We start from the raw sequence: 144,179 nt of genomic DNA, 5'->3' as shown, positions 1-144,179 counted from the left end.
TTTAGAAAGTTTATGACAAAATGGGGAATGATTCGGGGCGCCTGGGGGGCCCAGTTGGTTTGGCGACTGCCTTCGCTCAGGTCATGATCCTGGAGTCCTAGGATCTAGTCCTGCATCGGGCTCCCGGCTCAGCGGGGAGCCTGCTTCTCCCTCTGACCCTCTCCCCTCTCATGCTGTTTCTCTCTCGCTCACTCTCTAATAAAAAATAAATAAAATCTTTAAAAAAATGGGGAATGATCCGATAGCCTTATTATTACTTATTTAATGCAAAAATATCTCCTTTTAGCTCCAAAATCATAATATCAAAAGCTTCATTTTATAGTGATTACCTAGGAGGAGTGGGTAAAACATTCTTTTAATTTTGCATATGTCTATTTTGAGTTTTTTTAAAATATATTACCTTTTTAAAATAATGAAGGTATATAAAGATATATAAAACTAATAAAAACTATGGAGACAGTAAAAAGATTCAGGGAGGAAAAGAATGACTAGGTGGAACACAGGAAATTTTAGGGCACTGAAACTATTCTGTTTGTTACTATAATGGATATATCATAATATATTTGTCCAAACCTATAAAATGTACAACACCATGAGTGAGCCCTAATGTACACTATGGACTTTAGTTATAATGTATTGATATTGACTCACCAGTTGTAACAAATGTGCCACACTAATGTGAGACCATTGATGGAGGGAGTGTTGAGAGGAGGTATGAGAACTCTGTACTTTCTGCAGATTTTTCTGTAAACCTAAAATGCTCTAAAAACATAGCCTATTGGGCGCATGGTGGCTCAGTTGGTTAAGCGTCTGCCTTCGGCTCAGGTCATGATCCCAGGGTCCTGGGATCGAGCCCCACATCGGGCTTCCTGCTCAGTAGGAAGCCTGCTTCTCCCTCTCCCACTCCCCCTGCTTGTGTTCCCTCTCTGGCTGTGTCTCTCTCTGTCAAATAGACAAATTGAATCTTTAAAAAATAAACAGTCTATTAATTTAAGTTAATCTTTCAAAACAGTTCTTGTTAAATGTTAATAATAGTACCTACTCATAGAATTACTGTAATTATTAAATGAGCCGTGAGTCTGTCATATGAGAAACACTGGAATGTCAACTATTATTAGTATTTATAATAACATCAGTTTTTAAGAAGATTTTATTCATTTGAGAGAGAGAATGAGAGAGAGAGAGCGCGGGAGCGCACAAGAAGGGGAAGGGTCAGAGGGAGAAGCAGACTCCCCGCAGAACAGGGAACTCCCTGGACGCCAGGATCATGACCTGAGCCGAAGGCAGTCACTAAACCAACTGAGCCACCCAGGCGCCCCTAATGACATCATTTTTACTAGAAGTCACCCGTACTTGGCAGTGTATGTTGTGTAAGAAATGTTGATTTCACACCTAAAAAAAAATCTTCATAATCTTGTATATTTAATTAATCCCATGTCCTGACCTTGACAATGCTTTGAGTTTTACCATAGGTTGTAAAATATATGAATTCCTAAACATTACGGTTACTTAAACACTTACATAATATCCACCAGCACTGACTGTGACACCTACAACCAGATAATAGATCATATTTGATCCAGATGATCCAGGCAATTTGTTAGACGACATCCAGCGAAGAGATGCTAGGAAAACAAGTTGAAACACAGTTTCATGATATTAAGCAAAACTATTTAAAATAATTATATCTTAAAAAAATTTTCCCCTTCGGTGAACTTAGAATCTATTAACATCAAGTGATTTTAGCTTAAGGGAATACAGTATCACAAGGTAGGATAATAATTCCATTTGACATTTTCCCAATCTCATTTGATAAGTACTTATGAAACCTGTCACCTTCGTGCTTAGTTAGCATCATGCTTTTCTTGGAAAGAGTGCGGGCGTGGGTAAGGAGAAATGACAAAAGCACTGAACAATTCTGACAGTCAAACGAGATACAAAAGAAATCCATTTGCTGTATGTACTCCACCACAGGATTCAGGGGAAAAGATTATTTTTCCAAAAATTGAATTAAATATATTTGTACTTAAAACTTACATGTTAAATAAAACATGCTGAAATCCAACACATTTTGATAAATCTATAATACAAATGTCTATGTAGGCAGAAATCTTAATTTTTCTAACAAAAGCCTTTAAAGATGGGCAGATACAAGCTTGTTTAAGACAAAATATTACAACATGGTCATGTTTGAAATGGAAGTACAATTCTGTACAAACTAATAGAAATAGGTAAGTGTACTGTATTATTACATCTAAATATATAAAACCATATGCCCTGGAATTGAAATTTTTATAATAGACTCACAGCTAGAAAGAGCTTAAAGTTCACATAGCTCAAATTCTTTATTTTAAAGATAAAAAAGTAGAGACATTTGTTGAATGAATAAATGTTGAGCACCTACTCTGTGTTTGGCCTTGTTAGAATCATTAAGGATAGAACTGTGAACAAGACATACAAGGTCCCTAGCCTCAAGTAGCTCACCATGTAGAAGGAGGGAACAAAGGTACAAATAATTGTAGACAAATAACTGCAATGCAGTGTGACAAATGCTGGTACAGAAGCAAGTAGAAGTTGCAATAACAGCAAGAAAATTCAGTGAAAAACCTCAGCTAGTTGGCTCAAGGGACCTGTCACAACTGGAGAGACATGACCTGGGTTTTGAAGGAAAGTAGAGGAGATTGTCAGATAAATAAGGGAAGAGAAAACTGAACCGGAGGCAGAAGGCACAGCATGTGCAAGAGCAGAAGAGCTGGAAAAGTGCCAAGTAATTGGATGTGGCCTGACACAGAGGATGGATGCAAGGACTAAGAAGTTTTGATTTGCAGAGGGCAAATCTTAAGACATTTGCACTGATTACAAATCTTTGTAGTAGCAATACTGGGAAGATTTCCTGTATCTGTTTTTAGTTTGGATATAAATGACCATCTCTTGGAAAAAAATATTTTTTCCCCACAAATGTACCCAAAGAGGCTATGGTAAGAGGGTATGGCTTTGACCTGTAGTGGGGCTTTTGTTGGTTTGAAAATACATCTGTTATGAAACAGGGAATATGTAGCTTCTGTAGTTGTCAACCAGACATAAATATCAAAAAGATTATTTTAAATAGGAAGGAATAAAGAAAATCATCAGAGATGTAAGACTTAAACACAAATACAATTATGCAGTTATTTAAAAGAGCAATGAAATGGGAAATATTTAATAAAGATTATTGAATTTGAGCATATCCATACAACGTGAAATAGAAGTTTTGCAGGAGAATATTATTTATGTGAGAAAATATTTACAATATACTAAATGCAAAGTTATAGAATAATCTATACAGAACTATCTCAGTTTGTGGAAGCAATGTGCATAAGAATAAAATGCAAGAGGAAAAAAAGGTCTGGAACATTATATATACTAAAACGTAAATCGGGGTATTCCCTGAGTGGTAGGATTACAGGTGACTTCTATTTTGTCTTTGTGCGTTCCTTCCAATGATCTATTACAAACCCAATTACTCATTAAAAAGTTACATTTTTAAAAGCAAAAGCCAGAGAAGACAATTTGATGAGGCGCAGCTAAAATTTTACCCTTCAATAAAACTGAAAGTTTTATTTTTCATCAAAACAGAAAGTACCAATAAAAAAGGTCAATTAATGTCCATGACTGAAACCAGATTCCCAGTCAGTAATAGTTCTTAAAATACATAAACGAATCAGTGCTACGAAAAAAGTAATTAGATGAAAATTGTTGCTACAGCCAGTACTGCTAACTGCCGATTTAGAATTTTTAACCTACTCTTCCCTTAGCCCAAGTTGGGGAAGAAATTATCTGAAACGCGTCGCTACAAAAGGGGTGGGTGTTTGTGCCTGAAGACCGTGGGGCCTGCGGGCGATAACGTCGAAGGCCACGGTCAGGGGGCTCATCTTTCTCCCCTCCCCACCCCCAATCACAACGGCCTCGTTATCTTCAGATGTTTAAAATTAATGGCTTCTATTTAGTCAGTGAAAAAAACTGCTCTCACTCAGTATAAAGATCAAGGAAAACGAAAAAATGCCTTATTCTGTTACTTGTGAGTCAACTACTTCCTACCAGCATTTTAAGAGAAAAACAAAGCTAGCGGGACAGACCTTCCTTCCCTCCCACCACCACCATCACCACCACAGGGCTAATCAAAGTGAAAAAAAAAAAAATGGCCCATGGACTTTTCCGCAGGAGAGTGTCTCTCTCGGCTTGAATGCACGCTCTGGGCTAAAGTACCTCACAAGCCTTAGAAAGTGAGGCGAAGTGCAGGGAGAACTAAGAACTTCGCAAGAGGTTGTCTAAGAGCCGCTGGGCTAAGCGGGACGGAAAAGACGGGAGACGGAGGAGGTCTAGGAAGGTGCGGGCTGCGGCCGAACTGCGCGGGAGCGCAAAGCCGGCCCGGGGACCGCTGGCCGCAGGGAGGAAAAACACGCATGCTCACACTTATTAAGCCCCGACAAAGTTCCAGGCGCTAGAGTGGGCGCTTTCCCGTTTCTCCAGTTTTAGTTAAGAAGCTTCCAGCTTGCACTGCAACTTCCCCTTTAGGAAATTTCTGAATACTATACCTCTTCCCCTGCATCCCCAAATCTAAAGGTGACAGATACTGGGACGGCTGAGCCGAACAGCTTGGGATAGCTCCAGGTTTCTGCGCAGACCCAGGGAAAGCGCTTCGAAGGCTCACGGAGCTCTGGCTGCCGAGCCCCGGACAAGCCTTGAGTTTATTTACTCAGGGGTATTTACCCAACATTTAATGGGCCCGCAATCCCTCCCGCGCCCTGCCTAGCTCCATCGTGCCACTCGTTCCTCTGCTTCCTCGCGAAGTTGGAGAGCGCACATGTACCAATACTAATAGAAGGACTTTAAGCTACGCGGACGTTAGCCAGGCACTTTTCTAAGCGCTTTTAACTGCATATTAACTCATTTAAAACTCACAACCATTACTGTCCCCATTTTAGAGATAAGGAAGCAGGTGAAATCACTTGCCCAAGATCAAGATTCGAACCCAGGAAGCCTAGGCCGGATTCCGAAGCCGCGCTGGAAAAGTTCCCTACTTCCTAAGTCTTCAAGAACTTCGGGGCGTCTTCCCCGCGACTTTCCTTCATTTCTCCCCCTATCCTCAATCCCAGGCTTCTGCAGCTCGGGCCGGGTTTGGCCCCCAGGGTGCCGGCGGCTACCCGGGCGCCAGCAAATCCGCGCGCTGGCGCCTGTCCTCTTCAGGCTTGGACGCCCGGGCCGGCGCGGCACTCACCGTCCTTCCGGAGCGGCGCGGGGCCGAAGGGCGCCCTCAGAGGCAGCGCCAGCGTCTTGGAGACCGCCCTGCGGAGATACATCGCGCCCACTGCCCGCCGCCCGCCGCGCAAGCCCGCTCGGCAGCCCAGGGCGCGCTGCGGGACGCAGGGAGCCGCCGCGAGCCCCGCCCCGGGGAGGAGCGCCGACCCCCGACCAGCCCCGCCCGTGTGTTCCGGGGAGGTGGGGAGGGGTTTGGTCGCCCGCTTCTTCCTCCCCCAACCCAACCTCCAGACTTTCTTGCTTTCTCCGGGATCCGAGAAGCTAGCTGATGGCGCCTTCTCCGAAAAGGGATCGGGAACCGAGAAATCACCATCACCTGCCTGCCTCGTACTGTTCCACTGTGTTGAACTCCACCGAATAGGCTGGAAATGTTTAGGGATTCGCATCGTGAATAAGATAGACATGGTTTATCATGCCGATGCAATCTGAACCCATTTTAAGTCACACTCCCCGTTAGTTTTCCTAAGAGTGGAAAGGATAGCTGGAAGTTTCCTGGAGGTTGAATGAGGAGAGGAGCAGAGCACTGGGTGATGTTCAGAATCATAAGAAAATCCCCAGGAATAGTTGAATCTCTAGGCAATTCACTGTTAGAAAAACTTTAAATATAAACTCCTAAAATGCTGCATATTCCTGTATGGGTTGTGGAATTAGTATTTCCACATGAACTAAAAATGCTGAATTATTAGTTTCTTCCCCCAATTTCAATTCCTTGCTTCATTGTGGCTACAAGAATTTGTCATAATTTGAACATGGAAACCAGTAACATAGCATTTTCTAAATGATTAATTTTGGAAGGCACGTTTCCTCCTATTATAATCCCTCATATGTGTTTGGCACTTGATAGTTTATAAAGCACTTGCACATAGATTATCTCCTTTGATTCTCATTTCAACCCTCTGAGGAAGACAGTAATTATTACCGTTAGCAAATGGCTTGGTGGTAGGGAGGAATGTCCAGGGACTGATGGTCATGAATTAAAAAATAAAGAACATGATCATAGTTCTTCTAGTTTCAAGTTCTCTTGGCATGTTACAGGCACATTCACACATTTGTTATGTGAATAAACACTGCTCAGAGAGTCTACTTCTGCGCCCAATTCTAGTAATATTTAACATACTCTCACTTGAAGAATACAAAGTCAATGGTCAGAAGTCGTTTTTTGAGGGGCACCTGGGTGGCTCAGTCCATTAAGTGTCTGCCTTTGGCTCAGGTCATGGTCTCAGGGTCCTGGAATCAAGCCCCACATGGAGCCCTCTGCTTAGCGGGGAGTCTGCTTTTCCTTCCCAAAGACAACTGGTTTGGTTTTTTGTTTTTTTTTTTAAGATTTTATCTATTTATTTGACACAGAGAGAGAGCACAAGTAGGGGGAGAGGCAGAGGGAGAGGGAGTAGCAGGGCTCCTTGCCGAGCAGGGAGCCTGATGTGGGGCTCGATCCCAGGACCCTGGAATCATGACCTGGGCCAAAGGCAGACGCTTAACTGACCGAGCCACCCAGGCACCCCACAACTGGTTTTTTGATATTCAGAATAGCTAGCTATCTCTAGTGATTAAACACTTGAATAAGAGCAAGTAGGTAATCTGTAGTTAATGAGCAATCAAATTTAGGTTTCCAAGCACTGCAAGAAGGGGCTAGGTCTCCACCAAGAGGTTGGTACTCCTGAAAGTAGCAAAATGCAGGTTAGTGCAGTTACTACCTTGACCAGCATCAAGTATACATCCTCTGGCAACTAGAGATTAGCTATCTCCCTGGGGTGTAGAATGTTTAATGAACTGCTAGCAGCTAGGACCAACGGACAAATCAAACCAAATCTGCCTTCCACTATGTCTCATTTGTTCACTGGTGTACTTGGGGATGAATTTTTACTTGCCAGGGAGAAGAAGTAGTCAAAGGCGGTAAATGCATTTAAATGAATTAATGCATGCATTATACTGTTATTCAATGTGTTAGAAGCTCCCCTAAGTAGGATTCTTTTCAAGTAAATATTTGTAAATGATGGTGGCTCTTAGGACACTGTTCTAGGCTCCTTTTCAGAATCCAGTTCTATTCTCGTTCTGGATATAGTCTGAGTTCTTCCAGATCACTTCCAGGTTTCATAGTAGCCACCCAATCTCGGTCAGTTAAACTGTTACGTATCTGTCAAAAGGCTTACAAGATGCTAGGGACCATGCTGGATGCTGGAGATTAGTTCTAATTTACTTCACAAATATTTATCGAGTATCTATTATGTTAGGCACTGTTCCAAGGCAATCTCCAATGAATAAGATGAAATTTCTGCTATCACACAGATGTTAATAGTTGCAGGTAGATGAGACATGGAATCAACATCATTTCTCAGAGGTAGCTACCAAGCCCACCATCAATGGGGCCAATGATCAAAAGAAATCTCTGATCAGGTATTAATAATAAATGTGATCTAAGGCCTTTGGTTAAAACCAAACTAGTTTTAACAATGCAAACTGATTGGTTTATATGATGCAAGAATAACACACATGTATAGGCCTTTAAAAGCTTTTCCCAAAGTATTCTCATCTATTTTTGTACTTCATCCTCTTAACATCCCAAGGGATATTGGATAATGCTAATTATCCCTATATCACATATGAGAAGAACTGAGGTAGTACAGTACTATAGTTAAGAGTATCAGTTTGGTTGGGAGATGCCTGGGTGGCTCAGTCGTTAAGCGTCTGCCTCCAGCTCAGCTCATGATCCCAGGGTCCTGGGATCCAGCCCTGCATAGGGCTCCCTGCTCAGCAAGGAGCCTGTTTCTCTCTCTGCCTGCCGCTCCCCCTACTTGTGCTCTCTCTGACAAAATCTTTAAAAAAGAAAAAAAGAATATGAGTTTGGTTGGGACGCCTGGGTGACTCAGTTGGTTAAGCGTCTGCCTTCAGCTGGGGTCAAGATCCCAGAGTTTTGGGATCAAGCCCCACATCGGGCTCCCTGAAGCCTGCTTCTCCCTCTGCCTGCTGCTTCTCACTCTGCCTGCCGCTTCCCCTGCTTGTGCTCTCTCTGTTAAATAAATAAATAAAATCTTAAAAAAAAAAAAAAGAGTATGAGTTTGGGGGGTGCCTGGGGGGCTCAGTCGGTTAGGATTCTGCCTTTGCCTCAGGTCATGATCCCGGGGTCCTGGGATCCAGCCCTGAATTGGCTCCTTGCTCAGCGGGGAGCCTGCTTCTCCCTCTCCCTCTGCTGCTCTCCCTGTTTGTGCTCTGTCTCTCAAATAAATAAATAAATAATCTAAAAAAAAAAAAGTAGGAGTTTGGGAGCCAGATACCTGGTCTATTTTACTGGTCTGAGTAAAATGTGGACAATTCCTTTATTTATAGAATTGGATGTGAGCTCTAAAGCACATTAGGTATGAAATGTGCTTCTCTAGTTGGAGGAGGCAATGCTAGATTCTGACTTCCAGCCCAAGCTGGAGCTCAAGGCTCCTTTTACCATATTCTGCAGCCTTTCAACACACATGTGCCGGGATCCATTGTGTTCCACTCTCTTGTCAGATGGTATGATCTAGTGGGGAGCCTATCATGTCCTCTAGGCTGGATGTAGCCATACCAACTGGGAGAGGTAAGAACCGTGAGTTAAATAGTGCCACTCTCCAGATCCTATTCATCTTAGTTAAAAGCTTGATGCCTCTCATTTCTTCTTCTTTTTTTTTTTTTTTTCACATAAGCTCTGTGCCCAGCGTGGGGCTCGAACTCACAACCCTGAAATCAAGAGCCTCATGCTCCACCGACTGAGCCAGCCAGGCGCCCCAAGCTCAAGGCCTCTTGGATCAGAGGGCATTTTCTACCCACTCTACTGCTTCTGTAGAATATGTGGTTTTCCATTTTGATGGCCAACTCTTCACATCTTGATGAAACACCTCCCATGAGAACATGAGAAGACATGTCCATGAGTTGTCAAATTTACTCTGTCACAAGCTGTTTCTCCCAAACGCAAGAGAATTTTAGCAGAGGTCTTTGCTATAGAAGACTGAGAAGCTCAGACAATAATTTCCCAGCTGTTGGTCACGTTGTTTATAATACTGCCTTTGAGCACGTCCTTGACATTTTTCTTGGTCTGGTTGGGAAAACAAGAATCAAGGGTCAGGGACAATTTGGCTTACCTAAGATGGACTCCCACCTAATTGTGATTGCTGACAAAGAAGATATTAGTCTTGAAAACATATTGTAAGGGTCCTCTATTGGCAATATTAATCATACTTACTCAAGGCTTCAGTGCTATAAATTAAAAGCAATTTTCAAAGACTGAGTGATTTCCTGGGCTCCACCAAAAGTTAGAAAAAGCTTTTCTTTTTTCTTTCTTTTTTAAGATTTTATTTATTTATTTGAGAGAGAGAGAGAGAGGACACAAGTGGGGAAAGGAGCAGAGGGAGAGGGAGCAGCAGAACCCCCACTGAGCAGGGAGCCCGTAGCAAGGCTGGATCCCAGGACCCTGAGATCATGACCTGAGCTGAAATTAAGAGTGGGACGCTTAACCGACCGAACCATCCAGGCGCCTCACAGCTTTGTTTTTCTTAACACTAAATTCTTAGGGTATAATCTGTACAAATTTGGATGGCTTAGGACAACAGAAATAGATTCTCAGTTTGGGGCACTCAAAGTCTGAAATCAAGGTGTCAGCTGGGCCACACCCGCTCTGAAACCTGTAGGGGAGAATCCTTCCTTGCCTTTCCTAGCTTCTGAGTTTGTTGGTAATCCTTGGCTTGTGGATGCATCACTCCGATCAATCTCTGCCTCTATCATTACATGGCGGTCATCTCTCTGTGTGTCTGTGTCTCTTCTCATAAATATACCAGTCATATTAGATTAAGGATCCACTCTAGGCCTGTATGAGCTCATCTTAACTAATTATATCTGCAACCACCGTATTTCCAAATAAGGTCACATTCTGAGATACTGAGGGTTAGGACTACAACATATCTTTTGGGGGGACACAATTCAACCTATTACTTCCTATACTTGCGACTGAGTTTATATAGCCTGTTTTTTCCATGGCAACTTAAACTAATTTAGGGGCACCTAGCTGGCTCTGTTGGAAGAGCATGCAACTCTTGATCTCAGGGTTGTGAGTTCAAGCCCCACACTGGAGGTAGAGCTTACTTAAAAATGAATAATGACTAAATGACTACCTTTCTTAAAGATTTATTTAACTGACAGAGAGAGAGACAGCGAGAGAAAGAACACAAGCAGGGGGAGTGGGAGAGGGAGAAGCAGGCTTCCCGCTGAGCAGGGAGCCTGATGCGCCACTCAATCCCAGGACCCTGGGATCATGACCTGAGCTGAAGGCAAATGCTTAAACACTGAGCCACCCAAGCGCCCCTGATTTTGATCTGATAAAAATCTTGACTGTATTTGACAAAGGATTTTGTCTGCATCTTCCTTTTTATGGAAACTCTCTTACATTATTACTAAAGAAACCATAATTTGACCACAATTCCTCTTGAGAATTTAGAATCAGAATGATTCTTGTTTGGCCCAACTACACTCTCCAACTAAGATGTAAATCTAGTAACTACTGACGGTGGCCTATTACAATATGAATTAGGTTAGAAAAGAAAATTGGGTAAAGAAAACAGCAGGGCTAAGAGCAAGAGTCTTGGTAACATTTGAGTTCCAGACCCCTTATTACTGGGCCCAGGCGCATTCCTGTTTTTGGTGTCTGTGGGTCACTCTGCATCCTCATAACCTTTTTTTTTTTTTTAGCTTCACACAGTTTGAGTTAGATTTCAGTATTTAACTTAGAAAGCATTTCCACCAGTGCCGCTATATGCACAACTCTAGGTTACTCGAAGAATAATTTACATCTGTGCTATCCAATAAAGCAGCCACCAGCCTCATGTGGCTATTCAAATTAATGAAAATGAAATATTCAAAATGCAGTCACATTAATCACATTCCAAATGCTCAATATCCACATGGGGCTAGTGGATAGCAGACAAAACATTTCCATCAATACAGAAAAGTTCTTTTGGACAGCCGGGTCTTCAGGAATGGCTCCCCCTGGAGTCATACAGGCATAGTCAAGATGCAAGTCCACACAGGGTAGCTATGTTTGCAGGGCCTGACATACAATTGACACTGTTTATAATTTATTTCCAACTGAGGTTGCCAGTTTCTGGAATTTCAAGTGTCTTAGAGTTTTCTATTCCCTTTTGGCAGGTGTATTTTTAAATGTTTCTTTTAGTGGAATGTGCCTTGATTTGGGAGTTGATACCTGACTTCTTGTTTTACCATGTGAGTACATTAGTTCCCCACGGCTGCTACAACAAAGTGTTTTAAAACAACACAAATTTATTATCTTACAAAGTTTTTTTTGTTTTTGTTTTAGGTGAGAAAGCCATCACAGTTCTCACTGGGCTAAAATTAAGGTGTCAGCAGGACTGTGTTCCTTTCGGGAGGCTCCAAGGGAGAATTTATTTGACTTTTACGTTCCTTGGCTCTTGGCCCCTTTCCACCTTCAAAGCTAGCAATGGCCAGCTGAGTCTTTTTCACATCACATCACTGACACACTCTTCTGCTTCCTCCTTCCACTTATAAGGACCCTTGTGATTTCACTGGGCCCAACCAAATAATCCAGGATAATCTCCCCCTTTAAGTGTCAAATTTAGTGATTAGCAAACTTAATTCCATCTGTAATCTTAATCCCCCTTGGCCATTTAATCTAACATATCACAGATTCCAAAGAGTAGGCAGTAGTCATCTTCCGAATCTATCACATCTACCACAGTGCTGTTGGGCAAATCACTCTTCACCTCCCGTTTTTTTTGTGTGTTTGTGTGACAATATAACAAGTTTACTGCATGTGATATAATACAAATCTTATATGCAACATAATGACTTTGGTATTACAGAATTTAACCTGTTTTGTAACTATCTTGTGGTGTTACTCTTTGCTAACTGTTCTGTGTTGCACCAACAGACCCCTTTTCCCATAGCTTTTTACTATTAGAGTTTCTTTCCCTTAGAAAAGGTGAAAATGCTCACGTTCCCACCCATGAAAAAAATGTTAACCCAAATTTAAGTTTCAGCATATTTTAACATTAGAAATAGGGTCTGTGCAACACCTACTTTTACCTGAATAGTACTATACAAAAGGTTACAGTGTTGACCAAAAGAAGACACAGGTTTCTCATTAAACTTTTGTTTTAATGGGTCTCAAAATTCTGTGACAGATTTTTGGTCAAGTTGTTTCTATTAAAAAGTACTGATTTTAAAAACTAATAACTTAGGGACGCCTGGGTGGCTCAGTCGGTTAAGCGTCTGCCTTCGGCTCAGGTCATGATCCCAGGGTCCTGGGATCAAGTCCCACATCGGGCTCCTTGCTGAGCAAGGAGCCTGCTTCTCCCTCTGCCTGCCTCTGTCTCTCTCTCTCTGATAAATAAATAAAATCTTAAAAAAAAAAACAAAAAACTAATAACTTAAAACTGCCACACACACACAAAAAAAAACATGGTCCGCAAAACATTCTCCTTTCCTTCTGAAGGTTTTACGATGCATTGTTATCATTAACCAGTCTTTTACTATTAAACTTAAATGGCCAATTGACACAAACAGTTCTGAGACCGTTCTTCCACCCCTGATTAAGACTGGGGTGGCCGGTATTGGGGATAATATTCATTTAGCCTTCTGAGCTTTCTGGGCAGACTTGGTGACCTTGCCAGCTCCAGCTGCCTTCTTGTCCACTGCTTTGATGACACCCACAGCAACCGTCTGTCTCATGTCATGAACAGCAAAATGGCCCAGAGGAGGATAGTCAGAGAAGCTCTCAACACACATAGGCTTGCCAGGAACCATATCAACAATGACAGCATCACCAGATTTCAAGAACTTGGGACCATCTTCCAGCTTTTTTCCAGATCGACGATCTATTTTCTCCTTCAGCTCAGCAAACTTGCAAGCAATGTGAGCCGTGTGACAATCCAGCACTGATTTGGCCTGGATGGTTCAGGATAATCACCTGAGCCGTGAAGCCAGCTGCTTCCATTGGTGGGTCATTTTTGCTGTCTCCAGCCACATTGCCACGATGAACGTTTTTGACAGATACGTTCTTGACATTGAAGCCCACATTGTCCCCAGGAAGAGCCTCACTCAAAGCTTCATGGTGCATTTCAACAGACTTTACTTCAGTTGTAACATTGACTGGAGCAAAGGTGACCACCATCCCAGGTTTAAGAACACCAGTCTCGACTCAGCCCACAGGGACTGTACCAATACCACCAGTTTTGTAGACGTCCTGGAGAGGCAGACGCAAGGGCTTGTCAGTTGGACGAGTTGGTGGCAGGATGCAATCCAGAGCTTCAGGCAGTGTGGTGCCACTGGCATTCCCATCTTTACGGGTGACTTTCCATCCCTTGAACCAAGGCACGTTAGCACTTGGCTCCAGCATGTTGTCACCGTTCCAACCAGAAATTGGCACAAATGCTACTGTCGGGGTTGTAGCCAATTTTCTTAATGTACGTGCTGACTTCCTTAACGATTTCCTCATATCTCTTCTGGCTGTAGGGTGGCTCAGTGGAATCCATCTTGTTAACACCAACAATTAGCTGTTTTACACCCAGTGTGTAAGCCAGAAGGGCATGCTCACGGGTCTGCCCATTCTTGGAGATACCGGCTTCAAATTCACCAACACCAGCAGCAACAATCAGGACAGCACAGTCAGCCTGAGATGTGCCTGTAATCATGTTTTTGATAAAGTCTCTGTGTCCTGGGGCATCAATGATGGTCACGTAATACTTGCTGGTCTCGAATTTCCACAGGGAGATATCAATGGTGATACCACGTTCACGTTCAGCTTTCAGTTTATCCAAGACCCAGGCATACTCGAAGGAGCCCTTTCCCATCTCAGCAGCCTCCTTCTCAAATTTTTCAATAGGTCTTTTGTCGATCCCACTACATTTGTAGATCAGATGACCAGTAGTAGTAGACTTGCCCAAATCTACGTGTCCAATGACGACAATGTTGATGTGAGTCTTTTCCTTTCCCATTTTGGTTTAGGTTGAGCAGTGGTTTTCACGACACCTGTGTTCTGGCGGCAAACCCATTGCGAAAAAGTTCACCTCCGGTTTTTGCATTTGTATAATTAATGAGATTGGTCTGTATAACCCCTAAGGTCCTTTCCAGCTCTACCAGCTAGAGCTCCAAATTAACAAAAGTTTATAGTATTATATCTGGCTTTTAACTGAATTTGCATTAAATAATTAATCTGAAATAATGTTAATTCTGAATTTATGTTCAGAAGTGACTTCCAAAGATATTAGGCCATGAATCTCCCAGAATAAGTGTTGGCCACAGCCCCAGACACACACAAAACCAATTACAACGCAGTAAATCTTTCCACTTAATGTCAGAATGCAGACTTAAATAATGAATTTTCAAATGTGTGGTACACTGTTTAAATCACAAGTGAATGAAGTGGCACATAAATAAATTTTAACTGATACACAAGAAAGCCTCCCCCCCCCACCACCCACAAGAAAGGATTTTGATGAGGGATAAATGAAGTGTATTTTATTTTGTGTCTATGAACCCTCTCTCCTCTTCCCCCTTTTCTTAGGAGTTTGCTAAGTCATATTACAAAAAGGAACAACAAACTGGTGCCGTAACTGGTGAGTAGAAAAGTCATCCAAATGGCAATCATTCAAATTCAAGGAAATGGAGTCAGAACAAGCTCTAGTAATAAAAGGATTCACCTTTCCTTTCTGACTTACCAGAATGGCTTCTCTAGAAGAAAACAGTATTTGGGTTCTTTAGTATTTTTTTTTTAAGATTTTATTTATTTATTTGACAGAGAGAAACACAGTGAGAGAGGGAACACAAGCAGGGAGAGTGGGAGAGGGAGAAGCAGGCTTCCTGCTGAGCAGGGAGCCCAATGCGGGGCTCGATCCCAGGACCCTGGGATCATGACCTGAGCCGAAGGCAGACGCTTAACAACTGAGCCACCCAGGCGCCCCGGGTTCTTTAGTATTTTGAGTAATAAAGTAGTTCTATCACCCTGACACACTCAAGAATATTTGGAATAGAAATTAAAAGTTGATACAAGGGAAAAAAAAGTTGACATAAGGAGTAAACCCTTCAGCGGTGATTTTTAATTCATCTCCTTAACAAGTTTTCTTACCAATGTGTCCTTAATTACCATTGACCCTGTTATCAGATGGTACTTTCTACATCAAAATACTTCTAATAATATACTTTAGAACTGACATTCACTACATAACCACAACATATATAATTTGAAGAATACAGAAATATTTTTATTTTTTCATTTAATGATGCAAAACACAAACGCTGATTTGACATACATGCACATATAACTTTTTCTCTCACGTTTACAACTCAACAGATTGGTGAATCCAAAGGAACTAGTATAATCACTATATGGAGCATACCTACAATGAAGAAGAAAAAAAAAACTGTAGTATTAACTAGCAGAAATAATATTAAAATTAGACCATTCTGAATAATTTCTGGGCATCTGGGAAAGTTTAGAAAACAAATCCATAAAGAGTATCAACCCTTCACTTATTTAAGTTTTAGCAAAAAATATTTTATGTGACCTATAAGAGAGTAGCAAAAGCATATCTTATTCAATGTTTATCTCTTGATTAGCTGACTAAAGTAGTGACAGCAAGGTGATATTAATATGAAAAAAGAAATGAAAAATTTAGATAATCAAACCCTAAAGAGCTGAGTTTGAGAGTTGTTAAATATTAAAAACAATCATATGCTAGTGATTACTATTATCAAGCAGATATGCTACCTATTTTAATCAACCTAATTCATGAAAGCTGAGATTTATAAGAGTGATTTTTCATTTTACAAAAGGACTAATATAGAATTTCTTTAAAAGGATTTTCAGAAATATACGTATTTACATATATATATTGACATATAAAATAAACTCATTCTTTTAAATCACAGAGCATGCAGAGTATAGTATTTTGTTCACAGCTGGATTTTACTAGGAATTGTCCAACTGGGTGTTAGTTGAAGTGACAATCATAGTGAAATGGTCATACAGTAAAAGATTTACCAATCTACTGCCCTTATACCTTTATCCATTCTACAAATATTAAATTACCGGTAGGCCCAGGCACTGGGCAGTTTGCTGAGTACAGTATGATTAATAAAATAGGGTTTCTGTTCTCATGGAATTTACACTCAGGTGTCGTATATAACAGATACTAAGAAATACATACACAAACCTGTCTTCAGTGTCTGAAGTCACTGTGTAGAGTACTATTAGATTTACAAAAATGATATGATTTTGGTTTCATTCTTTGTTTTTTTAAAGATTTTATTTATTTGTCAGAGAGAAAAAGAGACGGTGAGAGTGCACGCGCATGCACGCACACGAGCAGGGGGAATGACAGGCAGAGTGAGAAGCAGGCTCCCCACTGCGCAAGGAACCCGATGTGGGACTCGATCCCAGGACCCTAGGATCATGACCTGAGCCGAAGGTAGACGCTTAACTGACTGAGCCACCCAGGCATCCCAATTTTGGTTTCATTCTTAAACACAACTTTCTTTGAACACAAAGTATAATGATTACAAATGATGCTAAAAAATGATTATGCTGAGAGATGCTTCAGCTAAGGTATTAAAATTCATAAATTTATCACAGGCAGGAATATCAGTGCTAAAAAGTACAAACTCAATAGAGGCGCCTGGCTGGCTCAGCTGGAGGAGCATGCAACTTGATCTCAGGGTTGTGAGTTCGAGCCTGACGCTGGGTGTAGAGACTACTAAAAAAAATAAATAAACTTAAAAAAAATATAAACCCAATTAAAAAAACCAACCAAAATACATTATTTAGAAAGAGGTCAAATTAACTTGCATAATTAATTAATCCTATAAAACTGCATACTTACCATATTAGTATTTCAAGTTTATTCCAACCCATTTCTTCTTTTATACTCTAAAACATCTTCATTATGTTGTTTGATGAGCTAGAAGTAGGTAACAATTAAAATTAGAAATGTAATCTTCCTGGCAACTTAAAGAGGCTAACCAATGATACTTATATTTCGTATATAAGAGGTATACAAGAGGAATAAGAATGGTAAATTTTAAAAGAATTACGACGATTCTAGGGGTGTGGGAGGGCATGGGGGCACTGGGACCTGGCTTGCTTTTCTTTTTCTTTTTTTTTTTTAAGATTTTATTTATTTGTCAGAGAGAGAGAGAGAGAGAGCACAAGCAGGGGGAGTGGCAGGCAGAGGGAGAAGCAGGATCCCTGCTGAGCAAGGAGCCCAAAGTGGGACTCAATCCCAGGACCCTGGGATCATGACTTGAGCTGAAGGCAGATGCTTAACTGACTGCGCTACCCAGGTTTCCTTCTTTTCCTTTTTTTTAAAGAAAGTTGGGTTTTGTTTTTTTTTTTAAGATTTTATTTATTCATTTGTCAGAGAGAGAGAGCACCACAAGCAGGGGGAGTGGCAGGCAGAGGGAGAAGCAGACTCCCCACTGAGCAGGGGGCCCGATGTGGCGCTCGATCCCAGAACCCTGAAATCATGACCTGCGCCCAAGGCAGACGCTTAAGGACTGAGCCACCCAGGCGCCCCCTTACGATTTTAAATTCAACTTCTGCCAAATAAATTATTTCATTCAGTGGATAATTAATGTAATAGAATAACTTACCATAGAGGAGCTAAACCAACACAACCAACCAGAACTGAGTATTAAATGAGGTCCAGGCTGGTTGCTGGGTGTGGCATACTTCTAACCTTAGAAGTTTGATACTGTGAGTGACCAATCCCATCCCCCAACTATATGTGTATTAATTAGATGTCATGGGAGATAGACACTTTCTTAGAACCACTGTCTGACAGAATATGCAACCAAAACAATGGTTGATATGGGGTGACATTTGCTGCAATCAAAGATCCAATTTCAGTAAGAGTTCTCAGCAGCAATCAAGCTTTTTTTTGGGCAAACTTTAAATTAAAACTTCATTATGACAAATATTATTTTAAAAAGGATTAGTTACTGTTGTTATGTTGTAAATGACTTTCAACATCTCTTACTCCTTATCAACAAGACTTTTTTTTTTTTTTAAGATTTTATTTCTTTGACAGAGAGAGAGCACAAGCAGGGGGAGTGGCAGGCAGAGGAAGGGGGAGAAGCAGGCTCCCTGCGGGGCTAGATCCCAGGACTCCGGGATCATGACCGGAGCCAAAGGCAGATGTTTAATGACTAAGCCACCCAGGTGCCCCATCAACAGCCATTTTAATGAGAAAATCCAAAATAAGAGATCTAAGAATTGGAGGTGGGAGGCAGTGGAGAAAGCTCCTAACCTATTAGAGACAAAAGAAAAAATTTTAAATACTAATATAGCACACAGACTTTTAGTCAACTTCACGAAAATTTATCTACAGAGAGGCAGTATTTCACAATGGTCTATAGTGTAATGCTGAAGTCAGGGAGAAGTGGGTTTAGCAAACTAATTTCCCCAAGCGTTTTCTTTATAAGAAGTCAACAATAATAGTACCTACTACACAGTGTTGTTGAAAAGATTAAATGAGTTTTTACACGTAAAGCATTTGGCATACTGCAAAGACAAAACAAAAAGGCTGCTACGCACTAAGTATAATTTCCAACAATGTATTTATGCAAACATTGATTAAAATCTTATGTTTTGGAAGTCTAGTGGGACTTAATTTGTATAGCTTGTCCACTGATGATTTGTCCCTATGGTATCTGGAAAAAAAAAAGTGTCCTCATAAAACCCAACCAGCCTCCATTCTCATTAGCAAGTAAAGGACAATTAATAGTAAAATTGCCATTCATCACAAAACCATGCTCATTAACAATGAATGAGGTAAGTTTCAGCCTCATCATACTTTCTCGATGCTGCTGAAATCTTTAATACTTCTTTTTAGTCTTTGGGATTTCCGTTATACTTTTCAATTACATAAATATCCAACTGGATGGGAGATAAGCTCAGCAACAATCTCACACTGACATTTCTCCTCCCCACTGTGTTGGGGTCGCACGACATCAAGGTAGTAAAAAACTCACATAGATCCACAAGAAGGCGGAGGTGCCCAAGGTCAGTCCAACTTTCAGCCAGTCAGGTCTGTCATGTGGCGGCTCCCGAATGTAGAACTTTGATCGCGCTGAAGCTGAAAGGGGACACTGTAAATCGATAACGTATCGCCTTGTACTGAAAAACCTAACATTTATGTGTGTACTATTGCATTTAATTCTCTCTTCAACCCCTCTCTCCCCCGCTTAAACAGCCTCGGAAACAGAGGTTCAGAAAGGTCAAGTTAACTCGCCCTGAGCCACCGGCACAGCCAAACCGAGTGGCCCCTGTCCTCCAAGACGCCCTCAAAGCCTCGTAAACCGGCTTTTGCCGAGCCTCAGATAACCCTCGAGTTGGCGGGAAGCGGCACCGAGAGGGTCTGCAGGACCCAACCTGCGGCGGGTTGGTGGGGGGGAACCCAGAGTCCATTCGTAGAGACCAAGAGTTGTCGGCACTAAGAGGAGGGTCGGCGGGAGCCTAGAGTCAGGGCTGGGATCTGGGACGCAGGCCGGCGAAGGTCACTGCAGGACGAGCCCGGGCCCAGACGCCCCCTGCCCCCGCGGGCTGGGTTCACCCTGGGAGTGGCAGACAGTAAGGTCGGGTGGGCCTGAGCGGAGAGGGACACTCACAGCCGCTTGGGAGCCTGGCAGGGGCCAGCAGCTTGGAGAACGGGCGTAACAACGCGGGCAGCGCCATCTTGCCAGGCAGGGCTCCGCCTTTCCGCAACCCCATCTCCCCTGGAGTCGGCGCTCACCCGAGCGCCCCCTGGCGGAACGAAGTGCGGGATACGCTAGCTACGCAGCCGCGCTACTAAGTAGAGTTGTTAACTCGAGAATCGTGGTTATTGCCTGGTGCTCTAGCTCTCCTGGTCTCAGCATCCCTTTGTAAAAAGGGGTTTGGGAGGAAATGATTAAAAGGGGGTAAGGGGTAGTTTATCCATTTCGCTGTCCCATGAGAATCTCAGGCCCCTGCCCCAGGGATACTCAAGAGGGGTAGTGGGAGAAGGAAAGCAGGCTTTCCCGCAGAGCAGGGAGCCCAGTGCGGGGCTGGATCCCAGCACCCTGGGATCATGACCTGAGCCGCAGGCAGACGCTTAATGACTGAGCCACGCAAGAGCCCCTGAGATTTACTAAAATCTTGCTACATGAGCCAGAAAACTGAAAAAGGAGTGCTGTGTTGAGTAACAACTAGCACTTTGAATTCTGTGTTCCAGACACTGTACATTATGCATCCATCATATGGTTTACATGCATCATCTCATTTCATCTTCACAACCACTGCCTGGTATACCTTATTATCCACAGTTTACAGATGAAGCTCAAGGGCAACTTACTCATCCGAGGTGACATACCATATATCAGCTCGGGCTCAGGATCCCACAGCTGGGGAAGGTGAGATTCAGACTAAGGTCTTCTGACCCCAGATCTAGTGATCCTCATTAGCCCACCTAACAGACTTGGACAGTCCCCTGAGGCCATGAGCTGTAGAACAGGGTTCAAAGAGTCAAGTTTAAAACGCCATTCCTGTAGACCATTTTTTAGCTTTTGATTTTTAGGCAAATTACTTAATCTCTCTACACCTCAGTTTTATAGCTATAACATAAAACCTATTCTATATGGTCCTTGGGAAGCTTAGAAAGTGTCTGGTAGTTGCAAACAACTTGTTTTTGCCGGTCTACCAAAGACATTGTACTGACAGGTTTTATCTTTCATAATTGAGCCAGATTTTGTGCATTCACTTCTCAATTCAATCTGATGTCTAAAGATCATGTAAACATATGTATATAAGTAAAAGAAATAATGAATTTTAATAATTTAATTCTTTAAACTTAATGCCATTTAGGATCATTTTAAAAGCACAATGTTAGCAAATCTTTTCTCCCTCTATATTTTCTTTTTCTTGAAGATTTTATTTATTTGTCAGAGAGAAAGAGAGAGCAGGGGCAGGGGGAGCAGTAGGGAGAGGGAGAAGCAGACTCCCCGCTGAACAGGGAGCCTGATGTGGGACTCGATCCCAGGACCCCGGGAGCATGACATGAGCCGGAGGTAGACGTTTAACCGACTGAGCCACCCAGGCATCCCTATATTTTCTTTTTAAAAAAAAAATTTTTTTAAGCTCTATGCACAATGTGGGTCTTGAACTCACCACTCCATGATCAAGAGTAGCATGCCCTACTAACTAAGTGTCCACTTTTATATTTTTTTAGCAATATTACTGGAAAAAAAAATTGACCAAAAATTGACCAAAGAGTAAAATAATGTACTATACTTTCTGGTTCATTTTTACATGCAACTGACGGCTACCTGGATTGCTAAACTGTGAGTCACATTATAATTTGTAACCTAGTTTGAGCCTCCTAGACTCATGCTCAAGTAAGCAAACCACCCAACTAATATGCTGAGTCAGTTGTTGGTTCTCAACTTCTTGTCCATTCAGCAACCTGACAGTTGAATATTCTTTCTACATCATCCCTTGGAAGCTTGTCCTGACACAGCTTTTGCTAGTATCCAACAAGTTGAAACAGAAGCCATATTTAGTCAGAGCATACAGAGCCAGTTAGTAAATTACTAATTTCAGTACTGCTGTTGGAAAAAGGTTGGTTTGTACTTTTGGTCCCTGTATCCTTTTACTAGTGTATATTTTAGGAAAGTGATGAAATATAAGCACATTCCTCTCAGCATGTTAGTTGATGGAACCCTACACTTAGAGTAGGCAGCTGTAGGTGAAACTCCATCTTGTTGAAGCAATTCCAGCGAGGAGCTGGTAGCTATGATATTTTGGTAGAAGTTGCTACATGACATTCATTTAACCACTTCCAGAATTTGAATGCTAAAACTTTCTTTATGACCCAGGCAAAAGGAGAGAGGATTTGAGTTAGCACCTAGAAAACCACAGTTCTAGTCCCAGACTTTTCCACTAGGCAACATCTTACTCAGCTCACACTTCTCATTCCTAGGGAGGGTTAAAGAAGAGCAAAAGTTGAAAACAGTATAAAATATAAGATCACTACATACATGTTTATTGATTTATGATGCATGAAAATATCACACGTCAAATTCAGGATCTGAAGAGGGATGCAGTTCCTGATATATTGGCAAATTTTAAAAAAAATTTTATTTATTTTTTAAAAGGTTTTATTTATTTCAGAGAGAGAGACAGAGGATGAGCAGGGGGAGAGGCAGAGGGAGAAGCAGGCTTCCCGCTGAGTGGGGAGCCCAATGCAGGGCTCAATCCCAGGACTTCCAGATTATGACCTGAGCTGAAGGCAGATGCTTCACCGATTGAGCCATCCAGGCGCCCCATATCTGCAAATTTTTAAAAACGATCTTATTTATTTATTTGAGGGAGAGAGACAGAGAGAATGAGCAGTGGGGAGGGGTAGAGGGAGAGGGAGAAGCAGACTCCCTGCTGAGCAGGGAGCCGATGCAGGGCTCATGTTGGGCTTGATCCCAGGACCCTGAGATCATGACCCAAGCTGAAGGGAGAGGCTTGACTGACTGAGCCACCCAGGCGCCTCAAGTATATGCAAATTTTTATTTAAAAAACAATCAGAAGCAATCACAAAATGTTAACATTTGTTAAATCTGGGTGACAAATATATAGACTTGTTTTATGTTGTATTTTTTTTTAAGATTTTATTTGTTTGACACAGAGAGACACAGCGAGAAAAGGAACACAAGCAGGGCGAATGGGAGAGGGAGAAGCAGGCTTCCCGCCGAGCAGGGAGCCTGATGTGGGGCTCGATCCCAGGACCCTGGGATCACGACCTGAGCCGAAGGCAGACGCTTAACAACTGAGCCACCCAGGCGCCCCTTATGTTGTATTTCTATAAAATTTAAATACTTAATGATTAAGGCATAAAAGTGTCAATAGAGAACATCTTACATATATGGAGATGGAGAATTTTCACTCTACATATCCCTTTTGTAGAATTAAAGTTTGGAGGTTATTTATTTATATATTTATTTATGGTTAATTTTTTTGTGAAGAGGCACTTTGGCAATAGTGATATGCAAATACTTAGGGTACGATGAATGAAATAACCATCATCATCATCATCATCACCACCACCATCCTCATCGTCTGTCATCATCCAGCCTTGGATATGTTAATTTCCTGCATAGCTGTCATTCACAGCATACAGGTTAAATAGGATCTGTCAAACAGTGTTGATCTATGAGAGCAGGTATTTTATTATTGAGTTCAGGCTATCAAGTCATGGACTGTATGGTCCAATTGTTATCTATTGGTGCATTTTAACTAGGAAATGACTCAGATAAATGTCAATGCAAACTAGTATTCACTGAGTCTTAAAAATTTATTTGTTACCAGCCAAAAAGAAGGTAACATTTGCCAAACTATATTGTTGTCTCATCTATTCAGGGACTCAGCCTTTGGTGGGGACTACTGTTTGTTTCAAACATCAGAAATTTTCTTCCCTCAAGAGGAAAATATTATATTATTTAAAGGAGAAATTTAGAAAACCTTAGCAAATAATACTGCTGTAGGAACTTCTGGATATGAAGCCAGAGATTTGGAAACCAGAGTTGGTAGTGAAGCTAAAATTATCACTGTAAGTTAGATTAACTTTTTTACTTCTTAATAGCTGAGATGGTTGAAAGAAAGACCTCTTGGGGGCAGTGAAGTTCAAACGTTATCATTGAATGACAACTGTTTTTATGAATTCTATGTTTGTTCTTAGTTTTTTTTTTTTTAAGGTTAAAAAACTGGCCTTATTCCAAAACTCAAACATCTGTAGATACAGGTTTCCTGTAGATGCAACTTTTTTCCATGAAACTTTTGAACAAAGATAACAGAATTTGAAGGAATTGCAGGATCTGATTCACAAAACTTTACTGATGATCCAGGCAAAAGAAGAGGACATTTGAGATAGCAGCTGGAAAACCCAAGCATTAGTCCCAGATTTTTGCAATGGGAAACATCTCACTCACCTTACACCTTCTAGGGAGGATTAAAGAAGTGCAAGCTGAACAGTAAAAGATCTGGGTAAATACATTTAAAAGAGCAAAGTTAATGCACATATAATACAATGATTCACGATGCAAAGAACGCTATGGATGGAATTTAGCATCTGGAGAGAGATCATCAAAAATAATCAGGTGTAAAAATGGCTCACACGAGGGAAAAATTGGAGATCATCAATGGAACGCCAGCTTTAAAATAGTTTTACTGTTAACTAAAAAAAAATTTTTTTTTTAAGTAGGCTCCTGCCTAAATTGGGGCTCAAACTCACCACTCTGATATCAAGAGTCACATGCTCTACTGACTGAGCCAGGCAGGAGCCCCTTTACTGTCAACTGCTCATGAAATTACTTATACATATACACATATGTGGAAAAGGTCCTCTTCGGGATCTAGTTTGATATTGCCTACTGCAGCAGTTCTCTAGTATCCTTGCCCGATACTCCGGTGTTTAAGATTTGAGGATTTCTGGTGATGGGGAGTTCAACACTCACAATATTAAGCACTAGCTTTTACCCAGCTCCAGGGGAGTCAAAGTCCCTGAACTCTACTCCAAGATGACTCAAACAGTCGTGAACCCTTCATTGTATGGACTCAACAATGAAATAAAACACATTTTAACTTTCAGATGCTCCTTTGGCAGTGCAAATACGGCACTTAGGATCTGGCTCTTTCCAGGCTCACCTTAAGTAATAAACTAAATCACCGATACTCCAGCCAGCCCATTTAACTGGTCAAACTCTTTCACGGTTTTCAGACTCCGTTAAGCCTCTCCTTTCCGTATTGGTTTACAAGTCCCGCCTGGGGTGAAGCCTTCATTTCCCTTACGCCTCTGCTGCTTAATTAGGCACTTCACGATCAAACGCAGAACTTCTTGAACACCTGCACTTTAGGACTTCAGGCTCTAAGTATGATCATACAGGCTGGGAGAATCTACCCAATGAATCAAAGGCCACTTTGGCAGCAAAGAGCTGAAAGGCTATTTCTGAGTTGGCGACAGCCGGAACCGCACTTAGCGACTCCCCCCTAGCTCTCCCCTTGGGCCTCCAAGACGCTCCGCTACCGAGGGATGGGCGGGGCCTGCCGCGACCCTCGCGGCCTCCGCCCACCCGCGGGCCTCCTGGTTTCCCAGCAAGCTCTAGGACAGAGGAGGTGGGGAAAGGAGGTCATCGCGCCTGCGTGCTTGGAGGTGTGACCCGGGTGGGAAAGCTCTCCGCGTCCGCCATTTTGGCTGCCTCTGTCGGTCTGTTCAGTTACCACGTGAACCGCCGACGGAGACCCGTGAGGGGGGAGGCGGCGGCAGCGTTAAGTGAGAAAGGAAAAAAGACAACGAGGGGAAGGGGGTGTCGGGGTTGGGCGACGCGGTGACACTCGAGGCGTGGTGGCGGCGGTGGATCGGGGCAATCAAGGCTGAAGCAGCCAGGGGACGGCGGCGGCGGCGGCGGTCGGACAAACAGACTGACCGAGCCGGGCGGTGGCGGGAGCAGCGGGAGGAGCCGGAACGATGCCGGCCGTGAGCCTCCCGCCCAAGGAGAACGCTCTTTTCAAGCGGATCTTGGTAAGTGTGAGACTCTGGACAAGCAGTGGGGAGGATTTAGCCGGTACACGGGCCTGTCACCCCTAACCTCGGCCCGGCGGGCACCGGGCCACCTCCGCCAGGAACCCCGCCTTCGTACTCCTAGTCAAGCAGAATGCACCCCCTCGTCCCCTCCCTATGGTTCCCACATCACCCCGCGCGCCCCGGGCCACGGGCTTCCTCCTCCTGTCTCCACGCTTCGGAGGCCGTGGTTCCGGAGTAGGCCCCGTTTTCCTAGCTTCTGGACTGCGGGTTTTCATCCGCCCCGAGTGGAGAGGACAGGCCCGGCTTTTTAGCAGGGAAGCTGGCAACACGGGCAGGAGTCGCGGCCGGGGTGGTGCGGGAACACTGCCGGCAGGTCGGGGTGGCACCCTTGGAAGGAACAGGTGGTGCGGATGCGGTACAGCTCATTCATTGCCCAAGCGCGGCTCTCTCTCCATCGTCCGTCCCTCCCTCTTCCTCTCTTGATATTCACCTGTCCCCGCCCGGCCCGGGGTCACGGAATGACCTGGAAGGAGGGAAGGAATGGGTTCGGAAGAGGAAAGGAAGCTTACTAAACGACTATCTCCTTGTAGTTAGTTTCATACTCGAGTCTGCAGATTCTCGGCCTCTCTTATTCCCTCGTTTCTGGATGGAGTAGGGAAAGGACATTTATTTCTTAGTTTCCGAGCGGGAAACAGCCCCACCCCATACCCTACTCGGGAGGTGGGGCCCACTGCGAGGGGGCGGTCCGGTTGGAAGTGAAAAGTTTATAGAGTTTCTGGTTGAGACGTTCTAGACACGGATTTTCTCAGAGACTGAAGCGTATGAACTCTGATGCAAAAATTTAGCAAAGACAACTTAAGAACTTTTGAGATGGATCTTATTGACGCTAGCTCAAACTCACTTATTTCCTACATTTCAAACGTGTGCAGTTTGCTTTTTTTTTTTAAATACTATAAAATATAGTGATGTTTGGAGGGACGGTTTACGTGGTAAAATACATCTTGTGGCCTTGGCGCTGTAATTAATACATCATGGCACATTTTTGTTTTGGCATTTAGTGTGTGGGTTGCCTCTTTATCCAGACATTTCTTTATGAAAGAATTAACTGCTTGCCAAACTTAAAACTTAAAATTCGGAGTGTATGCATGAAAGTGTTAGCTGTTTTCCCTTACAATTTTAATTTGCTTCACTTATTTGAAAAGTAGAACAATTTTGGGGATCCAGTCTTCTAGAAATAGGAACGAGTAATCCACGTTGAACTAACTTTGATTTTACAAAGATATCCATATGCCTTACAGATTTAGTCAAGTTATGTTGAAAAACTTACCGGAAAGTCACATCCAATACCACGTAACTCTTTTCCTTTGAAATCCTTATTGCTGTTTTGTTTTAAGAATAACGAGTATAGATGGGACTATCACGTGGGTTTTTTTTTAAATAGAAGATTTATTTGCTTTTAAATCTTCTATTTATTTATTTTAAAAGATTTTATTTATCTGACAGAGCACGCGCACAATCAGGGAGTGGGAGGCAGAGGGAGAGGGAGAAGCAGGTTCCCGCTGAGCAGGGACCCCGGGGCGAGGCTGGATCCCAGGACCCCGGGATCATGACCTGAGCTGAAGGCAGGTGCCCAACCGACTGAGCCACCCAGGCACTCCTACTTTTAAATCTTTTAAAAGACTAACTGGTGTGTAAAGTTCAACTGAAACATAGTTTTAGAACAAAAATGTGTCTTAAATCTTACTCCTTAACTTTTTTTGAAAAAAATTCAAGTAGAAAAGTTGATAGAAGAATACAAGGAGTACTCATAACCCTTTACCTTAATTTAGTATGTAACATTTTGCCAGATTTGCTTTCTCTCTTTTCCCATACACATAAGAGTAAGTTGCAGACATAATATTTCATCCATAAATGCACCAGCAAGCATTTCCTGAGAAGAAGGATATTGTCCTGTATAGCTATAATACTGTTAACAGTCATTCCCTAATACTGTGGAATATCCAGTTCATATTCAAATTATCCCAGTTGTTAGGGTCGCAGTTTTTAAAAAATCAAACTTTTTATTTTGAGATAACTGTAGATTCCCATGTAGTTTTAAGGAATAATACAGAGATCCCTTGTACCCTTTACCCAGTTTCCCAGGGCTAACAACTTGCAAAACTGTAGTTCAATATCATAACATTGATACACTTTATCAATCTTATTCATATTTCTCCAGTTTATTTGCACTAATTTGTGTGTGTATTTAGTTCTGTGCAGTGTTATCGCAATTGTAATTACGTAACCCCCACTACAGTCAGTGTGCAGAATGGTTCCATCAGCACAAGGATCCTTCTGTTGCCCTTTTAGAACCACACCCGCCCACCTGCTTTCCATCTCTACCCCCAAACTCTGGCAGCCACTACTGTTCTGTTTTCTATTTCTATAATTTTGTCATTTCATGAATGTTTACTGGAAAGAATCATACAGCATATAACTTTTTAGGATTGTCTTGTTTTAATGCAGTATAATTTCCTTGAGATTCATCCAAGTTGTTGGGTATCAATACTAGTTTCTTTTTTATTGTTGAGTGGAATTCTGTGATAGGGATGTACCACAGTTTAACCATTCATAGACTAACATTTTTTGATTAATCATTTTACACATTTTTTTTCCTGGTTGTGATAGTGGGGCAGAACCTTTACGTTCATTGCTAAAATTGAAGTGCTAAAGGGTTTATTGTGATATGGTATATGCAGAAGAAATGTGAAAATTACTAAAGAGAAGGGGATAGAATGTTCTTGTTGTCCTATTACATTAGCAACGAAGAAAACTGTGCTAACCAAAAGTATAGTTAGTGTTTGCTTTTTAAAAATTCCTTCTGCTTCCTCAGTTTTTATGGTATGTTAGCTCTTTTGATTTAAGCCCCCCAACGAAAAGTTGGGCATACTTTAATGCCTGTAACCAAGTGTTGCTGGGTTGGTAACTGTTAAATCATTCCAGGAGTATCCACTTTTTGAGCTGCTACTTTGTTAGTTGTACCATACTTGTTTGTAGTAAATTCCTTTAGGAAATGAAGTTAGTTTGTATTTTTAAAATATTTGAAACCTCAATTTCAAAGTAATGGAATATGTTTTTGCCTTTATTTTTCAGAGGAAACCCAGAAAGTTTCTGTAGTGGATTTGCCTGGCTTGTTCTAGTTTAGTTGATATCTAAAATTCAGTTTTGGGGGTGCCTGGGTGGCTCAGCCGGTTAAGCGTCTTGCCCTTCAGCTCAGGTCATGATCCCAGGGTCCTGGGATCGAGCCCCGCATCTGGCTCCTTGCTTGGCAGGGAGCCGCCTTCTCCCTCTCCCACTCCCACCTGCTTGTGATCCCTCTCTCGCTGTGTCTCTGTGAAATTAAATAAAATCTTTAAAAAAAATAGTAAAATTCAGTTTTGTTGCATATTGGGCCCTTTTTTCATATATTACTTAACTGTTTTCTGATCAAAGAACTGTTTTAAGTTGGTCAAAATGTCTCCAGAATGTTTCTTGTCTATAATTTGTCTAGAGAAAGGGCAGGGGATGAATTTAATGTAACATATATTATGTAGGAGTTTAGTTTAAAGAAGAGTTATGTGTGTTTACCAGAAGTGGGTTTTTTGTGGGATTTTTGTTGTAATTATACACTATTTTAACAATTTGGAAAACTAGGTCATTAGAAAATTGTGCCTTTGCCTACTTTTGATGCTATTTGTTTATTGAAATAGTTTGAGGACATTACCAGATCTTTACACCACTTTTTTAGGATCTAGGTTAAGGTAGGAAAAATGAGTTGCTGGAGTGGAACGAAGTTCACACCTTTTTAGATTTTAGCCCACTTGAACAAGTTGGAGAGCCCCTCATGCACTGCAGTTAAGTAGTGCCAGGGCGGTGACCGCGGCCACTCCGCCCTGCTTCTCAGGTGGTAATGTGAGCTGTTGGGAGTGCTTAAAATATTTTACACCATTACTCTAGTTTTGGACTTTTGCCTGAATGATTTATGTTGTTAGTTAAAAGTCTAGAGGACAGAATTTCTCTTTCCTAGAAAAGTGGTAAGGGAAGTTAGTATAGCATGGTGATACTGTTTGTGACTTACTGAAAACTTACCATTTGTCCTGCACAATAGAATTTTCTGCAATGAGGGAAATGCCCTGTATCTGCTCTGTCGAATATGATGGTTGTTAGTCACATGTGACTTTTGTACACCTGAAGTATGGCTAGTGCAACTGAGGAACTCAATTTTTAAATTAAGTTTAAATTCAAATAGCCACTTGTGGTGGTATGCGGTTGCCGTTTTGGACAGTGCCCCTTGTGGATCCTTCTTTATTCTTAAAACTTCCCAAGGTGGGGACATTTTTATTAAGGAAACACTGAGATTAAGGTTAACAGCTTAGTTTTAGATTCAAGAATCAGTTTGTTTGTTAGTTCAGGGCATTTATACCATACCTGCCTAGTGTTTAATCTCTTTAGTGAGGTGGGGGGGAGGTTGTAGGGAGAAGGAGTTAGGTAAAGATGTAATAATTGTAGGTGAAGAAGATGTATTGTGGGTACCTACACATTGTAGGTAATTTATTTCATTTGATTTATTGCATTTGGAAAAAAGTGATCTTTTTATAGTTAATGATACTTAGGTTGGATTTAGTTGCAGATGAAATTAAGATTAGGAATTGTTAAGTAAATTTCCATATGTACATGGAAGGTCTTTTGACTTAAATTTCTATGTGACAATTCTAATTTGCAACTGAATGTGGACAGTAACCTTGAAATTGGTTTTAATATGCTTTTGTCTGCCCTGCATGTGTTCAGAATGTAACAAAGAAAAAATAAATGGAAACAAAGTTTTACCTGTTGTGAAGTCCTTTTTCTTTTTTCTTTTCTTTTTTTAATTTTTATTTATTAGAGAGGGTGGAGCAAGTGAAAACATGAGTAGAGGGAGAGGGGCAGAAGGAGAGGGAGAAGCAGGCTGAACAGGGAGCCAGATGTGGGGCTCAGTGCCAAGACCCTGGGATCAGGACCTGAGCTGAAGGCAAAAGAACTGACTGAGCCACCCAGGTGCCCCTAAAGTCCTTTTCTTTTGTACACTGTAGGTAATCAAATCTTGAAGCTAGAATAAATTTCTTCCTGAAAGTGTACTAGAAAAGGAAATGCAAATTTGCTATGTTGTAAATATACTATATTATAAAATACACAAAATACTTTTTTTTAAAAGTCGGTAAAAATCTTAGGAGAAAAAACCTTTTGATAATGTGGTGAATTCACTGTTTTGTTTGTTTTCCTTTATACTTCTGCTGTAATTCCTTTCTGGAACGGGGTGTAGTATGAATGAACAAAGATACGTTTTTACTTAAATTGACAAAGCATATGTGTGTGTACATATGTGTGTGTGTATACATATATATATGTATTTTTTTTTTTTGAGAGAATCTTACTTAAGCAGGCTCCACGCCCAGCATGGAGCCAGACACGGCTCGATCTCAAGACACTGAGATCGTGACTTGAGCTGAAATTGGTGGTCTAACTGCACCACCCAGGTGCCCCCATAGCATATATTTTTTAAATTGTTTATTGTGTTAGAAACCTGAAATGTTTCAAAAGTGATTCTTTTGGGTTGAGAGTAGGTTAAAGTACTTGTTTGTGCAGATTATTTGGAGAATAGAGTACTTTGGTTTAAAAAAAAAAGAAGATTGACCACAATTTAGTTTTTAATAGTAGGTTACAACATATATGTTCAGAAAAGCATACAAAACTCTTAACAGGAATTGAATTAAAGTTCGGTTCTGTGGGTATTTTAAAGGCTTACAGTCCTGGGTCATTATTGGGGATAATACAAACTAAGTTATTTGATGATAATAGAATTGCTATCCCAATTATTACTTTGAAGCACTGGTTAAAAGACAGTTACCACAGAGGCAGGAATGGTGCCCTGTATGGCTGGAGGACTGGAGAACTACTGGCCAACCTGCTTTACCTTAAGGGATCTCTTTGTTTAGTGTGCATTATTTCCTTTAATATTTATGCTTCTGACAATGCAGTTCTCACAGAGCATTGATTCAAATATATCTTCTTTGTTCATAAAAGTGGTTTTGAACATAAAAAGCCAGGTTATATAAGGGATCATATGCAAAGGACTGTTCAGAATTTTCTCCCCCATCAGATACCTGCCTGGCACATTTCTTCTCTTAGAATTCTCTTCAGATGTTCTCTAAATGTTGTATAGAGGCCTTCCTTAACCAGAAGTCCTCCTCAGCTCAATCTTATTTTCTTCCTTAATTTATTTCTTTCTATATCACTTTATTACCATATGATATATATGTGCAAGTAATTTATCATGTCTTCTATAATTAAAATGTAGGTTTTATGATGATAGGGCCTTCTTTCTGTTAATTACTATACTCCCATTGGTTAGAATAATGTACCATAATAGACACTGAATGAGTACTTGTTGCATAAAATGAGTGTATAAAGAGTGACAAGAGAGAAAGCTCTTTGGATTATGTTCTTGTATAAAGATTTTTGAAAAAGGGAGTTACTGGGCCTTGGCATTATAGAGTACATTGTTACATGAGGTAATGGTAGGATATCAGGCAGAACCTGTATTACCCGGTAAGACCTTAGAAGTTTCATTTACAAATGAATCATAGTATTAGTTTGTTTACATGGCCTTTCTCCAGTCACAGAAGCATAATAAGAGGAAATTTTATTGTTTCTGTTTTGGTTGTTTTAGCACTGGAGGAAAAAATGGCATCTGGATTAAATGGGGATGTTTGTCGTGAGGAGCCTGCTGAATCAGATAGTAAGGCTCAGTCATCTGTAGTTCATAAAGCTCTACCACTGACTCCAATACAGATTTGGGGGTGAGGACCAGTGCATATATTATAAAACAGGAAGGGAAAATTTTGTAGATTAGAGTTGCTTTGTGAGTGTTTTACAGAAAATGTAAAGATCAAGTTGAATTTTTGGAATTGGAAAGGTATGCTGGGAAGCTGGTGTGGCAGAGCAAGCCACATAACTAATCATTGAGCCTAGCCAGCCATCAGTATTCACATATAAATACAGCTTTGCTGTCTAATTATAGGTAGTAGCCCTACTGAAGAGAGGAAAACTTAAGATTCTTAGTGAAAAATAGTTTTGAAAAGAATGTCATTTGTCAGTGCTGATAGTGAGAAGAGCAAGTGAAGAGGTATAAAAAGAGTGATGGTTCTTAATATAAATATTAGGGTTTGGAGAGGAAGGAATTTTATGCTGTGATAGTATTCTTGACTTTTGGGAATTTCCCTGGAATATCAGCCATATACCTAACATCTAAGCTGTTTTATAATGCATGTTGTACAAACTTGTGTTGAAGTTTTAACTTTTAAAAAACTAGTTTAACTTGTTGCATATGGTTTTTCCCCCTTAGGTAAAATAGGAATTATATTGTTCACTACTAATTTGGAATTAAAATAATTCTTTAAAATGTTAATTTAATAAAGCAATCTTTTTGACTATTTAAAAGTAAAATAAAAATTGCAGTATGGAAATAAATAATGGAGAGGTTAATGTTTTTGTTGCCTGATATGTTCTATTCCATTGAAATTTTCTTTGGTTAGTATAATAGGAACACATTTTCAGTTGAGATAATTTGAAATTTCTGTCAAAGCCTACTGGGGAAATTAAAATCTTACTTCAAGCCAATGTTTTTTTTCTTTTTTCTTTAAGTAAGTCCTAGGCCCAACATGGGGCTTGAACCCACGACCCCAAGATTAAGGGTTGCATGCTCTACCCACTGAGCCAGCCAGGCACCTCTAGCCAGTGATATTTTAAATCTTAAAGATTCCATTTGATTTTATTATGTAGGAGATTACTTAAATATTCCCGTGTGTTATCTGTAAGAGTTCTGTCTCCATATCTTGTATATAAAAGGAGAAATGAAAGTTTGCTTTTGAAAGTATAGACCTAGGAAAAAAACCCCTTAAGGTTGGTTAGTTCCACACATGGTTGTTCCAGTTAAAAAAATTATTTTTCTCCTTATAATAATGGCTTCCAGTTAATATGGTACTCTTTATTTTTCAGAGAGATCTCATTGGAGATTACAAGATCATCTTTGATTATCAGTGCTTTGGAACTGAATCAGAATCTTTAAGAAGAGGGGAAATGAAGTAAACTGGCACTTACTGAGTATATATTTTGAGCCACATTTTATGCTAGGCTTTCCTTACACATTAGTTGATGTAAAACTTGCATCTGTCCTTTAAGGAAATTGTAATAAGTATAGCCCATACTTATTGTTAAGAGTAGATTTCTGATTGCTTTATATACAGTTAGTTGTGTTGTTTCAGGACAAATGGGTTCCTAAAAGTCACTGCACTATGCAAAATCATGCAATAAAAACCACAGGGCTTATGGAAAAAATGGGGTTAGGCACAACACTCAAAAATTTCATTAGAGAGGGGCACCTGGCTCAGTCAGTTAAGCGTCTGCCTTTGGCTCAGGTCATGATCCTGGAGACCAGGATCGAGCCCCGCATTGGGCTTCCTGTTCAGCGGGGAGTTCTCTTCTTCTCCCTCTCAAATAAATAAAAGCTTTAAAAATTTTTTTTCATTAGTGAAAAAAGCAAAGGTAAGAACCAAATTAAAATGATAGCATAATTTTTACATATGTTAAATGGTTAACAAATACATAAATACTATAGAATTAATACTGCACTTTATCATGGAAAAGACCAGAAGTTTGTTTGTGGAAGTGAGTGTCAGAGGATTGCAGCTTGTGAATTGTTTTGAAGTAATGGAAGGAAAGTTATCTAAAATCTGAGGGAAAGTCGTAATACCAGATTGGGATGGGCGTGGCTCATAACACAGCCAGAACTGATGTAGCTGGTAGATGTTTGAGGTGTATGTCTGTCCTCTACATGCCTGTGTGGTTTGTTTCAGCTCAGTGCAGTTTTCTTTGTTCACCTAGTACTTCTGGTGGGCAAAATCCCACAGAAACAATCATGAAATTTGAAATTTGGTGTGTTCAAAATACTCCTTAATATGTCAGTGATGTTGGAACAAACATGTGTTTTCCAAACAAGCATTATAGCAGAACTGATTGTATATTACCTAACTTTGTGTTGTAGTGATCACACGGCCTAGGTTTGGGTAACTCTTCTTCACTCTGGCATGTGATTATTTGGATTACTAAGCTAGATCTTCTTGCATTAGGACCTGAGATAGTGTCACATTTTTTGTTTGCCATCTTAGTTGCCACTGCCACTATGAAGACTTAAATTTATTTCAGTGTTTTCCTTGTTAAAGAGAAGCTTTGTTCCAGACTATCAAAAGTTTCAGGCCAATTCACCTTTTTTTTTTTAAGATTTTATTTATTTATTTGACAGAGAGAATATAAGCAGGGGTAGCAGCAGTGTGGGGGGGGAAGCAGGCTCCCTGCGGAGCAAGGAGCCCCATGTGGGACCCAGTCCCAGGACCCCGGGATCATGACCTGAGCCCAAGGCAGACGCTTAACTGACTGAGTCACCCAGGTGCTGCTAGGCCAATTCATCTTAAAGATTTTTTGTGGGAAGACAGTATTTTAAAAACAGGATACAAAATAGTACATATTTTTTCAATTTGTGTTTTGAAGCAATTTCAATGTTGAGTGGAGGGAGCCTGGTGTGGAAAGAACAATAGAAAGATTCTGGGATTGAATCTTAGCTCTGCTGTGTTTTACTCCTTACTCTTTTTAAGACTCAGTTTGCAAATCTGAGTAAAAACAGATAAAACGTACTTTTTTGACACGCCTCACTGGTCATGTAAGATATGTATGAAAGTGCCTGGCAAATGGTAAAGCATGTGAATTAGTACTTGTTTTGTTGTAGGTGTAGTCTATTAAGAACTTTAGTTTTTTCATTGATCTCATTTTGTTTTGTTATCCTTATCATGTGTCTTATATTCTGTTTGATATTTTTATTTTGTTTTGTATATTTTTTTTGGTATTTAGGAAGGTTTATATCTAGTCAGTTAAATTTATATTTTTACCTTTGAAAAGTTCCCTTAGTCCTCTTTTTTTTTCTTATTTAGAGTTTTGCTATTTGTTAGCTGTAAATTAAATCCACTGAATCTCATTTATCTATGTGTGAGGCAATGAATGAGCTTATTCTGCTTTACATTTTTTCCTATGTCTCTTTTCCTTTTACATTTTAAAGTTATTTTTACTTGGTTGAGAGTATGTGATTTTATGTACTATTCTTTCACCCTCATCAATACCTTTGTTTTGGATATAGTTCTAAAATTAAATATAGTTTATATTTACAAGCAGACCTCTAGCTGAAGTTTTCCCAATCATCCCTTGGTTGGATGAAGCTCATTGTCCCCTAGAGATTCCTCAGCAGTGCTTATGGAAATCTCTTAAGTTCATACATGGTTAAACTGTTTTTCTATAGCCTTGATATTTGAAGGACAGTTTGGCTGAATGTAAAATCTTTGATGTATATCTTAAGTTTTTTGAAAATATTGCCCTCCTGTTCTCTTGCTTGTACTTTGCTGATACCACCATGATTTTCTTCGTGGATGATTTGGTCTTTCATTTTGGAGCTCTGGGGGCTTTTCCTTTATCTGTAGAATTGAATCATTTTACTAGGATTATGTCTCTGTGTCGACTGTTCTGGATAAATTTTCCCTGGTACATGGTTTCAGGTTGTAGGGTGAAGTTTGTTTTAAATTCAAGAATTACAGTTTATTGGGGTGCCTGGGTGGCTCAGTCGTTAAGCATCTGCCTTCGGCTCTAGTCATGATTTCAGTGTCCTGGGATCGAGCCCTGCATTGGGCTCCCTGCTTGGCGGGAAGCCTGCTTCTCCCTCTCCCTCTCCCCCTGCTTGTGTTCCCTCTCTTGCTGTGTCTCTCTCTGTCAAATAAATAAAATATTTTAAAAAAATTTAAAAATTTAAAAAATATATAAAAAAGAATTATAGTTTATTCTCTTCTATTTTATTCTTCGATGATCTTTGCCTGTTGGATTTCCTTTGCCTCTTTTTATCTTTCACTTATCTTTTGATTCTTTTCACCTTTGTTTCTTTTTCACTTACTTGAGAAGTATTCCTATTTTCCTTTGATCATATCTCTTGAAGTTTAGTCTTCATTTCTGAGATGCAGTTGTATTTCTCTTGTTTCTTTAGTTCAGTCTCTAGCTGTTTTATATTTTCCTATTGTTTGTCCATTATTTAAAATTTTGAACATCTGATTTGAGGTATTCTTTTATATCTTCATCTGGTATATAATTTTTTTCCAGTTAAATATTAAGAAATAACTGACATACCTCACTGTAAGTCATACAGCATTATTTAATTATTTTTAATTTGTGATGGAATTGTGTTAAATGTTTCTTTTTTATCGCTAGGCTTTTTGGGTGTGTTTTCATCTGCCACAAGGTTTTTTACTTGTTTTTATTCCATATAAGTAGCTTGGTATAGATGCTGGGTTCTTTTTTCTGTTCAGGTTGTGATGGATTTTACTAGACTAACACTGTGGACAGTTTTATTTTTTATTTATTTTAAAGATTGTTTTTATTAGAGAGAGAAGGACCAGGGGGAGAGGGAGAGGTAGAACCAGACTCCCCACCGAGCAGGGAGCCTGACGGGGGCTCGATCCCAGGACCCTGGCATCATGACCTGAGCTGAAGGCAGACTCTTAACCAATTGAGCCACTCACACGCCCCTAGACAGTTTTATTTTTAGATTGAAGTGTGGCTTCCTCAACCTCTTACTTAGTTCAAGAGAGAACCCTCTTTTGTTGCTACAGTGAACTGTTTTTATTTTTTTATTTTTATTTTTTTTTAAAGATTTTATTTATTTATTTGACAGAGAGAGAGCACAAGTAGGCAGAGAGGCAGGCAGAGGGAGAGGGAGAAGTAGGCTGGAGCCGGATGTGGGGCTCGATCCCAGGACCCTGAGATCAGGATCCTGGGATCAGGATCCGAGTCGAAGGCAGCTGCTTAACTGACTGAGCCACCTAGGTGCCCCTCTTTTTAAATAATTATTATCTCTTCCACCCCTTTCCAATTGTTCTATCACTATTTTAGTAGAGTGTTTATCTTCAGTGGCTTCTTTTTCTATTAGGCCTTCAAGTGTCAATTCCTTCTAAGGTGCCTCCTTCTCCCTGAATGCTATGCCTTGCTAAAACTGCTATTTTTGGTCTTTTTTGTTTTTTAAGTTTTTATTTAAATTCCAGTTAACATATAGTGTAATATTAGTTTCAGGTGTACAGTATAGCGATTCAACACTTCCATACATCACCCTGTGCTCATCACAAGTGCACTCCTTAATCTCCATCACCTATTTCACCCATCCCTCACCCACCTCCCCTCTGGTAACCATCAGTTTGTTTTCTACAGTTAGGAATCTATTTCTTGGTTTGCCCCCCCCTTTTCCCCTTTGCTCATTTGTTTCTAAATTCCACATGCGAGTGAAATCATATGGTATTTGTCTTTCCCTGTCTTATTTCACTTAGTGTAATACTCTCTTCCTCCATCCATGTCATTGCAAGTGGCAAGATGTCATTCTTTTTTATGGCTGAGTAATATCCCATTGTATATATATATACCACATCTTGTTTATCCATTCATCATTCAGTGGACCTTTGGGCTCTTTACATAATTGGCTATTGTTGATAATGCTGTAAACATTGGGGTGCATGTATCCCTTTGAATTAGTATTTTTCTATTCTTTGGGTAAATGTCTAGTAGTGTAATTGCTGGATTGTAAGGTAGTTCTATTTTTAATTTTTTAAGATTTTATTTTTAAGGGGCGCCTGGGTGGCTCAGTTGGTTAAGCATGTGCCTTCGGCTCGGGTCGTGATCCCAGGGTCCTGGAATTGAGCCCTGACATCAGGCTCCCTGCTCAGCGGGGAGTCTGCTTCTCCCTCTCGCTCTGCCCCTGCCCCCCGCCCCCTGCCCCTCCCCCCGCTCATGCTCTCTCTCGCTCTCTTTCTCAAGTAAACATATAAAATCTTAAAAATAAAATAAAAGATTTTATTTTTAAGTAATCTCTCTTTTTAAAGTAATTCCAACATGGGACTTGAACCCACAACCCTGAGATCAAGAGTTGCATGCTCTACCAACTGAGCCAGCCAGATGCCCCTATTTTTAACTTTTTTTTTAAGTGGGCTACACATGGAGCCCAGCATGGGGCTTGAACTCACACCCCTGAGATCAAGACCTGAGCTGAGATCAGGAGTCAGATGCTTAACCAACTGAGCCACCCAGGCACCCCGATTTTTAACTTTTTTTTTTTTTAAGATTTTATTTATTTGAGAGAAAAAGCATGCATGAGAGAACACGAGTTGGGGGGGGCATGGAGAGGGAGAAGCAGACTCCCCACTTAGCAGGGAGCCTGATTTGGAGCTCAGTCCTAGGACCCTGGGATCATGACCTGAGCTGAAGGCAGACGTTTAACCAACCGACTGAGCCATCCAGGCACCCCTATTTTTAACTTTTTGAGGAATCTCCATATTGTTTTCTACGGTGGCTACCAGTTTGCATTCCCACCGTAAGTGCAAAAGGGTTTCCCTTTCCCCACATCCTCGCCAACACCTGTTTGTTGTGTTGTTGAGTTTAGCCATTTGTACAGGTGTGAGGTGGTGATATCTCATTGTAGTTTTGGTTTGCACTTCCCTGATGATAAGTGATGTTGAGCATCTTTTCATGTGTGTGTGGGCCATCTGTATGTCTTCTTTGGAGAAGTGTCTTTTCGTGTCTTCTGTCCATTTTTTAATTGGATTATTCATGTTTTGGGTGTTGAGTTTGCAAATTATATATTTTGGATAGTAACCCTTTATTGGTATGTCATTTGTAAATATCTTCCATTCAATAGGTTGCCTTTTTGTTTGTTGATTGTTTCAATCACTCTGCAGAAGCTTTTTATTTTGATATAGCCCTAATAGTTTATTTTTGCTTTTGTCTTCCTTGCCTCCGGAGGGAGACCTATCTAGAAGTTGCTACTGCTAATGTCAAAGAAACTATAGCCTGTGTTCTCCTAGTATTTTTCTGGTTTCATGTCTCACGTTTAGGTCTTTAATCCATTTTGAATTTTTTGTGTATGGTGTAAGAAAGTGGTCCAATTTCATTCCTGTGCATGTTGCTGTCCAGTTTTCCCAACACCATTTGTTGAAGAGATGGTCTTCACAGACTTTTTTAAGCCTCTTCTTCTTAATAGCCATTATTCTCATCTATCGTGTCTCTAAGTACTTCCTTTCAGGATGGGGCCTTCTTCTGAGTGAATCCTAGTTAATATTACATGTATTCAGTCACCACTTTGACCCTGTTGTATTGCTCTTTTGGACAGTTCCCATTGGAGCTTCTGATCTTGGGTGTTTATGCACATATATGTAAGTTGGAATTTTTTACTTATCTTCTTATAAAGCTGGCTTTGGGTGATTTTATTTGCTCTCTGTCTTGGCCTGTATGGTTTTTGTGAGGATTTGTGGAGTGTTTAGAAATTAGAGGGCAGCCATTATGCTATAAGGAATTTATTTTTGGTTTTATGTGCTATGCTTAACAATAATGGTGTTTTTTTTAAATAGCAGTTCAGGTTTTATATATATAAATTGAGTAATTGGTTATACTTCTGTTTCTGTGTCCTCATGGCCACTCCATTGTTTCTTTTCAAACTCTTCTGGGAGTATTTATTATTGAAATAATTACAAAGTTCTAGTATATAATTGACTATCAAATGTGTATACAGCTATGAGTTTTACTGAAATTTGTCCTATCCCTAGCATTAGAGTTCATAGCTAACAGCATTTCTTTAGCAGACTTCTGTTCATATTACCAGAATCTGAAATCTTCAACTTTTTTCTCAAGTGACATAGTTTAATGCTGAAAAAAAAAAAATTAAAACACATTTTACAGTGCATTAACAGTGGTGTAGTATCCAGAAAGCAGATGGTGATTGTCACATTGAATTTTGCTGCTAGTAAGACCATATCTAATTTTAACTTCTGGGTCCAAAACTGAGAGAGATAGAGACCGGTGACTCCCTCAGGCTGATATGGCACAGGAATATTGGTGTAAAATTCCCACAGACCTTTTTTTGTTTTATTCTGATACTGTGTATTTGTTACTTTTTAAAATACTGAAATGCGGGGTGCCTGGGTGGCTCAGTTGGTTAAGCGACTGCTTTCGGCTCAAGTCATGATCCTGGAGTCCCGGGATCGAGTCCCACATCGGGCTCCCTGCTCCGCGGGGAGTCTGCTTCTCCCTCTGACCCTCTTCCCTCTCGTGCTCTCATTCTCTCTCTCTCAAATAAATAAAATCTTAAAAAAAAATACTGAAATGTCTTTTGTTTTGTGAAATAGTAATGACATTTTTTAAGAAAATGGTTTATTTAGAAAAAATAAAATTTAGCAACCTCATTTAAATGATCCATTGTTTTTGAAATTTTACTAGTTTCGAAAAGTTATACAAATATGGAAATGATACTATATCAACCTCAGAGAGTGGCCCAGGTTGTTAAAGGACTTAAAACTTTCTAATAAGGAACAGTTGAAGAACAAAGATGGTTAGCTTGAAAGAGAAGACTGAACTCTTACAGAGCTAAAATCAGTAAACGGAAGTTAGAGTGAGATAAGAGTTTGGCTCAGTGTATCTGTAACAGAGTGAACTGGCAACACACATGAGCTGTGTGACCACTTTCACCAGATGATGTTTAAGGTCTCTTCCGACTAGAGACTATAAAATAGCTTTGACTTGTTAAGTCTTATCTCAGTGGATCTTAGTTTTGTTTTTTTATTGTAGAAGTAAGAGAAATGTTAAAAAAAAATGGTATAAAACTAGGAGGAGAAAAGTCATCCTTACGATTTGTGTTCATGGTTGTTGTAGTTTGCCAGAAATTGTATGATATGAAAAGGACAACATACTGCAAATGGAAGTTCCAACTAAAATAATTTTGGGAAAGGGAGGATAAAGGTAGAGATCCTATGTTCGTTTTGTTTTTTAAAGATTTATTTATTTATTTTGGAGAGAGAGTGCTGCAGCAGGGAGGGGCAGAAGGGGAAGGAGGGAGAGTCTGAAGCCGACTCTTGGCTGAGCGCAGAGCCCGACTTGGGACTCCATCTCATGTCCCTGAGATCACAACCTGAGCTGAAACCAAGAGTCGGATGCCTAACCGACTGTGCCATACAGGCGTCCCTCTGTGTTTTCTCTTTAGATTTTATTTATTTGACAGAGAGCACAAACGGGGAGCAGCAGGCAGAGGGAGAAGCAGGCTTCATGCTGAGCCATCCAGGTGTCCCTCTGTGTTTTCTTTAGGGCGCCTGGGTGGCTCAGTTGGTTAAGCGACTGCCTTCGGCTCAGGTCATGATTCTGGAGTCTCGGGATCGAGTCCCACATTGGGCTCCCTGCTCAGCAGGGAGTCTACTTCTCCCTCTGACCCTCTTCCCTCTCGTGCTCTCTATCTCTCATATTTTCTCTCTCAAATAAATAAATCTTTAAAAAAATAAAATAAAAAATTTTTCTCAAAAATTAAAGTATAATATACAGTAAAATGCACAGGACTTGAGTGTACTATTTTATTAGTTGTCTTGAGGGTACTGTTCTATTCATTTTGACAATTGCATATACCCATGAAACCTATGCCCTCAAAATGTAGAACATTTCCATCATCTCAGACCCTTTGTTCCCCTTGATTGTATAATTTAATTTAGTTTCCTCTTTCACTTTCTCTGCATTGAGTGAAGCTGGGTTAGGTCTAAATATTGTAAGCTGTAACTGATAACATAGTGCTTTATTTAAACTTAAATTTTTTTTTTTTTTTTTTTTTTTTTTTTTTTAAGTAAACTCTACCACCATCGTGAGGCTGGAACTCACAACCGGGAGCTCAAGAGTCACATGCTCCACTGACTGAGCCAGCCAGGTGCCCCTATTTAAACATTTTTATTGAGTGCTTATTCAGGTTCTTTATGTATGTTTGCATTCAGTTCTCACCTAAACCCTGCATGGTGGTTGATGATATAGTTGAGGCTATAGTTAGGCCAGTGATACAAAACTGTTTATTAAGTGGTTGCTAAGATTTGAACTCTAGACCATTGTTGTCCAATAGAATTTTTCATGATGATGGAAGCGTTCTACATCTGAGTTTCCAGGACATTAGCTACTGTTCACATGTGGCTGTTGAACAGCTGGGATATGGGTAGTGTGACTGAGGGGCTTTACTGAAGAATTTTTTTTTTTTTACGGGAAAAAGGGGGGAGGGGTGGGGGGAGGGAGAGAGAAAGAATCTTAAGCAGGCTTCATGCCCAGCATGAGCCCAATGTGGGCTTGATCTCATAACCCTGAGAACATGACCTAATAAGCTGAAATCAGGGGTCAGATGCTTTTTCTTTTTCTTTTTTTTTTATTTAAACAGAGAGACACACAGGGAGAGAGGGAACACAAGCAGGGGGAGTGGGAGAGGGAGAAGCAGGCTTCCTGCGGAGCAGGGAGCCCGATGCGGGGCTCGATCCCACGACCCTGGGACCATGACCTGAGCCAAAGGCAGACACTTAACGACTGAGCCACCCAGGTGCCCCTTAAGAATTTTAATTTTTATTTAATTATTGATGAACTGAAATGTTTAATGGCTACAGCTCTAATCTCTGGCTCCGAAGGCTTTATGTGCTCTTTCTCTATATCTTTCTGCTCTATGGAAGTAGAACCACTAAAGTGGCTCCAATACACTTGCACTAAGTGCCAGTCAGGCTTCTGGTAAGTGAATAAATCTCACTTGATTTGATTTTGGCATACCTAAGTTTTTAACTTTTTAACGGTGAAAATTTTCAAACGTGAAAATAATATAATGAACCTATCTCCTAATTTCGACAGTTACCAACTTTTAGTTCATTCTTTTTCATCTGTGACCTCTACCCCCTAGACTATTTTGAAGAAATCCCAGGCATCGTTTCAACATGGTTGACTTTTAAAGCCAAGTTTGGCTTTTATCATTTAGCTTGATTTGAAGCTGCTTTCTTTTTAATTAGTTTCAAAGAATGAAATGTTTCCTGGCATTAGCTGAGGGAAAGCAATGGAGGGATATATATAATACTAAAGAAAATCATGTAATTTTAATGCCAAATCTAAATTGTGTGTACAGTTTTTGCCTAGTTTCTTTATTTGCCCTGTCATAGTTCCCTCTTCTTAGGGAACTGTTTTTTTCTGTACCAAGAATTCAGAAAAAGATGATGAACTTTCTTTCTGGGCAATAGATAACCTTATGTAGTTTATCTGGGCTTTTCACAGCTTGTCCAGCTATTCTGTTTACTCTATTTACTTTTTAAAGATTTATTTTAGAGAGTACTTGTGCGGGCGGGGGGAGGGGCAAAGGGAGAGCATCTTCAAGCCGACTCCCCACTGAGCACCAAGCCCCAGGTGGGGGCTCAAGCCCCAGGTGGGGGCTCAATCCCACAATGAGACCATCACCTGATCCAAAACTAAGAGTCAGTCGCCCAACTGCCTGAGCCACCCGGGCACCCCCAGCTATTCTGTTCTATTTATATAAACAGCCACCTGTTTTGGAGATTTCTTGACTGCCTTCATATTCATTTCATTATATATGCACAAGGAGAGAGAGCAAAACGCAGGCAGGCTCCATGTCCAGCATGGAGCCCGACGCAGGGCTCGATCCCACAATCCTGAGATCATGACCCAAGCTGAAATAGAGAGTCGGACACTTAACCAACTGAGCCACCCAGGTGCCCCAGCCTCCTTCATATTAGTCAAATTAGAGATCATTTTTCTAGGAAGAACAATGGAATAATTTTCAATATTATGACAAAAGTTCTGTTACTTAACATCGTGAGTTTCATTTGCTATGATCTCATGGTACCATAGTGCCTCACCTCAGACATTGTGCTGATGAACTATGCTGGAGGATCCCAGAGGATCCCCTCTTTTGGGATTCCTCTGGCACAAGTGCCTAAGGTTATGTTCATTTTTTAAAAAATCTCTCTCTCTTCTTCAGATTGGATAAATTTTATCGATTTACCAGTACACTGATTCTTTCCTGTTAACTCCATTATGGTATTGAGCCCATATGATGAGTTTTCTTATCTTCCCAAAAAAAGTGTTACAAAGTGTTCAGTAATTGCTTCCTCTGGTATTTTTATAATAGCTAATTTAAAGTCTTAAATCTCTCTCTTCTCCACATTGGCATCTGTAAATTGTCTTTTTCCTTGCAAGTTGAGATTTTTCCTGTTTCTTCACATGCCATATAATTTGGATTTTATCCTGGACATTTTAAATATCAGCTTCTCAGAATCTGGGTCTTATTGAGATCCTATGGAGAATGTTAATTTTGTTTTAGCAAATCTGGTTAGGTTCAAGCTGCAAGTCTCAACTCTTTTCTTTGGGCTGTGGTTCTAGTATCAGTTCAGTTTTTAAAATCTTTGTAGTCAGTTTTAAAATCCTGTTGTTGTGCCACCCAGGAACTAGTCTGAGTCCTGGACAGCGTATCTGTTACTTCATTTCTCAGTCTTCAGTGTCGTGAATAGGATCACATCCAAGCATGTGCAGTTTAGGGGTGAGCCATAAGTAACTATGGGGGTGCTTTCTCTAGTTCCTCCTTCTTTGTGATATTCTTGGTACTTTTTGTTTCACTGAGTCTTCTCTTTTCATCCTCTGGCTAGAAAGCTGGGGTTCTAGTTATTTTACCGTACTCTGCGCTTTCGTGATTATGCCTGTTTCTCGCTAGAGCTTATCAAATACATTGGTCTCAAAAGAGCTAGCTTTTGGTTTCAGTGATTTCCACAGTTTTTTTTTCTATTACATTGATTTTGTTCTTAACCTTTTTTGTTTCCTTGCTGCTTACTTGGGAGTTTAATTTGCTCTTAGTTTTCTAATTTCTTAAGGTAGAAGCTGGCATAATTGGAGACCTTCTTTTATAATACAGGCTTTTTTCTAACTAGTTCCATAATTTTCTCTTGTGTTGTTACTTTTCAGCAATTGGATTGTGATGTGCCTCTCTTCTCCCATCTTTTTTCGGTTTATCCTGCTTGGGATTTGTTGAGATTCTTGGATCTGTGGATTTAGAGTTTTCATCAAATTTGCATTTTTTTTTTTTAAGATTTATTTCTTTATTTGACACAGCAAGTGAGTGAGCACAGAAGCAGGGGGAGCGGGAGAGGGAGAAGCAGGCTTCCCGCTGATCAGGGAGCCCGATGAGGGGCTCAGTCCCAGGACTCTGGGATCATGACCTAAGCTGAAGGCAGACGCTTTACTGACTGAGCCACCCAGGCTCCCCACATTTGCAGTTTTTTGTATTTATCCCACTTCAGTCTTTATTTCCTTTTGATGCTCCTGTTACATGTATGTGTTCCACTATTAGACTACTTGTTATTCCACAGGTCATTGAGTTTCTCTGTTTTCTTTCCCTGCTACCCTCTTCATTTTCCTCTTGCGGCTTCCATTTTGGATCATTTCTGATACGTTTTCACGTTCATTGCAGCCACTTTATGTTGTCTCATTTTTTTGTTTTGTTTTTTTAAGATTTTATTTATTTATTTGAGAGAGAGAGAGAATGAGAGACAAAGCACATGAGATGGGGGGAGGGTCAGAGGGAGAAGCAGACTCCCTGCCAAGCAGGGAGCCCGATGCGGGACTCGATCCAGGGACTCCAGGATCATGACCTGAGCCGAAGGCAGTCGCTTAACCAACTGAGCCACCCAGACGCCCTGTCTCATTGGTTTTATGTTCACTGCACTGGCTTCAAATTCACTGCAGTATCTATATTTTAAATCTATATGATTAACTTTTCACTTTTTGGTATTTTTTATTCTACAATGTCTGTATTTTTAAGTTTCCATTTTTCCTGTGTTTTAAATATATACTTTTTAAAAATTTTATTTTTAGGTAATCTCTATACCCAACATGGGGCTTAAACCTTCAACCCCAAGATCAAAAGTTACATGTTCCACAGGCTGAGCCAGGCACCCCTTTTTTCTCTTTCTTTCTTTCCCTTTCTTTTTCTTTCTTTCTTTCTTTCTTTCTTTCTTTCTTTCTTTCTTTCTTTCTTTCTTTCTTTGTCTTTCTTTCTTTCTTTGTCTTTCTTTCTTTCTTTCTTTTTCTTTCTTTCTTTCTTTCTTTGTCTTTCTTTCTTTCTTTGTCTGTCTTTCTTTCTTTCTTTTTCCTTTCCTTTCCTTTCCTTCCTTCCTTCCTTCCTTCCTTCCTTCCTTCCTTCCTTCCTTCCTTCCTTCCTTCTGTTCTTTTCGTTCTTTCTCTCCGCTCCCCGCAATGTGGGGCTTGAACTCATGACCCTAAGATCGAGTTACATGCTCTATTGACTGAGGCTAGCCAGGTCCCTCCCCCTCACCACCAAATTTCCATTTTTCTTTTGAGATTTTCTGTTTGTTTTTTGATTGGGTCCATGTTTTCCTTTTAGTCCTTTAATATTATGTAATAGTTAACTGTTCTAAAGTCTTTGCTACTTCCATCATCATCATTTTTGAATTTCTGTTGATTTTTTTTCCCCTGTATGTCATGGGTCACAATTTTTGCTTTTTCACCTTTCTAATAATTTTTGTTTTTTCATAATATTGGGTTATATAGACACTAGGACATTGAACATCTGGATCCCATTGGCTTTCTTAATAGAGTTTTGTTTTGACAGTTAATTTGCTTGTGCATCAGCTTCTCTCCAGGGCTTGTTTTAAGGCTTTAATAAAAGTGGGTCTAGATTAGCCTTATTCCTAAAATGTTGGCTTTCTGGGTCTCTACTGAATCTTGGAGTATTCAGTGAAGTCTCTAACTGGATGTTAGGAACTCAGATGTCTCCTCCCATCCATGTATGAATGAGCACCAATAGTTGTTCTGCTCATGCTAGTTGATAGTTGTTTTTTCCTAGCTTCTGTAGAATCTTTCAGTGAACCCGCTCAGCTTAATATTTGACAAAAGATTCAGGGGTGCCTGGGTGGCTCAGCAGTTAAGCATCCAACTCCTGATTTTGACTCAGGTCATGATCTCAGGGTTGTGAGATCGAGCCCCATGTAGACTCCACGCTCAGTGCAGAGTCACTTGAGATTCTCTACCTCTCCCCTCCTCTGCTTGCCCGCACACGCAGTGGCTCTCTCTTCCAGGCTCTCAAATAAATAAATAAAATCTTAAAGTGTGTTTGACTAAAGATTCCTGGGCAGATTTCCAAAGCTTCATCTTTGTACAGTTTTCTCTGATACCCTGCCCCATAAACTCTAGCTATGGGAGCACTTTCTAACTCAGATTATCTGCTTAGATCAGTGAGACTGCCATCTTTTGTCTGTGCCCCCCCCCACCCCCCATTCTGTAGTCTGGAAAATGCCTCTAGGCAGAAAAAAGGATTTTCTTGGGATTTACCTTGATTCCCTTCTGAGATCACAGTCTTGTGTTGGCTGTCATCCAACATCTGAAAATAATTATTTCATATTCCTAACTAGTTTTATGCTTGGCAGAAGTTTCATCTTTTTTTCTTTTTCTTTTTTTCCCCCCAGAAGTATTATTTGTGTCAGTTATTCCTATACATTTGGAAGCAGGAGTCTCAGAGTGTATTTAGCACAATGGGGTTTTTTATATATTAGGACAATTTATTCTATTCTAATTATATCCTATTTTTCTTTACTTTTTTTTTAAGATCTATTTATTTTTAGAGAGAAAGTGAGCACAAGCAGGAGGGGCAGAGGGAGAGGGAGCGAGAATATCAAGCAGACTCCATGCTCACTGTGGAGCCCAATGTGGGGCTCTATCGCACAACCCTGAGACCACCATCTGAGTCAAACCAAGAGTCAGAGGCTTAATCAGCTGTGCCACCGCAGTGCCCCATGCTTTACCCTTTCTAGAGCATAGTGTTAGTATTTTAAAATTTAACTCCTACTGGAAGATAATAGTCTACAATGTTCTAGTATTTTTGAAACTGTTATGTCTAATTTTGAATTAACATATACCCATGTTATGGGCAAGAGAACATATAGAGCACTGTGGCATTCATTCCATACCAAGGGAAACCCTTATAGTTTTGAAATTTCAAGAACTCCCAAATACAAGAGTTTTAGAGATAGGATTGTAGACTACTTCTTTTTTTAAACAGTCATCATGCTGGGCTTGAACTCACAATCCTGGGATCAAGACCTGAGCTGAGATCAAGGGTCAGATGCTGAACTGACTGAGCCACACAGGCGCCCCTGTAGACTTATAGTTTTATTTATGGATGATTCCACTGTAGAGAGCTTAATGTCTATCATGATGTTTTAGAAAACCTGTTTTAAATAAATTGAATATAAAACTTTTCTTCAAAGTATACTGTATATAATATTTTTGCATCTTTTCCTAAGTAAAAGTTCCTTAAGAACTTAACTTTCAGCCTATGGGATTGGTTAAGGCATTAAGAATCTTGTCATGATGCCTTCCTTTTATATAGTTCTGTAGAATTAACTTTAGTGTTAGTGTTACATGGGATTTGAAAAATAAGCAAATCTATTTTTTTCATTTTGTACATCTTTTTGAATGGTTCAAAAAAAGAATTTTTATATATTTTATATTTGTTGTTATCTTTTCTATTAAACTAGGAATACTACTCTTCATTTGTAATGAGTGACCTGTTGTAGAAGTAGTGCATTTAGGAGAAAATGATTGGGATCCATTTCCTTAAATACATACTGATTCTTGAGTATGAAGAAATGAATTCTTAGCAGTTTTTTGAGGAGTATGTATGCCATTTTGAATTATTTTTACAGATCACATTGACAGGAGATAATTGGTTTAATGACAATGAGTGTAATTTTAATATGGAAGACTGCCAGATTTTATTAATTGAGAACATAATCATTAGGAATTGAAACTTAATTATTGGTCTGAAATGTGTGATAAAATAAAAAGCTAGGTAGTATACTGTTATCACATTTAAAGAAAGTGGAGTTTGTTGTTTAATTTTCATTTGGTAAACTCAATTATGTGGGGGAATTATCCAATTAGTTAATTATTCTGTGTGTTCATTTTTCTCACCTTTTGACACTTTTATTGCCCATTTATTTGATTATAATAATAAGTAAGAAAAGAAACAAGGTGAGGGGCCCCTGCGTGGCTTAGTCAGTTAAGCCTCTGACTGTTGGTTTCAGTTCAGGTCATGATCTCAGGGTCCTGAGAACAAGCCCCAAGTTGGGCTCTGTGCTCAAGAGAGGAGTCTGCTTGAGATTTTCCCTCTTCCTCTGCCTCTCGCCCCCACCCCCCATGCACTTCTCTCTGTCTAAAATAAATACATCTTTAAAAAATAAAAACAAGGTGAGATAATGTTTGAATTTGATTAGAAGATCTGTTAAAAGGTTATAGGCTTTTTAAATTTTTTAAAAAGGTTTTATTTATTTATTTGACAGAAAGAGTGAGCACAAGCAGGGGGAGCAGGAGAGGCAGAGGGAGAAGCAGATTACCCTGCTGAGCAGGGTGCCTGGTGCAGGGCTCAATCCCAGGACCCCACCCAGGTGCCCCAGCTTTTTAAATTTTTATTTATTTTTTAAGTAGGCTCCATTCCCAATGTGGTACTTGAACTCACGACCCTGAGATTGAGAGAGTCGAATGCTCTACTGATGGAGCCAGCAGGCACCCCAAAACTATAGGCTTTTTTTTTTTTTTTTTAAAGAGAGGGAGCGTGAGTGGGGGTTGGGGGTGGGGGAAAAAGGGAGAGAGGGAATCTTAAGCAGGCTCCACGCCCAGCACAGAGCTCAGTGTGGGGCTCGATTCTGTCAGGACCTTGAGATCATGACCTGAGCTGAAATCAGGAGTCAGACATTTAACCGACTGAGCTACCCAGGTTCCTCCCCCCCCAACAAAAACTATAGCCTTTAATAACATTTATGATAATAAAATTTATAAAATTTCTATATATAATGGAAAGAGCTCTCAGCTTCAGAGGGCCTAGGATGTAGTCTAAATTTTGCCAGTAACTAGGTAAATTGCTTGTTTTCTTAATCTTACTGTACAATAAGGATTGAACCTTTTATTCTTAGTTTACAGGAGTATCATGAAGATTAAATGAGATGTTAGTGTGCAATCCCTTTGAAAAATGTGGTGCTGTAAACAATGTAAGGTATTTCCAGTAAGACCAAGAAAAAAACAACTGGAATCCTGAGTATTTTAAGTTCAACTATACAAAATAAAGTCACATTGTGCATGTCAAGTAAGAATATAAACATCTATGATTTTTATATGCTTGTTATCAATTATATTTATACAGGTTCACATTTATACTGTGGGACAGTAGACTTCTGTGGTTTTTGGATTAAAACCTTATTAACAAATCAGAATGTTAATAGCATTTGCCTCTGTAATGGGATATAGCTTAATTTCCTTCCTTCCTTCCTCCCTCCCTCCCTCCCTCCCCTCCCCTTCCCTTCCTCTTCCCCTTCCTCCCTCCCTCCTTCCTTTCCTCCCTCCCTCTCTCTCTCTCTTTCTTTCTTTCTTTTTCTTTTTTTCTGCTTTCTACAGTGGCATTATATCTTTTGTGTTAGAGGTTTTCTTTTTTAAACAGACTTTTTTCTTCCTATTTTTTTTTTCCATGCTACACTACTCAACTGTAGTAGAAAGGTAGTTGTAATGGCTAGGTGTAATGGCTCTGAATCCAGATTGTCTGGTTTAAATCTTTTTTTTCCATCACCTAGTAGCTGTGTGACATTGGCCAAATTTTATAATCTCCCTGGACCTCAAATAATCTCATCTAAAATGAGGATAAAAAGAGTGCTTACTTCATACCATTGTGAGATTAAATGAGTATTCCCTGTAAAGTATTTAGCACAGTACCTGGCATTCAGTAAATGCTCAATAAGTATTAGCTGTTAGTACTGTTTTACATGTTTTTTCCTGGCAAGTTATCTCCAGGATTTAAGGACTCTTTCTGATACTCAGCAAAGTATTTAAGACTACATAACTAGTTTATTGTCTGAAGTCAGTTTTTAAAACCAGAGCTATTTGATTCCATAGGTAGCTCTTCACTGTTTGACTAATTCCTTGAAGTAAATTTTTCCATTCATAATGTTACTAGTATGTAAAAATTACCTACAAATATAATGCTAGGATTATGACATAGTGATCACATTTTATGTGGTTTGTTTACTTGAGCAGAGAAGACCTACACTCCTTTTGTACCATATTTATGGTATTGGCTTTGGTAAATTTAAGCCTTAGATATAAAAGCAATTTTTAATCCAAAATAAATTAAAAGATACTAAGTTTTTGCTGACCTACTACTGAACTATTAGTTCAGGTAGGTTATTAATTTTAGGTATTTTTTTGTTGCTTTCATGTATTTTTTTGTAATCTCAGCTTTTAATAAATGTTCACATTTTTCCTGTCTTTTGGTGAAGATATGTTTTTATTTTTGTTTATTTTGATGTAATTAAGCACCTCTAATGTGTTTATGGGCTGTTAGTATAACCTCTTTCAGATGCATTTTTTCAAGACCCCCAATTATTTTTTTAATTTTTTTAAAAGATTTTATTTATTTATTTGCAAGAGAAAGTGCACAGAGGGAAAGGGAGAAGCAGACTCCCTGCTGAGCAGAAAGCCCGATTTGGGGCTTGATCCCAGGACCTTGAGATCATGATTTGAGCTGAAATCAAGAGTTAGATGCTTAACTGACTGAGCCACCCATGCACTCCTCCTTGCACAATCTTTTAATGAACTGTCTTTTTGATATTGACTTATAGGAGTTCTTTATATTTTATATATAGATATAGGATCTTTGTTGGGCATTGCATATGTCTTCTCTGGCTTGCCCTTTTTTTTTTTTTTCAAGATTTTATTTATTTATTTGAGAGAGAGATTGAGCAGGTGGAGAGGCAGAGGCTGACTTCCCCACTGAGCAGGGAGCCCTATGCGGGGCTTAATTCCAGGACCCTGGGATCATGACTCGAGCCGAAGGCAAACGCTTAACCAACTGAGCCACCCACATGCCCCTGACTTACCTTTTATTAAAACATCTTAAACATTTAAACTTTCCTGTTGAAGGGATAAGGGAGCTTGTCAACCTAACATATAATGAAGATATTTAAAATGCTTTATTGGGAAGCTTTATTGTTTTACCTTTTTCATTTAGCTTTGTGATGCTTTTAGAATTTTTCTTTTGTTCAGAAGGGTCATTGTTTGGCCTCATGAAGTTTCACCTTACATATTTAAGACTTAGTACTCAACAATTTTTAGCAACAGATGCATGGGGACTCTGCTAGTTGATTTTTTTCTGTCTTTTTTCTCTATACTTCAGTTTGGGTAGTTTCTATTGCTGTGTCTTCCATTTCACTGATTTTTTCTTCCACGGTGTCAATACCTTTAATCTGATGACATTTTCACTGTATATATTATATTTTTCACCTCTAGAAGGACTATTTGGTTGTTTTTTTATATGTTTTGTTTCTCTTTTCATATGTTTATATTTTCCTTAAACTCTTGAGCATTTAGTTGTCTTGATATTTTGACCTTATTATTTCATCATTTCTTATTTCTCCTGGTTATGGATCATGTTTTCTTGCTTAGCTTATATAATAATATTTTATTGGATGTTGGGTATTTATGAATTTTACATTGTTTTATATGACTTATCTGTCTTTAAAGAGTGTCGGACTTTGTTAATAGCAGACAGTGAAGGTACTTGTATATCAGCCTAGGGCTTTGTTTAGGGTGGGTCTAGAGTACACTTACTCTAGGGCTAGTTTTTGTCTTCTGCTCAGCAGACCTTTTTGCAGTATTTACTGAATTTTTTGGGTGTTCATTGAAGACTCCATTCTGGCTATTTGGAATTCTCAGTACCATGTGAACCCTGAAAATTCTTGAACCTACTGCTTCCTGGTCATTCTTTGACCTCATGAAGTTTCCCTCTACATATTCAAGACTTAGCACTCATAGTTTTGAGCAACCAATGCATTTGCACCCCCTGCAGATTTTTAAATTTCTTTCTCTGAAAGTTCCATCAGCATTTGCTTTATCATTTGGTTGGCCTCATTAAACTTCATTCAGTCTTTGTCTCTTCAACTCTGTGTGGACTATTGTGCTCTGCTTGGGATCCTCTCTCTTGTACTATGATCTATAAAGCAGGGGCATTTCTAAGCCTGTCATCCCCGCCCCCCCCGCATGGTTCACAACCCTGTGCTGCCTATTGTACAATGCCTGACAAGAGTTATTTCATATGTTTTGTCCATTTTTGTTGTTATAGTAAGTAGAAGGGCAAGTTCAACCTCACGTATTCCATCATGGCCAAAAGTGGAAGTTCCCTTACTGTATTTTTACAGAAATAAATTTTCAGAGGTACACCTGGGTGGCTCAGTCAGTTAAGCATCCCACTCTTATCAGCTCTTGATCTCAAGCCCCATGTTGGGCTCCATACTGAGCATGAAACCTACTTAGATAAAATTAAAAAAAAAAAAAGTTTTCAGAAAGCTAATTGAGGATTTTAAGAATAATGCCCTTAAACTGTTCTTTGTATGTATATAGTTCCTGGAAAACATTGACACATCAGGAGTGTCCCTTTGAACTAGTGTTTACATTATAGCTATACCTAATTACTATAAGAAAAACACACTGTAGTTAGGCTTTCTGTTGAGTAAATAGGAACATGAAATTTAATTATTTTGTTATGTTTCTTTGACTACATATGATTAATGATAGCCCTGAGTTACTGCTTCTGCTTTCCCTTCCCTTTTATCCCCAGATAACTCTGCCTGTTGAGTGTATAGTTGATTATGGGAGGGGGGCAGGAAATTAGGAAGCTATTGTAGAGAAATTGGGACTAATGGTACCTACTAGAGGATGGAAGTATGAGTGAAAGAAAACACCAAAGATAAATGGGGTTTGTTTGTTTTTGTTTTTTTTCTTCTTCACATCTGGTTGGGTGAGTTGAGGGAAGAGCATCTACTGAGATGTTGAAGACTTGGTACAGAACAGATTCTGGGGGAAAAATTCAGTTGTGTTTTGGATATATTAAGTTTGAGAGGAGAAACAGCAAAATAGAGAAGATGAGTATGTAGTTGTTATAGAACAATTCTGTAGTTGCTCTAGCATTGAGCTTAAGCAGTTGATTTCTTTGATGCCAAATGTAAAATTTTACATTTTCATTGTTTTGTTTCTACATTTTTTCCTGCTGTGATTTTGTCATCATTTGCATTAAGTCTCCCAGATTTTGATGATAGTTGTAAGTAAAATTTGCTTAAATTTATGACAGTGAATTCTGGCATAGATTATTGTATCTTTTAGATGCAGGCTTTTTCCTGTAACAAATAGAATGGTTTAAAAAATAATTATTGGGGCACTTGGGTGCCTCAGTCGGTTAGGCATCTGACTCTTGATTTTGGCTCAGGTCTTGATCTCAGTGGGGTGAGTTCAAGCCCTGCATTGGGGTCCACGCTGGGCATGGAGCCTACTTAAAAAATAATAATAATTAAAAAAATAATTGTTATTAGTGAAACCACACATTGATACCTGAAAGTCAAAAGCACTAAAACATGATAAAAAAAAATATGTCCCCTTCTCCCCTACCCCCTCACCCTTTCACCTTCCCACTTCAGAATCAAGCACTCTCTTAGCCATATTCTTTTGGTATTTACTTTCTTGTTGCTTAGTAATATACCACTGTACTTGGTACATGACTTTTAGAAAACATTTGTTGACTTCTGGTTATGGAAAAGAAGGACTTAGAACATCATTCACACATTTGTCCACTTTCCTTTTCCTCATTACCCTGTCATAGTTGTATCACAACATTTTGATAAACTGGCACTGAATATTTACATTTTTATAATTATGCATGTATTGTTCACTGTTAAGCTAAATATTACACTAAGACCATACTTTCTTATATAAGCCTTTATTTCTCCTGAGTTAATACTTGCTCATGCAGTTGGTTTTCTGTAGACCTATTGCTCATTTTCCCCAAATGTGTCTGATTTTTTATCATTTGCTTATAAATAATAATTTCCATATTCTGAAATATATTAGTTTCATTTTGCCCTTACTGGAAACCTATTCCATGATGGTCTTTGGCTTCCTTTTTTATTTTGGAGTGGTTGTTCTCTAGTTCTTTTTTCTGTGTTAGATTTATTTACCAAGTGCCATATTGTCTTGTTTTGTTTGATTCCTTTTAATGGCTTCATAAGGAAGAATGCATAGAGATAAAATTTTAGCTTTCTTAGAAGCCTGTGAGTATCATTTTCACAACTTGATTGATAATTTGGCTGGGTGTAGCATTCTAGGTCAAAACTTGATTTCACTCTGAATTTCGAAGGCTATGTATAGATGTTTTCTAGTTTTTAGCCGTATTCCATTATTATTTTGGAATAAAATTTCAGTGATAATCTGATTACAGATCCTTTTTATGTGACTTTTTTCCCCCCCTCTGGAGCTTTTCTTTATTTTCAAGGCTTTGAAATTTCATCATGATGTGCCATGGTATAGGTCTTTTTTTTCTTTTTCATTATTTTGCATGCCACTTGTTCATCCATGTGGCTTGAGAGACTTCTTTTCTTCAGTAAGAAGAAAATATTATTTTAAAATACAATTTCCATACCTTTATTTTCTTTCAGTTTTCATTTTCTATAACACTTGCTGGACATTTTGGAGTGAGCTGATGATTTCTTATTTTTCCTAACCTATATTCTGTCTGTCTTGCTTTTACTTTCTGTATTTGAATCTTCTGTATTTTTTTTTTTACTGGAATTTTAGTGGGATTTAGGAGAATATGGAAATAACATTTGATCATTCTGTGTATTTAGTAATCAGAATTTTAGTATTGAATTTAAAATTGCATTTCTTCCTAAACTCTATTTTTTCGTTTTTGTTTTGACAGAGATGTTACGAACATAAACAGTATCGAAATGGATTGAAATTCTGTAAACAAATCCTCTCTAATCCCAAATTTGCAGAGCATGGAGGTAAGTGTAAATAACATACTTGTAAGTGTAAGTAAATAAAGCTTTGCTAACTTGTTTGACTTCACTTATTTGGATTCTGTTACTCTCAGCTGCCCTATTTTTCAGAGAGAATAGACCTTCTTTGACTCTTGTGTGAAGATGTTTTAATACTGTAGTTTGAATTTAATGTTAAGAAAACTGTAACACCTTCTACTTGATTTCTGGTTTATTCCTGCTTTGCAGATTAATGCTGTAGGAAAGGCAGAGGAAATAGTAGGGACAGGTATGTTTAGATTTAATAAATAAGCTCATTTAAGATATTAGAAAAATTTGCTTTAGAACTTTTGTTGAGCTGGAGAAATTTGATTTTCTTACATTAAGCTTATTTAGAAAGTGTCCATTTGGTCCTTAGCTTATGAGCCAGCATCTTTTTATTCAGCATTGTATCTTAGTTTTTTAGGACAGTCATATTTAAGACATGATTTGTATATTGTGACGTTCTGAAAATTTACATAGCTTTTGCCTATGTGAGGGTAGAAGATTGGACAGTGAGATGTTGGTAGGGTAAGAGGAGAGTGTGTAGCTAAACTTGTGAAGATGCATAGGAAAACTAAGTTTTCGCAAGTCTGATTTGTACAGTTAGGAAAAATGGCTCTTCAGTAATTAATTTGATAATCTCTTAGTATCGAAGAAAAGGGAGAGAGTAATAGTTCTCTATCGGCTCTCTTTATTCCTGTGTATTTTTTACTATAATAAAATTGAAGGTGGAAAGCAGGGGGAATAAAACCACCTAAATTTATCTCTTTTTCTTCCTTGTTAAGAAGTAATTTTTGTTAGGTGGATGGTATGTTGTATGAAGTGCCGTAATTTAATTGAAAGTATTTTAACAGTACATAAAATGATGGTTTGTCTTAGACTCACTGGCAGTACAGAGTTTCGTTAATTAAGGTACTTTAAGATGTTTGGTAAAACTTGTATGAATAGACAGGGCGCCTGGGTGGCTCAGTCATTAAGCGTCTGCCTTCGGCTCAGGTCATGATCCCGGGGTCCTGGGATCGAGCCCCACATCGGGCTCCCTGCTCCGCGGAAGGCCTGCTTCTCCCTCTCCCGCTCCCCCTGCTTGTGTTCCCTCTCTCACTGTGCTTCTATCAAATAAATAAATAAAATCTTTGTATGCTTCGTAACATGCACGTTATAAAATTAGAACTCTTTTTTCTTTTCCTAATCTGAGAATTTAGTATTTCTCTGAACTCTGTTAATCTTTTGATTGTAAATGACAGGTGCCTGACGTTTTCTTTGTTGTGTGTTTGGTAGTAATCCCAAAGAATCATTTAAAAATTTATGAAAGTCAGAAATGTTAGACAATTTATGTGGATGGTTTAACCATTGAACAGTGAATTTAATCTTAATATAACTTGAGTTCACAGAAATAAAGTCTGTTTTAAGGTAAAGTTTTCTGTACTTTAAAGGAGTGATTGATTATATGAGATGACTCCATGGAGTTCCCTTGAAAAACAGTAATAGAGTCATTGTATCTTGTTAGCACATGAATTACCAGATAATCATGCATCTTTGTATCTTTTTATTTAAAAAAAAAATCTGGGGATGCCTAGACTATAGAAATGTGTGTTTCCTTGGTTTGTCAAATTTTAAAATATTTTAATTCTGTAGAAGTCCGAATGTTTTCCAGATAATCTTGAAAGTTTAAGTTCTTAGGGTAATGTAACATTTGTTTTTGAGATTCTGATTACTTCTTTGTTGATTATTTTTAATGTTTAATTACTTTCTTTTTTCTTCCTTTTCTTTCTCTCTCTTTTTTTAAAAACAGAAACCCTGGCTATGAAAGGATTAACATTGAACTGTTTGGGGAAAAAGGAAGAAGCTTATGAATTGGTTCGTAGAGGTTTGAGAAATGACTTGAAGAGTCATGTGTGTATCCTTTTTGAGATGCATTTAAGGATTGGATTGGGGTGTCTTAAGCTAAGACAGCAATTTGGGAGTCAGAAGTCTTAGATTCCTCTTACTGTGTAATTCCAAAGTTTTAAATTGAATTAACAGCTGTCTTCATGAACATTTTTATGTACCTACCCTGTTCTGACATTTCTTCTGTTCAGATAAATTGGACTTTCCTTTTAAAGTACATTAGTCCCACCTTATCCGCAGTTTCACTTTCTGCAGTTTCAGTTACCCGAGGTCAACTGCGGTTTGGAAGCACGTGATCCTTCTGACGCGTTGTCAGGTCAGTAGTGGTATTACACTACGTCACAATGCCTGCTTCATTCACCTCACTTCATCTCATCACGTAGGCATTTTATCATCTCACATCACAAGGAAAAGGGTGAGTACAGTATAATATATTTAAGAGAAAGAAAGACCATGTTCACATTACTTTTTATTACAGTGTATTATAGTTGTATTTTGTTATTAGTTATTGTTGTTTATCTCTTACCATGCCTATTTTGTAAATTAAACCTTATCATAGGTATGTGTGTATAGGAAAAAACATAGTTATACATAGGTTTCAGTACTGTTGGTTGTTTCAGGCAGTTTTTGGGAGTCTTGAAACCTATCCCCCACAGATAGGGGGGTACTATATTTATGAAAGCTCTTCCATAATTACAAATAAAGAAGCACCCTGCAAATTTCATCATCATTACAAATTTAGAAAAAAATATACAATAGGAATAGTAGACAAATAGTATACTGATGAAGGGCACAGGCTTTGGAGTATGCTTCCCTTAGGTTTGAATTTCACCTCATCTTTTTGGGATCTTAGGACTTAGTTTCCTAGTATATAAAATGAGGATAACCATATCCATCTCACTGTGGTGTGAGGATTTAATGATGAAATATATTAGATGTTTAACATAGTTTCTGATAATGCCAAGGTACTATACCAGATAAATTTTAAGTGTGAAGTTAGGAACAAGTACAAATGTCTGAAGGAAGATAGAGAAAAAATTGTGGGTTGCTCTTTTTTAAACAGTTTTTTAACAAATATTTCTTTACCTATTTTGTGAGCTGATACAGTTTTTAGTGCTGAGACACTTAGAATTTGAGGTGTTTACCAGACCTCTGGCACACTACAGATGAAGAAAAGTTAGGGATTTTGCTGTCGAGGAATTTACAGTCTGGTGAAGGAAGGTACTTACTGGAAGCATATACAGAAACATGTTTGAGTATTACATAAAGCATTACAGCTTGTTCAAAAATTATCACTAATCCAGTAAAGCAGAAATGAGTTGGGAGTAAGCAGAAATTCTAGGGTAAAAAGGACTAATTAGTAAGACTGTTGTAGATACTTTTTCATCATTTTTAATGATTGGGTAGTATTCTGTATGTATTTACTTAAATTTATTTGTGTTCCTCTTGATGGATATAAGTTTCTTTAAATTTTTAGAAGTGTTAAACCCCTAAAGTGTAGATTTTTAGGAGGTGAAGTTTAGAGGCAGTTAAAAGATAGCAGTGCTCGAGAGGTGATGACATCCTGAAATAAAGGTAATGGGGGCCAGATTATAAAGGGTAGTGTGTCTTAGGCTTTTAAAAACATATACCAGCCAAATGAGAACATTGTGTTAAGCTTTACTTTGTCATTTATAGTATGAAAGCAAGGATTTTTCAAATAAAATTTATGGTATTAAATATGTATTTTCAATTACATGTGCCATCCTGGACATTATGTATTTAACTGACTCTGTTGAGGATCCCTGGCATAAAAGTTGGTAGATTGAAAAGTTTAAATCTGATCTGAGAGAGAAACACTACAAGTTTCTGAAAGGGAAGTGAATTGTTTTCTTTTGATTTTGTGGGGTTTTTTGTTTGTTTGTTTGTTTTTAAGAAGGGTTACTCTGGAGAGCATAAAAGCAGAGAGAGACTGAAGGTAGGAGGATGGGTGACTGTGCAGTAATCAAGATCTAAAGTGAAAACGACCTGTATTAGGGGAGTGGGATTATTTACATATTCCCCCCTTTATAGCATCTTTTACAACCAACTATAGTTTACTTATCTGTGCCCTTACTAGACCTCAAATTTTTTGAATGTGGGAAATAGTCCATTTTGGTCACCTACACCCTGATTATTAAGATATTTTAATAATTATTTGCTAAGTGAATTTTTATCTTATATGTGGTTTTTATCTTCTATGTTGACTTTTAGGAACTTTGTACTGCACTAAGCATTCTATACTAAGGATCTTGTTAGCTAAAGAAAAGTACATGATGTAAAATAATTATGTCATGTATATACCCATTCCCTCTTTTTTCTTTTAAAAGTAAAGATAATTCCAGGGGCACCTGGGTGGCTCAGTCGGTTATGCATCCGACTCTTGATTTTAGCTCAGGTCATGCATGATCTCAGGGTCCTGAGATCCAGATCAGTGATGCAGAGCCTGCTTGGGATGCTCCCTCTCCCTCTGTGTACTGCACACCCTCCCCATCCCCACTCATGCGCATGCACGCTTGCTCTCAGTAAATAGATAATTCATAACATTTATTGAGTATTTATTTTGTATGAGTCTTTTCCGTTTAGTTATGAAACTATGCTGTATAAACTTTCTATTTACATTTTGTAATTGAGGAAACATAAGACTAAGTAACTTACCAAGGTCACAGCTAATAAGACAGGTGAGACATATTTTCTTTGGCTCAAAAAGCTGTGTTGTTTTCCAGTGTGTTAAACTTCTATCTTTATATTCTCTCCCTTTTTTAAAAAGCTTAGAATTTTATAAATAGCTGGAGTTTTCTGAGTTTCTTGAGGAATATTATTGGAATATTATTTCTTGACTTGTAGGTTGTGTCCTTAACTAAATCCTTTAGGTTGGCATGTTTATGGCCTTCTCCAGAGGTCAGACAAGAAATATGATGAAGCCATTAAGTGTTATAGGAATGCGTTAAAATGGGATAAAGACAATCTTCAAATCTTAAGGGACCTTTCTTTACTGCAGATTCAAATGAGAGATCTTGAGGGTTACAGGGTAAGTAAAATAGCCAATTGTTTTATTCTAAGGGGAAAGTAGTATTAAAATATTTAAAACTTTTTTGAGTACTTACTGAAAACAAAATTTTCCGTTCTTAAACAATTTAATTTAATCTTATTCATCTCTTCCTAGTAGTGATTGTGTATATTATGACTGGACTAATCAGATTTTTAAAATAAGTTATTTTACTCTGAGGCAGAATTGGATTACTGTGTAGAATGGAGTTAATTCAGTGAAAATTAACATTGATGTTCCTCAAATAGGCAATGCCTTTGTCTGCTATTAACATGTAAATACAACCTTTAGTTCTCACTTTTTTCTGGAAAGCCTGTTTGAGACTATTCTTTGTGTCTGTATTTTAACCCTTAAATCAGTCTATTAATTTAGATCTGTATAGCCATGTGTAGTACCTGCTCAGTTGTTTTCTATAGATCTTAACTCAGTAGTTGGGCTCTGTATTTTTAAAAAAGTTTTTCTTCTGTACTCTTCTCCATCCTGTCTCTCTCTCTCTTTTTTTTAAGTAGTTCAGGAAGTAATAAAGCAGTCTGGTCTTAAGTTTTAAAACAGTTACAAGATTATCTTGGAGGCTTCATTGTACTTCTTACCAAATATTGTTTTGCTCCTATAAAGCTACACAATATGGATGTCTGAAGCTGTTTTCTGTTATTATTCCCAGGATTGTGTTGCAAATTGCTCAGCATTGTTGGGTAAATTAATATGATCTTTTTAGGAGCATTTGCTTTCACTGTAAACCTAAGAAAAAAAAATGTGTTTTTTTTCCCCTTTAAAGGAAACGAGGTATCAATTACTTCAGCTTCGCCCTGCACAGAGAGCATCATGGATTGGTTATGCTATTGCTTACCACTTATTAGAAGATTATGAAATGGCAGCAAAGATTTTAGAAGAATTTAGGAAAACACAACAGGTAACAGCCAGAAGCCAGACCTAGTAAACTGGGTCTAATTCTAAGTATAATGATAAAAAAGAAGTGTATATAGACTTGCAAACTCTTTATTTTGAAATAGTTTCAAACTTCAAGAAAAGTTGCAAGAATAGTACAAAGAACTCCAGATAGGAGTTCAGTCACATTAACTGATTATTAATACTTGACACATTTACTTTACAATTTCTATTATCTACTTATCTTTTTAAATTTTTTTCCTGAAACATTTGAGAGTAATGCAGATACCATGATCTTCTACTCCTAAATCTGTCATTGTGATACTTCCTAAGAATAACTCTATAGTTATTAACTCTATACACAGTATGGTGTAGATTATCAAAAAATTAGGAAATTTAACATTGATAGACTGTTATTATCTAATCCACAGTCCATATTCAAAATGTATTAATTGTCCTATTTATATCATTTCTAAGATTTTTCCCCCCATTACTGGAAGCATACTTTGTATTTAGTTATCAATTCTTTCCAGTCTGATTTAATCTGGAAGTTTTGAAGACTTTGTATTTCATGACATTGAAATTTTTGAAGAGTACAGTAAGTGCTTTGTAGAATGTCCATCAATTTGGATTTCTTTGCTGTTTCTTCATTATTAGATATAATTAAGAATTTTTGGCAGGAAACTACAGGAGTTATGTTTAGCCCTTCTCAGTTCATCACATTGAGAAGCATAAGGTCTGTCTGTTCCATTTAATTACTTGGTTAAGGTGGTGTCTGCCAGGTTTCTTTACTAAAAAATTGTTACTTGTTCCTCTTTGTATTTAGTAAACAGTTTGAGATTTTCTTGCCTATTCTTCATCAAACTTACCACTAGTTTTAACATTCATCGATTGTGATTCTTGCCTGAATCAACTGTTCTATGATAGTTGCAAAGTGGTGATTCTCTAACTCTTATTTTTTCTAGATTTATTATTTGACATTCTGTTAAGTAAGAGCTTTCCTTTCTCCCCCATTTACTTTTTATATTAAGGACTTAGGGATTCTTACTTTATTCAGTGAGTTATAAGTTAATATTGTCATTTTTTTATTTAGTTGCTGTGTAGACATATTTAAGAATTTTTAGAAAATGAATTTTATCAGTTATTATCCTTTGATTTCTTGTATGTATTTTGAGTGTATAAGCAGTTTTCCATTACGAAAACAAAATTCTTACTGTTAGTGTTCCTTATATCCATATATAGACATCCCCTGATAAAGTGGATTATGAATATAGTGAACTCCTTTTATATCAGAACCAAGTTCTTCGGGAAGCAGGTCTCTATAGAGAAGCCCTGGAACATCTTTGTACCTATGAAAAGCAGATTTGTGATAAACTTGCTGTAGAAGAAACCAAAGGTATTTAAAAAATTTTTTTATTTTTATTTATTTATTTTAAGATTTTATTTATTTATTTGAGAGAGAGCCTGTGCATGCACAAGTGTGGGGGAGGGGCAGAGGGAGAAGCCTACTTCCCGCTGAGCAGGGAGCCTGACGTGGGGCCCTAGCCAGGACCCTGGGATCATGACCTGAGCCAAACCAAGAGTTGGACACTTAACTGAGCTGCCCAGGTGCCCCGAAGGTATTTTTTTTTTTTTAAGGATTTCATTTATTCTAGTAATTAGTTATGACAGAGAGCAAGACTAAAAAATCTAGTTGCTGCTGATAATTGCATATAATTCAGCATTTTGGTGATAGAAAATCTGTTTCTTGCTCATACACACTGAATAATTTGTAATGTCGGAAAATACACATTTCAACAATGGATATTAATATAAGAAAGAATAATTGCAAAAAATAAAATTAAATGAAGTGACTTAGGATTTTTTTCTTTAAATGTCTTTGGCTTGAAGATATTAATAGGGTTTAATCAAAACACAGGAGGTAATTGCTTAATTTTATAAGACGGGAATAAATGTCTTAGGAACAGCTTATTAGCAAAACTGAATGTGTTATTGACAGTAATATTTATTGATAATCAGTCTTTACTGAAGTATATATGAGGCAATTATGAGGTCTTTCTAGTTTATCTGGATGTCTTTCTGGACATAGAATATGAATTGAAACCAGAGATTTGGCTTTATGTGTGTGGATTGTGATAAGAGGGGTAGATCCCTAAAGATCTCCAGTGTTGCCATTTATTAGAAGGCCAAGAAAAAGGAGTCTCAGTTTTAAAAGTTGAGGAACTGATTATAGAAAATGAAAGAAGAATAACAAAGTAACTGAAAATAGAAGTATTTTTCTAAGAATTACTATCTGAAATGTCTCTTTGCCTGGCTTAGTCCAGGGAACTGATGTTTGCTGGTTTCAGATTCCTTTGGCTCTTGTTGAAGTTGAACACTAAAAAAGTGCGATACTTGAGCTTGCATAGTGAATATAACCATTATTTGCCAGATGCGCTCTCCGCAGAGGATAATGCAAGAAAAAAATGGAAGTCTCTACCTCTGCTGGAGCTCACTTGTGAACTACAGATCCAGAACAGCTGTCTTTTATTTGAGTTGATCATCCCTTAACAATCTATTATAAAGGGAGGGGATTTCTGACTTTATAGAAAGATCACAAGATTGGAAAAAACTAGTTCGGGTTCCTTCATTGGCTACTATAACTAGCTGTATGACCAGTCACAAGGCTTGGACCTTGGTTTCTTTATCAAACTACATGATAGTTTTCAAAATACTCTTAAGTACATTATTTCATTTGATCCTTTTGATAACTGTATTAGTGAGAAAGAATGACAGGTCAAGTTAGGTGAGGATTCAGAGTTGATCAGTGGATTTTAGGAATTTGGAAGTCATTGGTGACCTTAACAAAAGCATCTTCTGAAAATTTGGAAGGAGGGTGGTAAAACCCCAAACAAATCAGCTAGAATTAAATGACATTGGAAGTCAAGGAATTAAAGAGCATGCATGGATGACTCAAAAGGAGGTTTGTTGTCTAGGGAAACAGGTAAGTGGGGTGGTGCTAGATGAAATGGAATACAGAATCAAAAGGTTTTTTACAGTATGTGCTTATGCTCACTGGAGAATGATCCAGTAGAGACAGAATATTTAATACAATAGGGAAGATGTGATCTAGTGGATAAGTTGAAAGATCAGCTTTAGATAATAGATAACAGTATGAATAGTTCATAGTAGCAAGAGAGGGTAGAATATATAGGCAAGTAGATATATAGATGTAGTGGATATTTGGGAGTTCTCTTCTAATTGCTTCCATTTTCTCAGTGAAATAGGAAACAGCCATCAGTTCATTCCAAAAAGTATTGCTACTTAGTGAGTCAGGTGATGGGGACCGGATATATAAAGAGAATAGAAAGGAACCGAGAGTAGAACATTAATCTTTGGAAATTCCAGTAATAAAGGCATTGTTAGTGGTCTGAATAATTTGCAAACTTCTGGAGTGGGTGAGTGGGTATAGTTAAGCCGAAAGTTTCATTGTTAATTCTTACACCACCAGTTCCTTCTACAAAGACAAGGTGGGAGAGAATTAAGGAAAGGAAATGTTGGATGGGTGTAATGTAGGGGAGAAAAGTTGCAGGATTTTTTGTTCTCAGTGACGTAGGCTTTTGATTAGTATAGAGCAGGTTTGTCAACCTTGGCACTGTTTTGGGACTGAGATGTTGGGGATGGAAGTTTCCCATATGTTGTAGAGCACTTAACAGCATACCCTAGTGTCTGCCTGTCAGAATACGAGTAGCACTACCCCATCACTTATTGTGATAACCAAAAAATGTCTCCTGATATTGGCAAAAGTGCCTTTGGCTGAGAGCCACTGAAATAGACGTTAAGAATATGGGCTTTTTTAGCCAAATTACTTGGATTCAAATCCTGATTCTAACAATTAACTATCTGAAAGTCCCTCAGCAAGTTTACTTAAGTTCTCTCTGCTTTAAAATGATGAAAATAATAGAGTTTTGAGAGTTGAATTACTTAATGCATGTGAAACATTTAAAAGTCACTGGCAAACAGTGAACACTCGGTAAATGTTCATTTTTATTGTCTGATGAGAGCAGAGGGTGCAGGGGTGAAGTCAAGCATGGTTTGAAGATAATACCTTTGGTGGATGGAAGCCTGTTAAGGATAAGGAAAAGTGTACCTGAGCAGTGTTTGAGGCTCATTTGATTTTGGAGCTCATAGATTTCTAGTGAAACCGGTGTCTCTGTCTGTTCAGCTAATGACCTGCTTCCTTTTGTGAGAAGGTGTGTAACAAGCAAACATTTGGGATGATCCAGGTCTTAAAATTGGTAAATAAGGGAGCCTTAGGTTTTGAGACTGATTTTGATATTTGGGGCTGTTAATGTCATTTAGGGATGAGATTGGCTATGCAGCCCAGAGAAAACCAGCAGTGAGTCTATGAGTTACTGCAGGGTCTGAAGAAAAGGGAATGGTTTTTCTCTAAGATTGAAGGTTAGGATTAGTGAGACAAGAATAAGCTAAACAAGACAGTTAAGCTTAAAGCAAGATAGGTGCCCTATTTAGTAGTTGGAAGAGCTAGAAAAAGCAGGTTTGAATGTGGCCATGACTGTGGGCTACTATAGCTGAATCCTTTTATAATTGATTTGGAGATCATAAGGTTAGAGTGTTGGATTGGATCAGTAATTCAGACATGAAATTATCTGTGTTAGGCATAATTAAGCAGTAGATGGCGGCTTGGTGACTGTGTTTAGAGAATTTGGGGAATAGCCTGGAGTTAGACAATACCTGAATAATTGAGGACGTGGAGAGGATGGCATTTCTACATAAGAACTTCAAAAAAAAGAGACAATGACATGGTAGTCTTGTTAAAGGGTATTGGGAATTCAGGAGGATACCAAATCCACTTCCCAACATTGAAGAGGTTTTAAGAGGAAGTTTAAGGAAAAGTTTTAAAGAGATAATCAGAAGATATTTAGTTAATTAAATTTGTTTTTCATCAGGGGAACTTCTGTTGCAGTTAGGTCGTTTGGAAGATGCAGCTGACGTTTATAGAGGATTACAAGAGAGAAATCCCGAAAACTGGGCCTATTACAAAGGCCTGGAAAAGGCACTCAAACCAGGTAGTATTGTTTAAGATGTTTTAAGTTTTTAATTGCTCCCTTTATGGATAAATATTTTATTAATTCATTGAAAAAGCATAACTAGAAAAATAGTGGTTAAGAATTGGTTCCAAAATCTGAATACATAAGTACAGTTTTAAACTTCCATTTAATATGACAGATTGAGCATTTTCTGAAACCTCTCTTCTACACATTTATAGAAATAGTTGAAAGAAGAATTTCAGAAACAACTTAAAAATTCACAAATGGCATGGCAGCATAAAAAATGGAAAGGGAAATTCCTACTGACAGAAATGTCTCCTTACTTACAGAGATGTCTCCCTAAAGGAAAGAAGCAAGCTTAACTTCTGTGGCCACAGCAGCATGGCCTGCCAAGGGCACATGAATGTAGCCAAGCTGAAAGAACAGTACTGCTTCCTTTGTGGGAAGAGGGACTCAATTTCCATCAGTCAAATGAACTTGGGTCCAGAGACTCTGCCCACAACTCTCCTTCACCCTCTCCCATGAATGGAACCCACTTGTGAGGACAGACCCAGAAACGTCATTTACAGATAGGGTCCTTAGCCAAGGTGATCTGATTTGAGGCTGTCTCCCTCAAGACCAGTAGTGAGCCATTACTGATATGTTGATATATACAAGAGAAACCTTGTAACAAAGAATATTTTACTACTATGGAACACTATCACAGGAATGGTAATCATTAGTACAGCAAAAGGGAGTAAATGGAGGAATCTAAGATGAAAAAAGGAAATTGCAGTCATGAAATATGAAAAGTTATGAGAAAGTACCAATTAGGAATCTAGGAAATGAAAAGCCTACTTATTTTTTTTTTTAAAGATTTTATTTATTCATTTGAGACAAAGAGATACAGAGAGAGAGAGAGCATCAGTAGGGGGAGAGGCAGAGGGAGAGGGAGAAGCAGGCTCCCCGGTGAGCTAGGAGCCCGATTTGGGGCTTGATCCCAGGACCCTGGGACCATGACCCAAGGTGAAGACAGACGCTTAACCATCCTAGCCACCCAGGCACCCCGAAAAGCCTATTTATTGACAAAAAATCTTAATAGATTGAATGGAAGAGGGTCCACAACTGAGAAGTTAGTGAACTGGAAGATTGAACTGAGGAGAGCTCTCAGCTGAGAGTAAAAGAAAATATAAAAGAAAGGGGGAGAAATGGAAGATTAGGGGATAGATCCAAAAGCTCTAAAATAAAGGATAGGCTGAAGAGAATAGTAGAGAAGCAAAGGAAACATAATAACCAAGCTTTTCTTAGAACTAAAGTTAACTGAGTCCTTAGATTCTGAAAGGTACCTAAAGCAGAAAGGATAAAGAAAATTATGTATTTTAGATGATTATAGGTATTTAAAATATGAAAATATTAGAAAAATATTGTAAAATGATTGTTGGTATGTTTAGGTGGTTAGATTTATAAATTTTCTTTTCACCTTCAGCTTTTCTGCTTAATAAGAATTTATATATACTTGGAGAAATTTATAATTTGCTAGAAAACACATACAAGTTATAATTATATATAAAAATTATTTTGTTTGTTTGCAGCTAATATGTTAGAACGACTAAAAATTTATGAGGAGGCCTGGACTAAATATCCCAGGGGACTGGTGCCAAGAAGACTGCCATTGAACTTTTTATCTGGTGAGAGTAATTGCAAAGGAATGAAAATGATGTAGGGTTTACAGTTTGTTTTCTTGGTTTTAGGTATATGAGTATGCATATTAATATTAAAGTATGCATTTTAGAGTTGTCTGGGTAAATGCAAATCAACAGAATTTTTTTCTTCCAAGGTGAGAAGTTTAAAGAATGTTTGGATAAGTTTCTAAGGATGAATTTCAGCAAGGGTTGTCCACCAGTCTTCAATACTTTGAGGTCATTATACAAAGATAAAGAAAAGGTAAAGCCAAATACCACTTTTTCCCCACTATCATTTCTCCGCTCAGTATTTGGAATCGTTGATTCTTGATTATCTGTGTACATAGTACACATTTTGTGAATCTGCTGTTTTCCTGTCTTGCGGTTTAAATGCTTCTGTACCTCTTACTTTTCATCCTTTTCTCTTTTTAATCAAGTAACTTATTATTTCCTTATTTTCTCTTTTATTTCTGCTGTTTACTTTGAGTCAGTGTAGGTATGAAAAGTTGGTAAGGTAGTGATTTCTTCAGTATTTTCTCTAATCCTTGTTCATGGTGAAAGTCAGAAGTGATATTTTAAACTAAGGTTTAGCTTAGTAATCTTTCTTCTTATTTGGTAGAAAAAAAAATTCTGTCAGCAGTTTGTTTGCTGTCCTAGTAAGTTAACTTACTCTTTTAGCTATGTATAATAATGCTCAAATTGCTTATTAAGAGGGTGTTTTAATTTTGATTATTTTGCTTGCAAGTACAGTGACATCAAGGCATGTTGGTTGGATAAAAATAAATCAGTTACAGTGAAGAATCAGAAAGATGGGACTGATTAAACATGCTAAACACTTTAACCTAAGCACAGAAGGTGTGCTTATTTTCCAGTCTTTTGTTGAGAGGCCCAAGGTATGGGCTTTATTGATGACGTTCACTCTTTTTTTAAATTGCATAAATCACATTCATAAAATGTGGTCTGTTGTTTTCAGTATCAGAAGTGTGGGAACGCTTGATTATAGCGTCTTGATTATAGAAGCCTATATATTAATGATTTCCCCCTTTATGGTTGTATTATTGAAACCTGAATTTGTTAGAAGTATCTGATTTATCCTTGAGTCTTTCCACGATATTCAACTTAAAACAGTTTTTTCTTTTGTTCTCATTAAGTTTGCATAATATTGAATTAAATTCTGTAATGATGATAATAAATGCAACTGATTCAAACAGGTTTGGGAAAACAAAACTTAGTAAGCATGTAGCTCAACTTGTGGGAGCAGAAGAACATGGGCGCACCAGAATAACCTAGCTGTGACCATTCAGTCCTCACAATTTTCTGAGGTAATGGAGAGAGCTGGTGTTAATCTGTTGAATTGGTGAAGTCGAGGTCATTTAGGAGAGCTTCTATAGTAACAAATCCATTATAGATGGATTAAGTGAAGAAGGGAATTAATAAATTAAAAGTATTCACAGATCTCTTACAAAGCCAGGAGCAAGTGGTATAGTCATGACTCAGGAGAAACCAGAACCTGGACATCCACTCACTATCCTGGATTTCAGAAACCCACCCACGTTCCTGTTTCAGTTTTACTAATGCTTTCACTTGGATTCTAAAATTGAGAGTTGATGCTCTTATGTACTTTTGGAATTTCTCTTTTCACGTAGTTTTTAATTCTTGATTCTTAAAGGGCAGATGTTAATTGTGGGTGTTACTTATGTGAATTGAGATAAAAATGAACCAAGATAAGAGTCATCCACAATATTACCTACAGTATTACCTTTTTTAATCGAACCTTTTCCTGATTTCTAGCTCAGCTTGATGCTAGCAGGGAAGGGAGTGGCCAGTAAGTTTTTAGAAATTTATATCTTTTTTTTTTTTAAGACTATTTATTTGAGAGAGAGGGAGAGCACGAGCAGGGGGAGGGGCAGAGGGAGAGGGACAAACACACTTGCCGCTGAGCGCAGAGCCTGACGTGGGGCTCAATCCCAGGACCCTGAGATCATGACCTGAACCAAAATCAGGAGTCAGGCACTTAACGAACTGAGCCACCCAGGCACCCTGAAAGTTGTATCTTAATACCTTCAAAAATACATGGTTTACTTGCTTTTAAGTTTTTATCCATAGGTTAAGAGGTTTTATAAGAGGGTGTGTACGTGAGTGTGTGTGTGCATGCGTGTGTTTTGGAATGTTGATGTAGCCCTTTAAAATAGTAAATAACATGTTTTGTACAAGAATGGTAACTGCATGTATATATATTTTATTAAAGTGTGCTTGTGTGTTTGTACTCTAGGTGGCAATCATAGAAGAATTAGTAGTAGGTTATGAGACCTCTTTAAAAAGCTGCCGGTTATTTAACCCTAATGGTAAGTGCTCAAGTTTTATGTTTTAAAAACATTTTGAAATTTTTAATATATTATGAAATTATTAATCAGAAGGTCAGTATTGTTCATTATTTAGACAGTAAGCTTAGCATATTTAAACTTTTTTTAAGATGGAGATGCATTAATTTGCACATTGTGTGAAAATATGTGGTTAAGAGAATCATCTTACTGGAAAAAAATGTAAAATTTAAAACATTTACAAAACTAGATCTAATCATACAATGATCCTCCATCATTTACCCATCATCCAGTTTCAATAATTTTTAACTCATGGGAAAACATATTTCATATATTCTTACCTACTTCCCTCTTTTCGCATGTTATTCTGAAGCAAATCCCAAACATCACATCATTTTATCCATGACTATTTCAGTATTCTAACGATCATAACCAAAGTTATCATCACCACACCTGAACATTAATACTTTGTTAAGATCAAAGAAAAAAGTCCATGCTTACATTTCCAGTTATCTTAGAAATGTCATTTTTTTTTTCTTCCCTGGCTTTGAAGTTGTTTGAGGATTCATATGAAATCTGTACTTCGAGTTTGATATGGCTCACCTCTCATAAAAAATCTATAGGTTTTCTATTTGCTCTTTTTCCTGCAATTTATTTGATTAAAAAATTGGGTTTTTTTCTTAAGTTTTTCTACAGTCCAGATTTTGCTGAATGGACTCTCATGGTGTTGCTTAACATGTTATTCCTCTGTCCTCTGAATTTGTTATAAATTGGTAGTTGGATGTAGAGCTGTGCTGTCTAGTATAATAGCTATTAGCCACATGTGACTATTAAAATTTTTTAAATTAAATAAAATTAAAAATTCAGTTCCTCAGTTGCAGTAGCCACATTTCAGGTGCTGCTCAGTAACTGTGTAAAGCCAGTTGCTACTACCATATTTGCCAGGGCAAATACAGAACATTTCCATCCTTGCAGAAACTTCTAATGGACAAGTCTGAGTAGAGGATTAATGAGATTCACTTTTTTTGGTTTGTTTCGTTTTAAATATAGGGGGTGAGCAAGGTGGTTATTTCATGGGTGGAGGGTGGTAGTATATTCTTCCATCAGGAGGCATTTAGTGTTTGTTTTGTGTGTTAGCAACTGTCAGGAATTACAAACTGGTGATAGTCTATCATTCATCTTCTGTTATCTTTTTTTTTTTCATCTTCTGTTATCTTACAAGAGAAATTTGCCTTCCATCTGTTACCTATTTATCCAGTATTTTGGTTTTTATATAGGAAAAGCAAGATAAATGCTGTTTCTGTCCTCTGTTTCTCCTACTTTTTGTTGTTGTTCTTTACCAGTTTTCAAAATAATGAATTCACTCAGTAGCATCCTTCAGAGGTGCCAGGGCACATTTTAAAGGTATTATGAATTCATGGGTTTAAACATACTTGATGTTTTAAATCATTGCAGTTTCAAATGGCTCCAGCCTTCACATACCATGGTGTAGTAGTTGATAGCTTTTTTGCAGTTTGGTATGACAAGATATTCCAGCTCATCTGGTACGCTGCCCATAGCAGACCTGGAATCAGTTGTTTTTCCAAAGGAGCCCTGGTTCTTACAGTGGGAAACCCCAGTATGGGACCTGGGGTGCTCATTGCTTTTGGGTTGATTATTGTTTCTAGGTCTCAGATTAATTTTAATAATACTTTTTAGAAGGCGTTACCATGGTTTCATTGGTTAATCATCATGATGTTCCTTTGATTATCAGCATTTTCCTACATATTTTACAAATGTGGAAGAGGTTCAATGACATGCCCAAGAATATGCAGCACTTTAGTTGCAGATCTATCAGATCGGGAGTTGGTGAGTTCCACTCCTATTGTTTGTCCACTGAGCCATCCTGCTTTTACTAGGATAAAAATAAGCAATCTATTGCTTTCTTTGAAAGCAAATAACAGTTCTTAGATTTTAGATATTGGTATTTAAAAAAGTATTTTATAATGTGTGGGTTGTATATTTAACTTACACATTTTCTTGTGAGTATATAAAAATTATGAACTAAAATGTAGAGTAAGCATTTTTACTTAATCTCATTTTTTGGGTATAGTTTTTACTCAGCCTAAATTACACATCATTGCATATCAGCATAATGTTAGAATATGTTAATATAATCACCCAAAACTCAACCACATCACAAGTATATTTATGTATAGTTTAGTACATTAGCTAGAAACCCAGTTAAGCAGTCAGGCCTTTTTTTTTTTTAAACCTCACATTAATGGAAAATCAAAATTTCTTCTGATACCTTTTTCGCCCCTCATAAATAATATCCTGATCTTTACACTTTCATAGTACTAGCACAACTTGTCTCCCTCATCCCTCCCCCCCCATTCCTTTCAGTTTCTTTTTTGGGGTAATTTTTTATATCTTTGATCTCATTTATCTGCCATATTTATTATATAAAGTTCTTACTAAACTCAAGGTAATGTGTTAGGGGCTGTAATGATACAGAACAGACAACATGGTCCCTTCCAAAGATCTTATGAATTTAAGGATGGTTTTATAGCTAGATACATAAATAAATGGTTCAAACTACTTTTCCTTATTAATAAAGATAAAGCCATTTGGAGGTGGGTACTCTCTTAATTATGTAATGACTAATCTTGGTTTATTTCCTCTCCCACCCACCTCCCCCACTTTTTAAAGATGATGGAAAAGAGGAACCACCAACCACATTACTTTGGGTCCAGTACTACTTGGCACAACATTATGACAAAATTGGACAGCCATCAATTGCTCTGGAATACATAAATACCGCTATTGAAAGTACACCTACATTGATAGAACTCTTTCTTGTGAAAGCTAAAATCTATAAGGTAAAAATCTTCCCTCCCGCTTTTTTTATAAGGTAATGAGTCTTATAAAAACTTTTTTCTATAATTTGTAGATTCTAAAAGCTGTAATAAAAATGATATATTTGATGACTCGTAAAACCTGGAATAAGTATAGAACATTTCTCAGTCTGATTACTTTTAGATTTGTCATGGTCATAATTTACTCATTTATATCTCTGTATACACACAGATATACATACATGCATATGGTTATTCAGAAATGTGGTTATTCATATTACATATTTTTATACATTCACACACATTTCTGGTTATTTTCTTGATTTTAAGTAGTAACAGTATAGATACTCTAAAGTAATTTGCTGTGACGTTTGTTTCTGTTAACACTTGAGTTTGACCATGATCAGTATCTGGTAATCTTAATGAAATGAAACTGAAGATTTTACTATTTTACTTGTCTTCTTAACTTGGTCTTACTTGAGAATCTCCAGTCATATGTTTTAGCATCATCTTAAAGTTGGCTCTTCTTTTTCTTAATACAAATACAAATTAGTAATAATAGCTCTTAAGGAAGAGATTATAAACTTAAAATTTATTTACCAAAAATAATGAAATTAAGTATTATTTTAAAAGCACTTTTCAAGGCCAGGTTATGCTCATTTGTTTTGTGGCTTTGACAAATGGACTAGTAATGTAAATTAAAACACATTGTGGAATGTCCAGTAATAGGCAGTAATGTTTCCCTAGTTGCTTTAGGTTAGAAATTTGGCTAATACCTTTGCCTTTTTTTTTTTTTAACTTTTCAGTGTTGATGAATAATTTTTTAAAATAAGCATTGTTGTATGTTAACAGAATTTCCCTGATATTCAGCCATGATGCCTTTTATGAACTTTCTGTTGTTCTGACTTAAATATATTAATTATTTATTCTTAAAATTCAACCATTGTTTTTGAGTATTCATTATGTGCCAGACACTGATAAAGGCAGTGAGGTGTAACAGTAAACAATATTATTAAAACAAGTCTTTACTGTCAGAGAGCTTGTATTCTACATGGCCAGAAAAGTATCAAAATGTATGCATCTACATTGATTAGGGTCTTAAGATCAGTCAGAAGAATACCTTTTTTTTCATTTGTGTTTTAGTTACTTATCAGTAGATAACTAATTACCTGCATAGTAAAATTAGCATACTGACCGGTTTATTTTGCTTTTCTATAAGCATGCTGGAAATATTAGAGAAGCTGCGAGGTGGATGGATGAGGCCCAGGCCTTGGACACAGCAGACAGATTTATCAATTCCAAGTGTGCAAAGTACATGCTAAAAGCCAATCTGATAAAAGAGGCTGAAGAAATGTGCTCAAAGTTTACAAGGGTTTGTACAGCTAGTGTTCTTATGAATAGTTTATACTTGTATATCTTGCTTATTTTTCAAAATTTCTTTCTAGTATTTTTAGTATCAAAATAGGATTTTAATTAAATTACCTTAGGAGAAAGAAACTGAAATCAATATTAGTATAAAACATAATTTTCTTTTTAGTTGGTTGTACAGTGGGTTATTTAACTCTGATTTATATTGATGTATATTCAGATGAATTTTTAAGGGTGAAAGGAACTAATGTTAATTGACTACCCGCTGTGTGCTAATGTTCTCTTTCTTATGTTATTTTCCAACCCCAGTTATGTAGATCTTTTGATTATTTACAAAGGTACATTTTTTTTCAGTGATCAGAAATATAATTCCAATTTCTTACACATAATAACAGTTCCCTCTTACTCTGAAAACAGTTAAAAAGAAAGTTATTTTGAAAGAATTCAAATCAGTTGACCGTATTTTCCTTCTTAAATGCTATGGTGAAATGGTGTATTTGGTAAGAAATGGTCTTGAATGCATATAATTTTTCATATAGGAAGGAACATCAGCGGTAGAGAATTTGAATGAAATGCAGTGCATGTGGTTCCAGACAGAATGTGCCCAGGCTTATAAGGCAATGAATAAATTTGGTGAAGCACTTAAGAAATGTCATGAGATTGAGAGAGTAAGTACCATATATATATATATATATATATATATGAGTTTCTCATTTTATTGTAATATATTGAAGGTTTTGGACAACTATAGTTTTTTCTTTATAAATCACACTGAGTGATTTCTAAATATCAGTTCTCACGTTTTTTTCAGTTTTTTGTTGGAAATGTTATAGACTACATTTTCAGCAGACTTGCCCATTGTCTACTCTTCATGTGAAAAACTTGATAGAAAGTTTGTAGCTTGGCTATGTTTTTATTGATGTTGAATGTTTCAAATTGCTGCTCCATCTTCAGTAATAAAAAGCTCATTAAGTTATCCTAGAAAGCTGTTTTGTTAAGGGGTTGATTGGTGATGTATACCCTTGATAGTCCTAAGATACAAGCTTTGAGTCCTTTTTACAGTATTTCTCTAGCCAGCATAACATTGTGTAGGACTCAAATTTGTATTTTTAGAAAAATTACCAAATACTACATATAGTCTTTGCAGGTCCATTCTAAATATAAAAACTGAATGTTTAATGTGTAAATGTACTACATCATTATGTATATTAATAAATTATGTTTGATTTGTCATGCTCGCTTTAAGTATGATTTAAGGAAGGAATAAATACATATATTTCAAATCATGTGTTTCCTTTTCATTCACCAAATAATTCAGTGCTTGGTGTATGCCATATACCGTGCTGGGGGATACCAATTATATTTGCTTATTTGATGTGCAAAGTATTTATATTGGGTGGTTGTAATTTTTAATCTTTTTATTTTGCTAATATTTTCATGCATAGGAAAACAAGTAATTCCGAGAGTTTGAATTCTGTAGTTTTCTTTGACATTGTTATACTTCAGTATAATAAAAAAAATAATTCTGTCAGCATTTTATAGAAATCACTGACGACCAGTTTGACTTTCATACATACTGTATGAGGAAGATTACCCTTAGATCATATGTGGACTTACTAAAACTAGAAGATGTACTTCGACAGCATCCATTTTACTTTAAAGCAGCAAGAATTGCTATAGAGATTTATTTGAAACTTCATGACAACCCCCTTACAGATGAGAATAAAGAACATGAAGCTGATACAGGTATGATATTCAAAGATTTCTTATTATTTGCTATGGTGTGTGTATATGTGTCTTTGTATTTTTGTGTAGCGTAGATTTTTCTTGAGCTTTTTTAGTGAGCACTTTGTGGGAAGATGTTATACATGCTTAGAAAATGATGATGGACATTTTGTGGATTTCCCTAAGCAATAAAAGAAAAATACTGTTTATACTTTGTAAAGTTAAGCAAGAATTTAATTTGTAACTGATCATTAGCTTTTAAGAAGTTGAATCTCATGAGTTTAACATTTAAAATCTGGTTTACTCAGTACTGTAAATTGCTAACTATCATTAGTGTCGGCACTCTACATTAGTGTTGGCGGTCAGTATATCTAGTTACTCTATTCTTCTTTGTAATAGTTATTTATAATTAACCTACTGAAAGGTGAAAATTGCTTGAACATTAAAAGCCAGTTTGGAATTAAACTAATAAGATTGCCTAATAATTTATCATTTGGCCAGTTTTTAAAGTGTTATTTTTATATCATGATGCCAGAATGTATAGTCTTCCCTAGGGAAAGGTTCTCAGAATAAAAATGATACAGGCATGTAGAAGGATATAAATATACATCCAAATATTTTGTGAGCTGTTCATGGCAAAAATGTTACATGAGGTGGCGGAAAAAGTGTGTCAGATTTTATTATTCAGTCCTAAGCTTATTCCTCTTCTGAAAAGTTATGGTTGGTGGTTTTCTGTAGCCTTCTTCCTGATAAAGACCTTTGGATCCTTTTGTTAATTTTTATTAAAATTTAAAATCACACATTGAAACCCTTGTATAGATTTCATTTGATGCTCTATGTGTTGTTGCTTTAACTAGAAAGAAAATGCCAGTAAGAATCTACAAAACAATTACAGTTGAAGCTGAGAGCTGTGATCCTGTGGCTTCTTTTTATTTTATTTTATTTTTTTTATTATGTTAATCACCATACATTACATCATTAGTTTTTGATGATCCTGTGGCTTCTTTTATCTTTCTCTTCACTCCTCCTGCTTTTCTCCTCTTCTTCAGATTATTCAAATAATAGACAATTAACTCTATACAAAGTTAAAACAATTCAGAAATACACTGGCAAATGTGAAAATCCCCTTTCACTAGTCTCCATACCCATAGATAATCTTCTTTCAAAGGTTATTGCTATCTCTAGAAAAGGTTCAGTTGCCTTTGTACACAATTACATATTTCAGTTATATGTGTACGTAAACTCCACACACACATATCAGGGCAGTTCTTTGAGGTTGTTTGGTTTACATTTGTTTTATTTTTCTAGCCCCATAAATGAGTGATATTATTTCCAGTATTCTGCGACTTAGACTTGTTTTTTCATAGTGTTGGTCCATATCTGGACATAACTTAATACAATCATCAGTCATTTTAAAAGCTATGTAGGAACCTATGTGGGTTTTTTCCCCTCACCATTACAGTGCTATAGTAAATGTCCTTGTATATCATTTTGTACTTGTTTATTTAGCGTGGATTGTTAGAAGTGGAAATTCCTGGGTTAAAGAGTATAAAAATTTGAAATAGTGTCAAATTGCCTTCCTTAAAAGGTTCATCAGTTTTTATTGCCACAGTATTGAGCTTATCTTTTCCTTTATTGCTAACATAAAAAATTATCCATCCTTTACATTTTCATTATTTTGGGGAAAATATCTGATTTATAATTCCCAGATTATTTAGAGATTTATTTATTTATTTTTAGAGAAAGAGAGAACGCGTGTGTGCATGTACATCTGGGGGGTGGGGCAGAGGGAGAGAAAGTCCCAAGCAGACTTTGTGCCGAGCGTAGAGCCTGACTCAGGGCTCGATCTCACAACCACAAGATCATGACCCAAGCTGAAATCAAGAGTCAGACACTCAACTGGCTGCACCACCCAGGTGCCCCTATAATTCCTAGATTTTTTTTTTTTTTTAAGATTTTATTTATTAGAGAGCGTGCACAAGCAGGAAGAAGGGTAGAAGGAGAAGCAGACTCCCTGCCGAGCAGGGAGCCCATTATGGGGACTCGATCCCAGGACCCTGGAATCATGACCTGAGCTGAAGGCAGACATTTAACTGACTGAGCCACCCAGGTGCCCCTAATTCCTAGATTTTTAAGAATGGAACATCTGTGTATGTTTTCATGTGGCCTTTGGCTTTCTTGTATAAATTGCCCGTTCATGTCTTTTTCTCATTTTATTTTTCAACTTGGTTTGTAGAAGTTCTCTGCATGTTCAGGACTTTAATCCAATTGTTTATGTATTACAGAAATTTTCTTCCTGTTTTACTTTGGTCTTTATGGTAGATGTATTTTATTATGGAAAAGTATTATTAATTTATATGAGATAAAATTTCTATAGTCTTTTGTGGCTTCTAAGACTTGCATAGAAAGGCTTTTTTACTTCAGAATTTAAAATATATTTATTTTAGAAGATACTTATCTTCTGTGTTTCCTTACAATATTTTTTGTTATGCTAATCAGCATACATTACATCATAGTTTTTGATGTTGTGTTCCATGATTCATTGTTTGCATATAACACCTAGTGCTCCATGCAGTACGTGCCCTCTTTAATACCCGTCACCAGGCTAACCCATCCCCCCACCCCCTCCCCTCTAGAACCCTCCGTTTGTTTCTCAGAGTCCATAGTCTCTCATGGTTCGTCTCCCCTTTCGATCCCCCCCCTTACAATATTCTGTTATGTTTACAGTCATCTGGAGTTAATTTTTTAAAGATTTATTTATTTATTTTGAGAGGGTGGGGGGAAGGGTAGAGAGAGAGGGTGAGTGAGAATCTCTAGCAAACACAGGGCTCCATCCCATGACCCCGAGACCATGACCCCAGCCAAAACCAAGAGTTGGATGCTCATCTGACTGTACCACCCAGGCACCCCTCATCTGGAGTTAATTGTTATATAATGATGTGAAGTAGAATGTAGCTTATTACCCCCAGATAGATGGCTGACTCCTCAACAGTATTTTTGATATGTTGTCATATTCCCCACTGATTTCAAAAGGGGCGCCTGCCTGGCTCAGTCTGTGGAGCATGCGACTCTTGATCTCTGGGTTGTGAGTTTGAGCTCCACATTGGGTGTAGAGATTACTTAAAATCTTTAAAAATAAAAAAATAAAATGCCACCTTTATCATGAACTAAACTGTGAAATACAATGTAGTGGGTTGTGGGTATGGTGTCTGGTTCCCACATACATCAAAAATTCCCGTAAAGACCTTAAACTGTGGTATTAACATTAGTATACAGGTTTCTGTTCTTATGATCTCTTTGTCTCTTCTTAAAATCTAATACTCTGTCTTTAGAATTTTCTTGCTTTTATATGAACTTGCTTTTATATTTGAACTGTAGAATTACCTTGTCAGAAAGTTTCTTTTGGAGTTTTGGTTTTTTTTTTAAGATTTTTATTTATTTGACAGAGAGAGAGCAAGAGCAGGAACACAAGCAGGGGGAGTGGGAGATGGAGAGGCATGCTCTCTGCTGAGCAGGGAGCCCAATGTGGGGCTAGATCCCAGGACCCTGGGATCATGACCTGAGCCGAAGGCAGTCACTTAACCGAGTGAGCCACCCAGGTGCCCCTCTTTTGGAGTTTTTAATTTAAATTGCATTTGAGATACAGATTACCATTTGGGGTGGGGATATCTTAAATAATATCGAATCTTTGCGTACTAGAATGCATTGTATCTCCTATTTCTGTTTTAGTGTGTAATATAGCTTTGGTGAATTTACTACTAGCATCATCTCTACGTGTCTTTTTTTTCCATTACAGTATTCTAAATGAATATTATCATAGTTTTTGTTTTGTCAAGTTGGTATCCTTATTGAACTCTGATATTAGGTTTAGTAGTTTTTTCAGCTGATTTTTAAAAAATTGTCTGTGGGGTGCCTGGGTGGCTCAGATGGTTAAGCGTCTGCCTTCGGCTCAGGTCATGATCCCGCAGTCCTGGGATCGAGTCCCGCATCGGGCTCCCTGCTCCTTGGGAGCCTGCTTCTCCCTCTGCCTCTCTCTCTCTCTCTCTCTCCCCCTTTCTCTGTCTCTCATGAATAAATAAATAAAATTAAAAAAAATTATGTAAGCTGTTACATTAATCTGTAAACATTGGTAGTTTGTTTTCTTTCAGTATTTATACCTCTTTTTTATATCTTATTGCATTGGTGAAGGTTGCTAAAACTGCTAATTAATAGAAACAGTAGTATACTTGCTGCCTTTTTTATCTTTAGACATAATGTTTCTAATGGTCCACCATAAAGCTTACTATTTGTAGTAATTTGTAGTAAATATCTGGTAGTTACCCTTTATTTGGTTGAGAAGTTATTTTTTGCTTCTTAGGTTTTTATCTTTTCAGTAAATTTTTTTTTTTTAAGATTTTATTCATTTATTTGACAGAGACACAGTGAGAGAGGGAACACAAAGCAGGGGGAGTGGGAGAAGGAGTAGCAGGCTTCCCGTGGAGCAAGGAGCCCGATGCAGGGCTCCATCCCAGGACACTGGGATCATGACCTGAGCCTAAGGCAGATGTTGAACGACTGAGCCACCCAGGCGCCCCTATCTTTTCAGTAAACTTAAAAGAGTCTTACTAATGTGGCCAGATTTATTTTGCCTTTTTATGTGAATGTTGATTTGGCTGTATAGAGTAGTCTAGGTTTAGGTGTTATTTGCTATGTATACACATATATGCATGCGTACACATACATATATACACCAATTTTTTATTTTTAATATAGTACAATATTCTAGCATAGTAGAATTTTCTGGCTCCTTCTAAGCGAAAATTCTGATCTCTATTATGTTCACATAAGTAAAAGGTAATTCATGTAAAGTTGAGACCGTGCTTATCCAGATAAATAGTGCTACATTAAGTGAAACAGGATTTGAATTCTTAATTTCTGTATTAACTTCTGATGTGGTTATTCCTTTCTCTATTTTTGTAAGGCAACTCTATTATTATGAACTGGGTGAGTCCTTTCAAGGCACTAGGAGATAATATAGAATAAGATCACAAAATAGCCAGTGGGCCAGATCCGTACTGCAGTTCGATTTGATAAATGAAGTTTTATTGGGACATAGCCTATTCGTTTATGTATTATTTATGGTGAATTTTGTGCTACAGTAGCTGAGTTTAGTTGCACCAGAGACCCATGCTTACAGAGATGAAAATATTTAGTATCTGGCCCATTATAAAAAAAGATTATTGACTCCTCGTGTAGCATAGTGGAAAGAAAGAGCCCAGATTTTGGAGTCAGAGTGAAGTGGATTTAAATCCTTGTTCTGCTTTTTGTTATTACTCTTGAGTTAATATTTTTCCTCTGAAACCTCAGTTTTCTCATACATATAATAATATTATACTCTCTACATAAAATAATATTACACTCTAATCAATGAGATTATTGAGGATATTAAGTAAAATAATGTATGCATGGTATCTGGTATGTAGTAAGGAAGCAAGTGGTAGCAGTTATTTTACAAGTCATTAAAAGGCCAGAATTTTTGTGGTTATTCATTTATAAATGTCTTATACTTCCAGAATGTAATTTTTGGTCCTTGTTTGAAATTTCTTTTTTAGTAGTAAGGGCTTCTTTACTAGGAAAAAGAGAAACTGGCGTGTATTTGTTTTTGAAGGTTGTTTTGTATTGACACGTAATAAATTTCCCTAAATTTAGCAGCTTAAAACAACTATTTCCATAGTTCAGGAATTTAGAAGCATCTAGGTTGTTCCAGCTCAGGCTCTCTTATAAAGTTATAGTTAAGTTGTTGGCTGAGGGTTGTTGGGGGGTGCGCTGGGGGGATACCTGGCTGGCTCAGTTGGATAAACGTCTGCCCCTTTGGCTCAGCTCAGGTCATGACATCAGGGTCCTGGGATCGAGCCCCACATCGGGCTCCCTGCTCAGTAGAGAGCCCGCTTCTCCCTTTCCCTCTCCCACTGCCCCTGCTTGTGGGCTCTCTTTCTCTCTTTCAAATAAATAAAATCTTAAAAAAAAAATGTTGATTGGGGCTACAATCATCTGAAAGCTTAACTAGGGCTAGAAGATCATTTCCCAGATGACTCACTCACATGGCTTTTGGCAGGTGGCCTTAATATGTTAGTCTCTCTAGAGGGTTTCTTCAGTTCCTCAAGGCATAGTAGCTAGCCATGAGAGCAAGGAAGAAGCCACAACACTTTTAATGTTTTACTCTCTTAACATAACACCCCATCACCTCCTACATGTTCTCTTTGGTAAAAGTGAGTCACCAAGTCTAACCGATATTTGAGTGGGAGAAGAATCAAACAATTTCTAGTCATATTTTTAACTGCCATATTCTGCATTCTGGACACATTATTTACATTATTCTTTTTTTTTTTTTAAGATTTTATTTATTTAGGGTACCTGGCTGGCTCAGTTGGTTAAGCGACTGCCTTCGGCTCAGGTCATGATCCTGGAGTCCCGGGATTGAGTCCCGCATCGGGCTCCCTGCTGAGCAGGGAGTCTGCTTCTCCCTCTGACCCTACCCCCTCTCATGTACTCTCTCTATCTCATTCTGTCTCTCAGATAAATAAATAAAATATTAAAAAAAAGATTTTATTTATTTATTGGAGAGAGAGAGAGACAGATAGCGAGAGAGCAGGAGCAGGGAGAAGAGGGAGAAGCAGGCTCCCCACTGAGCGGGGAGTGATGCAGGGCTCGATCCCAGGACTCCAGGATCATGACCTGAGCCAAAGGCAGATGCTTAACCGACTGAGCCACCCAGGCACCCTATTTATATTATCCTTACATGCAAAATACACTTGCCCCTTCCAAGGCCTTCAAAAGTCTCATTCCATTACAGCATTAGCTCAAAGTCCAGAATGTTATATGTGTATGAGGTGCTGGTGCTAATGAGATTTCTTGAATATGGTTCTTTAGTATAGCTAGTATTGCTCTTCAAGTATAGTTCTTGGTATGAAATCCTGTGCCAGGGGCACCTGGGTGGCTCAGTCTGTTAAGCATCTCCCGTGGGCTCAGGCCATGATCCCAGCATCCTGGGATGGAGCCCTGCATCGCTCCCTGCTCAGTGGGGAATCTGCTTCTCCCTCTGCCGCTCTCCCTGCTCATTCTCTCTCTCATTCTCTCTCTTGTCTCTTTCAAATAAATAAATCTTAAAGAAATCCTGTGCCAAGTACATGTTCAATATAAATTGATTGCAGAGGAATATTCTTGATCAAAAGGGGGTGGTGAAGGGGAAATGGGAGACACACAGGAGTTACTGGTTATGTCAGTTCTCAAGTCCACTTGGGCATAGGGTAGCAGTTCTTTGATTAGGACTCATGATGTAGGACTAATTCTCTAATGGTTCCTGGTTCTATGCTGTGGTTTCTTAGCTCCACCTTCTGCATCTTCTTTCCTTGTTCTTAAAAGTTAACGTTTGTGGGATGCCCAGCCAGCTCATTTGGAAGAGCTTGCAACTCTTAATCTTGGGGTGTGTGTTCAAGCCCTATATTGGGTGTAGTGATTACTAAAAAAATTAATTAATTTTTAAAAAGTTAGCATTTGTTTGCACCTGAGTAGTTTTCCAGTCTGCCAAAATTTGGGGGTTCTATTGAACTATCTCTGTTCCTTTCAGTCCAAATTTGCTCTGTTTCTGCCCATAGAATTCTCTTAAAACCTATGGATCTTTTGTGAATCTTATTGGAAGCCACATGCACAAATATCTATGTCTACCTTGAGCTTTTGCTGAGAGGACAGCACCCTTGAGTTTCTTAGAAGCTCTGTTGTTTGAAAGGATCAGTGAATCATACCCTTAAAATTTTTAAGAGAAAAGAGCCTTCTGGGTAACCAGTAACTGCTGAAGTACTATCTTTCTGAGTTCTGAGTTTTAAAGGATTTTAAAGCCAAACTCTGCTTTCTCTGTTGACATATTTTCTTGGCAGTTCTCTAAATTTGACCTTTGGTCTGCAGCCATTTTTGAAGAGGCTGAGAATTTTCAAAAAGTGTCAAGTCCTTGTTACATTTGTTTCTTCTGCATTTTTATTACAATCTGCAAGAGGAATCAGGTGTTACCTTAACTACCCCCTCTTTTTTTAGCTTGGAAATCCCTTTAGCTAATCACTCAGTTCATTTGATATATTTTATGATGTTATTAAATACATGTTATTAAACTTTCTGCCTCTACATGACTATAACATGTGTCACTTGCAGCCTCTTAAAAATCCAATCTCTATTAAATAGTTTAGGGTCCTTTGAGCTTCCACTAATGCTTTTTTCCAGGTTTTTCCGCCTTTTGCCATACTCGAACCAAAGTCAGTCCTACATTTTAAGTTTTTATTGCAGCAGCACCCCACTTCCAGGTACCAAAATCTGCCTTGGTTATCTGTTGCTGCGTAACAGATTGCTTAAACATAGCTTTAGGTAACAAACATTTATTATTTAGAGTTACTGTGGGCCAGGAATTCAGAAGTCACTTAGCTTAGCTGTATGATTTTGAAAGATGTGGGTTCCCTCAGGAGATTGAAGTGAACATGGCAGCCAAAGGCTTCTGAAGGGTTGATTTGAGTTGGAGAATCCAAGATGGCTTACTCTCATGGCTCTAGCCCTCTTCTTGGCTACTTGGGTCTTTCCATGTTTGTGTATCTTCACAACATGGCAGTTGGTTTCTTTTGAGTGGCCCAAGAGAAAGCAAGGAGGAATCCACCATGGTTTTATGTTCTGATCTTGGATGTCATACACTTTGATTTCTAGCATATTCCATCCATTGGAAGTGAGTTAAGTATAGCCCACAATTAAGGGGAGGGGAAATAGGCTCTACCTTTTGAAGAAAGGAGTTTATGGGCATATTTGAAAATCACACTGTGATATGGTATATTTTAGAATGACTTTTTTCATTTCTCACTACAATAAGTATTGCCCAAATAAATACCAGTTGCACATGTAACTTTCAGATTTATTGCTTGAAGACTAAACAATATAGATTTTTTACTTTATTATCTCATTTGTGATTTCCAGTCTTTCTTTTGAGACATTCCATAGTTTATACCACAAAAGCTATTGTTAATTTTCAGTGTCAAACTTTTAATTTACCATATAGTTATTTATTATTCCATCAACAAATATTTGAGTGTTTTCTGTATATTCTGCTAGGCCCTGAGAATACAAAAATTAGAAGTAAGACAGGGTCTCTTCCACCAGGGCATTCACAGTCTAAAAGAGATCCACATGTATAAACGAAGTATTGTGACAAGTAAAATACATGTCATAGTGGCAGCACTGAGTAGAGAATGAATAACTGACAAGGTTAGAGAGGCATAACTAAGAAAAAGCATAGTCTAAGGCCATATAAATATGCGAGAAATATGAGACAGCTTGTTACATTTCTAGAACTGCAAGTATAATATTGCTGGAGAAATTTGTATGCTTTTATGTTTTGCTGTGGTTGCGGCACCAGGTCTCCACCTGGTTTCAAAACATTTTTTTGAAGAGATCACAGTGTTCTCTATCGAATGTGGAACCATTAAATGGCTAGGTACACATAGGCACATGAACATGTATAACATGTAATATTTTTTATGGGAGTTTTAATGAGAATGTTAGTGATTTTACTAACCTGATTGATATACTTTTAATTAATTAACACATATTGCCTACAGCAAACATGTCTGACAAAGAGCTAAAGAAGCTACGTAATAAACAAAGAAGAGCTCAAAAGAAAGCCCAGATAGAAGAAGAGAAAAAAAATGCAGAAAAAGAAAAGCAGCAGAGAAATCAGAAAAAGAAAAAGGATGATGATGATGAGGAAATTGGAGGGCCAAAAGAAGAACTTATCCCTGAGAAACTGGCCAAGGTACTTAATAATAGTGTTGAGCGCAAATGAGTGAAATTTCATGACCAGCTATTGTCATTTTATACTGTCTTATTTACCCAATTTGATTATAGATTTTAATTTTTAGTCTATTTTCTTTCTTTCTCTTTCTTGCTCTCTCTCTCTCTCTCTTTCTTTCTTGATCATATTTCATTTAAAACTTGGAACAATGATCCTGATTCAGAGTAATCTAGTATGGTATAGTGGAAAGTTTTGGCTTTTGAGTCATTCTGATCTGGGTCCACATATCAACAACTCTTCTACTTCACTGTGTATCTTGGACACTTTGTCTAACCTCTCTGCTGGTTTTCTCATGTATAAAAAGGGACTAGGAAGAAATCCCTACTAGGTAGGGATGTTAGGATTAAAGGAACTATATGTGCAAAGAATGTAGCATCTGTTATAAGTGGTAACATGCACCTTTTTATAGACTAAATTGAGCTTATTGAAAAGTAAGTGTATATGTATATCTTTCACCCATGTGTCAGTTTACAGTATTTCTTTATTGGACTTTGCTATTTGAACCTAATCTCTTTAAAAGTCGCTAAATATTTTCCCCCAAGCCAAAAATCATATCTGCCATTTTTAACCATTAAGCTGAAACCAAGGTATTCATTGTCAGATGAACCATTTTGATTAATAACATACCTATGCATTTCTGGCCCTTGGTGTTCAGCTACTCCATGTGAAAATAATTGCATGTTTTATTATGTTAAAGCAATAAATATAGTAAGCACTAGAGTTCAGTATTAGCCTCACTGGTAACTAAAAAGTAAAAATCAACTGCCTTATAACTAAGAAAAATTATAGTACCTAATAATTAGAGTTGGAAAATAGTTTTAGGATTATATCAGAGCAGATGGACAATAATACCTCATAGCAGTATTGCTAAGAACCATAGAGAAATCTAGCTTGGATTTCAAAGGATATATTGACATCTTTTCACAAATAATTGTATAACTTCTAGGACAAAGATACTACCTTTTTATTGTTGGGAGTCTATTGGAAGAATATACAGAATAGTGAGGAGGCACAGAAAATTGCCTTTTAGGCCTCATGGAGAATTGCAAAGTTATTCAGGGATAATATCAGCTTTAAGGGCCTTCCATCTTATGCTTCAGTTTTCTTTATTAATACCACTTTTACCACTGTCACTGACTGTCTGCCACCACCATTCTTTCTACATGCTTTCTCTATAGCCCATGACTTTTCTTAATGACTTTTTTCTTTGTAACACTTTATATCATCCATTATACTTCTTAGAGGATCTATTTGGATTAGTCACTGTCTAATAAAGGTTACTTACCCCCACAGAGCAGAATTCTTACACCAGGCCTCCTTATAGACTATTGGGTTTTCCTTGTATCCAGCTTATCATAGCTGCTTTTGGGCCAGATGTCAAGTTATAGTTTAATTATTTATAGCTAGAGGTTTATAGAGTCTCAGAAGAAAACAATGCCTACAGAAAGTGCTTTATTTGGAAAGAGCCCAGTGGAAGGTACCCACTTTCATAGGCTGCCGTTTAATATATACTATTCTTACCTGTTAGGCACATAACACACTTCTCTTCCTAGAATAACTGCCTCCAGGATGCCCCCTTCTTTTTTTTTTTTTTTTTAAAGATTTTTATTTATTTATTTATTTGACAGAGAGACACAGCGAGAGAGGGAGAGCACAAGCAGGGGGAGTGGGAGAGGGAGAAGCAGGCCTCTTGCTGGGCAGGGAGCCCGATGCGGGGCTCAATCCCAGGACCCTGGGATCATGACCTGAGCCGAAGGCAGACGCTTAACGACTGAGCCACCCAGGTGCCCCAGGATGCCCCCTTCTAATAGCATCCACACTTACTTGTATCCCCAGTGTGGTGGCAGCACTAGATTACACCAAGCCATCGTAATAAAATATGGCATTATAGGCTCTTTTAAAAGCTGCCTGCCAAATCTGGATTTACAGTCTCTAGATTCTGATTTTTTATGATCTTACATTTTATCATTCTTAATGTTACAAATGATATATTTAGTGTCACCAGTTGAGGATTTTATATATGTAATATAAAATAAAAGCATTATTAAGTTAGCAGTAATTCCAGTTAAAGAAAAAAGGAAAATAAGAGGTTTAGTGAGTTTAATATTCAGTTAACTGAGTATAAACCTGAAGTCTTTGTTTCTCCAACTTATCATGAGGCAGTAGTTGGTATTTATGAGTTTCCTTATGTACCACCCATCTTATGTTCCTTCTTGCCTTCAGGAGGTGTAGTATTCATCTCAGCTGGATTATTTTTCTCCTTCTGTGCACATGTACGTTCCTCCTTATCAATGTGTTCTTAGTATTCTGTCTGTATAGGATTTAATAGTTTTAAACTTTCTGTTGCTATTCTGGGAGTATAGGGAGATATATTCCTGTACAACATATTGTAATACGGATTAGACTTCACATTGGTTTATAAATTTAAAAATTGCATATGATCAAAACCGCCCTTGCAAATCTCATGTTGCCCATCAACACAATGCAGTCCCATTCTACATCTCTTTAAACTTAAGTAAATTCAAATCTTCATGACTAGATGTAATTTTTTTTTTTTTGAGAGACAGAAATGAGTATGCATAATTCTGGCAATTTCATCAGTACTCCACTCATTGAACACAGGACCCCAACTGAGTATGAGACCCAGGAAGTATGACTACCATTTGTTTAGTCCATGTCAGTTCCTGTGTGCCTCTCCCAGGGTGAACATTTTGCTACAGTGATTCTCATTTTGGTACTTAATATGGTTTTCATGCACAGAATGCAAAGCAGTGATAAATATATTCATTTCTATATGTCTGTCTTTACAACTTTAGGGATTTTTCAAGGGTAGTTTTAATGATACTTTTCTTTCTTTTTTTTTTTTTTTTTAAGATTTTATTTATTTGACACAGAGAGAGAGAGACAGCCAGAGAGGGAATACAAGCAGGTGGAGTGGGAGAGGGAGAAGCAGGCTTCCTGCTGAGCAGGGAGCCCGATGCGGGGCTCGATCCCAGGAACCTGGGATCGTGACCCGAGCTGAAGGCAGACGCTCAACAACTGAGCCACCCAGGCACCCCTTGATACTTTTTTCCTTTTTTTTTTTTATCTTAAGCACTGATTTTAGAACTCATCCCTGTTGATATGCTTTTGTATATATAACTCTATACTTCATTATGTATGAATATAGAATGTAGTTAGCTTTATTGTGGTTATGTACATATGTTTAAACACTTAGATTTAGCCTGACAAAAATCTTACCTGTGCAAGACACACAGAAACATGTGGGGACAACAGATCCAGATTTTTTGTGGAGGCATAGGTTCTCATTTATTAGAGTTGCAGGCAGAATTTCTCTTTTCTTTTTCCAAGTTTAAATACTTGATTTCAGTAAGTATAATGCTTGTATTTCCTTAGCTTCCCTATATTCCTTGTTTCCATTTTGTGACAGCAGCCTTATCTCCCTGGTGGTAAATTACCCTGGTCAATACAGCGATCCTCATTTCAGTCTGCTTTGAGTCTTGAGAAACTTGATACAGCTTCATTACAATTTCAGTTTCCAGTTTCTTTACTTTCCCTAGTAGACATTTCTCCCCTGTATACCACAAATCCCAACTCAATAGGACATAGAATCGTGGGAATAAGAAGCAAAATATTTACAAATGTTTGAGAAAGGCATCCTTAGGAGGGCCCCTCTCTCCCCTCTGTCTCTTGGTATCTATAGCTAGTAGAGTGACAGTGCCGTATATTGATTTCTTGTTTAGAGCGTGTGTTCTTCAGAATAATGCCAGCTGCTTTACATGCTAGTATAAGGTAAAACTCCTAAACATCACTTTTTTGCTTAAGGTGTTTTGTTTTGTCTTTTAATGCTGTGAAATAATTTCCTTAGCCAGAATCTGTGTTGGTAAAACCACAGTTACCCTATTAGCAGAGGTATGTTGTACAGCTGTGCAAATCCAAATTCCATCAAGGGTAAGTTGTTACTACCTCTGTGATGAGACAAGGCAAATACAGGCATGGATGTCAGTGCCTTCCGATAAATATGGTATTGCTCTCCACCCCCATCCCAGTCTACAGAGAAGAATTTTGTCTAGGTACTCAGTCTAGGAATGTAACGGTAACAGTTACGTAGTAAATATTATACCTGCCCAGCAGTTATTACAAGTATGTAATTAATATCACATCTATATAATTAATAAAGGGTGGTAGAGACAGTTCAATAAATATAAATCTTAAATGCCATGGCATTGGAATAAATATGGATACTATAGAATTTGTATTAGAACAAAGCAAGATAGAATGGATATTGTACTGCTTTTTTTTAATAACTTGATTATACTTCACTTTGAACTTAAAAAACATTCTCTATCTTTCTTAACCCCTCTTCATCCTGTTTAACCTCTCTGTCCTCTCCCTGCCCTACCCCTTGGCTATCTGACCTGTCACTGTCTTTCCCTGGTTCTGTTTTATCTTTCTCTTCACTTGTTGCATAGTTTCTATCCAGAGATAATGTAATATCTATGGTTAAAAACCAGTGAAGAGTTGTAGAGTTCAAAATCCCCTTCCTTTAGATTATGGGAGGTTAAAATATGACAGTATTTCTGGGTAATGGGTAAGTGATTTTTACCAAAAAGAAAAAAAAAAAACCAGAAAGTGAAGTGTTTTTAATAGAATAAGATCACATCCCCCCCCCCCCAATCTTGCTTCCACTTGTATAATATCTTTTATTTTTGTTAGGTTGAAACTCCACTGGAAGAAGCTATTAAATTTTTAACACCGTTGAAGAACTTGGTGAAGAACAAGATAGAAACGCATCTTTTTGCCTTTGAGATTTACTTTAGGAAAGGTAGGCAATTAGGGTATAGTGGCCTGATAAAATTGATCACTGTATTTCTTAGATGTAGTCACCCAAATCCAATAGTCTCACCACTGTAGGATTTTTTCCCAATGCAGCTTCTCACAGAAATACCTGCTACATGTACAAGATATTGTGGGGAGGTGTAATGATACTATTATCTCTCCTAGGACATTAAAATCAATGATAGATATACATACATAACTAAGATTAAGGTCAAATATAGTAGTTACCATGTACCGGTGTGAATAAAATTAATGATAAGAGAGGTTTGATTAGTGCCTGATATACAAAGAGAGCATTGGATAAATGTTGGTTATTATTAGCTATTGTTAGAAGGTGTGGTGCTTAAGGTGTATCTTGAAAGGTGGATCATATTTCTAAAAGAAAAGTTGCATAGAAAAGAAGAGGATGCATTAAGAATACACAAGTATGCTTAAATAATGTTGAGGTTGTCTATATTGCCAGAGTCAGGTAAAAGATAATGGAAGGTCTTGGTTGTCTTGTTTAGAATGCCTAGACTACATATAGATACTAAGATTTTGTGGTATTGAATTGCTCTAATTCAGGTGGTTTATTGGGTGGGGGGAAAGTGTATCATTAAGGTGATATGCATATTGAAGGGAAGAGAAATTGGTTAGTAAGATCTGACAGAAGGTTGTTGCTCCAAGCAGTGTAACTGTTCTAAAAGAGATTGAATAAAATGGTACCTCTATAGAGTATCCATTAAAAAATCATGTTTATGCAAAGTAATTAATAATGTCAGGTAAAGGTTGCTATATAGCATTGCTTGGAAATAGGACACAAAAACTATAGTTTAATTTTAATTTTTATTAAGATATTTACATGGGTATATAAGATAGCAAAAGGGCCAGGAAGAAATAGATCAAAAAATAACTGATGGTCTCTTGATGGATTTGAGTGATTACAATGGTTTGCATTATATTTCTGTTTTCCAAAATGATTGTTATAATTTGGAAAAGAAGTTTAATAAATAATCCAGTAATATCTTTTGAAGAAAAGTTAATACAATTCCCCTTTTTCTTCCTTCCTTCCTTCCTTCCTTTCTTTCTCTCTCTCTTTCTTTTCTTTCTTTTTTTCTTTCTTTCTTTCTTTCTTTCTTTTTCTTTTCTTTTCTTTTCTTTTCTTTTCTTTTCTTTTCTTCTCTTTTCTTTTCTTTTCTTTTCTTTTCTTTCTTTCTTTCTTTCTTTCTTTTCTTTCTTTCTTTCTTTTTCTTTCTTTTTATTTAGAGAGAGCATGGGAGCAGTTGCAGGGGCTGGGGGGAGTGAGGGAGAGAGAATCTTAAGCAGGCTCCACAAGTGGAGCCCAATGATCATGACCTGAGCCAAAATCAAGAGTCAAGACACTTAACCGACTGAGCCACCCAGGTGCCCCAATACAACAAATATTCCTAAATGAAATCCTGAAGTATAAAAAAGCTGTTCTGCTTAAAGAGGGGAAGGGCAATCTAAATTCCTTACAATTGGCTTCTTGGCTGTGTTCTAACCTCTCAAGGGCTCTTCAGCATTTGGAATTCACTGTAGTCGTGTGAAATGGGTAGTAACAAAGAGTATGGCAGTATTTTTAGCTTTCTGAGTGTTGGAGTAAGGGAAAAAGAAATGTCAGAGGAGCCTGGAGTTTTGAATTTTGTAATTTGGAGAATGGTACCAAATTAGGGAAGTCTTAACAAAGAGGTGGTTTTATATGGGACTTAATCAGGTGACATTTCCATTCAACTATTGAAGCATGGGAAACGTGGGGGTGTGAGTGTGAGGATAATATAGAAAGATACTAGAAATCACTGAAAACATAACCTTGGTGAATATTGTACCTTTTGAGGAGGTAGAGGAGCCAGGTGATTGATTAGGAGAGGACACTCAAGTAGGAGGGAAACCATTTCACATGAATGTCTCAAAATCCAAGAAAGGATCTAGTTTGAAGTATAAACAATGAAGTTGTATAAGTAGTGCAGAAAATCCCTTTATTTTTATTAAAGGAGGTTAAGAAATTAAATGGCTTCAAATTTTGTTTATATGGCATTAGTTCAAATATTGTTGAATGATATCTAAATTTTTTGTACTTCATATGTTTTTTTCTTAAAAACATTTTTTCTTAAGGAATGTTGTGTGGAAAATATTAGCTAATGTGCTAATCTGAGGAAGTCATTTGCTTCACTCATGTTGCAGTTCAGATATGATTGACTCTAAATTAGTTTCTTTATTTGTAATTCTCTTAAATTAGTCCTCCAAGAGGGCACCTTAGTTTATTAAATGATCAAAATATATCTTTTTCTTTTTATAGAAAAGTTTCTTTTGATGCTACAATCAGTAAAGAGGGCATTTGCTATTGATTCTAGTCATCCCTGGCTTCATGAGTGTATGATTCGACTCTTTAGTACTGGTATGTTTTTTTGTTTTACATTACTTAAGTGTTTGATTACAGTAGTTGATAGTGACTGTATAAGTGGTCTATATAAGTTTCTCATAAACTCAAATCATTTTAAAGCTGTTAAATTTTAAATTAGCTAAGGGGAAAAGCAGGGTTCTTTTCTTTGTGATGAAGGTCTTTATTTTAAGGCTAGAAATGTTACTTTATTTTGATACAGAATTGTTCAGTCCAAATATTTGAGAATCACCTTTGTTTCTGTTTCTAAAAAGTTACATGTACATTGAAATTTTGAATCATACTCATTGTGTAAAGCTTTTTAATAAATTCTTCTAAAATTGAAAAATCTCTGAAATTGACTATCTCCTTATTTATCTGTCTTCAGAATTGTTGGAGTCATAAAAGTTTTGTTACTAAATACAGATTTAAAAGAACTTTAAGGCAATCACTACTTTTCAAATATTTTCATACTAAGATCCATATATTACTTTTAATGTGAAGTAGAACTACAGAATTTTAGAGTGTAAAAGGTGGAATTTTATGCTAATTATTTTTCATTTTATAATTGAGAAATCTAGGACCTTAAAAAGTTAAATGACTTATTCAGGGTAACAAATAATTAGTATGAAGCAGGAATGATAGCTCAGGTTTTCATATTGTTCTTTCTACTACAAGACTTTAAATCTAAAGTACTCCTGTAGTCAAGTGGTGGTGATGTTTTTGATTTTTAAGTGACTCTTCGGAGAGGGGAAATTGAATCTTTAATAGAACAATCTGCAGATAATGTTAAATTACCTATCTCATTGCTGAATACTCAGCCACATATGAATCCATACATATCTAAATAATGCGATTAAAACAGGCATCCCAATCATTCTTTTGAAAAATGCTAAATTGTCCTGATTAAGAACATTGTTTTGACTTCTAAGAAAAACTAAAACCTTATTTAAATTATATTTATGCTTTTCAAAAAAAGATTCCTGTTATACTGAATCATAGAGATGTTTTTCAGTGTCTTAAATTATGAAAGAAATAACCACCTTATAAAAAATAGAAGAAAGAATTGCTATGTTTAGAGAAAAATTTTTTAATTTTTTAAAATTAATTTTTAATTTTTTAATTTTCTTTCTCGTCTTTATGTATTAAATTTTTTTTGAAATCATGAGTCAGAAAATGAAGGTCAGGAGTAATGGTCTTAAATCCATTCTTGGTTAGGATGGAGTGCACTTAAGCTGTTTTCAAAATTAAAATATGCACTTTATTTTGTATAATCAACTCTTTCCTAAAAGGTAGTAAAATAATACATACAAATCCTGTGGATTTGGAGACTTCCCTTTGAAATAGGAATTAAAAGTGGCATATCTAAATATATTTGCTTATAGTATGTGTGTGGATTGATGAACATACAACTGTTTCCTTGGAACGGTTGTTTCAGGAATTAAAATGCTCATGGACTTCAGAAGAACAAAGGCAGGATGGTCCTGATGTAAAGGTAGAATTATTTAGTGTCCCTGTTAGCTTTGCACATTGCTCCAGATGGTTAGCTGACAGCATTATCAGGAGTTACAAAGTAATCCTTATTTTGACTAAATTTAGGCAGTAAAGTAAAGTGATAATTTGGAGTGATAAAGATGCACGGTCTCTTTAAAAAGCCTTCAAGAAGTTGGGTAGACTGCTAATTACCTTTGTTAAGAACAGGTGTGTACTGTATAAAACTATTTGTGAAACTACAGAAGCACAGAGTTAGGGCATCTTTGATATACCCCACAGGGTTCCTTTAACTAATATATTTGGTACTTTAAAAAAATTAACTTTGAAGTAATTTTTCTTTTTCTTTTTTTTTAAGATTTTTATTTGTTCATTTGACAGAGACAGCAAGAGAGGGAGGGAACACAAGCAGAGGGAGTGGGAGAGGGAGAAGCAGGCTTCCCGCCGAGCAGGGAGCCTGATGCGGGGCTCGATCCCAGGACCCTGGGACCATGAACTGAGCTGAAGGCAGGCGCTTAACGACTGAGCCACCCAGGCGCCCCTGAAGTAATTTTTCAAGAACACATTTGTCATGTCAAGTTATATTGTACTAACTCCTTCTTTACAAAGAAATTCCCACAGTAACACCTTTCTGGGAAGTATGGGGATAAAAAGGAGCGCCAACACCTATTTTATTAATAATAGAAAGTTCTCTAAATAAATACATTCATTTTAGTCTGGTTATGAGTACCCTCCAAATCTTCAGAATGTTGTTATACTACCAATGTAATTAGTATCTGCTACATAAAGTAATTTACCAGATAGGTCATCTTCCTCTCCCCCTTTTAATTATGAAGATGATTTTCAAGTTATTCTCTTTCTCTCTCTCTCTCTCTTTTTTTTAAGTTGTAGGACTTAGAGCAATTTAAACTACATTTCTGCTCGGTGCTAAGTAAAAGACAGGAGCTTAGGTATTCAGTTTTATTATCCACTTACAATGCTTTTAAAAATCACTGGTCATCTTGTTCTGCAATGAATCTTCTGTCTTTTCCTCTCTCATTTGTACAAACTCCTTTCTTTTATCTGCAGATTATTTTTCTTCTGTACTTATGCATTTCTCTCCTAAAAACTTCATTAATACTCTCATTTACCTACTTCACTGTTTTGAGTGGTAATCACTTAGTAGGTTGTGTTCTAACCTAGTAGTGAGTAGTCTTTATCTCACACAAAATATGAGCATTTTCTACCCAAATTTTTAACGAAAATGCCAGCGAGCCTAGGAATAAGGGAAATTCTTTTTGCTAAGAATCAGCCCCTTTTCTTTTTTCTTTTTTTTTTTTTTTAAAGATTTTATCCATTTATTTGACAGAGAGAGACACAGAGAGAAAGGGAACACAAGCAGGGGGAGTGGGAGAGGGAGAAGCAGGCTTCCCGCTGAGCAGGGAGCCCGATGTGGGGCTCGATCCCGGGACCCCGGGATCATGACCTGAGCCGAAGGCAGACGCTTAACGACTGAGCCACCCAGGCGCCCCAAGAATCAGCCCCTTTTCAATGCAACTTTTAAACCATTGATGATTACTAATTTAACCTGCAGTAAGCTAATAGCATGAACCAAACATTAATTTTAAGATGTCAAAAGACTCAAATCAAAAGCCTCTTAGAGAAGGTTTTATTACCCTTCCCTCAATCAACTATTACTTTTCCATGATTCACAAGACATTATTGTGTCAGAAGATAGCAAGGAAGATAAATAATCTGGGATTTTTTATTTTCCTGAGACTTCAGTATTTGTTAGTTTTAATCACTTTCAGAGGATTTTTAGATTGATCCCACAGCCCACTAGTCTTTAGCAATAAAAGCTTATCTAATAGACCTGTGACATTTGAGGTTGCTCCGTTCCTTAAAGACACAGGTAATTTCATTCTGTAGAATTCCATACAGCCTCCTAAGTTACACTGCAGCAGATTTTTTGTTGTTGTTGTAATTAGTATCTTCCTAGAAATTACAGTTCCAATCTACATAATGTAGGGGAGCAAACAGAATCAGCCTCTAACATTTTATAATTTAGTGAGGAAATGTTTTTGGAAATAGCTATTAGTGAAAGTTAGGCGTTACATAAATATTTCCTCTTTATATATCCTGAGACAGAGAGAGAGAGAGAATGTGTGTGTGTGTGTGTGTGTGTGTGTGTGTGTGTGTGTGTGTGTGTGTATTTGTTTTTAATTGTGTGGGCTTTTTTTTTTTTTTAAAGCAGCTTTGATTTTCTGGGGAGTTTGTTTTAGTCTGAGGAAAACAAATTTAATAAAGGTAATAAAAAACATGAAAAGCTTAGCTTCCACCTATAACCAACTCTAATGTAACTATACAGTTACTTTCCCATCTACATATAGTGTCCGGAAAGCACTTCATGGAAACCAGCAAGGCTCGTGGAAATAACATATTTTATAGAAAACCTGTGGTTTTGACATAATATTCATTGTAATTGACTATAATCTATTTTACCAACTTTTCTTTCAGTTCTCTCTGCACTCCTGCCTCCCCTGAAAAACAAATACTAATAAATTGCAAAAGCCAAGTTGAAAGTACAGCTGTAATGGAGGTTAAACTAAATTCTTTTTTTTTTTTTTTAAAGATTTTATTTATTTATTTGACAGAGACAAAGAGAGCGAGAGCAGGAACACAAGCAGTGGGAGAGGGAGAAGCAGGCTTCCCCCCTGAGCGGGGAGCCCGATATGGGGCTCGATCCCAGGACCCTGGGATCATGACCTGAGCCGAAGGCAGACGCTTAATGACTGAGCCACCTAGGCGCCCCTAAGCTAAATTCTTTAATAACTCATTTAATTGGAGAAAAAAAACCCCTCATTTAATTGGACCACTCAGTTCTATAGAATGATAGAGGAAATGTTATTTAACCAACAAAGGGCATATCAATCATTTATTCAGGTACATAATAATTATGTGTAGAATATTTCATATGGGTGTTTACTACTCAAGAGTTCAGTGTTTTTTAAACTTAGGGTAGTGATCCATTAGGGAGATAATGAAGGCAGTTTAGTGAGTCATTACTACCATTTGAAAATGTAAAGTAGAAATAGAATAGAAAATACCAGAATGCATAGCACAAAGTTAGGGTTAGTGTTCTATGCAACTTTTCCTTCACATAATGAGTTATATATATATAGGATACATATTCATCAGTACAGCATTTGAAAGTGACCACCATGGTTCCTAACCATAATTAACAATTTATCAAATTATATTATTAGCTCTTTTATATATAACTTTTCCTTACTGTGATCATTTTATGTTGGGTATTTCCTCAATTTTACAGATCAAGAAGTAAGTTCAGAGAGGTTGTGACTTGTCCAAGCCTAGATCCATACCCAGGTCTGTCTGGCTCAAAGCTTCAGACTGTCTCTCTATACCAAAATAATAATGGAAAAAAAAAATAATAAAATTCAGTCAGAGAGCTTGAGGGGGTCAGCTTTTCCATCTCTAAATCCTAAGCTCTGGGAATATGATTACTAGCATGTATTCCTTATAGGAAAATACTTCGGTGGTCCTTTGGAATTTACTATATAGTGATAACTCAGTTTACATAGCCCCTGTAAATAAAGGTCAATGAAGTCAATCATGTTTTCTTTTAAAATTGATAAATTTTGTAATGCCTTACTTGGGTATAGAAGATGGAGATGAGGAAAATTCTGTTTTCTTCAGCACTGCATAATTACTGTGACAGTATTTATCAGGTAGGTGTCATCAAAGCCCCTAGTTTACAGACTTGATTTAAAGTTGAGGGGGGCAGCCCCTAGGGGCTTAGAAGGCTACAGAATTACATCTTTCATTATCTGTTTCGCTTTCTGTTTTGTTTTTTTTTCCTGAAAATGCATCATTTATCGTCTTTGAATGCGGTAGAAAATCATTAGATTATTCTGCTGACACATATTCTTTACATTTATATAATAAGCTCTTTAAATGTTGAATTATAAGTAGGTTCATCTAGTTTTTACATATAATTACTTTATTTCATTGGACTCTTCAAGTAGATAATTTTTTTAACTTCTGCAAACTATGTCAGAGTATCTACTAATTGAGTTTGTTTTTAATTTATTCAGCAGTGTGTGAAAGTAAAGATTTACCTGATACAGTTAGAACAGTATTAAAACAAGAAATGAATCGTCTTTTTGGAGCAACAAATCCAAAGAATTTTAATGAAACTTTTCTGAAAAGGAATTCTGATTCATTGCCACACAGATTATCAGGTAATCACGTTATTTTCTTTTTATCTTAGCCTTCTAAAACAATTTCAGTTTTTATCTTAATGGATCAGTGACAAGGTTACACATTTCTCACACGGAAGAGGCATTGTGATCATCTCACATTTTGGTCTTACAAAAATAGGCAGCTTAAATATGCTTCCTATAAATTTTTAAATTTCTTAGACAAAATTATTACTGTGAAACAAGGTCAGTAGTTTCCTGGTGCAGCATAGTCTTTACAACAAAGCAAGTATACTGCATTTAGGTGTATATTACATATAATGAAGGAGGGAGGAGCTTTCTATTTTTTTTCTTTCTCCCTTCAACGTGCTCTTAAAATTCACTTGGATGTGACCATCATCTTCTATTTCTCATGCTTATGTAAGATATTAAACTGAACAGTGCAAAGCGCCTGAAACCATTTCACAGGCAGGGGTCTGTGCTAGCAGTCCAAAGTCTGGACTTGATGGGACCATGTGGGTAGTGCTTTAGTAGGATGCTTTTAGAATACTTGGCTAAGAAGCCCAGCAGCTTTGTATGCCTTTGTGGAATTCTGAATTCAGCTTTTTGGCTCATACCATCAAGGTTGGGTATCTCCCTCCTCCCACATCCTCACCCCAACCACATTTAGTGGAGTATTCCCCTCAGCCCCAAATTATGTTCATTTTAGAAAGAAGAAAACTATCCATGGTCCCACTACACAAAGACAACTATTATTAGAATATTTTATTTCTTCATAGTTTTTTTTTTTTTAAAGATTTTATTTGAGAGAGAGAATGAGAGAGAGAGAAAGCACATGAGAGGGGGGGAGGGTCAGAGGGAGAAGCAGACTCCCTGCTGAGCAGGGAGCCCGATGCGGGACTCGATCCAGGGACTCCAGGATCATGACCTGAGCCAAAGGCAGTCGCTTAACCAACTGAGCCACCCAGGCGCCCTCTTCATAGTTTTTTTTTTACTTTAATCCTAGTTAGGCTATTTTTGGTCTATCCTCTCAGGGTTTTTTATTTTTTTAAAGTGTTTCAAATGGCTGTTCGCATTTTTCTAATAAAGTGCCATATATGTTACATTTATATTTGAATGGATAGAGGATAAGATGCTGGTTTTACTTTTAAATAAAAACAAATTTCCTTTTTTCTTCTCCTTTAGCTGCCAAAATGGTATATTATTTAGATCCTTCTAGTCAGAAGCGAGCTATAGAGTTGGCAACAACACTTGATGAATCCCTCACTAACAGAAACCTCCAGGTAAAGAGTTTCTCATATTAAGATTATTAATTCTCTATTAAGAGTACCTGACTACTTTGTTTTTCTTTAAACAAGAGAATAATTTTCACCAAATAATTGTTTTTTCTTATTTATGGATACTGGTTACCAAACAGTTATGAATCCATATCAGAAACTAACCTATTTTGAATTTATTTATGATTGTCTGTGCGTGCGCACATACACAGCAGGCTACTTGGCATTCAAGAACTAGTTCCACATCTATTACTTATATTTTTTTCTAGAAATATGTTTTAGTAAAATCATATATATATTCCACAGTTAATTTTAGATTTCAGTTCATATCTCTGCATTTTTAAAAAAATACTTATTTTAGAGAGAGTGAGAGAGAGGGCGTGCATGCTGAGTGGGGGAGGGAGAATCCCAAGCAGACTCCTCACACAGGGCAGCTCAATCTCACCACCCCGAGATCCTGAACCGAGCCAAAATCAAGAGTTGGATGCCCATCCAACTGAGCCACGTAGGCGCCCCCATATCTGTGCACTTCTGAGCAAACAGTGGACTCCATGAAGATTTTTTTTTTTTAAGATTTATTTATTTACTGAGAGAGTGTACATGCGTGCATGCAGAAGGGCTGGGGAGGGGCAGAGGAAGAAGAGACTCTTTAGCAGACTTGTACTGAGCCCCATGCAGGGCTGGATATCACCACCCTGAGATCACCACCAGAGCTGAAACCAAGAGTCAGTCACTTAACTTACTGCACCACAGGCGCCCCCTCAGTGAAGATTCTGACATATTGAAGATGTATATGCCAGGGGTCAAATTAAAACACTCATTTATAACTTGCAATGTAACATGAGATTAAGTAGAGTAAAAGATATATGGGTGTGTTGCAAAATACAGATTCTAGTTTAGACTAAAAACAAAGGACATAGTGCTACTTTCTGTGATAATTGGACAGATAAAATAAGCATTTGATATATTCCTTTAATAGCAAATGAAGGAAATATCTTCAAGAAACATTTGATTTGTTGATTGCTAATTAATAAGTCATTTAGATTAGAACATTTCTAGACTGGCAGAGGTGTTGGATATTATATGTCTGCAAACTACATAATGCTTTCCAAGTGAAAAGATAAATAAAACATGGGAGATGCAAGTCAACATGAAATATTTTAAAATATAAGAAGATATACCAAGGGGTTTGGTTGAAACAGTTACCAATTTTTATGAACAACTTTTTCTTGCATATATGCCCTTTGGTTTGAGACTTCCTTTCCTGCTTAGTTAGTGGAGAAACCTACAATTTGAATACAAGGGTGCAAAGCAATGTTTGATATTGCCAACTGTCTCTAAGCCTCTTAAAAAAAAAACAAAAGAAAACTGTAAAAGGTTTAAGTAACTGACATTACCATAGAAATTTTGACATTTGTACACAGGGCCAGCCTGGGCTGAGGCAGGGTTGCAACCTAGGGTCGAGCACTTGCTCAGAGTGAGTATGTCTTTAAATGCAGCACCCTACCACTTTGCTTGCCCAGCATTAGTCCTGGCCCTGTTTATAAGTTCATCCTTTTGTGTAAACCCTGCAATTCCAAAGAAGCTAATTCTTATGGAATGTATATGTGGGAGTAAAATGCTTTTGTGTATCTTAAATACGTACGTTTGCCTTTTGTTTAGAAAATCTGTGGATAATGAAATGTCTAATGAATTCACAGTAAAAACTTCTTTTTTGACAGCTTATAACATGACCTTTTCTCTTTCTTTAGACATGTATGGAGGTATTAGAAGCCTTGTGTGATGGTAGCCTAGGAGACTGTAAAGAAGCTGCTGAAGTTTATAGAGCAAATTGTCATAAGCTTTTCCCTTATGCTTTGGCTTTCATGCCTCCTGGATATGAAGAGGATATGAAGATCACAGTTAATGGAGATAGTTCTGCAGAAACTGAAGAACTGGCCAATGAAATTTGAACATCATTAAACAAGCAAATGGAATGACTTTGGACCATATCTAGTGTATAATATTTTTGTCACGCACCTGCTGCATTGCTCTAACTTACACAGAATGAGAAGAGTAAATGTTCTTGCCTTCAAATAGTGTTTTACGTTTTTTATCCTGCTGAAAAAGTATATATAAAATATCTAACATATTACAGGATATAGGTTCAGTTTCTTAAAAAATTAAAAGCTGCTAAAATTGAGGATTAAAAAAAGATACCTTATTCTATTCCTACCTACCCACCCATGTTTTTTAACTAATTTATATAAAATCTGGAGGCTGTTATAGCTAACAAAGCAGGTGTGTGGCAGAAATATTACTTTAAAATTTGTCTTGTGAGATTTTACTATATCTCAGACAGCATAAACGCTGTTTTAGCACTGGATTCTTTCACTGAGCACAAAGAGTTGTTGGGGCTTTAGCATCTGACTGATTTTGTTACGGGGTTGATTCTGACCATAGGAAGTATGCAATGTGAATCACTATTTACAGAGAAACCTACAACAGATGCTTGATGTTGTAGAAGCTGGGACATATAGATACCAAGCAGAATTATAAGAAACCTAGAGGGTGTTCAATACGCTTGTTGTGTTTCCAAAATTCACTGTACATGATCAGTTTGGTGTTCTTGTACCACAGTTTTTAACTGAAGGAACCAGTTGGAACAATCTCAATTTTAACTAAAACTTGAAGAACTAAAATAGCAATGCAAACCTTTCAGCATTGTTTTTGGCCAAACTTGTTAAAACTGTAATGCAAGAACCAAATGCACTGTGATGTGGCACCAACTAATTAGCACGCATGAATTTTTTCACCCAAGAGTGAAAAAAGAAAATCTACCATGGCTTGAAGTTAAAGAGCAGAACTCCTGACTACCATTCTATGACTGATCAAGAGACTAATAGTTAAAAACCTCAGCAGGCCTTGTTCACGATATGCAGAAAAAAAGTGCTGCAGTTTAGATACCTCTGGAATTTTTCCACAGTGTCACAGGTTTGTAATACTTGAAGCCCTACATTTCTAAGAATATATTTCTTGCTCAGTTGTTTCAGGCAAGCCCAAGACTTTGTAATTTTTAAAGGGCCCAAGATTTTTTTTTTTTCAATAACAGACCAGCTTCTTTTTCCTGCAGTTACAGATGTAATTTCCTTTTTGTTGTCAAACATAAGGTACCAAATATGATGCAATAAATTGTTTTGAAAAACAGTTGTGTGAATATTTCAACTAATCTGTGTTGGGCTTCTGTGAAAACACACAGGTGGAAACAGAGGTGCAAGCCAGAGGCAATGTAATGTGCTGTATAGCTAGTGCCGATGGGAGCGTTCAGGGTGGGCCAAGTGCCGATGTCAGGGGAACTCCGTAATGCAGGTGTAGTGCCGTTCCTGCATTAAGATTTCATTGAGGGCTAGGATGGTGGCAGGTACTATGAATGTAATTCCTAACTCATCATTTGAAAGAAAAACTGAAAACTGCTATTTTGATGGAGAAAATGAGCCTTAAACTGTTAAACCTGTATACTGAGAACTGGCCTCAGGCTCAATATTCTCATTGCATTTGCAAGATCTAAGCAAATTAAGTAAAGTGAATCAATTGTATATATAAATTGACCTTTTTTTGTGGTACTTTTAGTTTATAGGACGTATATTCTAAAGGGAATTTTCAGGAGACCTTATCCTTCTACTGATTGAACAGTTGTGCTAAACTCAACCTTTCATAGTACGTGACCTGCATTCCGTGTCCCAGTCTAATGATTTAGTGATGTAAAGAGAAGTACAAACTGAACTCCAGTGCTTTGTTCTGTTTTCTTAACCGGCCCTGTCTCAGGAACATCTTAACAGATGGCAAAAAAACAAACTTTTTTTCAACTTCTCCTATGAGTGGCAACTGAAGTTCTTATTGTTGGGAAAGAACACTAGTGCTACCTCTGCCACTACTGAGGTGTTGGGAGGAGGCGCCAGCCATATAATAGGGGGGTGTATGTGTGAAGTATGTTTAAACTCTACTGTATATTGAAATGGAATTCATATATTTGTCTTGATAATGTTCAAATGATGTAGATTGTCTTAGAATGAAAAGTCATAAATACTCAGAACTCTTGATGCAGATGCCACCCGTGAGGAGCTAAATTCCTAACATGTATATTGTACTCCAACCCAATTTTACTGGAACTATTGAATAAATATTTTATTTTCTTTCAGGTTTACTTGATAGTGGATACATTGTCTGGTGTCAGAGGACCTTGACAGGGTTCATTTTATGTCCAGACAGCACCCCTAAAACATTGTACTGTACTGTCTTGCTCTGAGTAGTATCAACTGGGTCATCTCACATTTGCCTCATTCACTCTATTAATTCCAAATGATACTGTGGGGGAAAACAGGGTTAGAAAAACAAGTGGGGAAAAAATGCAGTGATGTTGTATTCTAAACAAGTGCCTTATGTTTATTGCTGAGAACTGGTGTTATCAACCCTTTTCAGAAGAAAGGGTCCCTTGACCTGTATTAACATAGGAAAGTAAAGCTATTTTTGTTTTTCTTTATATTTACTACTCTTGTCATTTCTCATTTAAAAAATAAATTCTGACTAGGTTAGTTTACTCAGCTTTAATTAGATAGTTGAGTCCTACATTTTCAACATTTTCCTATATTTATTATGCACAAAAATAAATTGTGATCTATAATAGCATGGCTAAAAGTAGTCCCAATATTAGTGAATAGCTTTTCTGTGGGTTTTATCAGGCCCTTGTTTTCCAGTGATGTTTGTACTCCATGGTGTGTTGCTGTTAGAGCTGTGAAATGAAAGCTGTGATTTTAAGAGGAGGCCAGAAAAGTGGGGACTGGTTTCAGGTAGGTGGTAATACAGGGAATTCTCTCTCCTGCACAATTTCTAGGAATATTCCAGTTGCCATGTGTAGCATCTGTTTGGGAAAAGGTAAAAAGTGAAGTGTTAAATTTTCTTACAAGATACATATATATTTAGTAATTATCAGCCTTAAATTTTGAAATAACTCTTATTAAGAAATCAAAGAAAGACTGACCTGTCAGATGGAAGGTAGTCTTACTGTTCTAGCTCATGCCCCACTTTAAGTTACAGGCAGTCTCTTGATGCCATCCAGTGATCATCTAAACTTTGTTGAATCCACTGCCAAAACTAAATTAAAAACAAAGTCACATGAAATGGCTGTGTTACCCCATAGGGAGCTGAAACCTTAAGTTTTGTTCCAATTTTGATGACAAGAAATCTCCTTGTAGCAATAAAACATTTTTGGGAAAAGGTTATTGTTCTTTATTGAATTGCACTTTAACCTTTTTTAGTATGCAACCTACAGGATGGATGTTAAAAGTATTGGTAGTGTGCAGGAGGTTCTGGAGAAAATGCTCATTTCAGTAAAGCAGAAGAGTCTCTTATGTACTGTAGGTTATACAGCTGAGTTAACACCGCTGCCTCCATCAAGACCTACTCCTTGTATGATGACATAAAGATGGGCAGGAGGAAAGGGAGCAGTAGGTGGTAGAAAGCGGGTCTTCAAGGTTTCCAGCCTCAGATTATCCAGTTGCCTTTGAAATGACACCATCTTGGAATTGTAGCCGGAAGAAAAAATCGGTACTGTTTAAATGAGAACTTTTACTAAATTGTCAATGATAGTTAAGCTTGCAGTATTAATGTTCAGTGCTCTTTATAGAGTTCTAGATGCCAAAAACAATACAGACTGTTTCAAGGTGGCCTGTAAAGCAAAAGTAAAGTTGACATTTGGCAATCTAACAAAGACTGTAATGTAGTTCTTACATTTTTTATATTAGGCCTTGTGTCTATTTTAACAGTCTATTATTTCACACAAGTGGTACAATTCTTAACAAAAATAGTGATCTTGAATATGTGATAAAATTTTCCTGTGGTATATAAAGATTCTGCTGTTGCTAAATGAACTTGGTCTCAGTAAGTACAAATTATCTTCTCATTTAGAAACAACATAGGAGCAAAGAGATTTTTGGAATATGATTTGGGTCCCCTCGCTTGCTTTCAGCTAATAATTACGTTTGCCTCCTGTGCATTGTCTTAACAAACAAGAAGCCACACCATTCTATGTTATCTTTCCAGTCTAGTTTCCTAATGGGCTTTTATGAACTTGCCACTTGTTTACTTCATCTGCAAGTTTATCAGGTCTGTTGCCTACTGCTTGATGCTTCATCACAATTGAGATAGGTGCTGGGTTTTCTAAAGTGTTCTTCCAAAACTCTATGTTTCTTCATTAATAACGAATAATTAAATTACCTACCACTTTTTCTTTCAAAGTACTTATTTGCCTTCAAGTAGTCAGACTGCTGGTTGATATCTTTAAAAATGAAAAGGGAGCCATTTAAAGAAGTAAACAATAAACATCTCCCAGATCCTTTCCTTTAAGTTCTGAACTATGAAAGGCAAAATACTAATTCTTCCCTTCATTAACTTTTAATAAATTTACTATGCATTAATAACAATAATAGAGGTATTCAGAAGCGTATTCAGCTAGCATTGTTTACTGTTAGCATAATTTGCTTAGATCTGATTAGAGTATTCCCATTCGTCATCTTGTGCCTCTCTGTTGGTCGTCAGGAATTTCCTCAAAATACCACAGATCCATTATATTTTACTTATGTTGAATACATTTCTCACATCTAATTTTTGTTTTTTTTTCCTGTAGTTTGTCAATGGAATGGTTGTGACTGGACTTGTAGGAAGCAGAGGACTGGAGGACCATCCTCTTTTTCAGTTGCCTGTTCATTGTCGCGTAATTTGGCAGTGAATCTACTCATCCTTCATGTCTTTAGCAACCAGCCACCCAGGTAACTTCACAGCCAGTGGAATTAAGTCACTACAGAGATTGTCATTTCAGTAGTTGCTTTTCATCTTTCCAACAGTTTGAGGGGATTGGTAACACACACACCAACCACCTACCTAGAAAGCTCTGTTATCTATAGCCTACTATCTCTACTTTTAGTCATTACAAGTAAGGAGACACTGGGGTAGGGTCTGCAATGGTTATTTCTAGACACATGACGTATAGCCAGTATTAATCACAACCAGAAGCTGTTGTCCACAGTTGATCTTTATTTAGGATAGGCAGTTGAATCCTTTTATGTCATAAACTTAACCCTGTTTATTAAAATCCCAGGGGCTATTTAAAAAACAAACAACCCTCAATAGCTGGGCCTACCTGCAGAGATTCTGATTTGAATGATGTGGAGTCAGGCCCGGGCATGGGTCATCATCACCTTTCCCCTGCACCCCCAGTGATTTTAAGGTGTATCCAAAGTTGAGGCCCACTGTCCTTGATGAAATTTAAAATATTTTATAGTATTGAGTTTTTTCCATAGATTGAAGAAGGAAGCAACTATGTAAGTGCGAAAAGATTAACTTTCCCCCCATCTTACATTAAAGGGGAAGAACTTAGGTTTGAATTTTCCATCAAGAGCTTCCAGCTTATTTTCAAAGTCCATGCTTTTTCCTGGTTAACCATGCTGCTACTGTACTACTGGAGATGCTAGCATTCGAAGAAAAAAAAATCACTTCATAGTTTGGTTGGATGTCCTGGTAACTTGTCTCCATGGAAGCAACTCATAAAACATAATTGCCATGGATAGATGCTTGAGTTTTTGAGTGGATGAGTACCAAAGCAAAGCATAGGCTTTTAAATAAGAAGGGGTACTAGATAGTACCCCCTGGAAATCCATACATACCGAACCCCCAATCAAATACCTGCCCCTGAAGGACTGCATTTTATATAAACAAGTGGGTTACTATTACAGATCTCAGGTGTGAAAGGAACCATGATTCTTAGAATTCAAAGCTAAATGTTGCCCTGTTAGTGTAGAACCAGGAAAGGAGATTTACATAATACACAATCCTGTATCAAACCATAACCTGCTTTGTGAGGTCTGTTGAAATAATATTCTGGGTAGATAGCCCAAATCTATCCAATCTAGTGTTTTTCTTTAGTAAAAAAGGAATTGTTTTATAGACAAGCCTCAATTCTGTCTAGCTTGTTCTTGGCTGGTTAAAGGATTTGATAAATGAGTCTGGTTTTAATACTGTTCGTCGCCATTCTTGAGTTCATAGAGATGGATGATCTTCCCTCACCTTTGCAAACTGGAAAATCTAAATTGTTTTCGTCTCTTCACATAGAAGCCTGGCCTTATGTGTTAGTTACTTTTCTCTGATCTTGTGACTAAATGCCCACTTTGTGGCTTGGTACAATAGTGTGATGTAGTTGAGAACATAAGCTTTTAGGTGAGACAGAACTAGGTTTAACTCCTGGTTCAGGTCCCTTAGGCAAGATAAGAATTTCTAGTTCATAGTCGTTGGAAGGATTAAGTAACATAGATACTGTGTAGAAAGTGATTAGCACAAGGCCTGACACATGGTAAGCATTCATTATACTTATATTTGCAAAAGGATGTTCTTTTCTGTTTTGTCAGTATTCGACTTGGTTATCCTTATTTGTTGACTGCAGTACATGGGGCCAGCATATTCAGGAAATAGTTTATAATCTTTTCCTAGATACAGCTCAGTTTTTTTGTTTTTTTCCCTAGTATTTTACTTCACACTTGGGAGAACTTTACATTGTTTTGCTTTTTCTCACAGTAGAGAAAACCACCTGTAATACCTCCATCCTTCAATGATCATTTTGACATTCATGGAAACTTTCACTAGTGTTATGCAACTTGATGATTTCTTGATGCTGCAGTTTAAAGTTATTTAGAAGATGTGGAATTAGGCCAGTCCCAGTGTCCTTCCTTCTATCTATCCAGTAGTTAATGAATGCCTACTACCCCCCAGGAATTGTACTTCATATTGGGAATAGATGACATAGTCCTTGCTGTCACATTTTTTTTTAAAGATTTTATTTATTTGAGAGAGCGAGAATGAGAGAGAGAGAGAGCACATGAGATGGGGGAGGGTCAGAGGGAGAAGCAGACAACCTGCTGAGCAGGGAGCCCGACATGGGACTCGATCCCGGGACTCCAGGATCATGACCTGAGCCGAAGGCAGTCGCTTAACCAACTGAGCCACCCAGGCGCCTGCTCTCACATTTTTTACAGGCTAGTAAAGGAGACAGACGAATCAAGAAATGAGTGCAGCAGCAGTTTATAAACCCCTAGAGTCAGTACTCATTTCTTTTTGGATGGACTAGGAAAGCTTGACAGAATATTCACTAGAGCTTGGAAAGATAAAGACCAGTTTCTTAGATAATAGGTAGCATGTACCTAAAGGCACAGATACATGAAACATATATTCAGGGACTATGTAAACTAGTGAGAATAGAATCTAGGAAATGAGGCTAGGGCTCAGATTAAAGTGTGTTAGATGACTTACTAAAAGACTTGATTTAGCTTTGTGTAAACAGGACGGTTATTGAAGAAATAGGGAAGGGTACCTGAGAGAATTCTAGCAATGTGATCATGAGAGCGGGGAGAAAGATTGGAGGCACCAAAACTAATCACAACACTCAAGTTGAGCTAATGAAGAATAGCTGTCACTGAGTTCTTTCTATGTGCTGGGCAATGTAGTGAGCACTTTGCATTTGTTCGCTCATTTAATCCTTGAAGAGACCACATGACATAGGTATCGTTCCCATTTAACAGAAAACTTGAGGATCATAATTTGCTTATGGTGACACAGTTTATAAGTGATAAAAATCTGCATTCAAGACCAGGTGTGTCTAACTCCAAAGTGCTTGCTTCTGATCACTATAACCTCTCACAAAAAGTGGTAAGGACAACAACAGTAAGTATGGGGAGGAGAGCAAGATACAAGAGATGTTAAGAAGGTGGGACCTACCAGGTGCCTGGGTGGCTCAGTCGGTTAAGCATCTGCTTTCAGCTCAGGTCATGATTCCAGGGTCCTGGAATCGAGTCCCATGTCGGGCTCCCTGCTCTGCAGGAAGTCTGTTCTCCCTCTGCCCCTCCCCCCACTTGTTCTCTCAGTCTCTCTGTCTCTCAAATAAATAAAAACCTAAAAAAAAAAGGTGGTACCTAGATCAGCTGACTTGATGGAGGGGAGAAGACAGTGCATGGAGAAGTAAAAGTTAATGATGTCCAGGGTTTAGGCATGAAACACTTTGTCTTTGACAGTATCATTAAACAGTGAGAGCTGGGAAGAAGAAATTGAGGGGAAAAGAGAGGTCTTTTCAGAATGAATTTTAGGTGTTTATAGGACATGTAAGTCCCATAAGATTAGTAGGCAGCCAGGCATACGGGTCTAAAATTTAGAAGAGAGGTGACTTACAGATTTTGAAGAATTAGTTGTGAGTAGTGTAGCCTGGACAAGACTGCTCAGAAAGGAATAAACAAAGACGATGACTTGCAAATGCCAAGAGAAGTGGGTAGAGGAAGAGAAGCTAGCAAAAGAGACCAAGAAATTATTATCAAAAGGTTAGGAGAAGTAGAAGATAATAATGTCAGGGAATCAAAGTTCTTCAACAATTAGGATCAACAGGGTCAAAATCAGGTTATAATTTGCATCAGTCAAGGTGGTAACATTTTAGAGGTCTGAATATCAGATGTTGGTGAGGATGTTGAAAAACAACATAGAACTCTCAGGTACCATCTTCTGGAGTATAAATTGATATAATCATTATGAGGGCAACTTAGCAATATTCATTTACTAAAATTAAACGTGTGCATACCCCTATGAACCAGCAATTCCACTAGGATATATATACATACACATATAGATGCCCTGTAAACATTCCTACATATTTGCCAGAGAGACATGGAAGAATGTTCATCACACTATTGTTTATAATAATGAAATTTGGAAATAAAGTGTGACATAAAAATGGGTAAATTGTGCTATATTCATTTAATGGAATGCTGTACAGTTAAAATGAATAAGCCAGCATTAAGTGAATCAAGAATTTGGTGATTTAAAAAAAAAAAAGGCAAGTTAAATGGCGTATTATGTTTCTTATATGTACGTTATTAATGTAAGACAATACTGTGTGGTTTATGAATATATTCATTTAAAAGGGGTGCTGGCTGGCTCATTCACTGGACCATGTGACTCTTGATCTTGGGGTTGTAAGTTCGAGCCTCACAATGGGTATAGAAATTACTTAAAAATAAAATCTCTAAAACAAAAAATAAAGGTTTAAAAACAGGTTTGGGAATTATAAATACAAAATTCAGGACAGAGGTTCTCTATAGGAGGGAAAGGCACATAGGTACCTTTAATTTTTATTTCTTCAAAAATATTCTTAAATGTGGCAAAATTAAGTTTTGATGTCTTTGTTAATTTTGGGTCTATATGAGATACTTTGTTAAAATTAAGTAAAACTGTTTTATTTTTTATACCCCACTAAAAAAAATGGTAGATAAAAAATGCCTCTACAATTGAAACAGAATTTCCTTTTTTTTTTTTTTTTAGAGGGGAGAGGCAGAAGGAAAGCGGGAGAGAATCTTAAGCAGGCTCCATGCCCAGTGCAGAGCCTGACATGGGGCTCAGTCTCACAACCCTGAGATCATTACCTGAGCTGAAATCAAGAGTCAGATGCTTAACTGAGCCATCCAGGTGCCCCAAATTTTTCTTTGGTATTTTTACTGATTTACCAAGAATGAGAAAATGAAGGGAAGATCACCAGGATATGTGACATAATTTTTCAGGGGGAAAAGTGGCTCCCATAATATCTGAAACATGATTACCCCTTGTAATTACCTATATGTATGTATAATCCCTTCCTTACGGATGAAGATACATGTCTCAGAGATGTTAAATGACTTGCTGAGGGCACCCAGCTGGTGGTAGTGCGAGCGCTGCGTTAGGTGTTCAGGTTACAGACCTGTCGATGTTAGAGCAGGAACTTGAACCCAGGTTTTTTGTTTCAAGGCAAACAAAACTGGTGTGTTCCTGGATCTTACTGTTTTGCTCATAGAGCTATTAGTGAAGTTAAGTCTTGTGTTATTTAGAATTCCCTGAAAAGAAAGAATTGTTGAAATGAGATACGGGTATTTTCTAAACTATGCATTTTTATACAGTATCTGTTTGTCCCTTTTGATAGATACAACATACTTTATGCTGACAGAGCTTTATGTTTCAAACATATCTTTTTTTTTTTTTATAAGCCCCTGTTATGGTGGCATTTGGATTTCCTTTTGCAGTGAGAAAGTGCATCTTTAAGATGGTGAAGATAAGTGTTTAAGATCATTTACCAATTCCATAAATTAGAACTACCATCCCTGTATCCCTCAAGTGAAATACAGTGTCCTGCTAAAGAAACCACTCTAGTGGATAAGATGCCAGTAGTAAAGTGGTCAAGAGTTGTATGTTATAGATGTATTGATTATCAGAGATCGCCAGGCTTTCTTGTCTTTGTACCTGGATCATGTTAACCCTTCAAATCTCAATTTATCTCATCATTTTCTAGGAGATTTCAACATTCATGTGGATGATCTGTCAAATACCCAAGTATCACAGTTCCAAGGCCACTTCAACCCATTTCCCTTGGCCATATTCCCTACTTTGTTATAGAATAGTTCTGAGTGATTTCAGTACCCTTCTCCCATCCATATTACCCCCAGTATGCCTGATCTAGAGTCTCATCAAGAGCTCTATTCCTGTAATATTGCCTTCCAGTTTATTCTTGGTCCCACTTCCTTCCATACCTGGCCTTGATCTCTTAATTGGTCACATGACCTGCTCACTCACCAGTGCTTTTCATCCCCTTCTATATTTTTCCTTTCCTGGTATCTCCCAAAGCACATTTCTAGAACAGTGCTATATTCTGCCTGGCATCAATGCCCTCAACTCCCTTCCTCCTTGTCTTTCTCCTCTGTTATCCAACTCACAATTCTGGATCAGTCCTATAATATGCCTGGCCCTATAAGCCATTCAGCTAAGATACTAGAAACAATCATAAAACCACTATACTTCCATAATTTCCAAACTCTGTTTGGTAGTTAACACCACCATTAATGCTTTTGTCTTAGTCAGTGGTCTCTTTCAAGCTGTCTCCATTCTCTTTAAACCCCCCTTTTACTCCCTCCTACTTCACAACAACATCAGTTGTTACTTCCTACTTCACAAAAAATAATGAGGCCATTTAGCAAAAAACCTCTCACAGTTATAAGTTTATTTATAACCATTCCCTTATTCCCTTAGTTTCTGAGAAAAGGTGTTTTTTTCAAGGCCCACCTTTTCTGTCTCCTTTGGGACCTGGCTCCATCAGTTTTCTTTTTCCTTCTCTACAAGTTCCTTTTCATTCAAATTGCAGTCATGCTCAGATCTCTCAAATACCATGACCCCTCTCTTTTTACCATTTATTTCCCTCTGGTTTTTGTCCTCTATCTCTCCTTTCCATCTTATCTCCAAAGCATTTTGAAAGAGTCTATGTCCTCATCTCCCATTTGTTCAACTTGTTCCTTGGCTTCAATTCCCACCACTCTCTGGAAACTAATTTTACTAAGTGATGAAGGACTTCTAATAGCAAAATCTAACAAACAGAATTTGTGTTTATTCAGTAATGGTAATGTTTTCCCTCATTTTACTCAAGAGGAGTCACTCTTTCACCTAAAGTATAATATTGTAATTGGGGTATAAGGTAAGTTCAGATAGCCCATATATTCTTGGTTTCTAATTATAATACTTAGCAAGAAAGAAAGCCTGGCAATTCTCATTCCTTTCCAAAGCCCAGCATATTTTTCACTTTCTTTGTGAAACATTCCTCGTCATTTTAAGCCACAGTGATGCTCCTTTCTTGGAAATTCAGCTACTGTCTTACTACTCACATGAGAACATCTGATTGTCACAGCTCAAATTTGTATTTAGTTCTCAATGTACTTGGCATTTTTATTTATAGAGACCTTTGCTACCAAACTGGGTTTTGCACCTGGCACCATGTATTTTTCTTTCTTACATACTTTACTACCCCGACCATAAGGCCTTGCACAAAGGAAATGCTTGCTGAATATTTATTAAATGAATGAGTTTTATCTCACCTGGAAATGTATTATGAACACTTCATATATGCCCTTGACTTGATTAAGGTAGATAATTTCCATCATCAAAATCAGCCTGTAAGATACCAAGAAGAATCATATTTCCTTATGACTTGATGTTAATTTGTATATGACCAGCTAATGGATTGCTTCAATTAGTAGTATATTATGTTAGACAACAGGGTCGGGCCTGATATATGGCTAAAGCACAGGTTCAGGGACTTTTTTAAAAGTTTATCTACTGGTAATAAAGCTTGGGGAGACTAGTTCACACAAACATCTGAATAAATTAGACTGCCAGCTTAAATGTATTAACTTGCCACAAGAAAGGTCATCATACAGAGTGACTAATCATTTTGTTTTTTGTTTTTGTTTTTTTTTTTTAAAGATTTTATTTATTTGACAGAGACACAGCGAGAGCGGGAACACAAGCAGGGGTAGTGGGAGAGGGAGAAGCAGGCTTCCCGTGGAGCAAGGAGCCCGATGTGGGGCTCGATCCCAGGGTCCTGGGATCATGACCTGAGCCAAAGGCAGATGCTTAACGACTGAGCCCCCCAGGCGCCCCTGACTAATCCACTTTAAACAAGTCATAGGTCAGAAGATAGCTCAGTGAACCAGAATAAGAGACCAGAAAGTGCTCAAAAAAGATCATTTCAATTTGCATTTTGGACTATAGGAGCTTTCCTGCTGGAGTTTAACAGCTGGAAAGTCTACATAAGGTTAGAAATTAGATAAGTTATAAAAGAAAAAGCTAATACTTTTTAGAATTTGCCACAAAGTCAAGCAGATCGTGGGCCTTTAGAAATTAAATCAATATGTGAGTACTGCTTTAGGCCAGACATTTCACTGATAAGACTCCATCCCTACTTATAGTAGCTGTATGTCATGGGCCATGGATCCTACAACCTAGAGGAAACCCCGTGTTTGCTAAGGAGCAGTATCAGCGTATGTGGTGTTTTTGTAGTCTCCAAGGTACAGGCGCCACTTGTTTTGTTTTTCATTTTGAATTTGGTAGTTGTGAGGGAAATTCAGAGGCTATTGGTTAGGTTCAGTGAAATTTTTAAAACAATTCATGGTTACAGGATCTTTCCAAAATAAACATCTTTACTACTGTTTTTCTTTTTTTTCTTTTTTTTTTTAAGATTTTATTTATTTATTTGAGAGAGAGAGAATGAGAGCACAAGAGGGAAGAGGGTCAGAGGGAGAAGCCGACTCCCTGCCGAGCAGGGAGTCCAGTGCAGGACTCGATCCCGGGACTCCAGGATCATGACCTGAGCCAAAGGCAGTCGCTTAACAAACTGAGCCACCCAGGCGCCCTGTTTTTCAAGTCCTTATAGACCACTCTAATTCTTCTATGTAATAGCCAATACTTGGAAATGGTCAGAACTGAATTCAAACCTCAAGGACCAGATGAATTATATCCCAGGGTTCTGAAAGAATAATCGATCCAGTAGGACCACCAAGGTGGCAGTAGAAAAGGTGGTCTTCTCAAGGGAAAGCCGTTTTCCATGTAAAAGACAGGAGATGGAGTATTTTGTTGGAAGGATGAGAAAATGGGTGAGTTTGTTTTGAATACGCAGGCTTTCCAGAGGACGCAGGGAAAAAAGCAAGAAGAGGAAAGGTTTGGGAGGATTGCAGAGCAGAATGGGAGAGGATGGCCACCTGGAGAGTCTTGCACTGGGGAAATGCTGAGTATGATAGGGAAGTGAGGACTAATGGGCCTTACAGGTCTCAGGAAATTCCTATGAAATGATATTTGAGAACTGGCCCAAAGGCAAAGGCCTAGGGCATCAATTCTGAGGAAGGGAACAGTTGGCAACCAAGTCTCGGGATACATCTCTTTCTATCCTAGCTGGTGTTAGAGACATAATGCTACTAGCAACCTTTATTCAAGTTTCTTTCATTTGTTCAACACATATATATATATTTTTGAAGATTTTATTTATTTATTTGACAGAGTGAGACAGTGAGAGAGGGAACATAAGCAGGGGGAGTGGGAGAGGAAGAAGCAGGCTTCCCGCTGAGCAGGGAGCCCGATGCGGGACTCGATCCCAGGACCCTGGGATCATGACCTGAGCCGAAGGCAGAAACTTAACCAACAGAGTCACCCAGGTGCCCCTTCAACATATATTGATTGAGCATCTCTTATGTGCCAGGCAGGATGCTTGATTCTAGGGGTGGGGTTACAATGGTAAGCAATAGATATAGCCTCAGTCCATAGGGCGCATAAAATAGTGTGAGATTCAGGCCAGTTGCAATGGTCTGAATGTGTTCCACCCACATTCATATGTTGCAATCCTAATCCCCAAGGCGATAGAATTTGGGAGAGAGGCCTTTGGGAGGTTATTACTCATGAGAGTAGAGCCCTCATGAATGGGATTAGTGCTCTTACAAAACAGGCCCTGGAGAGAGCTTGCTTACCTTTTCCACCATGTGAGTTTTCAATGAGAAGTCTGCAACCCAAAAGAGGGTCCTCCCCCACCGCTCGCACCCTGACATCGGACTTCAGCTAGAACTGTAGCTGAATAAATGTAGACATTTATTTCTATAAATGTCTGTTGTTTACAACCCACCCAGACTGTGATGTTTTGTTATAGTAGCCCAAATGGACTAAGAAAAAATATAAGACAATTACATCTTATGATAGGGGAAGTGCAGGGTGTAATGGAACTATGAGTAATTGGGGTGGGACACATAACCCGGATTTAGGAAGATCTAGGAATGCTTCATGGAGGGAATGCTGAATAAGCTGAGACCTAAAGTGTAGGTGTGAAGTAGCCAGATGAGGAGAGGGGGCAGAAAATGGGTGAAGAGGAAGTAAGGTTATTTTAGGCAGAGGACAGCATATGCAAAGCCCCAGAGCAAGAGGAAAAAAGGCTGTGACACTGAAAGAAGCTTGTTCCTGTCTTCTAGGGTTTTCGTGAGATTTAGCTGTGTCTGAACAGAGTAAGTGTCCAATAAATATCAGAAATTATTACTGTGCCTAGAGCATAAAACTGAGGGTGAGTGTGAAAAGAGGTGAGAAATAAGGCTATGTGAATAAGCAAAAACCGAAGTGGAAGTCCTGTAAACCATGATACCAGGCATTTAGACTTAATCCCGGAGTCATTGGTAAACCACTCACAGATGGTAAACAGGAGGATAAATTTCATGCATTTTAGAATGATGGGCTGAGACTAGCAGCAGGGAGACAAGGCAGAAGATTGTTGTAATTGTGGCCTAAATTAGATAGGGGCAGTGATGAAGGAGAAACAGGGGTAGATTTCAAGAGATATTTAGAAGGTAGATATATTAGTTTTCCTAGGACTACATAACAAATGACCACAAACTTGGTGGTAAGAACAGAAATTTTGTTCTTTCACAGTTTTGGAGGCCAGAAGTCTGAAATCAAGGTGTTGGTAGCTGGCAGTCCTTGGTGCTCTTTGGCCTTTGACAACATGACTCTGATCTTCTCAGGGGCCTGCACAAGGCCTTCTCTCCTGCTTTTGGGTCTCATTTTTACCTCTCCTTCCTCCTCTTCTTTCTCATATAAGGATACCAGTCATGTGATCTCATCTTGAGATCCTTAATTTAATCACATCTGTAAAGATCCTATCTTGTAAAGACACATTAGAACTTGGACATCTTTGTGTGGGGGGGGCAGTTTGATCCAATATAGAATTAATGGAACCTGATGACTGGCTGGACTGGGAGTGGGGGAAGGAGAAGGAGAAACCAAGGATAAAATCCATGAACACCTGGTTGAGAGTGATGGTACCATTCACTAAAATAAGTTAACAATGGAGGAAAAATAAGTTTGGAGAAGGAAGATGACATCTTTATTTTAAGGCACTTGTGGAAATCCAAGTGAGGATCAAGTAAGCACTTAGGTCATGTAAACTGTGAGCCCAACAGAGGGAGATGTGGGCTAAGCATGCAGATTTGGGTGGTAATTGAAGCTATGGACATGGGAAAGATTGCCAAGGGAGAATGTGTAGAATAAGAAAAAAACCCAGATCAGAACCTGAGATACACAGAATTTAAGGGGAGGACAAGAAGAATAGCAGTCAGGGAAGTAGGAGAAAAACAATGAGAGAAGCATGTCTTGGAAAAGCTCAGGGAAAAAACAAAGCAAGAGTGAGCTGTTTCTAAGGACTTTTGGAGAAACTAGAATGAATGAAAGATGGGGCGATGCAAAGAGGGTAAAGAAATATTTGGGGACACCTGGGTGACTCGGTTAAGCGTCTGCCTTTGGCTCAGGTCATCATCCTAGGGTCCTGGGATCGAGTCCCACATGGTATCGGGCTCCCTGCTCAGTGGGGAGCCTGCTTCTCTCCCTGCCTGCCCCTCCCCCTGCTTGTGCTCGCTCGCTCTCTCTCCCTGACAAATAAGATCTTTAAGAAAAAAAAAATATATATATATATATGTGTATATATATATATATATATATGTATATATATATTTCAAAAAGTTTGGCTTTGAAAAGCAGGAGAGAGAAGAGATTGGCAGCTGACCGGAGATGCATACAGAGGATTTTTTTTTTTCTTCTGAGTTTTATTTAAAACGGGAGAGACTTGTGCTTGCTAAGAAAAATGTCTGTAGTCAGAGAGATTTGAATGTAAAGGCTAAGTCAAGATCATTAAGGAGGCAGAACATACAGGAGACAAATTCAGACAGGAAAAAAATAAGAATAATCTCTTCTACCTAAAGGGAAGAAGAGGGGAAAGGAGGGCTCTAGAAGTGCTAGTTTGATGGCAGGAAGTTAAAGGTTTTTTTCATGTATTCATTCAACAAATATTTTTGAATGCCTGGCATGTGCCAATCATTGTTCTAGATGCTAGCAATACAGAGAACAGAATTAAGTCTTCATTTTCTTAGAACTTAATTTCAGGTAGAAAGACAGAATAAATATATATGAGTGTGTTTTACAATGCCGAGGTACGGTAAATGCTATGAGGGAAAATGAGTATAAGGAGAGAGTGTTTTGGAGGAGTATTGTTTAAATAGGGTGCCTGGGTTCAGCCTCTCTGAGGTGAGGAATGAGAAGGTGAGGCATGATAGATCTAGGAGGAGCATCCCAGGCAGTGGGGATGACGGCCCTGAGGAAGGAGTGTGCTTGGCACCAGCAAAGAACAGCAAGGGTGCAGCTGGAGCACCATAAGGAAGCAGGGCGCAAGAATGGTAGGCAGGAACCAGATCACAGAGGTCTTGTAGCCTTTGCTAAGGACTTTAGATTTTTAGTCTAAGAGTGATGAGGATTTCTTGTAAGGTTTTGAGCAATGAAGTGACATGATAGGGCACCTGGGTGGCTCAGTAGGTTAAGTGTCTGCCTTTGTTGGGCTCAGGTCGTGATCTCAGGGTCCTGGGATCGAGCCCTGCATCGGGCTCCCTGCTCAATGAGGAGTCAGCTTCACCCTCTCCCTCTGCCTGCCTTTCCCCCTGCTTGTGCTTTCTCTGTCTCTTCTCTGTCAAATAAAAAAATAAACTTTTTTTTTTAAAAAGTGACATGATATAATTTTTGGAAGAATAACGTTTTCTGCACACATCGAGGAGACGGTGGGGAGAAGAATGGAAGCAGGGAGTCCAGTTAGGAAGTTGCTGCACTAGTCAGATGAGAGAGGAGGATGGTTTGGACCAGGGTGGTCATTATGGAGGGATAAGAAATAGTTGAATTTGGGATCTGTTCTGAAAGTGAAGCCCACAGGACTCACTGATAGATTGAAAAAGGGATAGAAAAGAAAAAAGAGTCTCAAACACCTCAAATAGAACATTGGCTAAGATATAAATGATTGCTTCAAATAAATCCTAGCCCAGGTATATGAAGAACATTTGGATTAGTGCATAATGCAAGGAGAAGGGACGAAAATGTATATCTGCTAGATGCCCATATGTCCTAGTTTTTTATGTCATATCCACCACCTTTGGTGATGTTATGATCCTTAATTTTAGAGATAAGAATTTTAAAATTTAATAATTTACTCATATCATAGTTAATGTGTGACAGCTAATATGTCTAACTCCAGATTGTCTAACACCTAAGGTCTTTTCACACTTACACTGTCCTCTAAAAATATAAAGCAGAAAAATAAAACACTTTCACAATACTGTACAAATTTTAAATTTTAATTTATTTTCAAGTAAGACGATACTTGAGAAAAAGCAGCTTTAATTAGATGATAATTCAAAGGTATATATTCATTTTAGGAGCAATTCTGAAAGATTTTTTGGGTTTTCATAGGGCTTCAGAGGGTAATGGTCCTAGTTATTTTAGACTTTCAATTTCACTTCTAAAAGATTGATCACTAAGTACAATTTTTGCATTTATTAGCACTTATGCCATTTGGTTTTGAGCACAAAGATGCAGCGCTGGAGACTGTTTCCTCTGAGAATTTAGGGGAAGCGCTAAAAGAGAGAGGGGGAAAGTTCATGAACAAGTCGACCTAGTGATGTTAACTCTAAGCTGTGGTCATCAAAAACTTAAGCAGGGAGCATAGCATGGATAAAAATGGAACAGGGGAACCCAGGTGAGCCTATCCATAGTCCTAAATCTCTGATAGAAGATTCTCTACTATCTGGATCCTGGAAGAATTCAAAGGAAGTCTGTTCCTATCTGGACAAGATTCTTTGCAAGGTTCTGGGGGTCAAGCTACTTTGTTTCCTAATATTCCTCTCAGTAAATGTTGATACTTTCTTTTCATCCATGAGGAACATGACATTGGGGATACACTAAGAGCTGTCACCAAAAGCACAGAAGGAAGAGACCCCAGGTAGAGGAGCTTCCAGTGGACCTCAGAATGCCTGGCTCTGCCCTGGCTGTGGGACTCACTCACTTTCTCTGTGCCTCGGGATCTTCATGGGGATAAATGAGAGTAAAAACAGGACCTACCTCATAAGTTCCTATGAGAATACAATGAGATAATCCATGTAAAGTACTTAGAAGAAGGGCTCAACAAATGCTTGTTACTCTTAATAAGTTTCATCAGCAGCGTGACTTCAGACAAGTGGCTTCAAATTTTTGCTTTTAATTCCTCAGCTATAAAATGATGGCTGGAACTAGGTGATACTGCAGGTTTCTTTACAACTTTATGATGTGTGCATTATTTCTTCGGGTGATAGAAAAGAAAGAAACCTCTGTGTGGTAGCCACCAGGTGGCCACAGTGGAGTTTAACTGCTCTCCCATTTTGGGGAGAACTTCACTAATTTTTTGGTGTACAAATTCAAAAAACAAACAAAAAATTGTTTAATCATCCTTAATTCTTATTTCAAGGGAACTACTGTTAACATTTTGATGTATAACCTTCCATCCAGATTATTTCCTCACCTATATATGTAAATTATTTTTAAATTTTACATAAATGAGGATACTATTAGATATCCTGTTTTATAATCGGCTTTTTCTTTAACATAGGAATATATGCAAACAGCTTCCATAGTCATTAATGTAATTCTACACTACATAATTCTCAAAGGCTCTTTGTATCCCACAGGTATTTGTTTTTTAAGCCATGATTTGTCTGAACCATCCTCTACTTGTGGAACACGGATTGTTTCTGTTGTTTTGGCATTACAGACATTACTTTGATAAACAGCTTTGCTATATTATCTATTTCTTGGGAAAGATTTCTAGAAGTGGGATGTCTGGGTTAAAGGATATATGCTTTTTTTTTTTTTTAAAAAGCTTTTGATACAATTTGTCTTTTCCTATGTTTTCCTGTCTGGTAGAGCAGGTCCCTAATCACTACCTTTCTTCAGAATTTAATTCATTATTCTACAGCATTTAATTTTCCTGATGAAATTTAAAATCTTTTTGTCAAGTTTTGCCTTTCCCTTTCCCTTAAAACTTTAGTTGGGATTTCTACTGATACTGTGTTAAGTTTATAGATTAACTTGGGGCGAATCTGCATCCTTACAATATGCTTTTCCATTCAGCAACATGGCATGCTTCTCTATGTATTCACTTCTTCTGTCAGTAAAATTTGAATGTTAGTTTCCATTTAGTTTACTCCTGGATATCTTAATTTTTTTTGTTGTTATTAATATGATCTTTTTCTGCATTTTTCAAATGGCTTTTGCTGTATATAGAAATACTGTTAATTTTAGGATTTGTGATTTTGTAATTGGCCTCATTACTGAACTCATTTAATTGTCCTAATATTCTTCAATTTATTCATTCACTCATTCTGTAAATGTTTATTGAGTGTTTACAGTGTGCCAGGCACTGTTCTGGGTCCTGGAAATAAGCAGTAAAAAAGTCTGTTCTTAAGATCTTTATACTCTACTGAGAGGAAATACTAAACAGATAAATATATGACAGGGTGATAAGTGGTAAGAAGTTGGGGGAAGCATAGTAAGGGATGAAAAGTGACCATGAAAAATACTATTTCAGATAATGTGTTCAAAAAAGCCTCCTCTGAGAAGTTCAAGTCAGAGAAAAAACCTAAAATGATGTTGCTTTTCTTGGGCTTTTCAGGTAGCTATTTATATCATTACACCCTTTCTCACCTACAGCAAGATTTACATATCCCTGGAAGATTGTCCATCAGCAGCACCAAAGATTTAGTCTATAAAGGGAGCCTCCAGGGTTCCCAATATTTCTGGATTTACATAATACCTTCAGAGATCCTTTTAGCCAAAATCCCAACCAGATTTTAGAGGCACAGAGTTCAGTGTGCTCCTGGTAAGTCTGCTCATCCATACCCCTCAGATCTCAGTATCTTCCCACTTTGCCAATATAAACTGCCTAAGAGAACAATCTCAAGAGATTAATTACAGGCTATAAACTGCTTAAAGAACAATCTCAAGCTATAATTAGACCTTCCTTTAAAAAAATTATAAATAACCACATCATATCTCATATGCCTATTTGCCTCTTTTTACAGGTCAAGTCCATTTACAGATTCTTAACCCCAAAAATGCCTTGCTCTAATCTATCCTAACTTCCCATTTCTTCTAATCTATTTGATTCTTCTCTTGTGCTGAGGTCAATCAAATGCCCTATATCTTTAACAGTTTTTCTAAACATTCCCTTTATCTTCTTACTCTAACCAAAAACCTAGACATCTCCTGAAAACATGGCTTCCTCCGTAGCACTTTTTTTTTTTTAAAGACTTTATTTATTTATTTGACAGAGAGAGAGAATACAAGCAGGGGGGAGCAGCAGAGGGAGAGGGAGAAGCAGGATCTCCATCAGTCAGTTCCTCACATCTCAGTTCCCACAGGTGACAGAATGAGGGCCAGATGTATGTGCAGTGGGTTGCATCACAGGAGAATAATCCGAATTTAGGAGTCTAAGCTTTTATCAAGGCTGCTGGTTACTGGATCATTACCCCCCTCAGGAGAGATTACTCATTATCTTGAAAGGCAAGAAAATTTCCTCTAGAAGAGAGGAGAAAGGCATCTGTAGGTTTATTATCCTGGAATGTAATAAACGTTGGGTTTTTTTTTTTGCTAGATACTTATATTACTATGCCCTTTCCCGCCCACAGAAGGCTACTCTAAACCTACCCAGGTTGATTGCCTGCTAAAACAAAAACATCAGCATTCTCAATAAAATTTAAACAATACCTAGAGTCTCAAAACAATATTCAAAATGTCTAGGATACAATCCACAATTGTTAAGCATACTAAGAACCAGGAAATTTTCAATTTACATGGGAAAAAAAGAAAGATGCCAACATTGAGGGAACAGAGATGATGGAATTATGTGAGAAAAGCCTTAAAGCAGTTATTTGTTGGGAGATAATTCTCCATTGATCTCTTGTATTTCCACATGTCTTTTTGGGCAAAGGCATTAACAGCTTTTTTCTTGGACTATCTTTTCTGGGATGCTTGTATAGCAAACATCCTTGAAAAACAGAGATAATATCTTCCTCTGAGGAGAAAAGTAGATTTGTTTGCTGTCCAGGATAAAAAAAAATCTCTCCAGGGCACAGTTGGATAGGTTTGCTAGCCCCTTATTAGGGGAGTTTCCCATAGAGTTCCTCTCTTGTAATGCAACTCACTTCATGCACAGGTATCACCTTGTCCTCAAGGCATCACTCTGTGGAAACTGGGACTCAGGAAACTGGCATAAATGCTGATACTCTGTTTCCTGCTACTGCTGTGGGTAATAGGTTGTTTTTTGTTTCTGACCCAGGAGTCTTCTGCCACTGTCTATGAAACTATGGGCAGCCCAACATTAATTTGCAAGTAAGGTAAAACCTCAGGCCCTTCAAAGTTCTTGACTATTATAAAAATTCTCTTACAAGTGGGGCGCCTGGGTGGCTCAGTTGGTTAAGCTTGTCTGACTTTGGCTCAGGTCATGATCTCAGGATCCTGAAATTGAGCCCCGCATCAAGCCCCTGTACTGGACTCCTCACTCAGCAGGGAGTCTGCTTATCCCTCTGCCCCACCCCAACTCATGCTCTCTCTCTAATAAATAAATAAATATTTAAAAAAATTCTCTTATAAGCAATCAAAAGCACTTTTGAAACCAATGAAAAAATTATCAGCAAAGATATGAGAAATATAATGAAAACCAAATGGTTATTTTAGAATTGAAAACTATAGTAGCCAACTATAGGTGCCCCATATGTTGTATTTTTTGATAGGAGTTTATGTTACACAAGTATATGCACTTGTAAAAGCTCAATGAATGATGCATTTAAGATTTGTGCATAAATTTTACCTAAGGGGAAAAACCCTATAAAACAATATTGGACACTAGTTAATGATAAACATCTTAAGGGTGATGCCTGCAATGTACTCTGAAATGCATCAAAAAATATGATGCATTGATGGATGGGTAGGAGAATGGATAAATGATATGGCGTATGAAATAAAATGTTAATTCTAGGATCTCGGTGGTGGATATGAATATTTGCTGTAAAATTTTTTCCACTTTAAAGTTTTGCAAAATGTTGAAAAATACTGCTTCTCTTTTATTCTGTCCTCCTTTGATTCCAATTATGTGATAGACCCTCTCATCCTAGCCTCCATCTTTTTTTTGTTTTGTTTTTAAAGATTATTTATTTGAGGGGTGCCTGGGTAGCTCAGTCGATTAAGCAACTGCCTTGGCTCAGGTCATGATCTTGGGGTCCTGGGATCAAGCCTCATATCAGGCTCCCTGCTTGGTGGGGAGTCTGCTTTATCCTCTCTCCTCTGTCCCTCCCTGCTGCTCATGCTTGCTCTCTCTAATAAATAAAATCTTGAAAAAAAAGTTTATTTGAGAGAGTGAGCAAGGTGGGGGGCAGAGGGAGAGGAAGAGGGAGTCCTAAGTAGACTCTGCACTGACCCTGGAGGCTGACACGGGGGTCCACCTTGCGACCGAGATCATGAGCTGAGCCAAAACCGAGTTGGACTTTGAACTGACTGTGACACTCAGGTACCCTCTGGCCTCCATCTTTTAATATCTTTTCCATATTTTTTGTTCCTTGTCTTTCTCTAGTATATTCTAGATAATTTCTTCACATATACCTTCTCATTTATTCTCCATCTGTATCTGATTTATTTTTTAACATTTCCACTGAGTTTTGTCATTCCAATAATTGTATTTTCCATGTCTAGAAAGACTCACCTGCCTCCCAACCTGCCTGTTCTTTCTTGGTAGTCTCTTGCTCATCTTTGTGATTACATCTTGTACTTTTTTTTTTTTTTAATTTTATTTATTTGTCAGAGAGCACAAGCAGGGAGAGCAGCTGGCAGAGGGAGAAGCAGGCTCCCCGCTGAGCAGGGAGCCCCATGTAGGACTCGATCCCAGGATCCTGGGATCATGACCCGAGCCGATGGCAGATGCTTAACACACTGAGCCACCCAGTCATCTCTACATCTTGTACTTTTTTTGAAACACTTGGAACATAGATATTCTGTACTCTGTATCTGTCAATTCCATTATCTATGGCCCTGGGAGTTATATATCTACTGAATGTTATTCCTACAGATACTCATAATAGTTTGGCTTCTTGGTGGTTGGGGTTCTTTGATTGTGATCTCATTGCTTGACCTTAATTTTTTTAAAGTCCTCTTGACCTAAATTGGGGATGTTTTCTTCCAGAGAGGTTTTGCTTCTGTTTCTGCTTGTAGCTAGGGAGCAACACAGACTTCCTATTAATTCAGTTCTTTATGGGAGGGTGGGGAAATCCTATGTATGGCTTTTCAACCTGGCAGCTAGTCTAGGGTTCTGTGTCTGGATTGCAGCTGCTGTAGATACATGTCCTCCTGTCTGCTTGCTCATCAGCCTGGGCCAAGGGTTTGTGTGTATGGGATGGTAGTGGAGATTCCTTAGGACTTTCTCAGTCTCTTGGGGACCAATAATGCCCTGTAGAGCATGTCTCATGCAGATTATAGCTGTTTGACAGCAGGGTTCCTCAAAAAACCTTACCAACCATACTTCTAGAAGAAAACGGTTGATATCCTTTATTAGTATCCTTCTATTTCTACTTTACCAAGGATTTTTAAATTAGACATGGATGTTAAATTTTGTATCAAATACCTTTTTAGCATCTGTAGAGATGATGACACATTTTTCTCCTCTAAGCCTTTATTAAGAATTGTTCTATCTCCTGGATTCACTGCTTGTCCTAAAACTAGACCTAAGCTCTTTAAATATTTGTCCTTTGCCAGCTGGCACAGTGTTAAGCTCTGTCAGTAGAGGATGCTGAAAAGAATTTTCCTTCCCAGTTCTTGCTTTCTTGGCTGGCACTTGCCAGCACATACCTTCTCTAGCACCCCCTATCCTGCACTGCCTACAACTTTTCCTTTGCCTGGCTCCTGAGGTACCAGCGGCCGGCTTCCTAGTGCCCGGCTCCTGCAGTGCAAGGCATTTCCCCAGCACCAGGCTCCTGGTATGGGCAATTTCTCCAGCACCCAGCGGCTTCCCCAGATCCATCTTCAGACTGTTTTGTAGCAAAGTGGCGTCTGCAAGGTACCTACTCCTAAAGAGGTTTCTCTGGCACCCTAACGGGTGGACTTTCAGCAAGTTCCAAAGGGTGGATTACCATCATGTTTCACTGGCACAGTACCAGAGCAAATTCTTTACCAGTCGTTAAGCCAGGGCCTTGCCCTCTGTAACAAGGTCTAGATCTCAGCCTGGAGCTGGGGGCAGGGTGTGTGTAGGGGGGTTGCTGTGGGGAGTCTATCTCCACTTAGGAGTAGTAACTACTTCTTATATCTGATATCCCTATAATATTTAGAGTTTTCTTTACTTTGTACCAGCTAATCCCTCGTTAGTGCAATCCCATCATAGTTAATAATTGTTTATATTAAACATTACACAGCCAACTTACTATGTGGTTTCTATTTCCTGACTGGACCTTGAATGATAGAATTTTCAGTTGTTTTTAAATTGAGAATTAAGGGGCGCCTGGGTGGCTCAGTCAGTTAAGCGTCTGCCTTCGGCTCAGGTCATGATCCCAGGTCCTGGGATCGAGCCCCACATCAGGCTCCCTGCTCGCAGGAAGCCTGCTTCTCCCTCTCCCACTCCCCCTGCTTGTGTTCCCTCTCTTGCTGTCTCGCTCTCTATCAAATAAATCAAATCTTTAAAAAAATAGAGAATTAAAAGGAAAAATATCTCCCAGTTTGTGGTTTATCTTGGTGAATGTTCCATGTGCATTTTGAAATAAATGTGTATTCTGCCACTGTTTGATGTAATTTTCTCTGAATATTAGGTCAGATGGGTTGATAATATTGTTAAAGTCCTCTTTATCATTACAGATTTTAAAAATCTACTTGTTCGGGGTACCTGGGTGGCTCGGTCGTTAAGCGTCTGCCTTCGGCTCAGGTCATGGTCCCAGGGTCCTGGGATCAAGCCCTGAATAGGGCTCCCTGCTTCGAAGGAAGCCTGCTTCTCCCTCTCCCACTCCCCCTGCTTGTGTTCCCTCTCTTGCTATCTCTGTCAAATAAATAAAATCTTTAAAAAAAAAATCTACTTGTTCATTAGATACCGAGGTGATGTTGAAATCTCAGCTATAATTTTGGATGTCTATTTTTTTTCTTTCAGTTTTTACTTCATGTAATTTTAAGCTTTGTTGCTCTCTCTTCTTGATGAATTGACCTTTTTATATTATGAAATGTCCCTCTTTATCTTGTCCTGAAGATAGGCCAAATTCCTTTTCCTGAAGTCTACTTTGTCTGACATTAGTAGATATTCCAGCTTTATTGTTTGCTTACCTTTTTCCATCATTTTACTTTGAACCTGTGTCTTTATGTTGATGATGCCTTCTTTTTTTTGGTAAGCATTAGGACATAATTAGGCCTTGATTTTTTATTTAGAGAGGTATGCCTTCCTTTTAATTGCAGTATTTAGACCATTTATAATTAATTTAATTTTTGATATATTGTATTCTATCTGTTCAATCTACATTTTGTTTCTTTTTCCTCTTGTCTTCTTTTAGACTAATTTGTAGTATTCCATTTGAATTTCTCTGTTGGCTGCTTAGCTATGCTTCTGTGTTTTATTACTGTAGCTGTTGTTCTAAGTTTTACCATATGAATCTTTAACTTACCACAGTTTACCCTCAAATATCATACTACAACACATATAATGTAAGATACACAGTAGAAGCTCAAACGATGCAGGGGCTAGAGGTGCCAACCCCCTTTTTCTCTGGTATTTGTTAAACAAGTTTCACAAATTGGGTCTGTTAACCATAGTATCTTTAGCAACTCACACAGTGCCTGTTTTTCATGTGCTAGGTGCTCAATAAAATATTTTTATGAATACATGGAGTTATACATAGTATTCTCTTATATTGGGTGCCTCAGTCAGTTGAGCATCTGTCCTCAGCTCAGGTCATGACCCCAGGGTCCTGGGATCATATTGAGCTCCCTGCTCAGCTGGGAATCTGCTTCTCCCTCTGTCCCTCCCTCTTCCCTTGTTTGTGCTCGCACACGTGCTCTCTCAAATAAATCTTAAAAAAAAAAAAATTCCCTTTGGGGGCGTCTGGCTGGCTTAGTGAGTAGAGTGTGTGACTCTTGATCTCTGGGTCGTGAGTTCAAGCCCCACACTGGGTGTAGAGCTTACTTAAAAAAAAATAAAAATCCCTTTGAATCTGAGTTTTAACTCCTTTTTCATTCTTAACATCTTTTCTCTGATTTAAAAATCTTTGCTATTTTTATTTTGTTATATTTATTTTATTGATCATTTCAAAGAACCAGCTCTTTCCTTTTTTGATGTTTTGTATTTCTGGATTTAATTCTAAAACTCAGTAAGCTAACTTATAAAATGACAGTAATTTACTGTTTAGGTACCAAAATAAAACTCTGCTATTTATACTGTAATATCTCTTTTATGATATTTGGGGTTACTATTAAACACAGTGGTATGTTAATCTGGTGGAGGCCAATAAGACCAATGCTGTACTTCTCTGGGGAATTAAGAGTTCTCTGTTTAAGGGAGAGGTGACTCCTACTATCACCTGGGATGGACAGGTAACCAGAATTGTGAGAAGAGTCCTGATATAGGCCAGTGGTTTTCAATGAGAGCAGGGACAGGGCACAGATTTTCCCCTCAGGGGTATCTGGTAATGTCTACAGAGGGTTTGTTCAAACTAGGAGTGGAATACTACTGGCATATATTTGGTGGTAGCCAGGGATGCTGCTAAACATCCTACAGTGCACAGGTCAGCTTCCCACAACAAAGAATTATCTGGCTCAAAATATCAGGGCTGAAATTGAGAAACCTTTATATGGGCATGCAAGAGAACTCTCCTTTGTCCTCCGTGCTCAGTCCTGAACATATGAGTGAAATTGCCTAGGAGCTATTCCATGGTAAGATCAGTTCAAAAATGGCCTCTGCCACAGGGAAGTGGCATCTCTGCAGCAAAAAAACCCAAAAAACTGAAAATAAGTAATTATACTTTGTACATAAGATTACCCTTATTTTGTGTTTCTAATATTCCTTCAGTTTTTTCTATTAAAGTATTTTTAAATATACATCTAAATAAATTATAAATCTATAAACCTAAATAAGTACCCTAAACCATTTATAATGTTCCAGTTGAAGTTGTATTGCTAAAAGTTCAAATTTAGTCTCTTCTCAGCTATGTTGCAAAGTATTAAGAAAAAGTTAACATGCTGATACTCTGAGGTCAAGCCGTAGTGACAGCAAGTAGTGAAGAATTCCAAGGACAAAATGAATTCTCAGAAAACAGGGCTGCATAACCCATTCACTCTTCCCAGTAGCAGAATCTCCAAGTATCAAACCTGGAGGTTCTGGGATTATTCAGTTAAGAAGAGTGACATACTTCAGTCACACAGTCTCTCAAACTGCAAGCTGAAAATACAAAACTCTTCATAACAGTGTCAAGTGTCTATAGTATTTCTTCTATTTAAGTAGTGCTGAAATGTGTATAATTGGTAAAGAGTTCAAATTGACAAACTTTATGCAAGAAATTTTCTCACTTCATTAATTTATTCATCATTTGCTGAAAAACAGCTTTCCGTCAGTAGTCAAGAGCTGACAATCTGGCTGGTAAGACACAACACATAATTATGAAACTTAAACAGTGAAGATAGTATTCAAAGACCAAATAAACAATACCCCAAAAAGCAAAGAACAGTCTGAACTGAAGTAATCACGAAAAGCTTCAGAGGTGAAACTTTTGAAATATGAATAGGATTTGGATAAACAGACAAGAAAATTATTTTCTGATACAGTTTTAGTAAGAGCTAAACTGAAAATGCTAGAATACAAAAGAGAAAGGGTCTTAGGGTGCAAGGATGCTAATGCTTTTTTTTACTCATCCTTTGCAATTACCTGATTATCCAGAGCTTTGAATTCTTCAACTGGTTTTTGTCCTAAATCTTCAGCTTCTTTAAATGGGATAGGTAGAGTAAATTAGAGGAATATATTCCAAGGCCCTCCAATAGTATCTGGGATGATCAATCTTCATAGAAAATAATCTCACAAACAGAATTTTCCAGTCCATGTTTTAGTTTCTCTAACAGGATACGGAGTAAGTGTAATTGGCATACACATTCAACCAGGTGAGTAAACTTTTTTCCCTGGCTAACATAACTTGCTATACTAGTGGCTGTATAGTTTTTCTACAGCAACAGAAGTTACTGTATATTAAGGCTATCGCAAATTCGTGTCAATTCTGGGCAGCCTCGGGTTCTACCACTAATTTCTTCTGACTACATTTTCATTTTACCTAATGGAATAAGCAGTTTATCTCCTTTCCTAGAACTTTTAGTGCTCTACTGTTCCCCTCACTCTATTTAAAGCCTACCGTGTCCTCCTCTCCACAGCCCTTGACTTTACAAGCAGCATAACCATTTGCTCAAACAGAAAAAAGGAATGCAGGCTTGTTATTGCAAAACAACAAAATGTTTGCACATTTTGGACCTTTTGTGTGAGTTAATGTATGGTAGGTTTCATCTGAAGAATTCACGGTAATCCAGAGAAGATTTTTTAAGGTTGGGTGGTCTCGTCTGTTAATGTTTTTCTTAAATAGTGCGCCAAGACAACTTCTGCGTGCGCTCAGGAATACTGAACGGCTACATCATCGTCACCCAGGCATTAAGACATAACTAGGGCATAATGGGTTTTATTCTCCCAAGAGAGGCCGTCTGGTAACAACTCTCGGTTCAATGGCCCTAAGTGGCCCACATGTGATCTGCTCTACTTCTTGGGCCTGAGGCATCAGCCAGACGAGCCCTGGGCACCACCAGAGTCCCGCGGATACCCTCACATGGCCTACGGGGCGCCTAGGAAATTCTCCGTGCCACGGCGGTAGGCGGCCTCGACCTCCCACCTGCTGTCAACCAAGCGCCTGCCAAGACCAAGGCTGCCGAACTCCGTGAGGCCCGGAGCTCGCCTCCACCAGCTTCCCGCGCCTTCCGGCGGCGCCTCACGCCCCACCCCGCTACAGTCCTCGTTGCTGTCCCAGCTCCTGGGGTCCAGAGGGCCCGGAGGAGGCAAGGGGGCACAGCCGACTCCGCAGCCCCTGGCTGCAAGCCAAGAGAACCCGCTTCCACCTGCAAGCCCGGGAAAACCCCACCAACGTCCACAACGGCGCCGAACCCTACATCCCAGCCTTCCGAACACCTTACGGCCCCTCACCAGGCACACGCCCCCGTTTAAGGCGGCTCCTTGGCCCTCTCGCGAGAGAGTGCCTGGTGGTACCTCCTTCCTTTCAGCTGTCTTTCTCTCCCCGCCCCCAGAGTGATTGCGCGGCTTCCTCCGGAGGGCGGGAGCCTTGGACGTGGCGAGGCCGGGCCAGCCTGGGTGCCGGGCCTGGGGCGCTCTGCTGGGCCGCTCGGTGGGCCAGCCCTCCGCACCCGCCGTCAACCTCCCGCCGGGCCCCGCGGCCGTCAAGCCTTTCCAGGTAGACTGGCGCCGCCAGCAGTGACGGCGGGGTGGAGCCGCGGGCTAGGTGGGAGGAGCAGCGAGACCGGGCTGGCGGGCGCCACACCTGCGCGACGCGGGGGCGGAAAGGTGCGCACGCGCGCTGCCGGGCTGGGAGGGCGGTGGCTCCTGTGACGTTGCGCAGCCGAGCGGGCAGGGTGGGCGCGCTCGCTCGAGGTGGCGTAATCTCTCAATCTTTCCGCGTCTCCTTTTCTCCGCCTCAGTTTGGGGCGGGTCCGGAGAACGGAGATGGAGTCGTCTCTTGAGGCAAGCTTCTCGTCCAGCGGTGCGGTGTCAGGGGCTTCAGTATTTCTGCCTCCGGCTCGCTCGCGTATCTTCAAGATAATCGTGATCGGTGACTCCAACGTGGGCAAGACGTGCCTAACCTACCGCTTCTGCGCCGGCCGTTTCCCCGACCGCACCGAGGCTACTATCGGGGTGGATTTCCGAGAACGTGCGGTGGAGATAGACGGGGAGCGCATCAAGGTGAGCGGGGGTCGGGGGGGGGGACGACGACTGTCAGGGAGGAAGGATGCCTTGGGATGACAGGTCCCAACCCCGCCGTGGGTTAATCGCTGGCCTTGTGCAACGTGTGCGCTTCGTCTTTTCTCAAGCTGATGTAGAGATTGGAGCTGGGGATTGGAAGGATTTATATATAGCAAACTTATAAGGCAGTGCTCCACAAACTTTAATGTCCCGCGATTTACCCGGGCGACTTGTTTGTTTTTTAATGCGAATTCTAATTTGGTGAGGTCGCAGGTGATGCAGATGCAACTAGTCCGTGAACCACACATTGAGTAGCCCAGAGTGTAGAAGATATCCGTGGACTCATTGGCAGTGTCTTATGTGTTGGGAGTCAGTGAAGTAAGGCCGAAGGAAAAACAGTGAAACTTCTCAAGTATGGAAAACATTTAATAAATATCATTTATTAAACAATTGAGCACTGCCCTTGATACTGTGGAAGTAAAACCTTAACTGCCTTTGAGGAAGTAGTTAGGTGTTCTCTTGCATGCAGTTTTGCTTCAGAAGTTTCTGTATGACATTGAATTGTGTAGAAAAATCTGTTTTCCTGCAGAAACATTCTATACATGAATAGTTCTTGCTTGGTTTGCGGAAAGCACATTCTTAGCGCTACCCTATCCCAGTTTTTAATTCTTATTGGTGGCTCCTGGGACTAGGGACTCAATTATAGTGGAAAAGGTAGTAGGCCCAAGGCCAAGATTAGGGTTCTGAGGGGTTGGAGTGGGTACATTGGAAAATGAGGATCAGTGACAAGGCGAGACCTCCTGCTGGTATAAACCTTAGACACACTCTTCATTCCAGACCACCACTAAGTCTGTAGCCATTGGCTAATACAACCCCTTAAAACATACAGACCCCAGGAAAAGCTCTGCCTTCCTTATAGTGTTTACTTTTTTGCTTTAAATTAGGATGTTCATCTTTACCTCAGTTCCCCTGTGGGAGAAGAAGCAGACTCATTTCTTCATTCCTACCCTCACATCCTTGAGGCAAGAACAATTTATTTTTTAGTTCTCCAACCACCGTCCTTCCTCAGCCCATCCCCAAAGGGGTTTAAATGCTAATGATGTAAAGGAGAAATAGGGTTGAAAAGAAATCAGCCTTCTATAGGCCCTTTTGCCTTTTAGTTTTTATTTTAATCTTATCATTCCATTCAGGCTGCCAGTGGTAGTCCTTTGGGTACTCTGTATTAGGGAGTTAAGAAAGATCTGTATATACTACAGAGGAAAAGACAGAATAAGAAGAGACTGAGTCTTTTTCATCAGAATTAGGTTAGGCCCAGAATCCTGAGGGTGAGGGAAATAATGGGGCTTCTAAGGTTTGAGAAGGAGGTTAGTTTGGGAAAAGCAGGAGTCCTGGGAGCAAGTGCATGGGCTTTGGAGCCCAACTGACTTGGCTCAAATTTGAACCTATGAAAGGGTAAGGATGGGCTGTGTGTCCTTAGATGGGTGACCAATTTTGCCCAAGACTTTTCCAGTTTTAAAACTGGAATTCCCACATCCCAGGAACCCCCTCAGTCTCAGGTGAACTGGGGTAGTTGGTTACTTTAGTCCTAAGGCAGGTTCTTTAATCTTTCAGAGACTCTTTTCTTTTCTGAAAAAGTTGGGATGATAATACCATATGAGATTAGATGAGATTAGATGAGAGATTATATGAAGCACCTGGTTCATAATTGGTAATCTTAAGAAGATTCTTCTTCCTCTGTGGCTTAACATCATCATTCCTCTTTGGCACCATCAATTCTATGGCTGTGCACCCAAAGCGTGAAGTAGAGGTAAAGTAGGGCATAAGCAGACAGCTGAAGGTGAGAGAAATTACCGTAAAAGCATGATTTTAAAGAAAAAAGTAGAGGGAATGGAGGCAGGGGAGGAGTTGGGATTTTCCTCCTTTACCTACTTATGGGTTGCCATTTGTACTTGAACATCTCAGATGAATCAGTTGCAAATTTAAGAGATACTTATATTGAAAAAATATAAAACATGTCCCGTATCTAAGCTGACTACTTAACTACTGGGTAAGTGTTGGAGGTGATAAGTAAACCAGAACCATAAATGTGATGAATCTGGGAGCACAGAGTTCATTGTTCTGATTGAGAGCAGTGAGGAGAAAACATTTTTTTCTGGGATTATTCCTTCTCAGCTTTAGCCTAACCTGTTTGATTGGTAGAGACCTGGATAGTAAGTTTCTTTTTCTTCTAAGGCCTTAGCCATTGACTTGTACCTCCAACTTTTTTTTTTTCCTAAAAATGTATTTACTTGAGAGAGAGCGAGAGAGCTCACAGAGGGGGAGGGAGAAGCAGGCCCCCCGCTGAGCAGGGAGCCCGATGCGGGACTCGATCCCAGGACTCCGGGATCATGACCCGAGCCGAAGGCAGACGCCCAATTGACTGAGCCACCCAGGCACCCAACTGGTGCCTCCAACTTTTAAGACTTGAAAGGTTTTTATTGTGGTTGAAAAGACTAACAGAAATATTCTGAGATTTCTGTAGTAGAAAAAGACATGACTATATTGGACATTGTTTTTTTCACAAAGTTTTAAGAAACAAAGACATTCCAAAACAGCCATACATTATATATTGGACTTTTTTTTTTTTTTAAGATTTATTTATTGAGAGTGAGTGGGGGGGAGGGGCAGAGGGAGAGGGATAGAATCTCAAGCAAACCCCCCGCTGAGCAAGGAGCTGAGGAAGGAGCTGGATGGGAAACTCGATCTCAGGACCAGGTGCCCCAGGACATTTTTTTTAAAAACTATTTTTAGGGGTGCCTGGGTGGCTCAGTCCGGTTAGGCATCTGACTCTTGATTTCAGCTTAGGTGGTGTTCTTGGGGTCCTGGAATCAAGCCTGCCCCAGTTGGGCTCCCTGCTCATCGGGGAGTCTGCTTCTTCTTCTCCCTCTGCCCCTTCTACCAAGTATGCGCTCTTGCTCTCTCTCTAATAAATAAATAAAGTCTTTAAAAAAAAAAAAACTTTTTTAGTATCTTAAAAAAAATTGAAGTGAATTTAGAAAAGCTTTATTCCATGTCCTGCTTCTGCTTTTTTGTTGTTAACCTGTAATATATCTTAAGTGCTGCTGAAATGTTCATATGTATTTTCTCTTTGGAAAATTTTTAGCCTAATCTAAAATGACATGTTTTTTCATTTTTCATCTTAAAGTGAAAGCTGGAAAGCTTTATGTTACTTTAGTAACAACATGACATTCTGGACATCTTTATTTGTTTGGTAAAAGTGAGATACTGTGTTCAAATATTTTTTTTAAAGATTTATTTGTTAGAGAGAGAGAGAACGTGCAGTCACGTGCACACACATGAGTGGGGGGAGGGGCAGAGGGAGAGAATCTCAAGCAGACTCCCTACTGAGCGGGGAGCCCAACTCAGGGCTCCTTCCCACCACCCCAAGATCATGACCTGAGCCAAAATCAAGAGTTGGACACTTAACCATCTGAGCCGCCCAGGTGCCCTGTGTTAAATGTTTTTAATTGTGGACTGGAAGTTTTTCAGAGAGCATGTCTTAGGGCAGTGCCCTTTCAGAATCAGTTAAAATGTCTTATGAAATGTAGCAAAGTCTATACTGTTCATCTGTTCCTAAGTACTATATATGTATGGTTGAAAAAGGAAAATCTTGTTTGCAGAATTTTGGAAGTTGAACAAAATTATAAAATGAATTCTTTAAATAAAAACACATTTGATTTTTAAATTAAGACTCTCAACCCTAATCCTTATGCTCCTCCTTGTATGTGTATCCCCATCATAACTAGCTATATTCCTTTCATACAAGCATTTTACAATGGCAGACACCAACAGAATAAAAGCCTCATGTTGCATTTAATGCATCTTCTCATTAGGGGTCAGCAGTTTCTATTTGAACATTGGGATTGCTTACTTATCAATTGTAGAGGTATGACATTTTGCCATGTTAAATAAAAGATACTAATATTAACTAAAAGAACATAATTGGGACACCTCTTCCCCCATTGGTAAAACAAATATTTAATGAGTAATTGCAGGAAAGATGACATTTTTGTTAGTCACAAAGAATTATGATACATCATAGGGGTTGGCAAACCATGCTTGAGGGCCGAATATGGCTTGCTGCCTGTTTTTATATGGCCTGCAAGCTAAAAATGATTTTTACTTCTTTAAATGATTGGGGGGGAAATCATAAGAATATGATTCATGACAGGTGAAAATTATGTGGAATTCACATTTTAGTGTTTATAAATGAAGTATTGAAACATGGCTATGCTCCTGTGTTCACATATTGTGCTTGCTTTTGCGCTACAGTGGCAGAGTTGAGTAGTTGTGACAGACACTGTTAGGCCCACAGAGCCTAAGATATTCACTATTCTGACCCTTTACAGAAGAAGTTTGCTGACCCTGCTATAGTGCATAGATGAATTGTCCTAGATTGGGGGAAGATTTATATACCTAAAAAGATGACCATTAAAAGCAGGCGAGGAATGAGTGCCAAGTTATTGTTTGGATGTAGATGGAGGAATCATTTGTGCTTGGAGTGCTAGGTGAGGTTTCACAGAGGGAAGGCAGAGCTGAGAGGGCTTTTCTGAAGAGGACCATCAGCAGGATACTCTAGCAGGATCAGAGGTTCCTGTGGAAAGGTGGCAAGTGGGAAGAATTTGAAGGCATTGGTAGCAACATTTGTGAAGAGTTTGAGAAAGCTAAAGAGTCTAGGCTTCATTTTGTATGCTTGGTAAAAAGTCCAAGTGTTTTAGGAAAATAAATGTGGCAGCAATTGAGAATGAATATAGAGTGATACTCAGTCTACCCCTTGACCTGGTTTTCTGTCTACATTCTCTCCTTTGGTAGTCTCTCGATGTCAGCTGTCAGTCCACGAAGATAACTTCCAGATCTTTGTTTAGCCCACCTCCCTCCTCGTCTTACTCTGCATTTCCTACTCTCTTCTAGACGTGGCCATTTGGATATTCCCTTCTTCGCCTTGAATGTCTGAAGTGAGTTCATCTTCCCTGGCAAACCTGCTTCTCCTGTTTCTTCCCACATCACCCAGGTTGTCATGATGGCGTCCCACTTATCCTCAAGGCCTCGTCCCTCTCTTTTTACCTAAATCGAGCTGGTTCTCTACATGCATGATGCTCTCATCCATCCTTTCGTCAAAGTCCTAGTTCAGGTCTTTCTTACCTCCCTGTGAACTGTTGCAGCAACTCAACTCATCTCTCACGCGCAGTACTCAATGAGCCTATTTTGTACATTATTGCCAAAATGCCAGATTAGTGTTGCACTTTAGGGAGATTAATGTCCCCTGCCTCAGATGCCCCGGGTAGTTCTCTATTATGTTGTAAAATTCCAACTTTTAAAAAGTAATGTCGGACTTCCTTCTTCTTGCTCCAGACTGCTTTTTAAACTTTTTTTCCCATTAATTTCCTTCAGGTACCCTATAGTCTAGCTGCTTATTTGCCGATCCCTATGTTTCCCCTGGCATGCCCCACTCTGCCTGAATATTCCCTCTGCTCAAATTTCACCACATGTAATTTCTCCTTATTAAACTCAGTGTGTCTATCAAAAATATCCCGTCCCTCCTTCTCCATTCTATTTCTTCCTTCTATAAACTCCCTCCAGCACCTTACCTGAACCTTTAAATGATCTCTTAACTCCCTGTATTATGTAGGTGTCTCTACCTCTTCTATTAAGTCCTTTTCAGTCTTACTTAGAGCAGGTTCCATGTCTAGTAATGCCTTGGACCTCTCTGAGTATCTAGCTCAGTTTCTAAACTAGGTAGTACTAAGGGGATACATATCAAATGTATGGAAACAAGGAGATCAATTGGTAGGCTACTCTGGAAATCCAGAATTGAGGTAATAAGGGAAACTAATGGAAATTTGATAGCTGATCATTTGGGTTAATACCTTTATCATTTTCAGTCAAGCAAAAACAGTATTAAGTCCGTTTAGCCAGATCATTTTTTATTTGGGTCATAAAACTACTAAAAGAGATTTCATCAACAGTAAGAATCTCCTGTTGGGATTTAGCAAATAGCTAGGTTGCCATCTTTGTTGGAACTTCGTATTAGAATTTAAAGTTGAGATTTGTGAAATATTATTGAAGTATATTTTGTGTTGTCCTTATAATGTGTAAAATGGGAGTAATATCTATGGGAGCATGTATTAGCCATTTTTTATAAAACATTGTTAAATTGGGAAAAACTGCTCTGAAAATACTTCCTAACTGAACCAAAGCCATGTCACTGTCCTGTCCTTTCTTTGCTGTCTCTCTCTGCTCGTCCCCAGTCCTCTTGCCCTAGCCTCAGTGTCCCATGCAGGCCTGAAGGTTGCAGACAGCATGGCTGTGTGCCTTTGCCTGAGCCTTCACTATTTCAGCAGTTACGTCAGTGAAATTTTGAAGCTTCTTTTTAAATACTCCTTTGTGGGACACCTGGGTGGCTTAGTCAGTTAAGTGTCTGCCTTCGGCTCAGGTCATGATCCCAGGGTCCTGGGATCGAGCCCCGCGTCGGGTTCCCTGCTCAGCGGGGAGTCTGCTTCTCCCTCTCCCGCTCCCCCACTGCCTGTGCCCTCTCTCTCTCGCTCTGACAAATAAATAATTAAAATCTTTAAATAAACACTCCTTTGTAAATGCCTCGTTAACTTAGTAATTTCTTTTATGGCTTTATGGTAAAGTGTAAAATTTACTATTTCATACCTCTTGTTTCCTGCAAGTCTTAATAGGGTAGAATGCATAGTTCTGAACAGGGTTGATGGAAAACTAAGTATTGTTGAGTCCATCCCATCCTAAAACAAACAAACGAATGAACGGTTTTCTTAGGGATAAACAGCCTCATGATCACCACTGTTATTGGGGACTTTCACAGTTCTTTGAGGCAGGTTTAAATTCTATGTAATTATTATTTTTTTAAAAGTTTAGTTTGTTTTTATAGAAAAAGTGATTGGTTGTTATGGAAAACAGAAAAGTAGAAATAAAAGGGGAAATTGCCTTAACAACAACCATGGTTATTTGGTATTCCTTGTGTGCTTTTCATTTATTTGTTTTTAACTTACAAATATTCTTTGCTTAAAACATTCTAAATCATTTTTCATTGATGAAATGGTTTTTGAATACCTGAGCTACATGAAATGTTATTAAAAGAAAAAGATCAGCTCCAGTTTTTTGGACAGCTTTTATATGGGTCATCCAAATTATTCCCCAAATATCTTTCTAAATGTTAAAGATACAGTTTGGAGTGGGGTTGGTTTTTTTTTTTTTTTTTTCTTTTTCTGGGTCACTCTAAAAAACAGATATAATTCATATACCATAAGATTTACCCTTTTAAAATATACAATTTCGTGGTTTTTTGTATATTCACAAGGTTTAGTATATTCACTCTCATCACTGTCTGATTCCAGAGCTCTGAAAAGAAACCCCGTGCCCATTTTAACAGTCATACCCCATTCCTTCCCTTCCCTCAACCCTGGCAGCCACTGTCTATTTTCTGTCTCTGGATTTGCCTATCTTGGGCATTTCACAGACATAGAATCTTACAATATGTGGCCTGTGGCATCTGGCTTCCTGCACTTAAGATCATGTTTTCTAGATTCATCCATGTTGTGGCATGTATCAGTACTTCATTCCTTTTTATGGCTGAACAGTACTCTATTATATGGACATACATTTTGCTTCTTCCTTCACCAGTTGATGGATATTTGGGTGGTTTCTACTTTTTTTTTTTTTTTAAGATTTTATTTATTTGAGAGAGAAAGAATGAGACAGAGAGCATGAGAGGGGGGAGGGTCAGAGGGAGAAGCAGACTCCCCACTGAGCAGGGCGCCCGATGCAGGACTCGATCCCGGGACTCGATCCCGGGACTGCAGGATCATGACCTGAGCTGAAGGCAGTCGCTTAACCAACTGAGCCACCCAGGTGCCCCTGGTTTCTACCTTTTAGCTATTATGAATACTGCTGCTATGAACATTTGGGTACAAGTTTTTGTGTGAACATATCTTTTCGGTTCTCTCAGGTACATACCTGGGAGTGGAATTACTGGGTCATGTAGCAACTCTGTTTTTCTTTTTTAAAATAATTTATGGAAGTGAAATTCATATAACATAAGGTTAACTATTTCAAAGTAAACAATTCAGTGGCATTCAGTAGATTCATAATGTTGTATAACCACACCTCTATCCAGTTTTAAAATATTTCAGTCATGCCAAAGTAAAGCCCCTCCCCCATTCAAGTCTCCCCATCCCCCAGCCCTGGCAACCACCAAATCTGTGTTCTATCTCTATGGATTTCTCTATTTTGGATACTTTATATAAATAGACCCATAGAATATATGTTTGGCCTCTTTCATTTAGTGTATTTTGGAGGTTCATCTTTGTTGTAGCATGTATCAGTACTTTATTCCTTTTTGTGGGTAAGTCATAGTCTGATTAACTTTTTGAGAAACTGCCAAACTGTTTTCTAAAGTGCTGCACTATTTTACATCCCCACCAGCAACGTATGAAGATTCCAGTTTTTCTACATCTCCACCAGCCCTTGTTACCGTCCATCTTTTTTGTTTTTTTAATGGCTATCCTGGTGTGAGTGTAAAGTGGTATTTCATTTGTTTTTGATTTGCATTTCTTTGATGGCTAATGATGTTTAGCCTCTTGTCATGTGCTTATTGACCATTTGTATATTTTCTTTGGAGAAATGTCTGTTCAGATTCTTTGCCAGTTTTTAAATTGGTTTATTTGTCCTTTTATTATTGAGTTATAAGAGGTCTTAAATATTCTGGATGGTACACCCCTATCAGATATTATTCACAGGTATTTTCTCCCATTCTGTGAGTTGACTTTTACTTTCTTGATAATATTCTTTGAAACACAAACATTTTTAATTTTGATGAAGTCCCATTTATCTGTTTTTCCTTTGATTGCTTGTGCTTTAAATATCATATCTTGAAACCATTGTCTAACCCAGTGGTCACAAGTATTTATCCCTATGTTTTCTTCTAAGAATTTTATAGTTTCAGCTCTTAAATTTAGGGTTTTTTTTATCCATTTTGAATAAGTTTTTATATTGGTGTGAGGTTTTATTTTTCTCATGTTATAAGGAGACCAGAGGCAGCAGTCTGTGTGATGGTTACCCTGTTAGCAGGGTTCCAGGTTTATGTAGACTTCTGTCATTCTTGTGTGTGGCCTTCTTCATGCTCATAAGATGGTTGCTGAACCTCCAGTCATTATATCCCATTCCAGGCAGAAAGAGTCGGGTGAGAGAGGTGCAAAAGGCACGTGCCAAATGCTCTATCTTTTTTAAAATCACATATCCATAGTTTCCCTGGAAAACCCCACTGAAAGACTGTCTACCAGTTATTGGCTAGAACTGTATGTCATTTGGCCTCCCTTAGTTCCAGGAGAGCCTGAGAGATCAAGTTTGTATAGTATTTTATATTTCTGCCTAGAGCAAAATCTTGTTTATGTTAATTAGAAAGAAAGGGAGAATACTAAGCAAGTGGAGAAATTTGGTCTTAAAAAGAACTACCAAGAAAAAAAAAATCAGAGCTGATAAAATTTAAGGTAGCATGGGGGTGCCTGGCTGGCTCAGTCAGAAGAGCATGCAACTCTTGATCTTGGGGTTGAGTGCAAGGCCCACATTGGGTGTAGAGATTACTAAAAAACTTTTTTTTTTTTTAATTTGGGTACCACAGAAGAGATTGGTGATCAATATTTTCATCTCTAATCACATTTTAAAAAATGTATTTATTCCATCTTAATTGAGTAATTACCATGTGCTGCCATATTCTGAGCACTTTATATCTTACATCCTACTTACTTTTATGGGCCATCTACAGGATCCTCTCATTTCCCTCTACTTCTGTCTCATTCTGTG

At 38.3% G+C, this 144,179-nt stretch overlaps 4 protein-coding genes across 6 annotated transcripts in view; 2 read left to right on the top strand and 2 right to left on the bottom strand.

The window, feature by feature from the left end:
* Positions 1–5,712, bottom strand: part of MGARP (mitochondria localized glutamic acid rich protein) — an 11,211-nt gene extending 5,499 nt beyond the window's left edge. Inside the window, 5 exon segments of the mRNA XM_028102325.2 lie at positions 1,522–1,625; positions 5,258–5,360; positions 5,363–5,551; positions 5,553–5,694; positions 5,696–5,712. Coding sequence (XP_027958126.2) covers positions 1,522–1,625; positions 5,258–5,360; positions 5,363–5,551; positions 5,553–5,694; positions 5,696–5,712 — 555 coding nt within the window.
* A 9,814-nt stretch (positions 5,713–15,526) lies between these two features.
* Positions 15,527–20,043, bottom strand: NDUFC1 (NADH:ubiquinone oxidoreductase subunit C1). 2 transcript variants are annotated; one of them, XM_028102272.2, is made up of 4 exons: positions 19,954–20,043; positions 19,318–19,421; positions 17,169–17,246; positions 15,527–15,686 (listed from the first exon to the last, which is right to left on the bottom strand). In XM_028102272.2, exons 1-3 carry the CDS (start codon positions 20,018–20,020, stop codon positions 17,187–17,189), a joined length of 231 nt encoding a protein of 76 aa, XP_027958073.2. In that variant the 5' UTR covers positions 20,021–20,043; the 3' UTR covers positions 15,527–15,686; positions 17,169–17,186. The 2 variants fall into 2 exon arrangements, with proteins under 2 accessions (XP_027958073.2, XP_087877158.1); XM_088021032.1 differs by lacking the exon at positions 15,527–15,686 and adding an exon at positions 15,731–17,042.
* Positions 20,044–25,537: 5,494 nt separating this feature from the next.
* Positions 25,538–105,758, top strand: NAA15 (N-alpha-acetyltransferase 15, NatA auxiliary subunit). 2 transcript variants are annotated; one of them, XM_028102256.1, is made up of 20 exons: positions 25,538–25,865; positions 56,632–56,716; positions 58,524–58,628; positions 61,510–61,667; positions 62,461–62,595; positions 63,813–63,966; positions 67,520–67,639; positions 69,193–69,288; positions 69,438–69,544; positions 71,555–71,627; positions 74,295–74,464; positions 75,660–75,812; positions 76,348–76,476; positions 77,341–77,554; positions 87,160–87,353; positions 92,109–92,217; positions 94,528–94,626; positions 100,197–100,340; positions 101,484–101,581; positions 103,327–105,758. In XM_028102256.1, the coding sequence occupies exons 1-20, from the start codon at positions 25,812–25,814 to the stop codon at positions 103,525–103,527; spliced, it is 2,598 nt and encodes an 865-aa protein (XP_027958057.1). In that variant the 5' UTR covers positions 25,538–25,811; the 3' UTR covers positions 103,528–105,758. The 2 variants fall into 2 exon arrangements, with proteins under 2 accessions (XP_027958057.1, XP_027958055.1); XM_028102254.2 differs by having other exon boundaries at positions 100,194–100,340.
* A 27,905-nt stretch (positions 105,759–133,663) lies between these two features.
* Positions 133,664–144,179, top strand: part of RAB33B (RAB33B, member RAS oncogene family) — a 14,927-nt gene continuing 4,411 nt past the window's right edge. The window contains exons 1-2 of the mRNA XM_028102258.2: positions 133,664–133,812; positions 134,057–134,318. Coding sequence (XP_027958059.1) covers positions 134,082–134,318 — 237 coding nt within the window. The 5' untranslated portion in view covers positions 133,664–133,812; positions 134,057–134,081. The remainder of the gene's footprint in view (positions 133,813–134,056; positions 134,319–144,179) is intronic.

Source organism: Eumetopias jubatus, unplaced genomic scaffold (genome assembly GCF_037043125.1).
Source record: "Eumetopias jubatus isolate StellerSeaLion01/CBP00866 unplaced genomic scaffold, mEumJub1_p1.0 scaffold_2, whole genome shotgun sequence".
In the NCBI taxonomy this organism is placed as follows: Eukaryota; Metazoa; Chordata; class Mammalia; order Carnivora; family Otariidae; genus Eumetopias; species Eumetopias jubatus.
This window is presented reverse-complemented; position numbering and strand designations above follow the sequence as displayed.

What these genes read in the sequence shown, in the direction of transcription:
- NDUFC1 (XM_028102272.2), bottom strand. Translation starts at nt 20,020, where the DNA reads ATGGCGCTGCCCGCGTTGTTACGCCCGTTCTCCAAGCTGCTGGCCCCT. An exon ending in TGCCAGGCTCCCAAGCGGCT is followed by an intron (nt 19,422 to 19,953) that starts GTGAGTGTCCCT and finishes GTCCCCTTTCAG; the next exon opens with CTTCAGCGCGATCAAAGTTC. An exon ending in CCGCCTTCTTGTGGATCTAT is followed by an intron (nt 17,247 to 19,317) that starts GTGAGTTTTTTA and finishes ACCTACTTCTAG; the next exon opens with CTCATCAAACAACATAATGA.
- NAA15 (XM_028102254.2), top strand. Translation starts at nt 25,812, where the DNA reads ATGCCGGCCGTGAGCCTCCCGCCCAAGGAGAACGCTCTTTTCAAGCGG. An exon ending in GGAAAAGGCACTCAAACCAG is followed by an intron (nt 67,640 to 69,192) that starts GTAGTATTGTTT and finishes GTTTGTTTGCAG; the next exon opens with CTAATATGTTAGAACGACTA. An exon ending in ATTGCCACACAGATTATCAG is followed by an intron (nt 100,341 to 101,483) that starts GTAATCACGTTA and finishes CTTCTCCTTTAG; the next exon opens with CTGCCAAAATGGTATATTAT.